The following is a 144179-nucleotide window of genomic DNA, read 5'->3' as shown; positions in this document are numbered from 1 at the left end:
GGGTCGGAAAATTAAAATTCAGTTTTCCCTGGATTCCTTGGGTCATGACGCATCTCCTCATATAGGCCACGCCCATTTGCGTCAGGATAGATTTTCCGCCATTTTGAATTTTCTTCAAAACACACTTTTTGCTCCTTTTCCTACATATTTTCTCCAAATGTCACAAAAATCGATACACACGATCTATGGACTCATGCGATAAACATATTTAAACGATATTTTGATAGTCCATACCGTTCTTCCGTAACAGGGTTCCAAAGTTAGCGGGAGGAGCCCGTTTTGTAAGAAGTAGCCATAAATCACAAACGAAACATCCAGTCAACACCAAATTTTAACCACAAGTGGGGGGCGCTATACTGAACATATACCCAAAAGCATTTCCACTTCGACCCATAGGGGGCACCACAAACGCGCAAAACGTAACCGTTTCATGACAAAACGTGTTTTTCAGGGGGAACGACCCTCTCAAAACGAAACACTAACACCAACCGCTACACAAGGTTGCACAGACTTAGCGAGCTGCAGGCACACTTAAAATTTCGTACCACAGGTCAAATGAACCGTTTGAATAAGTGGTGTTTTTCTTAACTCATTGACTGCCAAGGCCCGAGTTTCCCGAGTTATTACAGTAGTCCCAGGCTGCCAGAGCCCGAGTTTCCCGAGTTGGAAGCCATTTTGAAAAAAAATAAAAAAATCTTTTTTTTTTTTTTCAAAAAATTTTTTTATAAAATTTTTTCTAAAAATGCCTCAAATGTATTAGGCATGATCGCAATTGTGAAATTGCATGTGTAGCCCCATAACAAACAAACACATCTTTCAAAATGTCAAAAATGGCTGTTTTGTCTGACTTTGAAGGCTTGTAACTCATGAATGCCTGAACGGATTTCCAAGCGGATTTTTTTGTTTGAAAGCTGTTAAAAAGTACTACACATATGATGCATATATGGTGCATGGGCGTGCACGATCCGTGCACTAAAAATTGATCCGTGCACTAGAAATCTAGGATAGTGGCAGTCTGGTACTTGGGGGCCATCTTGAAATGGCATTCAATGAGTTAATAAGAAGGTCTCAAGTGGTTTAAGTGACGGGTGCGTATGAAGGCCCATATATTCAGAAGGGGATCTATGATATCAAAGAAAAAGCTTCTGCACACTGTGTGGAACTTGCAAAAGGGCTCTTTATTAAATCGATGTTTCGGTCATTACATCTTCATCAGGACAAACATGCCTGGAACTTTTATATTTGGGGTTAGGATCCCCTTCTGAATAATAAATGGTGCAAGTGTGAACAGCAGACATGCCTGCTGTTCACATTGGCAGCGTTGGCTTGTTTTATACTGTTATTTGATGTTGGTGTTGCATGCTGAAAATAGCAGATTTTTATTTTCAGCGCGCAACCAAGTGTAAATCTGGAATTTCTTTTCAACAAGTCGCTGCCACACTGAGGTGATGCATCCATTGTATTCAGGGCTTTATAAGCTTTAAAAAGATACATGAATATACAATACCAACAAAATGAATATACAATGCCAACAAAATGAATATACAATACCAACAAAATGAATATACAATACCAACAAAATGAATATACAATACCAACAAAAGGGAGCACAAAGTCTTGTATTTCCCATTTTTAAATAGGCATACAAAATAAGAGTAGGAAAAATAAAACTGTGATCATCAAATTAAATGTGTGTGTTTTGTTCAAGCGTCTTGGGTCATCAAATTGGCCCTAAAGTCTGTATTAACTGTAGTGAATGGCAGGCAAAGCATAAACCTCACTCTTTGCTGTGTTTCAGGCTCAGGGTCGTATCTTTGGGAAGCTTAAAGAGGAGAACTTCTTCGGGCCCAAAGAGGAGGTGAAACTGGAGGCTCACATTAAGGTGCCCTCCTTTGCTGCTGGACGTGTCATCGGAAAGGGTGGTAAAACGGTGGGTACCCTACCCTCACAACATTTATCTTATCATATATATCCAGGGTTCCCACGGTCATGAAATTCCTGGAAATATTTTGAAATTAGAAAAATATTTTTACAGTAACTGGAAAAGGTTTGGAATTGATCAAGGGTCCTGGAAAGTCCTGGAAAACATTTGACTATGCATTGTTTTTTACTATTCTCCAGGATGGTATAACATTACACAAAATATGTAACATGAGTAGTTTTTTTTCACCAAACGGGCTGTGTGATTGCTGCCTAGTGTGTGACTAATGAATCGCCAGTGATGAAGCGTAAGCAATTTGACTAGTATCCACTATGTCCTAGGATAGGTGGTGTAGAAAAGAATTTGGCACAAAATTTGGAATGGAATTATACCATAATACCATTCTATGTTTTATTTTTGCTACACTGCCTGTCTTTGGTCATTGCACATAGGAGTAAAGGCCCATTCCCACTGGGCCAGATAAACAGATAAAAAATAGCTTTCTCCATTCAAGTGGATGGTAAGATACAGATAAAAAAAATGTCAGATATTTTTTTTTATCTGTAACTTACCATCCACTTGAATGGAGAAATATATATTTTTATCTGTTTATCTGTCACAGTGGGAATGGGCCTTTAGAGACTTGTTATTGCGCTGAATGATTGTTATATAGGCCTGGAAATTGGGTTAAATATTCTGGAAAAGTTTTGGAAATTCATTGGTAAAAATGTGTGGGAACCCTGTATATCGACACCAACCATCTCTGCAATAATCTGTGCTCAAAATATTATTAGTATTTTGTTGAATTGTGACTTTCCCTCCTCCCTTTCTAACTCCAATGAAATATGCTTTAAAGCGGAATTATATTTAAAAAAAAAACAATAGGAAAATGTTGATGCTTTTTGCGTTCCTTTATTCATCCCCACGATTTCCATTATTGGGTTTCAGGTGAACGAGCTTCAAAACCTAACCAGTGCAGAGGTGGTGGTTCCCAGAGAGCAGACGCCCGATGAAAATGATCAAGTGGTGGTGAAAATTAGCGGACACTTCTATGCAAGCCAGGTTAGTGTCTTTTCTGCCCACAAGTTAACAGACCTGTCTAAAGGACAACCTTGTTTTTTTTGTTTTTTTACAAGGGTTCATATTTTAGATTGTAATTAGAGAAAAGATGAGCGTTAAAATATGTTCATTTACTGCTTTCTATTGTTTTAGCGATTTTAGTATTTTGATTTCAGTGGGTAGTGGCCTGCGTACAAGTGGCTAAATATGTATTTTTAGACTCAATAAGCCGGCAATTTCTTTGTTACTATTTACTCCAGCCCCCATAAGTCATCTGCCCATAAAAGATTGCGGTGCATCTTGGGAATGGGCTTATTGTGTCTAAAAATACATATTTAGCCACATGCAAATCAAAATCGTTAGAATCACTAAAACGATAGAAGTAAATTAAAACATTTGAACTCTTTTCTTTTCTCAAATGGCTATCTAAAATATGAACCCTTGTTGTAAAATAGCAAAGTTGTCCTTTAAAGCCATACTGTGTAAGATGCCCAACTAGTGGTCATTAGCCCTATAGCAAACCGCGGTCGCGTCCGCGTCTTTCGGACGTTTTTCGTACCTTCAGACCCCCGCGTCTGCCTCCACCTCGCTGAGATCTATCTTTTAAGGGGTCCCTTGTTCCTGTGCGTTCAGTAATTCCAGAGATACGGACTCCTTCACCCTGCCTGGTAGGCGAAATTACCTAGAGAAGGGATGGTACAAACGGGCGACAACAAATATGGCTGCCATAGCGACCCCACTTCAAGATGCGCTGTGATTGGCCGGCAGTTGTATAACCCTCGCTGTGATTGGCCGGTAGTGTGATGACGCAATTTTGGCGCGAGATCCGGTCCACGGCAAGGATCTCAGTTTACATACAGAGAAGGCTTTACAGGCTGAAATTCACGGCGCGGATCTTCTAAAACTTTTGTGATTTAATAGTTAGGAGAATTTTAAGATTTGTTTTATAAAAAAAGTTACATAGTACAACTTTAAGTAAGTGTGTGCTGATCTCTTGCCATGGGTGTACAATAAAACAAATATTTTGGTACTGTGGAAGTCAGTTCTGGATATATTTGACCTTCAATGAGCTTAACTTTTACATTGAGCTCCTTGATTTGGTACACATTAGATTCTAAGAAGACAGGGTCAATGAGTTAAAATCTTGATCTCTGACACAAATTGTCTCATAAGATTATCTTTAATACTCAAGTAACCTTTATCCTTCCATAACTTGTCATGTTTTTATTTATATTTACGTGTGTGTGTGTGTGAGACTCACTCACTCTGTATATCAGTGGTTTTCAACCAGAGTCCGGGGACCACCAATTGTCCTTTAGGACGTTCCAGGTCTCCTATGGTACCAACATCAATACAGTATGGATCTGGGGAGCCCCCAAAATTATTTGGGGTCCCAACCCCCAGGTTGAGAACCACTGCTTTATTATATGATAACAAAGCACTACTTGATTAAGATGATTGTAATGAAAGTAATTGCGTGTGTCTCCAGCTGGCCCAGAGGAAAATCCAGGAGATCCTGTCCCAGGTCAGGAGGCAACAGCAGCCCAAGCCGGTGCAGGGCCCCAGAGGCCCCAGCCCCGGGCCGGGCTCCGGACCTCCGCCCCCAGCCAGGTCCAACAGCAGGAAGTAAGATCCTCTTCCAGCAGCGGCTCCTGGAGGAACGGTGACTGAATCTGCCCTGAAGACATGGACGGGTGCAGCAGCGAACTCAGGGGGGGAGAAAACACACAGTGGGAGGGGGTCGGTGTGGGGGGGCGGCGGTGTCATCATGCTCCCCTCAGGGGTCCTAAAGTCATGGGAACATGACTGAAAATCTGCCCCCCTCCTCCCCTCACGCTGTCTCGTTGATATGATGTGGAGCGCAGACGAGAGAGAGAGAGACCCTGATGATGCCACCCTTCTCCCGCCCACCTCACCCCACCCCACCTCACCTCACCTCTCTGCATCTCTGTGAGAATGTACTTCTGAGGACGTCACCTGCCCTCTGAAAACGTGCACACACCCCTTCGCCTACCCCCTCCTCCCCTCCCTCCCTCACGGGTGTGTACTTGATGATGATGAATTTATTTTTTATTTCTCTGGTTGGTTTCCCTTTTTAACACTAGAAAACACAAAAGAGGACATAACGATCCTCCCTCTCCTTATCACTTGGTTGGTGCGGTTCTGTAAAAACCTTGCACGTTGACAAAGATGTTCGATTTGACGTCAGTTTTAGTCGACACTTATTTTTTTTTTCTTTCTCTCCTCCCTTTTTAACCCCTGGAATGGAGTGTTTAACAGTTGAATTGGTTGATGAAGCTTTCTCTCCTGAGTTTTCTTTGGAAAGGGAAAAAAAAGGCATTGCGATCCGAGTCCTGGAAGGACCAAGAGAAAGGTTGATTTGGGGCGGGTGGGGATGTTGGCTTAGACTGGGTGGGCAGGGTTTAGGGGGTATGATTCTTGTTTTGGGACAGGACCCCATGAAAAGGGTGGATATATGGGGCGTCCTGCCCCCGTATCGATAGTGGCATTTTATAAATTCGGATGCATTTTATAGATATAACTATATACGTATATAAATATATATTTAGAGAGGTGAGAGGGCGGAATGGCCAGGCGACACTTTGGAGAAATGGTGCCGAACAGCCGCTGCCCAGGAAAACCAATTTAATATGCATTTTACTGAACTACCTCAGGATCCTAGTACCTCAGAAGAGAAAAGAAAAATGATTATATATATATGAAAAAAAATGTTCCTTTTCTTTTTTTATTTTGCTTTTGTGGTATTTTGTATACTTTATAAAGCTGATAGTTCTTGAACATTTTTATTTTTTTAAGAAAATTTAAAATTTGGTCAGCTGCCATCTGACCTTGCCTTCAACTCTGGTGCTTTAGGCGGCGTTGTACATGTGTATGTATGACTGCGATGATCCTGTACATAATGTCTGTACATAGCAGCCCCGGAGCGAGAGTTGGCGCCGTATCGGCTGGCGGCTGACAAGGAATATCGAGAAAATCACCTCAGTTTTTTTGCCTGAGGGTCCACCATCATCTTCTTTAAAAAAAAAAAAAAGTATAAAGCTACACTTATTGGACATGCCGAATAATGCCAACCGTACATAATTGCAGCAATGCCATTTAGTTTTGGGATTTACATACTTGTTGACGGTACATTTTTGATTTGTCACATTTATCTGTACTTTGTCCCTTTGTTGCCTTCCTAAAAGGGCTGTGGGCTTCAGTTGTAGCAGCTGCCGTTAGAAATGGTGGTAAGTTCTCTGGCCAGCTTGCTTTGAAGGCTTTCCCAACAGCCTCCTTTACAGTGCAGTCTTTTGGCGAAGCCCCGTACGTGATTGTTCTTTGCTTCATCGGTTTGCTGTGACCCTCATAACCAGGACACTGAGTCAATGTTGGTGTTAAAGTGCAATGCGTTGTTGTCGAGTGGAAACCTTGTATGTCCAAAACCGTTCGTTTTGTATTTATCATTTAAAAAATGATTTAAACTAGTGAAAACAGCCGATCTACAAGCACACAACGTCTCGCACCGCAAGGCGTTGTGTGCTTGTAGATCTGCTGTTTTGACTACTTTTGTGCAACGGCCTTGTATGATGAAGCAGCGCCTTGCTTTGCGAATAAACGTACAAATTTGAAACTTGGAGATACAAGGTTTCTGCCCGACAGTGACGAATGGCATTATGGTAGAGGTTTGGATTGTGTAGATGGCTTTCCATGATGTACCTTGTCAAATTGGCGAGATATCTTGCACCATTGTTCCATTCATTAGAAATTGATATGTCACCCTTTTTAGAACATAAATGAACATAGAGCTGGTTCTGCCAATATATAACATTACAAACCCCGGTTTTTCAAATCTCTCAAATAAAAACATCCTCCTGTTGATTTTGCTATTTGACGTTCCGGATCTGCAGATCCAGTCCCGGCCTTTTTCCTAATACAAATGGCAAAATCAACATGACGTTGAAAGGAAAAGTAGTTTTGTGATTTTTATGTATTGGCGGGATCTACTTCTACTTTTTCGTTTATGTGCAAAAAGAGTTGACTTTGACCCTAACCCTACAATGTAAAGTCAATGAGACTATTTTTGGCTGATCGATGGCGCAAGATATCTTGCCTGTTGGACTGGTTGCATCATAGCAAGGTGTCTACACAACTCAAACCTGTACCAAGTGTTAAGTGCATGGTGAGTCACACTGATAGATGCTTTTTTTCTTTTTTTTTTTTTTTTTTTACTTTAGGATCTGAAACCGAAAGGACACAGTTTGTGTAACCTGTTGCAGCAGCTGCTCTAGGTTGATTGAAGTGATGTTTTTCATTGGGGGCGGGGAGGGGCAAAACCGGCACAAATTTTCTGAATTGATCTTGATTGGAGAGCGTAATATCCAACAAATCTTATCCTAAATATACTGAGTAGAGTCTATTTCTTTTTCCTTTTTTTTCTTTTTTCTTTTTTTTTTTGTTCTTTGATGCCGAATGTAAATATGCTGATTGTGGTAAAAGTGCTAGTGTATCCATGCTTCCACAATGGAACGCAGTCTACCTCAGCTGAGGTGGAGGGAGAGGGTGGAGAAGGGCGGGTGTATGTGTGACATGGCGCTCACGCCTCACCCCCGCCCTGCCCTCCACCCGTCCCACCCCACCCTCCACCTAGCGCCAGCGCGCAGCGATACCTCAGTCCCTCTGGAACACTGCTCCCCGCACGGGCGCGTGCGTGCTCGCGCAATCCAACACCGCGCTTACCTGAGGGGCACAAGTGATACTTAAAATAATCCCCGCCCTCCCTTCCCACCTGCCCCCCCTTCTCTCCCTCCTCCTCAGTGTTTTTTGATCTACCTCTTTAGACACGTATTTGAATTAGAGGCATTCTATCGATTTAGATTTTTAGCCCCCCCCCCTTCCCCCCACCTGTCCTTGCTTCCCCAGATATGAAAGAAAACTTAACTAAAAATCATGTACTCTTTAGAAATGAAAGATTAATCAAAAATGATCAGAAATATTTCCTTTGCCAGCGTATATATACTCTTGTAGCTTAATTGATTAAAATCCTCAAACATGATGCTTTTATTTTCTTTCTGCTTTTAATTTTTTGGTGGTGTGGCTTTTTTCTTGCTTGGGTTTTTTTTTTTTTTTTTGTTAAACGGTCAAATCACCTGTTTGATTTTGCATTCAATAGATGGAAGGATTAAAAAATACAGTAAAAAAAAAGGGCCTACCTTATTTCTGGCATGTACGACTATAGGACACAAAGTCAACTCATTTATTTTTCCTTAACCTTTTTAATGTCTTCTCACAGATGCTACATTCATCTGCTGATTTGGTAGCCATTTGTTCTGTTAGCATTTCTTGGCTGTGTATCGTGGAACATCAGTTGGTATGGAACAGATCGAGGGACTGGGTCTCAGAGTTTTTTTCTTTTTTTGAAAAGTGGTCAGATTTCAGCATGATATCCCCCCTCCTCTGTGACCATGCTTGTGCCCCTTCACCCCTTTCACACAGCTCCACTTGTCAAATGCCTCTGAATAAATGAAAGAGAAAAAAAAAATTAAATGGGCTCCCACGTGTCTGGGATTTTTGTATTTTGTGTTTAATGCAATTTTTCAGTTTTGGGTTATTTTGTGTGTTCTATTTGGAGGGGAAGGCATCAGTGGTTAACTTCTTGTTGATCTCATCTATATTATATTGGTTATTGATTATTAGAATTTTCTGCCTAAAAAATATAACCAGCAATTCTGCCTAGTGCATCCCATAACTGATCAGACGATTCAGTCCCATCCCATTAAATAACCTCAAATTCAAAATCCTATGCGACTATAATACGGAATTTGATATGGTCTGGACTGTCCAAAAATCTGATGCGAAAGTGGCTATAACATTTTTGGTTACTCCAGGGTGTGTTTTGAGTCCAATATTGGAATATCAATAACTATTAAGAGTGCAGCAATACAGTAGGTAGGAGGGAACATACAGTGGAAAGTGGTACATTTACTTATTAAGTACTGTACTAACTCTACTTGGGTACAATGTGATGGTACTTTTACAATCTCAATTGTTGGATGCTTCTACTCCAAATCTCATATGGTAAGCTGCTTTACCAGTTATATAGTTTTGATTATTAATGCCAAATATACCAAATGAATCCTATTACGGGCATGTCGTCATGGCGAACATTTGCCGGTAATGGCCACGCTTCCAGCTCACATGACCCATGAGCTCTTATCCACCTGTTTCCGCGAGAATTTACTGTAGCATTATCTGTCCGACATTTCCGGTTAACAGCAGACATACAAGCTCACGTTGCGTTGCAGATGCAACCGTTGTGAGCTTGTAGATCTCTCTCTGCTGTGGCGCCGGAAGCTGCCGTACACTTTCTGCGCAATGCACGATGGGACGTTGGAAACTTGTGGATATCTGCTATCTTTTTGTGAGTAAACTGATAAACAATGTATTCTAGGTTACGCTGCAGCACAAGTAATTGGAATTCGAGCCACCAATGACTACTTTTGTTGGTTACTTTTAAGTAGCTATCAACTTTATTTTTGTAGACTCCTGGGTCCATTAAAAACAACAAAGACACTATACATAGCCTACAGAAAGACCCCCAATACCATAAAACATCAGCTATTACAGGAAACGATCATACCAGCGTTTCCAAAAGGTATAATTTCATGCCAATACTTTGGTGTTTTTACTTTTAACAGAGTATTTCTATGTTGTGTAAAGACACTTGCACTCGAGTTAAGACTAAATTGGAGTACTGCTTCCTACAGCTTTTTCCATACCGAGATCCAGCGTTAGGAACTGCATGCTGTATGCCTTGTCGGACTCAAACACACAGCAGTTGGTTCACAGCTTTTATTAGAATCCTTCCATGTCAAATGTCCAGCAGATACAGATGTTTCAGACCAATCTGCTCTAGAATATTCAACCCATTCAGATGCATTTCATTTTCCGTAAGCACATGCAAACACATTCAAAAGAACGTTAATATTTTTTAAAACATTGAATTCCTATCATTCCTATTTTATCCTGAAGAGAAAAATATTTGATCCTAAATAAGTTTACAATGAAGGAGTTGTGGCTGCAAGCCATAGTCCAAGGAGGGTCAGTGGAACAATGGGTTACATAGCCTACTGGACTTATTTCATTCCCATGCAACCACTTCACCCTAAGGCAGAGAAGACTTGCAGCTTCTTTCACCAATGCATTTGCTAATTAATTACACACTACCAGTACCCATGCATAAATCATTTGCTGTATCATACACTGTGCCAAACCAACAACATTAATCAGCAGTAAATTAATTAGTAGTGTTTAATATTTCTCGACAGACATTAAAATGTGGCTTGTGCCATTTTGTAACTCATAAACGTTTGATTATTTGCGTAGTTGTCACTTATTTCTCGCATTGGCCCTAAATATTATATTTCTGCCATGCCGAGGGAGTAAAGCTATAGCTGTAGCTGTCACTGAGCCTACAGAGGGCGCGAGCGAGGCAGGAGGTGACGACTCTCCTCGCTGGCTGGGAAGAGGGTGTCTCTCAGCCGTCCCATGCGTCCCCCGCCCCCGACATGGATGGCGGCGTCCTCCACCAGTGATCTGCGCACGGGTCGATAGACTTTGTAGCGCCTGGGAAAGAGAGGAGTCGGTAGAGATAAGGCCAGGTGTGGAGAGCAGTTGAGGACAGATGTGGTTAGAATACGGAATGGCAGAATTAGTTACTAGTTGCCTTGTAGATTATTACTAGTAAGACGCCTCAGGGCGACATAGGCCAGTGATGTATATCGCACCAGTTACCCATATATGGAGACCCCTGGTACCCATATATGGTGATCCATGTACTGTATAAGAGTGGTTCCCCCGACATCACAGTGACATCAGAGCAACAAACCCATAGAACCACAGTGTCTTGCGTGACAGATACTATACATAATTACGGACAAGCTGTGACCGTTTACATACTAAATTGCGACCTATGGTAAGCTTGTAGATCTGCTACTTTCAAAATATTTGTAAAAATCTGAAATCTTTTGAAATGGGACATTCTGCATAATGGGTGATTTCAACTTTAAGTACATATTGATGCCAATACCTTTACATTTTGAATTCCTTACTTTTACTTGTGAGTAAAATGTGAGTACTTTTTCCACCACTGTCTGTGTGTGGATGTGTCGCTGAACATAATGGACTACTCACTTGTAGACCAGGAAGGCAATGAAGGCAAAGACTGCTGCCAGGATAACGGTGGAGGTGAGCACCACCTCTGGGGTGTGAACAGAAGACTTGGAAGCTGCTTAGAGACAGAGAAACAGTGAAAGCCTCAATCAATGTGTCCTCTATCTAGAGTTATTGGCTGTTATCAAAACTTATATTGATGGTTTCACTCTAGGTTTGTAGGTCATGGTGGTAATGTACAGAAGTATAGATATTGAATGTAAATGCATACTTTCAAGAACGTACTTGTCACTTACTTGACTCACGAGTAGATGTTTTTTGTTTGTAAAGTTTTTGTGTAGAAGCCATTTATGCTTGGGCCATTTTTATATCATTGACAACGCTGAGGAATGACCGACGGGTCGAAACGTACGTTCGTTGTCCTCTGTCCAGAGAGGTAAATAAACATGTGAAAAGGAGATTCCTTGTGTGCTGGCAACGTCTTCATTGTTTCACGATATTATTGAGAGAGCAGACGACGATATTATTGAGAGAGCAGACGGGTGTCTCCAGTCTCTCTCTACCAGTTACAAGAGATGTAGGAAAGACAGAAGAAAGTCCAACGTTCCCCGTTCGGCTGGTACCTATGTGGACTTTCAAAAAGTCTAAATAACAGCTGACCCAGTCCCTGCAAGCCAAATGACGTCATGATAACGTCCTCCGGTGACGTTCAGAACTAGGCCAGATCACAGCCCATATGGGGATGATCTTGACGTCATTACCAGGACGTCATATGGACTTCAGGATTATTGTTATTGTTTGTAATGTTAGTTGAAATATGAACATGTAACTTTATATTTAGGGACATAACTGACTAGTTATGATATTTATCCGGCCTCGATTGGACCCTCTCTGATTAATCCAGGACGTCCGTTTTCGTGGGCAGAATTTATGTTGGTTGAAATCAGGTGATATTCCAGGCCAGATCTGACTAGTCATGGTTTGACTTGATCTGTCCCCAATCGAGACGTCACTGATTGGAAATTGGTCCAGGTCCAGGACCGTGCTTGCTGGGAGTGGCTTTTAACACTGCAGGGGTTTGGTTTCAAGGGGCACCATTGATCAGGCTGTATCCATGGCCTGATGAGTGATGACACGGTGAGAAGTTCTAGCGTCGGTAATGTAAGCACCTAGAGCAGTGGTTCTCAACCTTTTCAGGCCGCGACCCCCAAAATAATCATATTTTAACTGGGGACCTGCACACCCTGCACAAGCACTTGGAATTGTAGGAGTTGGCAATGCATATAGTTTGACTCGAAATAGGCCTACCATTGTGAAAATAGCCGATCTACATGCTCACAACGCCTCGCAACGCGAGGCGTTGTGAGCATGTAGATCTGCTATTTTCACAATTTCTACCTTTAATATTTGACAATTTGACTAATGTTTGACCAGAGGTACTAAAAAGGTCTTTAAAGTTGCTAAATTGTCACTTTATAAATGTGCAGATACCCTGTATACACTTATACTGTATGTTGGTCTGTTTACTGTTGAGTGAGAAAACATTGTTAACATTTAGCTAAACATCTGGGGACCCCCCAAAAATAATTTGGGGACCCCTCTGGGGGTCCCGACCCACAGGTTGAGAACCACTGACCTAGAGGAATGAGCACAGCAGCACCTCAAGTGGTGCGTACAGTGACTGACGGGAGTGGCAACATCCCCGCTGTCCCCGAACCCTTTTGACCCATACAACCTGCAATGAGACCAAGACAGCCACGTGGTCCTCAACTGAGTCCCACAGTTGGATCGAAGCTGGACAGTGATCTTCATTGGCACCTTTGGATAAAGGTGGCCAGCCTCACTGTCCCCCATGGATGACTCTATCGCTCCATTAACAGAGGGTCATACAATGTTTGGGTCTTCTTTCTGACAAACAGGATTGCAGGATCATTTGAATCCATAGAGGTCTAACTTATAAGCATACATCTGGAAAATGTCTGAGGCAAGATAATAGATTATCCCACACTGGACTGGACAATGGCTGGCGGCAGACAGACAATGGTCTTGTCCCAGTCTGGTTCTCCTGTTCACAGTTTCCACCAAGCCTGTGCAGAAAACCTCCCAGGAAATCAAAGTGTGGAGAGGGAGCTGATGAATAGAGGTCGGAAAGTGAAAGAAGGAAACAACGGCTTCTACCTCCAAAAAGAAAGAGGCAGAAAAAGGAAGATGCTTTATTCTCTAATGAAAATCATTCTAGCATCTGCTATAGACATCTCTTCTTCCTAATGAGTGACAGTGATTTTCTACTCGGCAGACAAAGTTGGAAACTTGGAATAAGATTTGTCAGTTGATTTGTCTATAAAATTACATATATTTTTGAATTGCCTATACAAAATACTAAACTAAATTCTAGTGTATTTTTATTTCATCATATGAATGCTCATATACGTTATGCCTGACTGTATTGTGTACCTTATGTCATTTATTGCATACACAGACACTTCTAATGAGGTTAAACATAGCAGTACACGCAAACGTTTTTTATGTTTGTTCTGGTGTATCTATTTTTATATTTCTTGGGTTTATGGAAGGTACACTGTTATATTTGATCTCCTATTTGATTTCCTTGTCAAGCTTGTTTATTTTACTATTCGTGTGGCCATATTAGCTTATATACGGTATTAACGGACAAGATGTTTCTTGTGTTTACTGCCTCGGTAGAGATACATTTTGTACATGAATAATATGACAACTTCAGATATATTTGCAATGCTCTTAAAGCCTTTCTACTGTTAAAAAAAGAAATACAATGTATATTGATCATAATTATAGTAAGTATCACTGTATGTTTTGTAGGGGTGCGGACAAGCAGCAGTAAATGTGCGATTATAACACTTGTACTGTTTTATTTCTTCTTCACAATACCGCATTTAAAATGAAAATTATATGTTGTCCTGAACACCAGGAGAAGAACTATGTGTGTGTGAGTGTGTGCATGCATCTGTGTGTACTGTGTATGTGTGAGTGCATGTGACAGACCAGGCGTTAGGGCTGTCACGATTATGACATTTATTATGACATGACGATTAATTGTCACTCAAATAATTGCGATTAACGATTTAATTGTGTTTTTGTCATTGATAATTACATTTCTGTTTGCCTTGTAGGCTTTGAAGTTGCACATGGCAGATATGACACATAACCTAAATATACAAAGAAATGAATGAGATATTTGACAAATAAAATAGCCGTTCTACAAACTCACAACGCGTCGCGATGCAGCGCATTGTGAGCTTGTAGATCTGCTATTTCCACTAATTTTGAAAAATTATGACAATTATGACAAAATAATAGCGATGATGTCAAATAATAGCGATTAGACGACGACAATGTAATAATTGTGACAGGCCTACCAGGTGTGTCCTGCGTCTTGCTGATGGTGACCGTGGTGGTGGCCAGGGCCATGCTGCCAGGGTCCACCAGGGTGATGTTGACGCAGTAGGTGCCCGGCTCCTGGAACGTCCTCTGCAGACGCACCTCGCAGCTGGCTGACGGAGGCACGTCGTTGCAAACCACGCTGCGAACCGTCCTGCAGGCAGCGTCCGACACGATGGTGCAGACGGAGGTGGGGTTTCTGGAGGTAGGTGGGGAGACAAGAGAGACCAGAGAATTAGTTAACCTCAAAATAATTGCAACAGAAACGCTTTCAACTCTTTTAGTAGCATGTGAGGGGTCAAACTAGGGTTTTTTCATGATTCTGAATCCATTGCAAGCAATTGTTTTTCACGAAAATTCCTTCATTCGGCTAAAAAACGCCCCACAAAACAATGCTTTATGCCTCATTCACACTACAGATATATAGTTGAACGTTTTGCTTGGTAATTCAATGTAATCTCAATGGAAACCAGCTTTAAAGGCTGGATTCCAAGGACAGCCAACATGCCCAGCCTTTAAAGCTGGTTTCCATTGAGATTACATTGAATTACCAAGCAAAACGTTCAACTATATATCTGTAGTGTGAATGAGGCATTAGTCATGTAAAAAAATCGATTTTAATCTATCGTATCGTTTTAAAATGCGGTAATTGGTATCGAATCGTTTTGCAATGCAAATAATTGATTGTATGGAAACTAAGTATTTGTGCCTTGTATTTGTCAATTTTAAGAGGGAAAATGAAAAAGAGGGGTCTAATTACCTTTCCATTCCATATAGCTACTCTTGGTCTATCGATAAATGTGTGTAATCTTTGTGTTCATGTCAAGGTGGGTTTGTACATATGTGTTAAAAAAATATAATGTCCAAGTATTTGCTAGATAATCACAGCATTTACTTCCATAATAATAGAGTTTTTACACTTTTTACAGATTTCATTTCTTTGCTAAATAGTTACTATCGATTTTAAATCATTGAATCGTATCGTATCGCCATGAATGAACCAATATCGTCCATGTATCATATCGTTAACCATGTATCGTGATGTGTATCGTATCGCTGTTAAAATGTATCGTTACACCCCTAGTAGGTAGGTAGGTAGGAAGGTAGGTAGGTAGATAATTACCGGTAATTAAATACACAGTATACTTATCCAAGCTCAGCCTGACTCACCTGCCCAGGCATTTGACCAGGAAGCTGATGTCGGTATTGGTGACTTTGGCAGCAGAAACGTCCAATATCCTATTGGTTGGCTGGCTGAAGAAGGCTGTGTGTTTGGGTTCTGTGGAGGGCAGAGTTAGAGTATGATATAGACTTTTTTAATAACTTTAATTAAAAAACAAAAGATCTTGTTATAACAGCATTTCATCTGCCATTGGAAAGGCTCTACACAAGTAACATCTGTATTATTGTCACTGACGGTGTAGTGCAAACACAGCAAGAATACAAGGTTAATGCTGCAGATCTACAAGCTCACAGAGCTCGTAGATCTGCTATTTTCAAATATTTGTATACATTTGAAAACTTGTGAAATGGGACTTTCTGCATAATGAATACTTTCTACTTTTGTACTTTAAGTACTACATTTTGATACCAATCCTTTTGTCCTTTTACTCAAGTTAATTTTGAATTCCAGACTACTTAAGTAAAATAATTGCAACCTACCAATAATGGTGATGTTCCCCGAAAAGTAGCCGTAGGCGTAGCGGAAGCACTCGTTGCCGCCGTCGGCCAGGCGTCGGCTCCGGAGCAGGGCGGCGGGGGTGGGGCGGGGCGCCGGGGTCACATCGGCCACCGTGTCGGGGAGGGGCTCGGTGGTGGGGAACCCCGTAGTCCCGGTGTAGGGGTGGGGGTTGCTGGTGGTAGGCGGGGCTGACGGGCGGAAGGAAGTCACAGGTTTATGGACTCAGAAGCTGAGGTGAATATGGTGTGTTTGTTTGCATTTTTTGTGTTTAACCACTTAAAGGTCTTATGACATCAAATTTCATTATTATTTTTTTTCCATGTTTCCTGACCTCAATTACACACAAAAAACCCTGAACTTTCAACAATCAGTGTTTTTTCTGTAATCTGTAGTTTTTTGTTAGTGGTGAATGGTCAATGGTAAATGGTGCATTGGACCGATGCAAACACAATGTAAAGTAACAGCAACAGTAACAGGTGATACAACCTCCCCCACAACCACACCCTCCCCTGGATGATGATGCGTACGTCCAGAGACAAATTAATTCACCTTTCTGAGCCTAATTATTCAAAAAAAACGACAGATTACAGAAAAAACACTGAATGTTGAAAGGTCAGGGTTTTTTTGGTGTAATTGAGGTCAGGAAAAATGTTAAATATCCCAGCATCCGTATTGTGGGGAAAGCTTTCGCAGGAAAATAGCAGATCGATAAGCTGTTCGATCGGAATCACAATAACGGAAAAACAGAAAAGACAGAAAAGACCCTCAGGGCTCTAACCCTGAGGGACTCCGCTCAACCATATGGGGTTTAAGTGGTTAGTATAGCCAAGGTATTGCTGCATCATTCATTACTACGTAGTGTAGGTGATATTCTTTGGTTAAAACAACAGGTTTTATCGGAATATAAAGCTTTATAAAAACTTTATATTCCGATAGTAACTGCTATGTTCAGTAACAGGGGTCTGATCCCCACCTCTCTTTAATAAACAGAAAATATATTTTCAGGTGGGTCACCAATTTCATCTTATCAGGAATGAATGATAACTCATTTATTAGCCTCAATTTTATATTGTCCTAATTCCAAATGTATCTGCTAATTTAATCTCTTGCAATTTGAAGTTTTTTAATCCAGCATCTTGTATGAGGTCTCTCTCTGATTGGATGAAACTGGAATCCTGAGTCTTCCCAACCTGAAAATGTATTTTCTGTTCACTGAAGAGCTGCAGAGATGTTACTGAACAAACACTCAATGATTTCTATCAGAATATAGAGTTACTTAACACTTTAACAAAATACACACATACGCACACCGTCACTGTCGGACAGAAACCTTGTATCTAGTTTCAAATTTGTACGTTTTTTTCGTGAAGTAAAGCCCTGCTTCATCAGACAAGGCCGTCGCAAAAAAGTAGTAGCAGATCTACAAGCACACACCGCCTCGCGCTGCGAGGCGTTGTGTGCTTGTAGAAAGGCTGTTTTCACTAGTTTAGTTCATTTTTTTTAAATGATAAAAACTAACGGTTTTGGACATACAAAATGATAAAAACTAACGGTTTTGGACATACAAGGTTTCTACCCGACAACGACGACATGACATACAAAGATGTAATCTCCCTCACCCCGAGTGGTTTCCATTTTACTAGTGATAGCGTGGGTACCAGGGGGAGGTGTGGGCGCAGCTGGAAAGGAAGAGATCAATTGAAACACTTGAAAGTAAGAAATGTGCACGGGTTTACGGTATTTGTACCCGTTCAGTGGTGGACAGTTACGAAATCCATTGACTTGACTCCTTCCTGTACTATAGAAATAGAGTAGAACTTTGTCACATCACATTAATTTTTATTAAAAACTACAAGTAAAACTGCCGGTAAAGCTTGAAACAACAGCTTTTAAAAGTGAAAAACCTCAATAAATGCTTAATTCAAAACCCTAACAACAGTAATAATTAATAAATAGATAAATAGATATGAAGAATAAAACAATACAATAATCGAGTCCTGTGTGTCAAGAGTGTTCAGCCAGTGACTTTCCAGTGGGGAAGAAATTGTTTTGCGTCCTGTTGGTGGTGTTTGGGATGCTTAGATAATGCGCTTTGTAATTTGTTCTTTTGAATAGGCTACTTGAGCATTTAAAAAGGCAAGTACGTACGCATACTTTAACTCAAGCACAGATTTGACAGAGCAACTTCCACTTGTTACTTGAGTAATATTTGACCAGCAGTATCTATACTAAAGCCCCCTTTCCACTGCAGCTTTAGCACCACACTACACAACACTACACCACACCGCACCGCACCGCACCACATAAAAATATCTTCATTTTCCATTACACAAAAGTACCCCTATCGGTAAGAAACAAATTTGAGCCTTTTAACTGTGATTATAATACAATATAAATTTGTATAACAACTATCCTAATTATAATACACTATAATGGATTAACAGTGATTATAACACAATATAATCTATTATCATGTATTACAACTATATCCTGGTGGTCTAAATGAACGCGTTTGGCCCAGTTTGGCCTAGCTCAGACCTACTCTGGATTGGATACTTTTAAGTAACACGTTACGTTTAGTACCACTTTTACACCACTCTACTCAGGTCCTTGTAGTGGAAAACAAGGGGGCGGTGTGGAGTGGTGTGGCGTTGGACCATGTCAGTGGAAAAGGGGCTTAGATACTACTGGGGCTTGAGTACTTTGTCCACCACTGTACCTGTCGGAGGCCGGGGTGGCGTGGGAGTGGCGGCGGGGGGCGGGCACTCGATGCGGAAGGCCGCCTCCACCGTCAGCTTGGCCTCCACGGTGCCCAGCGTGCTGTAGGCGTGCGTGGCCACCCGGCTGTGCGTCACCAGCTGCTGGCCGTCCCGGAAGTCCCAGATGTAGTTGACGCAGGCGGCCGTCTTCAGGTACTGGCTGGGGTCGTGCACCTGCACGTTGAACACCACCTCGTCTCCGCGCAGGTACACGCTCTCCGAAAGGTTGGCCGCCGCCTTCTGGGAGACGTTGACGTCGAGCGGGATCTTGTCTGGCGGGTGGTCGGAGAGCACAGGATAGTCAGGGAATGTTATCAGAATACCTGGGAAGCTGGGAATAAATTCCTTACCAAACGATTTCTTCACCAATGTGTTCGTAAAGGTGTCTAGTAACATATCTAACAAAGTTTGAAATTCAAAATCCCTAGGAGAATCTTTGACAGCTAGGGTAACTTTGGGTCTCATTCACTTACTATACACTATACTATAAAGGAAGAAATGGGGTCTAACTAGGTCTTTTTAATTATTCTGAATCCATTGCAAGCATTTGTTTTGCACCAAAAACATTCTTGGGCTAAATATGGACCCCACAAAACTGTGAAAAGTGATGACTCATCACTAAACCATCGTATTGTGGGGTCCGTTTTTAGCCCAAGGAATGTTTTTCGTGCAAAACAAATGCTTGCAATGGATTCAGAATAATTAAAAACACCTAGTTAGACCCCTCACATCCCACTTAAAGCAGATTCTTTGGGAGTAACATTTTCCTTTATACATTAGTATAGTAAGTGAATGAGACCCAAAGTTACCCTAGCTGTCAAAAGATATGTTACTAAACACCTTTACGAACACATTGGTGAATAAATTGTTTGGTAAGGAATTTATTCACAGCCAGGTTTTATTAATATCCCCTGACAAGGTTGGGAGTATGAGTCATTTATTTAGGCCCTACTCATACTGTCTGTTTTTGTTCATGTGTATGACTACTTGTTTATTTGTCCGTCTGTCTGTATTTGTGTTTCCCAACCACAGGATTGTGTTTTTTATGGGTCACGACTCACGAGTATAGGCTTAACCGTTGTTCTTTATGTTTGGACAAATCTGTCACAATTTTCTGCAATAAATAAATAGATGTTTCAGAAATATTCAAAAGATGTCACAAATGGTGACAATAGCAGATCTATAAGCTCACACAATGCCTCATGAAATAATGCAGTGATTAGGATACAAGAAGAACTGTTTCTTGAGAAATGGGAGAAATGGACTGAATTCATAACCCAGGATAATGACACCACGAATGTATATGGACTACAGTGTGATGATAAAAATGTGGTACAAATGTTGACCCTGTGAAAATATGTACATGTGACAAGCTGCTAATAAAAATTAAGTAAAAAAAAAGAAGAAGAAATAATGCAGTGATAGTAGATTGGCTACTATCACTATTTTTGAAACGATTTGAAACACCAAATTTCTCTTTTAAATTTGGGAACCCCTACTCTACCTCAGTGATTCAGTGACTTGAAAATCTCAAAAGCGTTTGGTTTGCGGCCCAGCCATCTGACCACTGAACCCATTTAGAACTGGGGAAAGCATCTGTGTCTCTTTAGATTTGAACCACTTTAACCATTATTTCATACTAAAAACAGCCGATATGGGGGTTCTCTCTCCACCTGTGACAAAGAAGACGCTGCTGTCGGTGGAGAGAGGGGTGTACTTCCTGCGCTCTTGCTTCCTGTAGACCATGACCTCCATGACCTCCGACCCCAGGGGCATGGCGCTGGTGTTGAGGGTGATGCTGGAGGACGAGCCGTCACACGTCTCATAGTACTGACCTGGGAGCAGAGGACACGTAGCAGGGACGCGCAGAGAATGTTAGAGAGGCAGGGGCTGACATTTCTGAAAGGGCCTTTTTGTGAAAATACAGAAAATGGCAGTCTATTTTCAGTGCTTGATACCACACTGAACTAAGCATAATCAAGTCAATACTGGAGATGGTGTGCATGACATGGATTTCAGCACAGAGAGGGCAATTCTTTTAACATAAGATGCTGCATTCAAGTTCAGGAGAGTTTGGACAAGGCAATTCTCTTGAATGTTGCCTTCAGGTATGCCATGGAAAGATGGCGTTTTGAAAGATGGCCCCCATTAGATACAACATCAGCAGCAGCTACTCTTCCTGGGGTCCACACACACAAAATTACATCACATAGGAACATAAAAAAAATAAACAAGTTAGGGTATAAGTTATATTTTTTGCTTAAAACTAAAAGTTTGTTCTTAAAACGTAAAAGCACTATATTCTGATAGTAATCATTGCTATTCTAGAGTGTTCGTTCAGTCACATTGAGGTCAAAGCTCTTTAATAAACAGAAAATGCTCCTGCTAATGAACAAACACTCTATAGCGATGCATACTATCAGAATATAGAGCTATTTAACACTTATTTATTTAACCAAAGAAAATCACTTACCCTATACCTTTAAATAAAATAAGAAACAAAACTCATATGGTGTGGCAACCCATGACATAAAACAGTCTTACTGATAGCTCAGGCAACAGCATACAGTAGTTACAATTGCAGGGTTAGCCATGTAGAGAGAGAGCGAGGGGGATAGTGTATGATTATTTAAGTTTCCATCAGTGACAACGCGGTCAAATCTTGAGAGTTCATTTAACTCTGAGAGCGCAAAAATGAAACTAAGCGGACTGGTCTGGCCATTGTGTTTGCCAGTGAAGGGCTACTGAATGTGACTGTCCACATGTTGGTCTGCTGGACTACATATCGTCGTTGTCGGGTGGAAACCTTGTATGTCCAAAACTGTTCGTTTTGTATTTATCATTTAAAAAAAGAACTAACTATTTTCCCTAGTCTTGTGTGACAGTCTTGTATGATGAAGCAACAAGAAAGGCTTTACTTTACGAAAAAACTTACACATTTGAAACTTGGAGATACGAGGTTTCTGCCCGACAGTGACAATATGCTAGTTGAGTGTTCTCTCTTACCCATGGTGTGCCATACATAGACGTAACCCTTGCGTCGCCAGTCATTGCTCTGAGGGAAGGGCTTCCCATCAGGGAACACGTTGCATCTCTTCAGGTCTGTACATTCGCCAAATCCATAGTCATCCAGCCAGCCACCGGTCACGTTGAACACATAGCCAGAGTGAACCTGTCCATTGGCTGGTCAGAGCGGAATGGTAAAGTAACAAGATAGTACCCAATAAGACAAACAAGGAAGAAGCTGAAAAGCATATAAAACTTTTTTCCCTTTCTTTTCTCATTCATTTTGGAGCGGTTGGTAGTAATTCTGGGGGCCTTAACAATGTCTGATACAGACAGACAGACAGACAGACAGACAGACAGACAGACAGACAGACAGACAGACAGACAGACAGACAGACCTACAGAATAGGCCTGCTAATACAGAACAAGTTACAACCCCCTTCTTAAGACAGGAAGGGTGGAAACCTGCTTATTGTAAGTGGCTTTGGATTAAAAGCGTCTGCTAAATGCCTAAATTGTAAATTGTGGGATTGTGTAGTTATTTGTCTACAAAGTATAATCAAGATCAAAAGATAAGCTCAAGGTGCACTCTGGAATGTTGTGGTGTGCTTCCAGGTCAAGTGTGTGCAGAGTAAATCCTAACACAAACACACACAAATCCATTTTTACACTCAGTGAAGGTGTGGTATTGCATTGCGAGATGTGGTGTAAATGGTAAAATATTAACATAGTACCCAAAGCACTTTACAATGTGCAAAATTGTACCAACACACACACACACACACACACACACACACGCACACGCACACGCATTCACACACTGATGGCAGAGGAAACCAAGGCACAAACCTGCTCATCAGGAGCAATTAGGAGTTATATTAAGTGTCTTGCTCAAGGATACTTTGACCCTAACCCCGGGGGAGCTGGGGTTTGAACCCGGGAACCTTCCGATTCCCTACCTCCTGAGCCACTGGCGTGTCTAATGTGGTAGTGAGGTGTTGCGTTGCATTGGCATGGTGTGGCATTGCAAGGTGTTGCATGGCATGGCATGGTGTGGTATGGCATGTTATGTTGTGTTGTGAAGTGTTGTGTTGTGAGGAGCTGCATTGCGTGTTGTAGTGTGGCAAGGTGTGGGGCAGCGTGGCGTGATGTGGTGCAGTGTGGCATGGGAATGTTGTGGTGTGGTGTGGTGTGGTGTGGCAGTGTTTCTCAAAGTGGATTCCAGGGACTCCAGTGGGTTCCTTTAGGTGGGTCTAAATTGACCCTTACACGTCTGTAACGGGTCCATTTGGTTCCATTTGTACACTGTCAGAGTTAAAGGAGCTATAGTCAACTTTTTCTTGAAAAACGGACGCTAAAATAAAAATTCAATTCAAGTTCAGACAGCGACTCTGATTGAAGGAGCATGTTGGTGTACTATACCTGTTTTGTGGATTTCTTAAAAAAATATATTTTTTATTTCTATTTGTATTTCATTTTTCAAAATGATTATTTTATCATTATTTTACGCTTTTTGTGGTAATTTTTGAATAGAAACACATATATGAAGCTTAATCTTTTTTTTATAAAATATTTTCGAAACATTATTTTTATTTTAGTGTCGGTTTTGCAAGAAAAAGTTGACTATAGCTCCTTTAAGGGGAAACCTTGAAATTTGAAAGTTTGAGAAACACTGTGGTATGGTGTGGCGTGGCGTGGCGTGGCTTGGCTTGGCGTGGCGTGGCGTGGTGTGGTGTGGTGTGGTGTGGCGTGGTGATGCATGCCGCGGCACGTGAAGCACCTGAGGCCTCCAGCTCCGTACCGTCAGGACAGTGCTCATCCCACACCAGATCCCCGTTAGCGTCCTCCTTCGTACATGGAGGATGCTCGATCTTGGCAGTGAAGGAGATACTTGAGCCGTTGATCGCTGGGCTGTCACTGGTGAGACGAATCTTAGGTTTAACTGAGAGAAAGGAATAGGCACAACATAATAAATGTATCCATTCAACCACAAAATAGTTTTGAAATTGTTACATTTTTATATAATAATAACATAATTGTGAATGACAATTTTTATTTATTATTCACATATGTATTCTTCTACATTCTACGTTCTGCCTTCTTTTCTCTGTTTGTTATTCATTACTTGCTTAGCACTGCTGAGTCGTGGCTATATAAATGAATAGCTAAATGAATACAAAACCTATTAATTAAAGAAAGGGGAGGCGGAGACAGAGGAGGAGAATAAGTGAACAAGGAAGAGAGAGTCAGCCATACTACCTCCTCTTCCGTGCGAAGTCAGCTCTTTTGCCCTTGGGACAAACGGAAATGGTGGGTAAAGGGTGTCATCCCAAGGATTAGAGTCAGGGAACCATCCTGGGAAGGGTGGGATAAATGGGATGGGAAAGGGAAACCTCTTGAGCTTGTCAGGGTGCTTGTCGGGTTTTTTAGGGTCCCACTTTTCAGGGTGTTCAGGGTCCCACCCTGGGATGGGTGGGAGTGGGGGGATGGGATATGGAGACTTCCCGACCGGCTTTGAGATTTTGTCAGGTTTTTTAGGGTCCCATTTGTCAGGGTGTTCCGGGTCCCAACCTGGGATGGGTGGGAGTGGGGGGATGGGATATGGAGACTTCTTGGGCATTGCGATCTTGTCGGGTTTTTTAGGGTCCCACTTGTCAGGGTGTTCAGGGTCCCATCCTGGGATGGGTGGGAGTGGGGGGATGGGATAGGGAGACTTCTTGGGCATTGCGATCTTGTCAGGTTTTTTAGGGTCCCACTTGTCAGGATGTTCAGGGTCCCATCCTGGGATGGGTGGGAGTGGGGGGATGGGATATGGAGACTTCCCCACCGGCATTGGGATCTTGTCAGGGTCCCATCCTGGGAACGGTGGAAGCGGTGGGATGGGATATGGAAACTTCCCGGGCAATGGGTGCTTGTGAGGGAACATGTCCCTGTATGCTGCAGCGAGAGAAAAATAAAACAGAGGTGTTTGGTTAGAATGCATACCGGTAGCACTAGAACAGGATCAGACTTGTAAAGTGATTCTCAAAGGAATCACCCATTCAGCTAGTCTAGCAAAATTAAGAAGAAAATAATAATAATTATAATGTGGAAAAGGCCACCGGCTGTATGTCTGTCCGTCTGTCCATCTCATCACTCATTACACCGGTAACACAGTATCTCTAAAGGCATGTCATCAACATGGATCTGTCTCATTTCCCATAATCCCTCCTGATTGACTATGATTGCCTTCTAAGGTTTGTGCCTGACGGTCGCTTATCTCCCGATTAGGGAGTCTTACTGGTAATAATACATTTCATACATTAATTTGGAAGTAATTAGCACAATCAGAGAAGGATTATTTTGAGATAGTCCACAAAGAAAGGAAACAATTATGACACACTTTTAGAACATGATTAGGTCTATAGAAAAACTAGCTTAAACTCACAGAAATACATTTGTGCTGCCTTCATTCGTTACAAAATTACTGTCGAAAATTATTGTTTGAAAAGCTATTTTCAGATGAAGCTCCCCTCTTATTTTCGATGTTAAATCAACCAACAGACCCGCGTCACCCAGTCCCAGTGCACGCGCGCCATAATGAAGCTCATGGGACTCTGACTGGATAGTGCATAACAGCTATTATAAGAAAGTTAGGCAGGCCAATATTAGTCTGTAGGAAATGTGAGATCAATAATTTTATGAACTCTGTGTTCATAAACGTTGGCAACTTGCCATATCCGATATGACCAAAATATAATACAATAGAATATTTCATTTAATTTTATAATTTATACAATGACGCGTCACTCAGCATATAGGCCAAATACATTTCTTCATTCAGGCTTAAACTGAAAGCTATAGATTAGGAGAATATTAGGCCTAAGTGTAAAATGCCGATATAGCCTATTATAATCAGAACTAAATATTTTAAGAAGGCTATACTTACTTTTCATCCCATCAGCTTGATAAACGAAATATGTGCATGCCAGCACAAAACTATATTGTAAACATCCCATTTCAGTCGTTAAGGATAACGATAATGTTATATATTTTTTCTTTTTCTTTTTAAAGATGCAAAATAAGTTTCTCTTCGCGCTGTCCCCACCAGACCAGCTTGTGCAATGACATCCCCGTGGATCACCTCACCCAAAACTCCCCTCACATCCATAATCTAATCGCGTGGCCGCGGCGCGCATGAGCATGTGATGTTTCTAACAAGATGCAACTCATCGCTCATTAGCTTCTACTAAAGGTATCCACAGCGTGATTCATTCACTGTCCATTCCATGTCGTAGCTTTTTTAGACCCTATTGCTTTTTTGTCTCAACGCACGCCTTGAACAAGAAATGTCTGGGTTTGGGGTTAAGTATTTTTCGGTGGAAATAAGTCATGTGCCTTAATTGTCCTAAATAGGATATAGTTTAGGCCTATCCATATCTATGTAGGCGATGGCATTTTAATCTAAATAAAATCAACCAATAAAACCAGCCAACCTCTTGTAGCCAAAGAGCTCAATGCCAAGGCCAGGGACTTGGAAGTTATATCCTACTTGAACCAATATTTCTCTGTCTGCATTTTTGTATTGCAGAAACTTTCAACAATGAGACTTATTTTCTCTTTGGTGGTGTATTTGAATTGTTTCAATTCAAAGGGAATTATCTCTGCGCAATTCACTCAGAAATAGACTAGGCCTAGTCGAATGAAACCCTTGATTTCAGATAAGTTTCGTTCTTCTTTGTAAAATATGATAAAGTTATTTAGCCGGGGTGGAAAAAATACTCTATGGGCTTGCAATAAAGCTAGCCTAATTGCGTTTTGACCGTTTGACAGTTAGTGGTATCAAATCTAATTGGGAATTATTCTTAATCTTGTATGCTTCTGAACAAGAAAAATCCTGCCAATTAAGTAGGCCTATTGCTTTAGTTCTTAGAATTCTGGAATTAAGGGACTTTTTTTGTTTTGTTTTGTTTTGTTTTTGTTTTGTTGTTTTGTTGTTGAAACAGGATACCATGCTGATGTTGCAAATGTAAAGCAGATAGAATAGGCTAACTTTTGTAATTTGTAGCCCACTTTAACATGTGATAGGCTATACTGTATATGAGTTTGGACCTGTGCTGTCACGAGAAGTAGCCTAGCCCATTTTGAAATATGAACAGTGACTTTATAGCCTAGGCCTACAGACTGCGGATTTCTGTATTGTTGAAAATGAAATAGTTGCATATCTCTTTGGATGTCAAGTTTCAACTGTCGTTTTAAGAAACCAGTGGAATTATTTCTGGTCTAAAATAACCTGCATGGAAGTCCATTCAACCACCTCACAACATCTTTCCCAAAATATCAATGTCCACAAAATGATGTAAATTAAATCAAATATATCCTTTGCTTTTCATCTCCATAAGTGAATCAATGAATTGAAACTCCCAATTTGAAAATTGGCAGACTACAGCCTACTACTGCAGCCTAGCCCTGGAACTGAATACGAATTTAAACACCTTAAATGCTTCAAATCACTGCTCCTTAAAAAAACGCTTGGAAAACTGGAATGAAAAGTACTTGATAGGCCTACGTTATTTCGTTAAATTGTTTATTTATATGTTTATCATTTAGGCTCTATAGTATAGCCTATTTGTTTATTTATGGCATGTTTTAGGCTAATTGCTGTGAGAGTTTACGTGGAGTTTACGTTTTCTTCTTGTATTTGTCTCATATGAAAGAATCTCATGATGTGTGTTGATTTGATAAAGCCAATTAACCTAACAAGCAACGCAAGTCAAGGCATGCATGACTGACTGACTATAGCTGACTGACTGACTTGACTGACTGGTTATATCACATGATATCCGTTATCTTCTACCAGTGACACATGCGGCTGTAGTAGGCTACAGTAAAGTATACATAAAGTATATTTTATTAGTGAGACAGAGACATTTTAAACACTACTAAACTATGTCCAGTAGAGAGCAGCAACATTCTGCTGTCTCTCTCTTTTTCCACTTCATCGCTCTCTTTCTGTTCTCACTCCCGTCTACTTTGCTTTTGTTCTCCCTCCCTCCCTGTTGTCTTAAAAAGGATCCCTGGCTAATACAACAAATATGCCTTAATACATTATAATTGTCCTCTATAAAAAAACTTAAATATTGTATTTCTTCTAGAAATAGCTAGTTTTTCACTCATTAGGAGAAATGCCAGTCACAGGTTGATGATGTCTAAAACATGCATGTATAGTCTATCCCTATATGGAATTTATGGCATGCATGTGAAAATTCCTATGGTTAATATGAGCATCACATCAATATTCATTAACCTGCGACAGGCATTTCCCCTATTGAGTGAAAGATTAGCTATTTCTAGAAGAAATAAAATATTTAAGGAGTTTTTTAATTTTACATTGTAGTTATAGAGGACAATTATAATATATTAAGGCATATTCGTCGTATTAGCCAGGGATCCCTTTAACCTCTTCCCCCACTCCTTTCCTCCTATCTCCCTCATTCACCTTCTCCAAAGTAGGTGACATTGTGATAACAAGAAAACACACACACACATCTGCTACCTGGGTTGCATCCTATCCAGTGAAAAAATGACTACCAAGGTAATCAATAGAGTCAACCAACTAATTTGTTTCTTGCATAGGGTTTCCCCACTGATCAATATTAAAACTCGAAAGACCCTTGGAGGTGCTCTTATTGGGCCCCTCAGTATCGCGATGCCCCAGTTGCCTTAAAGTTAAAGCTCCAAACAGCCCAGAACAAACTGATTGGGTTGTGCTTGGTCTTCCTCCTCTGGGAAAGCGTGGAGTTGCTCAAAGTAGCTGACAGAGTATACAGCATCTTGCAATGGGCCTGGTGTACAACTTAAGATACACTATACACCTCCAAGATACCCATGTACCTGACAAACTACTTCCTAAAGGTCAAGGATGTCCACGATCTCAACACCAAAGGCAGCTCCACTAATCATGTTCAACGTAGATTTAACACTAAACAAGGCTCTAATTTGTTCTCCTGCTATACCACCAATAGTCCGAGCGTTTCAGGCAAAAATCATGCACTTTATGAAAGAAGCATGAAATTTGGCACACAGAACAGGCCATATGGAACATTTTTGGCTATAGGGGCATCGCAGATTTGTCTTGGGAAACTTGTGGGAGCCAATCAAAGTTGGGCTCTCATAGACTTTACTATGCAGTAAAATAATACAAAAAATAAATATGCTTTAAGTAGCATGTGAGGGGTCAAACTAGGTGTTTTTCGGGATTCTGAATCCAATGCAGGCATTTGTTTTGCACGAAGAACATTCCTTTCCGAGAAACGGACGCCACAAAATTGTGAAAAGTGATGACTCATCAATAAACCATAGTTTTATCACTTTTATGGGGTCCGTTTTTAGCCCAAGGAATGTTTTACCTGCAAAACAAATGTTTGCATTGGATTCAGAATCATGAAAAACACCTAGTTTGACCCCTTACATGCTACTTAAAGCATATTTATTTTTTGTATTATTTTACTGTATAGTAGAGCCCAACTTTGATTGGCTCCCACAAGTTTCCCAAGACAAATCTGCGATGCCCCTATAGCCAAAAATGTTCCATATGGCATGTTCTAACTGTGTGCCAAATGTCATGCTTCTTTCATAAAGTGCACGATTCCATCAAAATACTGCCCGAAACGCCTGGACTACAACATGTGGAACACCCTTCCACAAGCCTTAAAGGATTGCAAATCCCTAGCCTCCTTTAAAATCGGTATTAAAAGTCACCTTCAGACGGCTGCTACTTGAGACTTGTAAATAGACTAGATCCCCATGTTTCCACCCCACCCCCTTTCCCCCCCCCCTTTCACTGTCGTAGAGATTGATCATGTGACGTTAATAACAGTAGTAGATATTATATTATCATGATTGATTATGAGTGACGTTAGTAAGAGTAGATCATGCTGCATCATGCATTACAGATAACATGATGTACTGTAAGAGTCAAGATGTTTTCCTAGGTTGATAGATATTGTTTATGTTACAGCTTGTCCTTGCAATGCCAGTATAACTAGGGTTTGATTTCCTTTGCTTAGTGCAGAACTACTTTACCACTGCCCAGAGTGTTAAACTGTATTTCTGTCCATGATATCATGTTTACATAAATTGTCTTGTCTCCTCATTTTCTCATGATTATTGATTGATCTGAATTCCACCACAGTACATTCCTACAGACCAACGAGGAGAACCTGCCCAAAAAAATCGTATTCTTTGTTTGACTTTCTTGATTGCTTTTGTTGCTACCTAAAATACAGCCCAGATAGGTAATCTCTTCTTTCCCTGTGATAACAATGTAAACCACCTCTGATCATTCCAGGATGGGCGCTCTGTACCTCCTGAGCCACTACCACCTCCTTATATCCTTTTATATCTCTGTACCTCCTGAGCCACTACCACCTCCTTTTCCACTTTGTCCTGTGATTGCGCTCCATCTCTCCAGCTCTCCATCTCTCTTCTGACCACTTTATCTTATCCTCTCCCCCCCAAATGTCTAGATCTTTTCACTGCCCTCTCACTCCTTTTCTCCCTGCATCCATATCTGTCTCCTCTGTTTGTCCGTCCGTCCGTCCGTCGTTATGTCTGTCTGTTTGTCTATGTGTGTTAGGGGTGGGCAATATAATCGATATGGCAATACATCGCGATAGTTTATTTGCCAGTACTGTATCGATACTTCCGGCCGTAGTATCGCGATACTTTGAGCTAAATAAAATATGTTCCCATGCATAGGAACCAATGGTAGAAGTCCGGTCCTGACACAACACTGCCTCTAGAAGTCACTGTACTATAGTAGCTACTTCCCCTTCCCACGGTTCGGTGAGTGAGGTCTCTCGAGAAAATGGCTGCGAATGACGAAAACAACAACATTAGAGCAGCGTCTTCAGCTTTTAAAGCTGATATATCGCAATAGTATCGCAATAGTATCGTATCGCAAAGATTCACAATATATCGTGATACTATTGCATCTTGACCCAAGTATCGTGATACGTATTGCATCGCAAGATTCTTGCCAATATCCACCCCTAATGTGTGTCCATCTGTCTCCCCCCTCTATCCCTCCCTCTTCTCTGTCTGCTCTCCCATGCTCCATCCTAGACAGAGGGCCGGACATCCCTGGCTGTAAAACAGAAAAATGAACAACTCAGACACAAATATAGACACACATTGTGTGTGTGTGTGTGTGTGTGTGTGTGTGTGTGTGTGTGTGTGCGCGCACGCGCGCTTGCGAGTATGCGTGTGCACATGTGCGTGTGTGAGAGAGTGCTTTAGAATGTGCAGCTGTGTTCTTCTAATCTACAGTATGTGTGTGTGTGTGCATTCATATTGTATGCATATCATGTATATTGCTGTGTGTAAGTGCACCTGCCTCTACAATACATGTGTTAATAAGGTATTTGTGTCTGTGTGTGAGTGCCTGTTATTATGTGTATGTGTATGTGTGTGTGTACTGTATATGGGTATATGTACTGTATAGCCTATGTATATGTATGTATATGTGTGAGTACATGCAAGTACTTGTTCTGCTTTCTCATTTCCAATGTAGGCCTCTAGAAGAGCGAGGAATGCAGGCACATTCCTGAGGATGCGTGGGACTGCACCATGGACCTGCTGTAATTGTGTGAGTGTGTGCGTACAGTACCGTATGTGTGTTGGCCTGGACCCCGGACTGTGTGTGTGTGTGTGTGTGTGTGTGTGTGTGTGTGTGTGTGTGTGTGTGTGTGTGTGTGTGTGTGTGTGTGTGTGTGTGTGTGTGTGTGTGTGTGTGTGTGTGTGTGTGTGTGTGTGTGTGTGGTAGTCTGGAAATGTGCTGGCAGTGGAAATTTCAATTCAATGTGTTTTGGCCAGAGAACAGGGCATATGGGAGTGTTCACTGTGCAGCACTGGAAATACATGTTGGCCAACTTCTCGTCCTCAAAACCTGTGTCCTGTAAACATTCCCACAAGGTCTGTGTGTTTCTCTTAAGTGTATAATGTGTATTGTTTTAGAGTATGTGTATGTGGTTGTGGGAGCGGCTTCTTGTGCCGCTCTGTTATGCTTGTTGTTTTGTTTTTGTTCACGCCATAGATATATATAAAAAGCTAGATACCTCATCCGCCGCTGCAGTTCATTGAAGCGACCTGTAAAGAAGGATTGGCGGAAGTGCAGAGCGCGACCTGCACTGTCTTACCGGAAGTGCTCGAATTTGGTGGAAGTGCTGCGTTTAAGGGAAGTTACGTCATTCGGTGCAGGTTTGTTTACATCCCCCAGTTAAACAAACCTAAATAGATTGTGACTTAACTCGCTCTCAATAGGTGTAACTTTGTCAGAATCCATGTTTTTGTTTGGATATTGTTTATTGCGAGCGCAAACCGAAAGTGCTGGAGAAGTAGAACAGGTTTTTGTTTGCAGGAACACTGCACTGTGAAAAAAACAACAACTTCCGGGGATATTCACACGCCAGAAGTCCCACGTTTCTAACCACTCTCTGCCTCATATCGCGCCCGGGCTTTTCTCTTCGCAGATAAGCCTGGCTACGCGAGGTTAGCGAAAGTGTGGAAGGCACACTGCCACTCAAAGTGACTACTGGCCAATCATGCAGCGTGTTTTTTCCGGGACTTAAATTCAATTCAAAGGAGCTTTATTGGCACGAGGAAACAAAGTTTACATTGCCAAAGCAAGTGCCTCTGGGAAAGAGGGAGTCCCGCCTCTGATTGGCCTACCGAACGTCCCCTTCTGAGACACACGTGGAAGAATTCCGTAAAAAATGCCATTCCTTTTTTACAGACACCCTAGAGCTGAAGGAGGCGTCTACCTTTCTGTCTACTCTATGGTTCACGCCATCCTCTTGTTCCACCTCATCCCCATCTTCTTTATTGATTGATTGATTACTTTATTAGTCAAAAATGTAAAACATTATATAGGAATTGAATACTTTATTAGTTGAAATGTAAATAGCATGAGGTACAATTATTTAATAACATTAAAAAAAAGTCCTGGGGACTTGTTTCCATTGTGGACCTATGTATTTAATTAATCAACATACCATAAACAAGAACACACTATTACACGTCACCAACAAATATAAAAATACAACATGTTCAAAGGTATAAATGTGGTTCTAATAGTCCTATGTGTCCTTAGTTGTACTGGTTCCATAGAGTAGGCTACACATTGCTGTTGTTCTTTGTTTTGTTGCTATTTTAGTTTTCTAATATGTTGGAATTGTATAATTGCATTATTGATTATTGATTTTATTATTATGTATGTCCCTGCCCCCCTCCTTTGACAGATATGCGTGTTAAATATTGTACAAGTTCATGTGTAATTCCTTTTTGTCAATTAAATAATTAAAGACATGTACATCTTTCCCATAGACTTCCCATGTTTCTCTCACACACACACCCTTCCTGTCTTCATGCTCCTCTCTAGTCTTTCAACTTCTTTCTCCATCTCCCTACAGGTGTCTCCGCCCCCTGTATACTGTAATCAGTGGCATCAAAAGCCACTGTTTGATCTGCCCTGTCATCTCGTGCAAAGAGAATGGCGCGCGCGCGCGCGCACACACACACGCGCGCGCACACGCACACACACACACACACACACACACGCATGCACGCACTCACGCAGCACGCACACACACACACACAAACACAAAAGGGAGCCCCGGCCCTAACCCCAGTTCCTCATTCAAGGTAATCACAGACACCACAAACACAGGGGGAATTGGTCTCTCTCAACGCAGCCAAATTGGCTTCAAAGCCAGGCAGTGCTGCCAAAAGTAGCAGGCGCTGGTAGCCAGCAATGGCCTTTTCACAGCTTAAATCAACACTGACCCGAAGTCATTACAACAGATCCCGCTGACCCATATTGGCACTTAATTTCGCCCAAAATCGATAGAAATAGCAGCTATTAACAAGCTGGACAGAGTGAGAGAGCGCTACTTGGACTCGGCACCCACTCGGAGTCCAGTTCACTGTCTCTCCATTCAGAGGAAAACAACAGCAGAGGCTGCCAACTCTCTCGGTATGAAAACAGTGGAGGTCGTGGCTGCTGCGGCCGCACATGTTACTCCGACATTTACGACCTATCAAATTCGGTGACTGTTGGACATCCTGATGCCCATGGGCCAGCATCAGGATGTCCAACAGTCACCGAATCTACAGTCACTAAATCTAGCATGAGGTCAGTCTGTTAATTAGATCCGAAAACATGTCACCTGCAAACAAAATCTTCCTAGTATTGGATGTTTATTATTAGCATATCAATGCAGAATCATTATCCTGTCGAAATAGCGACCACTCGAGTCACGGAATTTAATTGGTCATACATTTCGATGTAACACGGAGCTAGGCTTTCGGCAGCGCAAAACAGACGGTCATGGGACCGTCGAGGCGCGCCGCCAGCTGGCTGCTGAGAGCAACTTTGGATATGAGTTTGACGCGCCAGCAGAGATCAACTCATAGAAATAAACTGAAGCGAACAGGCCCGCTCTGCGTTCTATTGGCCCGCTGGGACTTTTATTATTTTATTATTTTCTAAGAAATAAAATGTAGCTTAAACTAGAAGAGAAAATTTCTAAGAAATTTTAAGTGTGCCTGCAGCTCGCTAAGTCTGTGCAACCTTGTGTAGCGGTTGGTGTTAGCATTAGCGTTATTTCATTTGACGCAACCCGCGTGTCTGTATGACAAACGGTTCACGAGATCAAGGGTCACTTCCTGTTTGGTGAGGGGCACTTCCTGTTTGGCGAAATAGGCCCCAATTAAGGTCATGGACGATTAATGAATTAAAGCTGCAAGCAGCGATGACCAGGCCCTCGCAGCTCTACCCACGTCACAAGGCCAGCAGCCAATCAGAAACCAAACAGGAAGTCAGCCATTTCGACTAATTAGTGGCGTTTTGGAGCATTTTTGGCCGTTATCACGGGTCGCACTTTAACGACAGTTTTTTGAGAAAAAATTGTTTTGTGAGAAAAAAAATTTGAGAAAAAAACTTTTTTGAGAAAAAGAAATTTTGAAAAAAAAATTGTGAGAAAAAAAAATCTTGAGAAAAAAAAATGTGAGAAAAAAAAATGTTGAGAAAAAAATAATTTTGAGAAAACAATTTTGAGAAAAACATTTTTTGAGAAAAAAATAATTTTGAGAAAAAAAAAATTGAGAAAAAATTTTTTTGAGAAAAAAAAATTGAGAAAAAAAAAATTTTGAGAAAAAAAAATTTTGAGAAAAAAAAAATGTTGAGAAAAAAAATTTGAGAAAAAAAAATTTGAGAAAAAAAAATTTTTTGAGAAAAAAAAAAATTTGAGAAAAAAAATTTGAGAAAAAAAAATTTGAGAAAAAAAAATTTGAGAAAAAAAAAAATTGAGAAAAAAAAATTGAGAAAAAAAGAAAAGGTATGACACCAGCCGCAAGTCTGTACGACAAACGGTTCATGAGTTATAGAGGCACTTCCTGTTTGGTGAAGGGCACTTCCTGTTAAAGAGGGGGCGAGGCTTAATCAATTACAGCTCATCCCTATTGGTCGGAAAAAGACCAAAGTTGTGTGAGCATTTTACATTTTAAATGACGTTGCTAGGCAAAAGTATGGCAGAGTTATGTGGCGCCAAAGTTTCTGGGTTTTTTTCGGAGTCCCCCATTCAAAGTCAATGGAGTTTTTGGGCGTTGTTTTTTGCGAATTACATCGCAATCGTAAAGCGGATCGGAAAGAAAAGTAATAGCACACCATTCCCGGCCGAGCCGCACATTTTGATGTATATATTGCGGGGGTGGCGTAAATCGTGCGGCAGTTATTACGTGCCGAAGTTTCCCCCATTCTAAGTCAATGGGGTTTTTTGGCGTCGTTTTTTGCGAATTACGTCGCAATGGTAACGCGGATCGGAAAGAAAAGTAATAGCACACCATTCCCGGCCGAGCCGCACGTTTTGATGTATATATTGCGGCGGTGGCGTAAATTGTGCGGCAGTTATTACGTGCAGAAATTCGTGGCGAAAGACTTAATTAATTAAGTATGGCGGATTACAATAAGTGTTTTGCTATTGCATAGCAGGCACACTTAATGATGCCCGGTCGTCGGATATCAATCTAAGTCAGCCTACTCAAGGGAATGCTACTTTTTTTTATGAACGGGAATTTGGCAGAATGCAAGTCTGATACAAAGTGGTTTAAAGTAGCCTACTATTAATACATTTGAGGTAGGCTACTTTTACTTTACTGGAGTAGCCTATTTCCAGTTTTCAGTAGGCCTACTGTTACTTCTACTCCACTACATCTCAGAGGCAAATACTAATAGCCTATTGTAGCTACTTTTACTTCACTACAATTATTTGAAAACTTTAATTAGGCTACTAGTTTAGGCCTACCTTGTAGATTTTGATTATTAGCCTATTTCAAAACACTCTTTAACCACTTCAACCATATAGATATTTCGGCTATTTGAAAATAGCAGATCTACAAGCTCACATCGCGATGGAATGCAACGCATTGTGAGCTTGTAGATCGTCTATTTTTCAAAGATTTTAATACATTTTGAACTTGAGAAATGGAACATATTGCACAATGAGTAGGTCTACTTTTAATTTTGGTACTTTAAGTAGTCTATATTTTGTCAATACTTTTATACATTTACGCAAGTAGGCGTACATTTTGAATACGGGACTTGTAACAGAGTATCTCTACATTGCAGTGTAGGCCGATACTTTTACATAAAGTAAAACATTTGAGTACAACCTGGGGGCATGCATGCCCCCAGGTTGGGGGCATGCATGCAAGTGGCTAAATATGTGTTTACTTTTTAGACACAATAAGCTCATTCCCAAGATGCACTGCAATCTTTCATGGGCAGATTTGACTTATGGGGGCTGGTGTAAATAGTAACATAAAAATTGTCAACTTATTGTGTCTAAAAAGACATATTTAGCCACTTGTACGCATGCCCCCAACCATTGAAATCTAAATACTAAAATGGCTAAAACAATTGAAAGCAGTAAATGAAAACATTTTAACACTCATATTTTCTTTTCTCTAATTACAATCTAAAATATGAACCCTTGTTGTAAGGGTTAGTAGCTGGTAACTACTCTCTTTCTCCCTTTGCCTAAAATGTGTCAATGAATGCTTCTCTGTGGTGACTCTGTCTAGGACCCGGGTGGTTTCCCCTGTTATTGATGTGATAGACTGGCAGACCTTCCAGTACAATTTAACCCAGTGGCCAGTCAGAGGAGTGTTTGACTGGAGACTGGACTTCCGCTGGGAATCCCTCCCTCAGCCTCAAAACACAGACCAAGACTCAGTTATCAAACCCGTCCGGTGAGAGAAAGCTATTTAAACTGATTCACTTGTTTTCCTTGTATCCTATGTTATTGCGACCGTAGGTTGCAGATTAGTATGTGAACTGTCACAGCTTGTCCGTATGTACAGTATGTATCTCTGTCTATAACGCCTGACACTGTGGTTCTATGGGTTTGTCGCTCTGATATCACGCTCTGGCTTCACTGTGATGTCACACTATCAGAATCCCTTTTATGCCCATATATGGAGTTCCCTGATGTCATCAATATATCTCCATATACAGTACATGGACCTCCATATATGGGTACCAGGGGTCTTCATATATGGGTAACTGGTCTGATATACCGTAGAGATCACTGGCCAGATGGCCAAGACATGGCGCGACCTCGCATGTCGCCCTGAGGCGTCTTACTAGTAATACAGTATGCAATGTGATACCTTGTAAATTGTTCACAGAAGTGGGAAGTAATAAAGAACAATAACCATGTTATTTTACTTGATTATAATATTTGAAGTACTTCTTTCACAGAACAGTTATTTTGTTAGTTATTACAAAGTGATTCTGAATTTGAATCTCATTCTGATAGGAGTCCGGCCTTAGGAGGTGGAGTCCTGGTCATTGACAGGCATTTCTTCCAAAGTGTTGGAGCCTATGACCCGGGCATGCTGCTACGGGGGGCAGAGCAGATTGAACTGTCAATTAGGGTAAAGGAAAACTGCCTTTGTATTCATTTTACAGCTAAACCTTTCCTTTTTTCACACTTACACCTGGCGTTTTCCATTTATAGTTATATTTTCGTTCAGTTTGTTTTCAAATGAGAAAATATAACTTTTAACATAACATTTTTATCTCGGCCAGTATATGCCGGCCATTGACAGATTCAATGGTCGGCAGGAATGTAGTAGACTTCAGTTCAAAATCCAAATAGCCTTTTTCATGTGATAATGTGGCGTCTATTGTCTTGAGGTGATATTGACCGCTGGCCATTGGAGTTTCAAGTAATTTAACCATTAACTTAACAATGTATGGCCATAAATATATATATATATATATATATATATATATATATATATATATATATATATATATATATATATATATATATCCTCACTAACTAATCAGAATGTGTATGTCTGTATGTGCATCTGCAACTCCACGTTCATATCAGCAGTTGTTCAATTATCTAAAAAACATAATACAAAAATCAATAACGCATATGCCTTGCTGACCAACAACTTTTCCACCTTCAGATGCGTCTTTACTTTTCATAATCACAGAATGTTAATGTTGAGCTATCCTAAATTTGTATTAGCTGCCCACTGGACTGTATCCATCTCTGGGTACAGGGGACCTTCACATAGGAAAGGGGCCAGGCCCGCCTGGCTCTGCTCTATGTGTGTGTATATATGTATATATGTGTGTGTGTGTGTGTGTGTGTGTGTGTGTGTGTGTGTGTGTGTGTGTGTGTGTGTGTGTGTGTGTGTGTGTGTGTGTGTGTGTGTGTGTGTGTGTGTGTGTGTGTGTGTGTGTGTGTGTGTGTGCGTGCGTGCGTGCGTGCGTGCGTGTGCGGGTGCGGGTGCGTGCGCGCGTGTGTGTGTATATGTATATGTGTTGGTTTTTAAATCACAGAACGGACTTGCACCTGTTATAGAAATCGAAATCTTGTTTATTCTGACATTCCATCGTTGCCAACCCTGCATAATGGTCTAGTGGACTAATGATTGGTCTCTCAGTTTAGAGGTGCCATGTTCAAATCCCAGTCCTCCCACAGTTTTTTTTTTACTTGGACCTTTTCAAGGTTCAAAGTGCACTCAAAAGTTAGTGAGAGATGGAGTAGTGGTCTAAAGATCAGACTCTCATTGCTGATGTTCCATGTACAAATCCCAGTCTTCCTACATTGCTATTTTACTTTGACATTTTCATGGGTAAAATACAAAATAATTACTCAAAAGCACCTGTTGTTCTTTAGGTTGGAGATGGTGTAGTGGTCTAAAGATCAGTTTTAAGGTGCAGGGGCTCTGTGTTCAAATCCCAGTCACCCTACTAATTGCTGCTCTATTACTTGGATCTTTCCAAGGTTAAAATACAAGATAATTACTTAAAAGCACCAAAACATATTTACAGTGAGAGATGGTCTAATGGTCTAGCGCTTAGACTCTCAGTTAAGAGGTTCCATGTTCAAATCCCACTCAACCTACAGTCTATCTCTGGAGTATGTTGACCTTTTTTTAGGCTAAATACAAATTTTCATTGCTCTCCATTGCTCTCAAGGCATGTAGGTCAGATTTTTTTCTGTAAAATTTCAGTTGGACAGAGTTCTTTCAGATACAACCCCCCGCCTTTAGCTCTTAGGAAACAGGGGGAGGGACACCCCTCCACAATGGTCCTCCGTGTACCTTGGGCATGGGACTTGAACCTGTCTGAAACCTGCCTGTAAAGTACCATGCATAGTAGTACATAAGAGCCGCAGGAATACATAAGCAACGGAGGGTGAGTTTAATTTCGTCCGGTTTGTCCGGTCTGTCTCCCACGCCTCCGTACTCCGGATGATTTATCTCCGTATACGGACCCTTACGGACAGCTCCCAACTGGACGGACTGAACGTACAAGATGTATCCGTAGAAGAAGTACCCACGGCCACCGTTATAAAACATAGGCGCAGTTGTGATGAAATTAACTCTGCTCTAACAGCGGTTCTCAAACTGTCTGTCCCAATAATAAATTATATTTTATCAAGAAACGGAAAAGGTCGCACAACCACTTGAAGAGGACGCCTCTCTCTCTCTCTCTCTCTCTCTCTCTCTCTCTCTCTCACACACACACACACACACACACACACACCGCAGCACAGACAGCGAGGCACACAAGTCACAAGAAGAGATGATGCGGCTCATTTATTACTTGGATTATGTTCAATATATGAGCGGGTGTGTACGTGTGTTTTGTTATAATTACTCCGGGTCCGCATCCATGTGTTTAAATTTGTACCCTCGCGGAGTTGCATTTACCGTGATAACCAGTCCAGACTCCAGACTGTTACCACGTATTATTTATACCAAACATCACGGCGGGTCCAAAATCTGTGGTTCTACATATTATGGCTAAATGCTAAGGTTTTTACACGTGTGAGAACCACCTTCATGTGGCGCACGGCCAAAACGGGAGCAGAATTGGAGCGGAGAGCGGGTCGGAACATAAATAACGTGCATGTCTACTATGCATGGCGACGCGATTACCGTACGTAGTTCCTCACCCAAAACGTACACAAAATCAACCATACGTAACTATAAATGGCCCTTAACAGGGACAACCGTTCAAGCGACCATACCATTGAGCCAAGGCACCTTTGGGCCCTCAGCAGGTATCTCCTGGTTCTTTTGAGTTTGCTCTTGTATTTTAGCCTTGAAAAGATCAAAGTTCTCAAGCAACAAAGTGTAGGAGGACTGGGATTTGAACATGTGACTTCTGTATTGAGAGTCAGATCTTTAAACCACTACACCATCTCTAGGAGCAGTTGAGTTTGACTACTTCTTTTGTATTTTAACCTTGAAAAGGTACATGTAACACAGCAATGATCTTCATGAGAAGCAGGATTTGAACATAAACTCTGATCTTTTGACCACATCTCATTTAGAGCAAATGCTTTTGACTAATTGTCTCCACCAGCCGAAGGCTGAGGGAGAGTATGTTTTCCCCTCCGTCCGTCCGTCCGTCCGTCCGTCCGTGCGTCCGTCCGTCCGTCCGTCCGTCCGTCCGTCCGTGCGTGCGTGCGTCCATGCGTCCTCGCAGTTTGTGAGCAGCTAATCTCAGTCACCGTTGGCCCGATCGCTGCCAAACTAAGCACACACACTCCCTGGATGCCAATCTAGAACCTCTGCCCCACATTTTTCAAATCAGCCTCATGGTGGCGCTATAACAGGCTGATTTGTGTGGCCTGGTGTTATTAGATTTATATTGCTATATTCGAAACAACAATATATTTTCATAATGTAGACACCTTGAGCCCGATTCATCAAGCACTTTACGGCCAAATTACACCCATATTTTGATCTTAAGGCATTTAGGACAATTCTCAAGTTATATGGGTCAGATTCAGCAATGTTTTTTGTCAACGATTTTGAAAGGATTTTGAAGGTAAGACAGATACCGGTATATAAGCCAGATTTAGTCACTTTATTGTCTCCACCAGCCGAAGGCTGAGGGAGAGTATGTTTTCCCCTCCGTCCGTGTGTCCGTCCGTGCGTCCGTCCGTGCGTGCGTCCGTGCGTGCGTCCGTGCGTCCTCGCAGTTTGTGAGCGCCAAATCTCAGTCGCCGTTGGCCCGGTCGCTGCCAAAGTGAGCACACACATTCCCTGGATGCCAATCTAGAACCTCTGCCCTAAATTTTTCAAATGGGCCTTTTCTAGCGCCAACTAGTGGCCGATGTTTGCTAAACACATTTATGTGCACTACTCTTACAGATTTTGTCCAAAAATCCTACAAATCGGTAGGCAATATCTCGACAGTCATGTGATCGACACGGATCTGTCCGATTTTGCATATTCCATCCTGATTGGCTAAGATTGGCTTCCAAAGTTTGTGGGATTGAGCCGTTTTGAACAAAATGCCTCAAATCACAAACGCAAAGTGCAATTATCATGAAATCGTGCACACACGTTCCCACTAGGCCGAGGAAGAAATGCCACTTAATTTCTTTTTAATCAGCCTCATGGTGGCGCTATAACAGCCCGATTTGTGGTTTTACCTATAACTCCACCGATCAGTTTCAAACTTTGTAAGCGCACTCCCTAGAGGCTAAGGATAAACCTTTGCCCTGCATTTTTCACATCAGCCTTTTATAGCGCCACCTTTGGGCCGACTTATGTAAAACACATTTTTGGATATTACTCCTTGAGATTTTATCCAAAAATCATGCAAATCGGTACACAGTATCTCTATAGTCATGTGATCAAGTCCGATCCGTCTGATATTTCACATTCCATCCTGATTGGCTAATATTAGCTTCCAAAGTTTGCAGGATTGCTCCGTTTTTGAACAAAATGCCTCAAATCATCAACGCAGCTTGCGATTACCGTGACATTTGCCACACATATTCCCACTAGGTCAAGGAGCAAATGCTACCTTTTTAACATTGTCCTGTTATAGCGCCACCAGCAGGTAGACTTTAGCAAAACACATTTTTGGAACACAATGCTTGAAATCATGCATGCAGCGTCCGATTGCCATGAAAGATCTAAGGTGAAGAACATATGCCACCCTTTTTACATTGGCCTATTATACAGTAGCACCACCAGGACGCACGGCCTGGTGGAGACCTGTGCTCGGAAGAGCACTGCTTCTAGTTCTTTAATATTTTAACCTTGAACGAAATGTTAAAGTAACACAGCAATGTAGGAGAAGTGAGATTTGAACCTGGAAACTCCACACTACGAGTCAAATCTTTAGACCACTACACCATCATTCACTACAGATGTGGTCTATTGCTTTTGAGTTATGTTTTGGTATTTTAGCCTTAGAAAGGTCCAAGTAATACAGCAACATAGGAGGACTGATTTGAACCTGGAACCTCAGCACCAAGAGACTGATCTTTATACCACTAAAGTTCAGTAGACCATCTAAGTCCTCCTACATTGCTGTATTACTTGTACCTTTCCAAGGCTAAAATACCAAAACATTACTCAAAAGCACCAGGATGCATCTGTAGTGAGTGATGGTGTAGTGGTCTAAAGATTTGACTCATAGTGTGGAAGTTCCGTGTTCAAATCTCACTATTCCTACTTTGCGTTTCTTTAACATTTCTTTCAAGGTTAAAATACTAAAGAATTAGTCAAAAGCATTTGCTCTAAATGAGATATGGTCTAGTGGTCTAAAGATCAGACTCTCAGTTCAGAGTTTATGTTCAAATCCTGGTTCTCATGCAGATCATTGCTGTGTTACATGTACCTTTTCAAGGTTAAAATACAAAAGAAGTCAAAATCACCAGAAAATACCTACTCCTAGAGATGGTGTAGTGGTTTAAAGATCCGACTCTCAATACAGGAGTCACATGTTCAAATCCCAGTCCTCCTACACTTCATTGCTTGCGAACTTTGATCTTTTCAAGGCTAAAATACAAGAGCAAACTCAAAAGAAGCAGGAGATACCTGCTGAGGGCCCAAAGGTGCCTTGGCTCAATGGTATGGTCGCTTGGACGGTTGTCCCTGTTACAGGCAGGTTTCAGACAGGTTCAAGTCCCATGCCCAAGGTACACGGAGGACCATCGTGGAGGGGTGTCCTTCCCCCTGTTTCCTGAGAACTAAAGGTGGGGGGTTATATCTGAAAGAACTCTGTCCAACTGAACTTTTGCAGAAGAAAAAACTGGATGTACATGCCTTGAGACCACTGGAAGAAATTGAGACAATTTTAGCCTCAAAAAAGGTCAACATACTCCAGAGATAGTCTGTAGGTCGAGTGGGATTTGAACACGGCACCACTTAACTGAGAGTCCAAGCATTAGACCATTACACCATCTCTCTCTGTAAATATGTGCTGATGCTTTTAAGTTCTTATTTTGTATTTTAACCTTGAAAAGATCCAAGTAATAGAGCAGCAATTAGTAGGGTGAGTGGGATTTGAACACAGAACCTCCGCATCTAAAGTCAGATCTTTAGACCACTACACCATCTCCAACCTGAAAAAACATAGGTGGTTTTGAGTAATTATTTTGTGTTTTACCCATGAAAATGTCAAAGTAAAATGGCAATGTATGGAACATCAGCAATGAGAGTTTGATCTTTAAACCACTACTCCATCTCTCACTAACTTTACAGTGCTCTTAGTCTTGAGTAATTATTTAGTATTTGAACCTTGAAAAGGTCCAAGTAAAACAAAAGTGTGGCAGGACTGAGATTTGAACATGGTACCTCTGAACTAAGAGACCACTCATCAGTCCACTAGACCATATGCAGGGTTGGCAACATTGGAATGTCAGAATCAACAAGATTTCAATTTCTATATATTTCTTTTTCAAGGAGGAAGGGAGGAGATTCCCTAAACGGGATCTGAGGGTCCTCCCCCAATAACTTAATCCTAACATATATATATATATATATATATTTGTCCTGTGTTTTATTGAATTATATACTAATGATTCACCATGCAACAAAACTGTTCTAAGGTCAACCGCACCAAAGCAGCTCTTTACGATTGCCATAATGGTTGCATGATGTTGCAAGGCCAATCATTAGTGTTAGGGCATAACATTGAAGCTAAGCCTGTTGTCCGGGATAACTAATACATATTTAAACGTAGCCTACTGGCTTGTGGTTTCACCTCTACTGTGATGCTCCTAGCAGCTTTGTGCTGTGCAGACTATGGATTGAAAAATATATATATATTTATAGGGGTGCCCTGAGACGAAAAAAAAAAAAGGTTTGGGAACCACTGGTCTACATAAATGTTCAAATCCTGGTTGTTCTGTGGTTCAATGCTGGAGTGTTTAACTTTACCAACTCAAAGCTAACATATTAAAGAACACTTCAACATTACTAATAGACGTCTGGTAGGTGTATGCTACAAACACAAACATAGCATGCTACTAGTATATATAATTAGATGACAACACGCACACATATAAGCGTGAATGTGGGTGTGCCATGCGTGTGGGAATAATAATTGTGACTGTAGTATGAAAACTCTTCTGACATCACATTGACACCTCATCCCAGCTCAGCAGAAGGATATAGCTGACCTGATCACAATGATTTTGCAAATTAATTCCATCCTTTTATAACCATATATGGAGATCCCTGATGTCATCAATATTAAGCCCATGTGCGTCACAGTGCGTGACACCTCATCCCAGCTCATCCATATTTGGGAAAATATGGACACATTTTGTCAAACTTAAACAACCAACCGCAAATGCAACCAACCAGGTCTGTGCATTTCTTTGGTCAAAGTTGATCCCATTAATAGTCTTTAAAAGACAAATAAGTGGCCACACACACTGTAGCCAAAGTGCCAATATTTATTTTAGGACGCAGAGGGAAAGTTGATCTCATGCCTAAGCGCCAGTGCTTGCCCAGGAGTCTGCTGTCACCCAGGCAGATGCGTGCACGCGCAACCTCGCTTCCTGCCCTTAGGGCGTCTTACTGGTGGTATACCCTCAGAAAAATCCTAGAATACGCCACTGATGACAGATAATATACATAGTTAACCAGTAAGACTCCCTAATCGGGAGATAAGCGACCGTTGGTCGCTTATCTCCACAAATAGGCCAAAAGTTTGTTTTACCAAATTCGTCCTGATGGTGGCGCTAGATGGGACAGATGCGTTTTGATTACATGACTGTAGAGATACTGTGCGATTTTTTGTGTGATTTTAGGGCAAAATCTGTAGGAGCAGTGTCCAAAAATGTGTTTAAAAAAATCAGCCTGAAGGTGGCGCTAAATGGGACAGATCCATGTTGATGAGATGAGTGTAGACATACTGTGTACCGATTTGCGTGATTTTAGGGCAAAATCTGTAGGAGCAGTGTCCAAAAATGTGTTTTAAAAAATCGGCCTGAAGGTGGCGCTATATGGAACAGCTGAAGGTGGCGCTATATATCCACGAGTTTCCAACGCCCCATAGTACATTGCGCAGACGTCTGCACCGAGCTTCCGGTGCCGATTTACAAGCTCACAACGGGTTGAATCTGCGACGCGACGTGAGCTTGTATGTCTGCTGTTAAACCCGGAAGTTTGGTCCCGATGGTCTCCAGTAAACTCCCGCGGAAACTTGTGGATATATATTTTATTTTCTATGCAAACATATACATGGGTGACTCAAAATGTCTTTATCAATGCATTGTGCACTTACTCATTCTGAGTTATGGTAGCTCTGTTGGTAAAGCTCTGGACTCATCATCAGAAGGCTAAGAGATCAAATCCCAGCACCTCTGCATCTGAGCAATAGACACTCTTGGTTTGTCTCTCCTTTAAAAGGCTATTGTCATTGATAATGCATTGGGTGCTTAAAGTTAAATATTTCAAAAACTACACATTATTTCAAAGTAGAAATCTCAAGCATGCATGTCCACAGTAAGGTGGAATTTTTGAATTGTGAATCTAAGTTGTTCGGTTAAAGTATGTAGGAACAGCGAGGTGCCAAGATAAAACCAAGATAAAACCTGCCCACAGAAACGAATGTCCTGGATTAATCAGAGAGGGTCCGATCGAGGCCAGAAAAATATCACAACTAGTCAGATATGTCCCAGAATATAACCTTATATGCTCATATTTCAACTAACATTCAACTAACCTGGTAATGACTTCAAGATCATCCCCATATGGGCTGTGATCTGGCACTGGCCTAGTTCTAAACATCACCAGAGGATCTTATCATAATGTCATCATGATGTAATTTGGCTTGCAGGGATAACATTGTGTTTTCCTCTGTTTTTCATTGAAGTCAGGGTCACTCACCTGGCAGGTGCCAGCTCCAGAGCCTCCAGCACAGAACATCCGTCTGGTGATGAAGTCACCCCAGTAACACACGCAGTCACTGTAGCTGACAAGGGGCAAACAAGCCTGCTGGAGCTTATCAGGTCTCTTGATAGCTAGAAGAATACACATGATTCAAACGTTAAGGATTGAGCTATATACCGGTATAGATAGATTATTCCACTGAGAATGAGACATTGAAAATCGTGTTTGTATAGAAACGCGACAAAGCAGGTTGAACACACACACACACACACACACACACACACACACACACACACACACACACACACACACACACACACACACACACAGATGATATACCAGTAAGACTCCCTCCCTAATCGGGAGATAAGCGACCGTCAGGTCACATGTACAGTATACACAAAGAGGGCTGTAACTGGCATTGGTGACTGGTTCCTAGTTGTGTGGCCAATGTATAGTTTTGGTTGGCTGAGAGAATGTGGGGTTTAGCTGTGACATGGTTGCGTTTATGTCGGCAGAAAAATGTTATTATGTAGGTGGTACAAATGTGTAACATATCGGTCTGAAGGTGGGGCAAAATGGGAGAGATCCATGTTGATGACATGAGTGTAGAGCAAGTGTGTACCGATTTGTGTGATTTTAGGGCAAAATTTGTAGGAGCAGTGTCCAAAAATGTGTGTGAGAAAATCGGCCTGATGGGGGCGCTATTTGGGACAGATCCATGTTGATGACATGAGTGTAGACATACTGTGTTGGGATTTGCGTGATTTTAGGGCCAAATCTGTAGGTGTAGTGTCCAGAAAAGTGTTATAAGAAATCAGCCTGAAGGTGGCGCTAAATGGGACAGATCCATGTTGAAGAGATGAGTGTAGACATACTTCGTACCAATTTGCATGATTTTAGGGCAAAAAAATGTAGGCGCAGTGTCCAATTTTTTTTTTGCAAGAATCAGCCTCATGGTGGCGCTAGAAGAGGGCCATGTGAGATGTGGATGTTGTAGTTTGGCAGGCAAGGAGTGTGTGTGCCAAATTTGGCATGGATCGGGGCAACGGTTGCGGAGATATGCACAGGGCAAAAGTGTGACGTGTCACGTGTGACCGACGGACGGACAGCCAGTGTGACTGACGGACGGACAGCTGGTGGAGGTTTTGATAGTAAATGCGAGCTGACGTTCAGCTCGCACTCAGGGCATTTTTGTATGAAGGGTGCTATACAAATTAAGTTTCATTCATTCATTCATTCATTCATAGGTAGACCTATGGAAATGTTTTGTTGTCTTTATTGGGTGAACATACTCATGAACTCCATTGCTTTTTGGAACATACATTTCACACTGGGAGGCGGTATAAGTATATGGACATTCTATGACGGCACACTAAATGACATCATATTACTGACATCATAGACTGGCCTCCTATATAAACGGTCTCGTGTTCAATAAGTCTGTCTTACAGAGCAAGGTGGTGGAAGTATAATTTAAACCACTGTTGTTGCTGATGCTCTGTCCAATGTTGCACTGCACAGTGAAGCTGCGAGCACCCCCAAATATCGCCTATGATGTTGCTGTATCGGTGGGACACAAAGTGTACGCATTTTTTGGAGGTTACGAATTGATGCCTAGCAGACCAAGAAGAGAAGATCAGATCAAAGTGTACATCTTCAACACAGTGTCTCTGAGATGGAGGACGTTGCCCTCAGTGACGACTACAACAGGAGAACGACCCCCTGAGGTTCCCTGTAGTCGCCGTTATCACACAGCTGTACTCATTGAAGATATTGCATACATCTGGGGAGGAGTGATGGAAGGATTGGTATATTGGTATAATAATAACAATGTACGACAACATAATAATTATAATTATTATAACGACAACATTCTTTATGCATTTGATGTTGACGCCCTCAAATGGATCATGACTAGGGTTTCTGGGACCATTCCAGAGAGGAGAGATCAGCACTCTGCCTGTGTCTTGGGGAAAGTCATGTATATCCATGGAGGAAATACCCTCCGTATCACTAATGACATCTACAAGCTGGACACCACCACGATGGTCTGGTCCTTCATTAACACCAGAGGCACTCCACCTCCTGCTACAGTAGGTCACTCTGCCACCATCATCGGGACAAAGATGTTTGTATCTTGTGGCTGGGATTGCCAGGAAGACGGAGGCCTCAACATCAGAGTGTTTGACACGGAGACCGACAGCTGGATGGACACGCCTCTTGCACAGTTTCCTGCAGAAGAACGCTTTGATCATTCAGCCTTTGCCTACAATGGAGAGCTATACATAATTGGTGGTTGGAACTGCAAAGATATGTGTGGTTGGAACTGCAAAGATATGTGGAAATTCAGTTCAGAGACCTTCTCCTGGAAGAACGTTAAGCCCAAAGTGAATGACTCGTTTTGGAGGGCAGAGGGTTGCTGTTGCATGGTGGGAAGTCGTGTCTTCATCTTTGGAGGATATTATTATAAAGGCTCACGGGTCATTGATGGCCCCAACGATGGCCTGTACATCCTAGACTTGAGTCCTAGTCTTGAGACGCTATGCAAGCTAGCAGTTATTCAGTACGATCTGGAGCAGTCAGAACTCCCACACGACATCAGGTGGAAACTGGCAGCCATGACTTATGGACAGGCCCGTCGCGAGCCTAATCAGCGCTCTATGAGAGCTCTCTCGAATGTGCTCCTCTCCGAAATGCACAATTTCTTTTCGTGCGCGGTATCGCACACAAAAAAGTTTTTGCGTTTTTCTTCCATACGTTGGCTACAGAGGAAATTAATAAAATGTACTTCATAAAATAAATCATGCCTGTTGCTAAGGATTGAGCCAGAGGAGGAAGGTTTTTATTTTATTAGAATTAGTTTTTATTTTTATTAGTTTTGGGGTTTTGTTTTCAATTACAGTTTAGTTTTAATTCGTTTTTAAAGTGAGGTTGCTAGTTTCGTTTCGTTTTTATTTTTTGAAATGCTTAGTTTTAGTTTAGTTTTTATTAGTTTTAGTGTTAGTTTTAGTCGCGGCACGCCAGGGTGCCCCGTCACCCACTTTGAAAACCCCTGGTATACACACACACACACACACACACACACACACACACACACACACACACACACACACACACACACACACACACACACACACAGAGAGAGCTGCAGCCTACTACCGCCACCTGGACAATTACATTACATGGGTTCATATCTAAACCTAAATAGGAAGGATTGTAAAATGAGAATGAAAGACCACTCCGTTAATGAGATACAGCATAGTAGATAGAGATACAGAACACCCTGAAATGATGCCAAGGATACCAAGTTCAACCAATCTTAAGACAGTCAAGTGGAATTGGAAGTGATGAGACAAATACATGCTGTTCTACATTTACCCACTAGGTGGGAGCATTTCATAATGTAGCACTGGGTGCTCACTGCCCAGCCATGGCAGTCCTGTTGATACATGACCTGCAGGCAGTTGTGTGTGGGAGGGTTCAGGTTAGTAAAACAGGACCCGTGCAGGACTCTGTGGGAGAGGATTGAAGGGCCGGGAGAGTGGATTCTATCCATTATAACTCATTTGTGAGCGATGGAATGTACAGAACCGTAATAGTGATGAAGAGAAGTGGTTCACATACATAATTTTACCAACACTACTGGACAGGCAGCAGCTAAAAGGTGTAATCAGGACAGTATCAGAAAGTGAACCACTTAAAGGGATATAACACTTTCAAAACTTTTTTATCGTCTAATCAGGCTTTTATGAACAGCCTGAACAGTTTTTAATTTACTTGATTCAATATTTAGATATTTGATGTAAATGTTACCAGGCCTGCTCCTCAGGGCCTCTCCCCACACACACACATTGTAACTTCAAAATCCATTTTAACCATGATAGATTCATTAAAAACACCCATTATTTTTTCTGGTGACTCATAATACCATCCTAATACGTGAGCAGGCCGTGTTTTTTCAAAAACATTTTTCATTTATTTTCAATAAAATATAATTGTATTTAATGTTTTCCATTTTCCAAAATAATTATTAAAAATAAAAGAAAAAAGATATTGAAAAAACACGGTCTGCTCACGTATTAGGAGGGTAATATGAGTCACCAGAAAAAATTATGGGTGTTTTTAATGAATCTATCATGGTTAAAATGGAGTTTGAAGTTACAATGTGTGTGTGTGGGGAAAGGGCCTGGAGGAGGAGGCCTGGTAACATTTACATCAAATATCTAAATATTGAATCAAGTAAATTAAAAACTGTTCAGGCTGTTCATAAAAGCCTGATTAGACGATAAAAAAGTTTTGAAAGTGTTATATCCCTTTAAGTCCTAATAGGCCTATTTTGTTTTACTATGGCCTATTCACGAGACGTGACGTGATGTGATGAGTTCAGTTGTGAGCTTGTAATTATGGTAGATCAGTTTTCTTTTGTTGGAAAGGGTTCCCCAGCAAAAGTAGTTTATATAGCATCACAATCATTTTAACAATTGTTTTCCATTTGTATGTTGGCTATTAAAACATAGCAGATGTTGTTTACATTATGTATTTTGAAATACTTTTTTTTTTTTTTTTACTACTTTTTTTGTCAAATCACAGTAGTTGTTTTCACATTATGTTAAGGGTCTTGGAATATATACTGTAGGCTATACATTTTTTTGTTTCCACCAGCCACTGATTTCTTTTAACTATTATTTTGTATTTTTAAATACTGTAATTATTGTTTTCAATATATTTAAATATCTTTGCACTTCTAGAATAATTCACAGTTTGTTTTGTCTGCTTTGGGATCATATACTTAACATAGGCAGAGGGAGGGTGATCACTGGAACACTTGCATAAGTTTGAGAGAGAGGATTTTTCTTTAAAAACATTATTAAAAGGTATAGTCAGTTAAATTAAGTCCCCTCACACATCTATACAAATTACACCCAGCACATAATTAATCATGAATTTAAACTCCTAACCCTGACTGGGGAGGAAATCTGGGTCTTATGACATTTGAGTCTTATGATCATCACTACATCCTGATGTGAAAGAAAATATTCACAGAAAATGAAAGGTTATGTACAGCCTATTGACCACCCCCCCCCCCCCCCCCCCCCCCCCCCCACACACACACACACACACACACACACACACACACACACACACACACTTGAAGTGTTAGTTCAGCAATTTTTTACACAAAGCTGTGTGAAATACTTGCCATTAAAATAGTGGTTACAAATGTATTAATTGATTACCAGAGTCCCGTGGTCAGAGTTCTGGTCAGTTTCTAATGAATATTAAGTAGTTCCAATGGGGTGGGGGCCATTTGGCGTGGCCCAATCATTGAAAATAGATTAATCCACAAAACTAGCGTAATTTGTATTGTTGGCCTATTTCTACCATATAGAGCGAGGTTTCGTTCTGATCAACTGACTGCAAAGCACCTTGTTTTGGGAAAATATGTTGCAGCGGCGTAGTGATACTGGACACAAAAAATAGTACCATGTGACAGAGGGGTCAAAGTTGAACGAAAGTTGGTCTATTTGGTAGAAATAGGTCAACAATACAAATAACGCTATAGTTTTGTGGATTCATCTATTTTTAATGATTGGGCCATGAGCCCCTGCCAAATCACCGGAACTACTTTATATTCATCTAAAACTGACCAGAACTCTGACCACGGGACTCTGGTAATGAATTAATACATTTGTAACCACTATTTTAATGGCAAGTATTTCACACAGCAATGTAAAAAATAGCTGAACTAACACTTTAATATGGAAAGTTATACTTAATATGAAAGCTATCACCATAGTTACATGCAACAATGACCCCCCATGAGAGAGAACGAGGGATATAGAAAGCGAGAAGAATAGAGAGGACATGTTATCATTGCGAACGTCGGTCACAGTTAACTATGGAAACCGGCACATCTTGTCCACATATCTTGGCCTGATACTGTGGTTACCCTGACACATCACTGTGACATCACAGGTGACATCACAGTCAGCTACTCAGAGCAGGGATCTCCATATATGGGCATAAACAGGTGACATCACAGTGGTGTGGCTGGTTCAGACAAGGATCTCCATGTATGGGCATAAATGTATTGTATGTTGTGATGTCATGGTCAGCGGCTGCCCCCCCCTACCCCCGAGGTTAGCGAAAGTGTGGAAGGCACACTGCCACTCAAAGTGACTACTGGCCAATCATGCAGCGTGTTTTTTCCGGGACTTAAATTCAATTCAAAGGAGCTTTATTGGCACGAGGAAACAAACGTTTACATTGTCAAAGCAAGTGCCTCTGGGAAAGCGGGAGTCGCGCCTCTGATTGGCCTACCGAACGTCCCCTTCTGAAACACACTTGGAAGAATTCCGTAAAAAATGCCATTCCTTTTTTACAGACGCCCCAGAGCCGAAGGAGGCGTCTACCTTTCTATATCTAATCTATGGTTCACGCCATCCTCTTGTTCCACCTCATGCCCATCTTCTTTATTGATTGATTGATTACTTTATTAGTCAAAAATGTAAAACATTATGGCTAAAAGGTATTGAATACTTTATTAGTTGAAATGTAAATAGCATGAGGTACAATCATGTAATAACGTTAAAAAAGTCCTGGGGACTTGTTTCCATTGTGGACCTATGTATTTAATTATTCAACATACCATAAACAAGAACACACTAGTACGTCATCAACAAATATAAAAATACAACATGTTCAAAGGTATAAATGTGGTTCTAATAGTCCTATGTGTCCTTAGTTGTACTGGTTCCATAGAGTATAGGCTACACACATTGCTGTTGTTCTTTGTTTTGTTGCTATTTTAGTTTTCTAATATGTTGGAATTGTATAATTGCATTATTGATTATTGATTTTATTATTCTGTATGTCCCTGCCCACCTCCTTTTGACAGATATGCGTGTTAAATATTGTACAAGTTCATGTGTAATTCCTTTTTGTCAATTAAATAATTAAAGACATACATCTTTCCCATAGACTTCCCATCTTTCTCTCACACACACCCTTCCTGTCTTCAACTCTTCATGCTCCTCTCTAGTCTTTCAACTTCTTTCTCCATCTCCCTACAGGTGTCTCCGCCCCCTGAATACTGTAATCAGTGGCATCAAAAGCCACTGTTTGATCTGCCCTGTCATCTCGTGCAAAGAGAATGGCGCGCGCGCGCTCACACACATACACGCACACACACACAAAAGGGAGCCCCGGCCCTAACCCCAGCTCCTCATTCAAGGTAATCACAGACACCACAAACACAGGGGGAATTGGTCTCTCTCAACGCAGCCAAATTGGCTTCAAAGCCAGGCAGTGCTGCCAAAAGTAGCAGGCGCTGGTAGCCAGCAATGGCCTTTTCACAGCTTAAGTCAACACTGACCCGAAGTCATTACAACAGATCCCGCTGACCCATATTGGCACTTAATTTCGCCCAAAATCAATGGAAATAGCAGCTATTAACAAGCTGGACAGAGTGAGAGAGCGCTACTTGCACTCGGAGTCCAGTTCACTGTCTCTCCATTCAGAGGAAAACAACAGCAGAGGCTGCCAACTCTCTCGGTATGAAAACAGTGGAGGTCGTGGCTGCTGTGGCCGCACATGTTACTCCGACATTTACGACCTATCAAATTCGGTGACTGTTGTTTGACATCCTGATGCCCATGTGGGCCAGCATCAGGATGTCCAACAGTCACCGAATCTACAGTCACTAAATCTAGCATGCTGCATGAGGCCAGTCTGTTAATTAGCTACGATTACAAACATGTCACCTGCAATCAAAATCTTCCTAGTATTGGATGTTTATTATTAGCATATATAGCCTATCAATGCAGAATCATTGTCCTGTCGAAATAGCGACCTCTCGAGTCCCGGAATTTAATTGGTTATACATTTCGATGTAACACGGAGCTAGGCTTTCGGCAGCGCAAAACAGACGGTCATGGGACCGTCGAGGCGCGCCGCCAGCTGGCTGCTGAGAGCATCTTGGATATGAGTCTGACGCGCCAGCAGAGATCAACTCGTAGAAATAAACTGAAGCGAACAGGCCCGCTCTGCGTTCTATTGGCCCGCTGGGACTTTCATTATTTTATTATTTTCTAAGAAATAAAATGTAGCTTAAATGATGCCCGGTCGTCGGATATCAATCTAAGTCAGCCTACTCAAGGGAATGCTACTTTTTTTTATGAACGGGAATTTGGCAGAATGAAGTCTGATACAAAGTGGTTCAAAGTAGCCTAGTAAGTAGGATTTGAGGTAGGCCTAGGTACTTTTACTTTACTGGAGTAGCACTGAGTAGCCTATTTCCAGTTTTCAGTAGGTCTACTGTTCTACTCCACTACATCTCAGAGGCAAATACTAATAGCCTATTGTAGCTACTTTTACTTCACTACAATTATTTGAAAACTTTAATTAGGCTACTAGTTTAGGCCTGCCTTGTAGATTTTGATTATTAGCCTATTCCACTTAACCACTTTAACCACTTCAACCCTATAGATATTTCGGCTATTTGAAAATAGCAGATCTACAAGCTCACATCGCAATGGAATGCAACACATTGTGAGCTTGTAGATCGTCTATTTTCCAAAGATTTGAATACATTTTGAACTTGAGAAATGGATAGCACAATGAGTAGCCTACTTTTACTTTTGGTAGTCTACTTTTTGTCAAATGTAGACTTCACTATAGGCTACGTTTACGCAAGTAGGCGTAGATTTTGAATACGGGACTTGTAGGCCTACTTGTAAGTAACAGAGTATCTCTTCTCTACATTGCAGTGTAGGCCGATACTTTAACATAAATTAAAACATTTGAGTAGCCTACTTTACTTTTCCCATCACTGTCTATAGCCTACACATGAACTTGTTGCTGGACATCAGGTACTGCGTCGAAAGTCCGTTATTTTCCCATTCAAACTGGAGCTTTAGGACCGCGAGGCGCTCCGGATGAGAGTCCCGGTGCACCTCTGTCATTAACACCAAGATGAGGCTGTCTTCAGTTCAGTTCAGTTCAGTTCAAACCACAGCAGCTTCCACCACTTCTCACAAGTTCCACGCGTTACACGGATGCTCTTCAAGCGGTTAATGGACGCTTGGGGCCGGCTGTGAGGCTAAACCCACAGTTTTAGGATAATCTCTTCAACAATGCGGTTGTTGTCGATATCAGAGAAAGGGACAGGTCATCATCATCTCAGCATGTGGACCAGAGTCTGGTGCCCCACTGGCACTAACTGAGGAGGATCTCCCCCTCTCCTCTCCTCTGCTCACTCATTCCTCGCTCCATTCCTCCCAGAATGAGGCTGTGGGGAGGCAGGGTACGAGCTCCACGCCGACGGATGTGCTGCTGCCTCTGGCTACTGCTGCTCGCCATCGCCGTGGCCGCCCTCGGACTCTCCTCCGACCTGGTCTACCCGGACCAGAGCCACCATCACCAGAGAGCCCCGATCCCCGATCCCCGCCGTCCGCACCAGCGGATCCCCGAGCCGCCGGAGCTCGAGGTCATCGTGGACTCGCGGGATCCGTCGTCGAAGGTTCGCAACATGGGTCTCTCGCCGCTCACTTCTCTCCAAGAGGACCAGCTTTTATTCGTGCCGTCGGCGGCGGACCAGGGCAGCAAGAACCCGCCGGTTCTACCGCAGAGGAAGGGGAGTTACAAGATGCTTATGCCGGGGCCAAATAAGGACACGACCGCTCCAACGCCGCTGACGCACGGCGCCATGGGGAATGCGGTTCGGCTAAAACTGGAAGGTTTGGAGAAGGACATGGAGCTGGCTGCGGTTCAGAAATACGGTTTCAACGAGGTGATTAGCGAGCGGATTTCGTTGCACCGCAGACTGCCCGAGGCGCGCCATCCTGCGTAAGTGACCGGTGCAATATGTGGCCAAAGGGCGCACGGCGAAGGACGGCGCAGTAAACACAGAAAGTTGCACACTCAACATTTCATTTAGGTTAACGCACGCAGGTTATAACTCCCTATGTACAAATTGCATGCACATTGTTGTCGTTAAATTCATTTATCCACCGCTTACACTGTTACAGGTGTTTGGGAGAGCAGTACAGCGAGGCGCTCCCCTCTGCCAGCGTGGTCATCTGTTTCCACGACGAGGCTTGGTCCACGCTGCTGCGCACCGTGCACAGCGTGCTGGACACCGTGCCCAAGCGGTACCTGCAAGAGGTGCTGCTAGTGGACGACCTTAGCCAGCATGGTGCGTTATACTGTTTAATAGGGCTATTTTCTTTCACTTGGTTTTCAAATGAGTCTGTCTTCCCATTTGTCTGTCTGTATCTATCATCGTCTGTCTCTCCGGCGTCCATCCACCTGACCCATCCATCCATCCATGTAACTTTACTGGAGCAGCCTATGTCTGTCTGTCTGTATCTATTATCGTCTGTCTCTCCAGCGTCCATCCACCTGACCCATCCATCCATCCATGTAACTCTTGAGAGCATAAAAAACAAATGGACCTGATTTCATTTTACACTCTCAGAGTTAAAGATATATAAGGATCCATTTGGTTTCCAAGGGAAAGTCCCGAAAGCGCGAAGCCCGAAAGCGCGAAGTGGGGAAATGTCTCCTACCGCACCGTTAGCGCGAAGTGGGGAAATGTCTCCTACCGCACCGATATTGTATGGTAGTACAGCTCCTTGTGAACGTTGATAATATGCAGTGCTCGATATTGTATGGTAGTACAATGTCTCTCTTTTCATTCACATGCTCCACTGTGCACGCACTGAGCACGCAGCTCATAATATGCAGTGCTGTCTGCACTCAGCTTGTCTCGCAAAATAGCTGATCTGCAAGCTCACAACACGTCGACAACGTGAGCTTGTAGTAGCCCTTCACAATAAGGGTCCAGGAAGATATATTGTGTGGTAGTACAATAGTTTCGACAGGGGGCACCCTTTTTCATTTACTGTAGTCAAATAGCCTATATTGTGTGGTTGTGTAGTTTCTTAGGGCTTAAAATGTCCTCACGCCTCCCCTCCCCCCGCAAAGTGAAGCCGATAGCCGAAGGGTGCTAATAGTCGGCTAATATAGCCTGCATTTGCATGCATACGTATGCATTTCCCCACTTCGCGCTAACGGTGCGGTAGGAGACATTTCCCCACTTCGCGCTTTCGGGCTTCGCGCAAAAGGTACGCACCCGGTTTCCAACTCTACATCATTTAGCTGGGGACCACCTGGAATCCCTTCAAGGACCACTGGTTGTCCCCGGACCACTGGTTGAATACCACTGATAGCCACTAGACTTCAGAGCAAAATGACTTTTTTTTCCTATTGATTACTCACACCATGGAGACCAACAATATTTGTTTGCATCTGTCACATTCCCAAGACAAAAAAATCGATTATAGTTGACCCCCCTTTGATTCCGAATGGGGACCCAGATGAGGAGTGATGGATTTGGGTCCCCATCCGATTCCGGAATCAATGGGGGTACAATTACTTTAATAGCCTACATGTTTTGTCTTTGTCTTTTTTTTTTCCCGGTGAACTACTCCTTGAACATCTGTCCTTTGCTCTCTGTCTCTGTCCCCCGTGCTGTCCAGGTCACCTGAAGAGCGTACTGAGTGAATATGTAGCTCATCTGGACGGGGTGCGCTTGATTCGCAGCACCAGGCGCCTCGGCATTGGTGGGTGTCGCTCGCTGGGTTCTGCCAGGGCTGTGGGTGAGGTGCTGGTGTTCATGGATTCACACTGCGAGTGCCACAGAGGCTGGCTGGAGCCCCTGCTGGAGAGAGTGGCACAGGACAGGTACAGTGTGCGCCTATCACTGTGGGTTGATGTTTATACATGTAGCTGTTAAAGGTGTCTGAACAGTCTTGAATATTGACAAAACAGATGCCAAAACCAGCAGACATGTAAAGCACATGTATGTGTATTGATCCACAGCCCAGTATAATACTGTGTAAGTTCGGACTAATGTGTAATGACAACTAATAACGGGTTAATAGCATAAGTAGCGATATGCTTATGGGCTCTGCTCTATGCTATGGGGCTGCTGGGCAAACTGAACGGTAGGGGAAATTCTGCAAATACCGGAGAAAAAAAAACCTCTATATGTTATTTTAATCCGGACTTGTCCTTAACCATGAGCCATTGCGAGGTGATGTCTTTGCCTCAACCAACTCTCTCAACAAGCTGATAGAATATACACGTAACTTTACAATATATCGCTTTAACTTAAACAAACATCTACTTTACAGACATCCTCATCAAATTATTTTACACTTACTTACTGTAACAGCAGACAGCGAGAAGGGAGGGAGGGGTTCAGAATGTGTGTGTATTCATTAGTGAGGTGGGAGATGAGTGCGTGAACTTATGCCTCAGCTCACCTGATTTGGCTCAGACTGCCTGTGGAGTGGCTCTAATTAGGTAATTAGGCTTGAAGTCTGCAACCACTCAACAGACACATTTTTGACCCTTTGTATCTTTTTCTTTTCTCATTTAACCTCTTCATTCTTGCCTTTCTTTCTTGCCATCATACCATGCAGTCATTCTTGTGAAAAGAAAGGAAAAGACAAGGATAAATAAATCGCATCTGTCTGTAAATTAAAACAGACCACAACAAAGGGAAGTGTGTTTATGTTGAACTTGGCTGCTGTATGAAACACAAGCTGTGTAAACCCGAAGCCGGAGAGAGTGATGCATGCGCCCATCATTATAGTCTCTCTCACTGACACATAGATATCAGCTTTGATGGGGGAAAATGCAGGAAGCATGAAGAAAGCCATAATGAGCTGGATAACAAATTAAATATATGATGTCCGTAGATGGTAGAAGGCCGTCTGGGAATCAGAAGGTCGCAAGTTCAACCCTCTGCCCAGTTTACATGGCAAAGTGTCACTGAGCAAGACACTTAACCCTAAACATCATCTTAAAGGACAACTTTATTTTTTTACAACAAGGGTTCATAGTTTAGATAGTCATTAGAGAAAAATAAAGATGAGTGTTAAAATATTTTCATTTCTTTCTTTCTATCGTTTTAGTAATTTCAACGATTTTGATTTGCATGCTTGCCCCCAGGTTGGGGGCATGCATGCGAGTGGCTAAATATGTGTTTTTAGACACAATAAGCTCATTCCCAAGATGCACTGCAATCTTTCATGGGCAGATTTTACTTATGGAGGCTGGTGTAAATAGTAACATAGAAATTGTCAACTTATTGTGTCTAAAAAGACATATTTAGACACTTGTACGCGTGCCCCCAACCATTGAAATCTAAATACTAAAATGGCTAAAACAATTGAAAGCAGTAAATGAAAACATTTTAACACTCATATTTTCTTTTCTCTAATTACAATCTAAAATATGAACCCTTGTTGTGAAAAAATAAAGTTGTCCTTTAAGTAATTTCCCCTTCCCCCGGGGGCCGGTAACTACTCCCTTTCTTCCTTTGCCTAAAATGTGTCAATGAATGCTTCTCTGTGGTGACTCTGTCTAGGACCCGTGTGGTTTCCCCTGTTATTGATGTGATAGACTGGCAGACCTTCCAGTACAATTTAACCCAGTGGCCAGTCAGAGGAGTGTTTGACTGGAGACTGGACTTCCGCTGGGAATCCCTCCCTCAGCCTCAAAACACAGACCAAGACTCAGTTATCAAACCCGTCCGGTGAGAGAAAGCTATTTAAACTGATTCACTTGTTTTCCTTGTATCCTATGTTATTGCGACCGTAGGTTGCAGATTAGTATGTGAACTGTCACAGCTTGTCCGTATGTACAGTATGTATCTCTGTCTATAACGCCTGACACTGTGGTTCTATGGGTTTGTCGCTCTGATATCACGCTCTGGCTTCACTGTGATGTCACACTATCAGAATCCCTTTTATGCCCATATATGGAGTTCCCTGATGTCATCAATATATCTCCATATACAGTACATGGACCTCCATATATGGGTACCAGGGGTCTTCATATATGGGTAACTGGTCTGATATACCGTAGAGATCACTGGCCAGATGGCCAAGACATGGCACGACCTCGCATGTCGCCCTGAGGCGTCTTACTAGTAATACAGTATGCAATGTGATACCTTGTAAATTGTTCACAGAAGTGGGAAGTAATAAAGAACAATAACCATGTTATTTTACTTGATTATAATATTTGAAGTACTTCTTTCACAGAACAGTTATTTTGTTAGTTATTACAAAGTGATTCTGAATTTGAATCTCATTCTGATAGGAGTCCGGCCTTAGGAGGTGGAGTCCTGGTCATTGACAGGCATTTCTTCCAAAGTGTTGGAGCCTATGACCTGGGCATGCTGCTACGGGGGGCAGAGCAGATTGAACTGTCAATTAGGGTAAAGGAAAACTGCCTTTGTATTCATTTTACAGCTAAACCTTTCCTTTTTTCACACTTACACCTGGCGTTTTCCATTTATAGTTATATTTTCGTTCAGTTTGTTTTCAAATGAGAAAATATAACTTTTAACATAACATTTTTATCTCGGCCAGTATATGCCGGCCATTGACAGATTCAATGGTCGGCAGGAATGTAGTAGACTTCAGTTCAAAATCCAAATAGCCTTTTTCATGTGATAATGTGGCGTCTATTGTCTTGAGGTGATATTGACCGCTGGCCATTGGAGTTTCAAGTAATTTAACCATTAACTTAACAATGTATGGCCATAAATATATATATATATATATATATATATATATCCTCACTAACTAATCAGAATGTGTATGTCTGTATGTGCATCTGCAACTCCACGTTCATATCAGCAGTTGTTCAATTATCTAAAAAACATAATACAAAAATCAATAACGCATATGCCTTGCTGACCAACAACTTTTCCACCTTCAGATGCGTCTTTACTTTTCATAATCACAGAATGTTAATGTTGAGCTATCCTAAATTTGTATTAGCTGCCCACTGGACTGTATCCATCTCTGGGTACAGGGGACCTTCACATAGGAAAGGGGCCAGGCCCGCCTGGCTCTGCTCTATGTGTGTGTATATATGTATATATGTGTGTGTGTGTGTGTGTGTGTGTGTGTGTGTGTGTGTGTGTGTGTGTGTGTGTGTGTGTGTGCGTGCGTGCGTGCGTGTGCGTGTGCGGGTGCGGGTGTGTGTGTATATGTATATGTGTTGGTTTTTAAATCACAGAACGGACTTGCACCTGTTATAGAAATCGAAATCTTGTTTATTCTGACATTCCATCGTTTCTAACCCTGCATAATGGTCTAGTGGACTAATGATTGGTCTCTCAGTTTAGAGGTGCCATGTTCAAATCCCAGTCCTCCCACAGTTTTTTTTTTACTTGGACCTTTTCAAGGTTCAAAGAGCACTCAAAAGTTAGTGAGAGATGGAGTAGTGGTCTAAAGATCAGACTCTCATTGCTGATGTTCCATGTACAAATCCCAGTCTTCCTACATTGCTATTTTACTTTGACATTTTCATGGGTAAAATACAAAATAATTACTCAAAAGCAACTGTTGTTCTTTAGGTTGGAGATGGTGTAGTGGTCTAAAGATCAGTTTTAAGGTGCAGGGGCTCTGTGTTCAAATCCCAGTCACCCTACTAATTGCTGCTCTATTACTTGGATCTTTCCAAGGTTAAAATACAAGATAATTACTTGAAAGCACCAAAACATATTTACAGTGAGAGATGGTCTAATGGTCTAGCGCTTAGACTCTCAGTTAAGAGGTTCCATGTTCAAATCCCACTCAACCTACAGTCTATCTCTGGAGTATGTTGACCTTTTTTTAGGCTAAATACAAATTTTCATTTCTCTCCATTGCTCTCAAGGCATGTAGGTCAGATTTTTTTCTGTAAAATTTCAGTTGGACAGAGTTCTTTCAGATACAACCCCCCGCCTTTAGCTCTTAGGAAACAGGGGGAGGGACACCCCTCCACAATGGTCCTCCGTGTACCTTGGGCATGGGACTTGAACCTGTCTGAAACCTGCCTGTAAAGTACCATGCATAGTAGTACATAAGAGCCGCAGGAATACATAAGCAACGGAGGGTGAGTTAAATTTCGTCCGGTTTGTCCGGTCTGTCTCCCACGCCTCCGTACTCCGGATGATTTATCTCCGTATACGGACCCTTACGGACAGCTCCCAACTGGACGGACTGAACGTACAAGATGTATCCGTAGAAGAAGTACCCACGGCCACCGTTATAAAACATAGGCGCAGTTGTGATGAAATTAACTCTGCTCTAACAGCGGTTCTCAAACTGTGTGTCCCAATAATAAATTATATTTTATCAAGAAACGGAAAAGGTCGCACAACCACTTGAAGAGGACGCCTCTCTCTCTCTCTCTCTCTCTCTCTCTCTCTCTCTCTCTCTCTCTCTCTCTCTCTCTCACACACACACACACACACACACACACACACACCGCAGCACAGACAGCGAGGCACACAAGTCACAAGAAGAGATGATGCGGCTCATTTATTACTTGGATTATGTTCAATATATGAGCGGGTGTGTACGTGTGTTTTGTTATAATTACTCCGGGTCCGCATCCATGTGTTTAAATTTGTACCCTCGCGGAGTTGCATTTACCGTGATAACCAGTCCAGACTCCAGACTGTTACCACGTATTATTTATACCAAACATCACGGCGGGTCCAAAATCTGTGGTTCTACATATTATGGCTAAATGCTAAGGTTTTTACACGTGTGAGAACCACCTTCATGTGGCGCACGGCCAAAACGGGAGCAGAATTGGAGCGGAGAGCGGGTCGGAACATAAATAACGTGCATGTCTACTATGCATGGCGACGCGATTACCGTACGTAGTTCCTCACCCAAAACGTACACAAAATCAACCATACGTAACTATAAATGGCCCTTAACAGGGACAACCGTTCAAGCGACCATACCATTGAGCCAAGGCACCTTTGGGCCCTCAGCAGGTATCTCCTGGTTCTTTTGAGTTTGCTCTTGTATTTTAGCCTTGAAAAGATCAAAGTTCTCAAGCAACAAAGTGTAGGAGGACTGGGATTTGAACATGTGACTTCTGTATTGAGAGTCAGATCTTTAAACCACTACACCATCTCTAGGAGCAGTTGAGTTTGACTACTTCTTTTGTATTTTAACCTTGAAAAGGTACATGTAACACAGCAATGATCTTCATGAGAAGCAGGATTTGAACATAAACTCTGATCTTTTGACCACATCTCATTTAGAGCAAATGCTTTTGACTAATTGTCTCCACCAGCCGAAGGCTGAGGGAGAGTATGTTTTCCCCTCCGTCCGTCCGTCCGTCCGTCCGTCCGTCCGTCCGTGCGTCCGTCCGTCCGTCCGTGCGTGCGTGCGTGCGTCCATGCGTCCTCGCAGTTTGTGAGCAGCTAATCTCAGTCACCGTTGGCCCGATCGCTGCCAAACTAAGCACACACACTCCCTGGATGCCAATCTAGAACCTCTGCCCCACATTTTTCAAATCAGCCTCATGGTGGCGCTATAACAGGCCGATTTGTGTGGCCTGGTTGTTACCAGCTAATCTCCGGCGCCGTTGGCCCGATCGCTGCCAAACTGAGCACACACACTCCCTGGATGCTAATTCAGAACCTCTGCCCCACATTTTTTAAATCAGCCTCATGGTGGCGCTATAACAGGCTGATTTGTGTGGCCTGGTGTTATTAGATTTATATTGCTATATTCGAAACAACAATATATTTTCATAATGTAGATACCTTGAGCCCGATTCATCAAGCACTTTACGGCCAAATTACACCCATATTTTGATCTTAAGGCATTTAGGACAATTCTCAAGTTATATGGGTCAGATTCAGCAATGTTTTTTGTCAAGGATTTTGAAAGGATTTTGAAGGTAAGACAGATACCGGTATATAAGCCAGATTTAGTCACTTTATTGTCTCCACCAGCCGAAGGCTGAGGGAGAGTATGTTTTCCCCTCCGTCCGTGTGTCCGTCCGTGCGTCCGTCCGTGCGTGCGTCCGTGCGTGCGTCCGTGCGTCCTCGCAGTTTGTGAGCGCCAAATCTCAGTCGCCGTTGGCCCGGTCGCTGCCAAAGTGAGCACACACATTCCCTGGATGCCAATCTAGAACCTCTGCCCTAAATTTTTCAAATGGGCCTTTTCTAGCGCCAACTAGTGGCCGATGTTTGCTAAACACATTTATGTGCACTACTCTTACATATTTTGTCCAAAAATCCTACAAATCGGTAGGCAATATCTCGACAGTCATGTGATCGACACGGATCTGTCCGATTTTGCATATTCCATCCTGATTGGCTAAGATTGGCTTCCAAAGTTTGTGGGATTGAGCCGTTTTGAACAAAATGCCTCAAATCACAAACGCAAAGTGCAATTATCATGAAATCGTGCACACACGTTCCCACTAGGCCGAGGAAGAAATGCCACTTAATTTCTTTTTAATCAGCCTCATGGTGGCGCTATAACAGCCCGATTTGTGGTTTTACCTATAACTCCACCGATCAGTTTCAAACTTTGTAAGCGCATTCCCTAGAGGCTAAGGATAAACCTTTGCCCTGCATTTTTCACATCAGCCTTTTATAGCGCCACCTTTGGGCCGACTTATGTAAAACACATTTTTGGATATTACTCCTTGAGATTTTATCCAAAAATCATGCAAATCGGTACACAGTATCTCTATAGTCATGTGATCAAGTCCGATCCGTCTGATATTTCACATTCCATCCTGATTGGCTAATATTAGCTTCCAAAGTTTGCAGGATTGCTCCGTTTTTGAACAAAATGCCTCAAATCATCAACGCAGCTTGCAATTACCGTGACATTTGCCACACATATTCCCACTAGGTCAAGGAGCAAATGCTACCTTTTTAACATTGTCCTGTTATAGCGCCACCAGCAGGTAGACTTTAGCAAAACACATTTTTGGAACACAATGCTTGAAATCATGCATGCAGAGTCCGATTGCCATGAAAGATCTAAGGTGAAGAACATATGCCACCCTTTTTACATTGGCCTATTATACAGTAGCACCACCAGGACGCACGGCCTGGTGGAGACCTGTGCTCGGAAGAGCACTGCTTCTAGTTCTTTAATATTTTAACCTTGAACGAAATGTTCCACAACTCCACACTACGAGTCAAATCTTTAGACCACTACACCATCATTCACTACAGATGTGGTCTGGTGCTTTTGAGTTATGTTTTGGTATTTTAGCCTTAGAAAGGTCCAAGTAATACAGCAACATAGGAGGACTGATTTGAACCTGGAACCTCAGCACCAAGAGACTGATCTTTATACCACTAAAGTTCAGTAGACCATCTCAGTCCTCCTATATTGCTGTATTACTTGTACCTTTTCAAGGTTAAAATACAAAAGAAGTCAAAATCACCAGAAAATACCTACTCCTAGAGATGGTGTAGTGGTTTAAAGATCCGACTCTCAATACAGGAGTCACATGTTCAAATCCCAGTCCTCCTACACTTCATTGCTTGCGAACTTTGATCTTTTCAAGGCTAAAATACAAGAGCAAACTCAAAAGAAGCAGGAGATACCTGCTGAGGGCCCAAAGGTGCCTTGGCTCAATGGTATGGTCGCTTGGACGGTTGTCCCTGTTACAGGCAGGTTTCAGACAGGTTCAAGTCCCATGCCCAAGGTACACGGAGGACCATCGTGGAGGGGTGTCCTTCCCCCTGTTTCCTGAGAACTAAAGGTGGGGGGTTATATCTGAAAGAACTCTGTCCAACTGAACTTTTGCAGAAGAAAAAACTGGATGTACATGCCTTGAGACCACTGGAAGAAATTGAGACAATTTTAGCCTCAAAAAAGGTCAACATACTCCAGAGATAGTCTGTAGGTCGAGTGGGATTTGAACACGGCACCACTTAACTGAGAGTCCAAGCATTAGACCATTACACCATCTCTCTCTGTAAATTTGTGCTGATGCTTTTAAGTTCTTATTTTGTATTTTAACCTTGAAAAGATCCAAGTAATAGAGCAGCAATTAGTAGGGTGAGTGGGATTTGAACACAGAACCTCCGCATCTAAAGTCAGATCTTTAGACCACTACACCATCTCCAACCTGAAAAAACATAGGTGGTTTTGAGTAATTATTTTGTGTTTTACCCATGAAAATGTCAAAGTAAAATGGCAATGTATGGAACATCAGCAATGAGAGTTTGATCTTTAAACCACTACTCCATCTCTCACTAACTTTACAGTGCTCTTAGTCTTGAGTAATTATTTAGTATTTGAACCTTGAAAAGGTCCAAGTAAAACAAAAGTGTGGCAGGACTGAGATTTGAATATGGTACCTCTGAACTAAGAGACCACTCATCAGTCCACTAGACCATATGCAGGGTTGGCAACATTGGAATGTCAGAATCAACAAGATTTCAATTTCTATATATTTCTTTTTCAAGGAGGAAGGGAGGAGATTCCCTAAACGGGATCTGAGGGTCCTCCCCCAATAACTTAATCCTAACATATATATATATATATATATATTTGTCCTGTGTTTTATTGAATTATATACTAATGATTCACCATGCAACAAAACTGTTCTAAGGTCAACCGCACCAAAGCAGCTCTTTACGATTGCCATAATGGTTGCATGATGTTGCAAGGCCAATCATTAGTGTTAGGGCATAACATTGAAGCTAAGCCTGTTGTCCGGGATAACTAATACATATTTAAACGTAGCCTACTGGCTTGTGGTTTCACCTCTACTGTGATGCTCCTAGCAGCTTTGTGCTGTGCAGACTATGGATTGAAAAATATATATATATTTATAGGGGTGCCCTGAGACAACAAAAAAAAAGGTTTGGGAACCACTGGTCTACATAAATGTTCAAATCCTGGTTGTTCTGTGGTTCAATGCTGGAGTGTTTAACTTTACCAACTCAAAGCTAACATATTAAAGAACACTTCAACATTACTAATAGACGTCTGGTAGGTGTATGCTACAAACACAAACATAGCATGCTACTAGTATATATAATTAGATGACAACACGCACACATATAAGCGTGAATGTGGGTGTGCCATGCGTGTGGGAATAATAATTGCGACTGTAGTATGAAAACTCTTCTGACATCACATTGACACCTCATCCCAGCTCAGCAGAAGGATATAGCTGACCTGATCACAATGATTTTGCAAATTAATTCCATCCTTTTATAACCATATATGGAGATCCCTGATGTCATCAATATTAAGCCCATGTGCGTCACAGTGCGTGACACCTCATCCCAGCTCATCCATATTTGGGAAAATATGGACACATTTTGTCAAACTTAAACAACCAACCGCAAATGCAACCAACCAGGTCTGTGCATTTCTTTGGTCAAAGTTGATCCCATTAATAGTCTTTAAAAGACAAAGAAGTGGCCACACACACTGTAGCCAAAGTGCCAATATTTATTTTAGGACGCAGAGGGAAAGTTGATCTCATGCCTAAGCGCCAGTGCTTGCCCAGGAGTCTGCTGTCACCCAGGCAGATGCGTGCACGCGCAACCTCGCTTCCTGCCCTTAGGGCGTCTTACTGGTGGTATACCCTCAGAAAAATCCTAGAATACGCCACTGATGACAGATAATATACATAGTTAACCAGTAAGACTCCCTAATCGGGAGATAAGCGACCGTTGGTCGCTTATCTCCACAAATAGGCCAAAAGTTTGTTTTACCAAATTCGTCCTGATGGTGGCGCTAGATGGGACAGATGCGTTTTGATTACATGACTGTAGAGATACTGTGCGATTTTTTGTGTGATTTTAGGGCAAAATCTGTAGGAGCAGTGTCCAAAAATGTGTTTAAAAAAATCAGCCTGAAGGTGGCGCTAAATGGGACAGATCCATGTTGATGAGATGAGTGTAGACATACTGTGTACCGATTTGCGTGATTTTAGGGCAAAATCTGTAGGAGCAGTGTCCAAAAATGTGTTTTAAAAAATCGGCCTGAAGGTGGCGCTATATGGAACAGCTGAAGGTGGCGCTATATATCCACGAGTTTCCAACGCCCCATAGTACATTGCGCAGACGTCTGCACCGAGCTTCCGGTGCCGATTTACAAGCTCACAACGGGTTGAATCTGCGACGCGACGTGAGCTTGTATGTCTGCTGTTAAACCCGGAAGTTTGGTCCCGATGGTCTCCAGTAAACTCCCGCGGAAACTTGTGGATATATATTTTATTTTCTATGCAAACATATACATGGGTGACTCAAAATGTCTTTATCAATGCATTGTGCACTTACTCATTCTGAGTTATGGTAGCTCTGTTGGTAAAGCTCTGGACTCATCATCAGAAGGCTAAGAGATCAAATCCCAGCACCTCTGCATCTGAGCAATAGACACTCTTGGTTTGTCTCTCCTTTAAAAGGCTATTGTCATTGATAATGCATTGGGTGCTTAAAGTTAAATATTTCAAAAACTACACATTATTTCAAAGTAGAAATCTCAAGCATGCATGTCCACAGTAAGGTGGAATTTTTGAATTGTGAATCTAAGTTGTTCGGTTAAAGTATGTAGGAACAGCGAGGTGCCAAGATAAAACCAAGATAAAACCTGCCCACAGAAACGAATGTCCTGGATTAATCAGAGAGGGTCCGATCGAGGCCAGAAAAATATCACAACTAGTCAGATATGTCCCAGAATATAACCTTATATGCTCATATTTCAACTAACATTCAACTAACCTGGTAATGACTTCAAGATCATCCCCATATGGGCTGTGATCTGGCACTGGCCTAGTTCTAAACATCACCAGAGGATCTTATCATAATGTCATCATGATGTAATTTGGCTTGCAGGGATAACATTGTGTTTTCCTCTGTTTTTCATTGAAGTCAGGGTCACTCACCTGGCAGGTGCCAGCTCCAGAGCCTCCAGCACAGAACATCCGTCTGGTGATGAAGTCACCCCAGTAACACACGCAGTCACTGTAGCTGACAAGGGGCAAACAAGCCTGCTGGAGCTTATCAGGTCTCTTGATAGCTAGAAGAATACACATGATTCAAACGTTAAGGATTGAGCTATATACCGGTATAGATAGATTATTCCACTGAGAATGAGACATTGAAAATCGTGTTTGTATAGAAACGCGACAAAGCAGGTTGAACACACACACACACACACACACACACACACACACACACACACACACACACACACACACACACACACACACACACACACACACACACACACACACACACACACACACACACACAGATGATATACCAGTAAGACTCCCTCCCTAATCGGGAGATAAGCGACCGTCAGGTCACATGTACAGTATACACAAAGAGGGCTGTAACTGGCATTGGTGACTGGTTCCTAGTTGTGTGGCCAATGTATAGTTTTGGTTGGCTGAGAGAATGTGGGGTTTAGCTGTGACATGGTTGCGTTTATGTCGGCAGAAAAATGTTATTATGTAGGTGGTACAAATGTGTAACATATCGGTCTGAAGGTGGGGCAAAATGGGAGAGATCCATGTTGATGACATGAGTGTAGAGCAAGTGTGTACCGATTTGTGTGATTTTAGGGCAAAATTTGTAGGAGCAGTGTCCAAAAATGTGTGTGAGAAAATCGGCCTGATGGGGGCGCTATTTGGGACAGATCCATGTTGATGACATGAGTGTAGACATACTGTGTTGGGATTTGCGTGATTTTAGGGCCAAATCTGTAGGTGTAGTGTCCAGAAAAGTGTTATAAGAAATCAGCCTGAAGGTGGCGCTAAATGGGACAGATCCATGTTGAAGAGATGAGTGTAGACATACTTCGTACCAATTTGCATGATTTTAGGGCAAAAAAATGTAGGCGCAGTGTCCAATTTTTTTTTTGCAAGAATCAGCCTCATGGTGGCGCTAGAAGAGGGCCATGTGAGATGTGGATGTTGTAGTTTGGCAGGCAAGGAGTGTGTGTGCCAAATTTGGCATGGATCGGGGCAACGGTTGCGGAGATATGCACAGGGCAAAAGTGTGACGTGTCACGTGTGACCGACGGACGGACAGCCAGTGTGACTGACGGACGGACAGCTGGTGGAGGTTTTGATAGTAAATGCGACCTGACGTTCGCAACAAACTATATACTGTATATAACTGTATATAAACTTGAAACAAATCAGCAATCTTTTGTAGAAGCTTTGGGACAAACAGAACTTTTTGTTTTCTTCTCAAAATCACATTAAATAGGATACAAAAAAGCCTCAGATTTCAAATGCATTTAAAGGTAGCAGCTCTGTTTGTATGTGCAGTAGGTCTAGAGGTCATTCAATGGTTTGTAGTCCTTAGGTGGTTGTATTCCATTTTGCTAGCCTTCTTGTGTCTTCTTGTGCTGCGTTCTCACCTTGTTATATTTCTATGGGCCGACGGCCTGGAACCGCCTCCCATTACATCTAAGGCAGTCTACCTCGGTGGACAGCTTTAAGTCTCAACTTAAGACTTATCTATGTTCTATTGCTTTTAGATAATCTTACCCTAGCCTAACTGTTTTTGCCTGTTGCTATTCTATTGTTATTGCTATTATCTTCTGTGTTAATGTTTTATTTAATTTTGTTTTTCTGTATTGTAATTATTGCTGTTTTTTATATATATATTTTGTTGTGTGAAGCACTCAGGGCATTTTTGTATGAAGGGTGCTATACAAATTAAGTTTCATTCATTCATTCATTCATTCATAGGTAGACCTATGGAAATGTTTTGTTGTCTTTATTGGGTGAACATACTCATGAACTCCATTGCTTTTTGGAACATACATTTCACACTGGGAGGCGGTATAAGTGGGCTCCAACTTTGACCAAATATGGACATTCTATGACGGCACACTAAATGACATCATATTACTGACATCATAGACTGGCCTCCTATATAAACGGTCTCGTGTTCAATAAGTCTGTCTTACAGAGCAAGGTGGTGGAAGTATAATTTAAACCACTGTTGTTGCTGATGCTCTGTCCAATGTTGCACTGCACAGTGAAGCTGCGAGCACCCCCAAATATCGCCTATGATGTTGCTGTATCGGTGGGACACAAAGTGTACGCATTTTTTGGAGGTTACGAATTGATGCCTAGCAGACCAAGAAGAGAAGATCAGATCAAAGTGTACATCTTCAACACAGTGTCTCTGAGATGGAGGACGTTGCCCTCAGTGACGACTACAACAGGAGAACGACCCCCTGAGGTTCCCTGTAGTCGCCGTTATCACACAGCTGTACTCATTGAAGATATTGTATACATCTGGGGAGGAGTGATGGAAGGATTTGTATATTGGGGTATGAATGTTGTCGTTAATTATAACGACAACATTCTTTATGCATTTGATGTTGACGCCCTCAAATGGATCATGACTAGGGTTTCTGGGACCATTCCAGAGAGGAGAGATCAGCACTCTGCCTGTGTCTTGGGGAAAGTCATGTATATCCATGGAGGAACGACCCTCCGTATCACTAATGACATCTACAAGCTGGACACCACCACGATGGTCTGGTCCTTCATTAACACCAGAGGCACTCCACCTCCTGCTACAGTAGGTCACTCTGCCACCATCATCGGGACAAAGATGTTTGTATCTTGTGGCTGGGATTGCCAGGAAGACGGAGGCCTTAACATCAGAGTGTTTGACACGGAGACCGACAGCTGGATGGACACGCCTCTTGCACAGTTTCCTGCAGAAGAACGCTTTGGTCATTCAGCCTTTGCCTACAATGGAGAGCTATACATAATTGGTGGTTGGAACTGCAAAGATATGGGTGGTTTCAACTGCAAAGATATGTGGAAATTCAGTTCAGAGACCTTCTCCTGGAAGAACGTTAAGCCCAAAGTGAATGACTCGTTTTGGAGGGTAGAGGGTTGCTGTTGCATGGTGGGAAGTCGTGTCTTCATCTTTGGAGGATATTATTATAAAGGCTCACGGGGCAGGGATGGCCACATCGATGGCCCCAACGATGGCCTGTACATCCTAGACTTGAGTCCTAGTCTTGAGACGCTATGCAAGCTAGCAGTTATTCAGTACGATCTGGAGCAGTCAGAACTCCCACACGACATCAGGTGGAAACTGGCAGCCATGACTTATGGACAGGCCCGTCGCGAGCCTAATCAGCGCTCTATGAGAGCTCTCTCGAATGTGCTCCTCTCCGAAATGCACAATTTCTTTTCGTGCGCGGTATCGCACACAAAAATGTTTTTGCGTTTTTCTTCCATACGTTGGCTACAGAGGAAATTAATAAAATGTACTTCATAAAATAAATCATGCCTGTTGCTAAGGATTGAGCCAGAGGAGGAAGGTTTTTATTTTATTAGAATTAGTTTTTATTTTTATTAGTTTTGAGGTTTTGTTTTCAATTACAGTTTAGTTTTAATTCGTTTTTAAAGTGAGGTTGCTAGTTTCGTTTTGTTTTTATTTTTTGAAATGCTTAGTTTTAGTTTAGTTTTTATTAGTTTTAGTGTTAGTTTTAGTCGCGGCACGCCAGGGTGCCCCGTCACCCACTTTGAAAACCCCTGGTATACACACACACACACACACACAGAGAGAGAGCTGCAGCCTACTACCGCCACCTGGACAATTACATTACATGGGTTCATATCTAAACCTAAATAGGAAGGATTGTAAAATGAGAATGAAAGACCACTCCGTTAATGAGATGTTTTATATGTTTGGGGTATGTTTTATATGTTTTATAGTTTTGGAGATATTTAACTTTTAAATCTTAAATCTGAAAACTTTGGCACCTCGCTGTTCCTACATACTTTAACCGAGCAACTTGATTCACAATTTAAAAATTCCACCTTACTGTGGATATGCATGCTTGAGACTTTTACTTTGAAATAATGTGTAGTTTTTGAAATATTTAACTTTAAGCGCCCAATGCATTGTCAATGACAATGGACTTTTAAAGGAGGGAAAAATCAAACCATAGGAGTCAAATGCAGTGTTGCCAGTGATAGGATTTGATCCCATGACCTTCTGATGATGAATCAAGAGATTTTCCAACTAAGCCACCCAATCACACATAATTTGGGTGTCCAGTGCATTTCCCAAGACATTTTGAGCTACTCATGCATATCGTCATAAAGAACATTCCAAAGTACTCCATCATCAAACTACAGGTAGACTGGTGTTTGAATATGGAACCTCTCTGCTGAAAGTCAGATCATTAGACCACTCAGGGACGTATTAACCCCCGCGAGGGACCTCCACGTTAGTCCGGCCCCTGGTCCTTTAGGTTTCTGACAATGTGGTTGAATAACCCTGCCCTAAATGTATTAAATGCACAATTTAACACAAATATACTCAAAGGGCTTTCAAAGTATTGTTCTAAAGTGCTTTACAATAAGGGAGAGGAACACGGTTCAATGTGGAATCCTCAGTGTTAATTTAGCTGTGTAGTATAGTATATATAAGCACACATAATCTTGTCTTGGCCTTTGATATAATCCTAGGTGTGGTTGTGTGGGGGCTCTATGGAGGTGGTACCCTGCTCACGGGTGGCCCACCTGCACCACCATCACCTGCCCACCCCCCTGCCCGACCAGGAGCTGCTTCAAAAGAACAAGATCCGCATCGCAGACACCTGGATGGACGCTTACAGCAAGATCTACTACAGGAGAGACACTCTGTCTCACTTCATTAGGCAGGTGCGTGTTTATGTGTGTCTTTGTGCGTGCACGCATACTCACTCATATGTGTGTGTATACATATAGGGAGATCTACAGTGAATTTCTTATCTCCCTGAGCAGTCCGAGAGCCCCAATATAACAGAGCGTGTGAGACTGAAGAGAAGGCTGGGCTGTCGTACCTTCCACTGGTTCCTGACTACTGTTTACCCAGAACTCTACATACCCCAGGACAGAACTGCGCTGTCAGGAGAAGTACGTAGACACGCACAGCACGCATACACACTCCCTAAAAACAAATAAACTTACATTCGGATACATGCATGTTCACTTTTCCTCTTTATCTTTCTTTGCACACAATCACATGGGATAAAGACTGCACACATACAGCTCTATACAGTAGTAGACAGGAATAGCTGTATTAAGTAACATGCTCACATGTTTGCAGCTCTACAACGTTGGCACCAGCTACTGTGCGGACTACCCTCGAGGCCAAGGTCTGCAGGGGGGAGGCATGAACATAGCTCCCTGCAGCGGCACTGGCAACCAGGTAACCATTCTTGACAAAGATAATAACAAAATAGCACTCCCGTAAAAGTAGAGGTTAGAAATTTCCTATGATTTAATAAAAGATAAAATCTGATTGTGCGTAAAAGGAATACATAGTGGCAAAAACCTTTTATCTAAACTCAAGAGTAAGAATCTGAGAATGGAGTAGGGCTGTCACGATATGACATTTTACATGACGATTAATTGTCACTCAAATAATTGGCGATTAACGATTTAATTGTGTTTTTGTCGTTGATAATTACATTTCTGTTTGGCTTTTAGGCTTTGAAGTTGTACATGGTAGATATGACACATAACCTAAATATACAAAGAAATTACTGACATATTTGACAACTTACTACTTAAAAAATAACTTTGATAGTGGAAATAGCCGATCTACAAGCTCACAACGTGTCGCGGTGCGACGCGTTGTGAGCTTGTAGATCGGCTATTTCCACTATTTCGGACATTTTTCAACATTCATGATTATGACGATTATGACAAAATAATTGCGATGTCAAATAATCACGATTAGACGATTATGTAATAATTGTGACAGCCCTAGAATGGAGACCCCAAAAATGTCTCTCTTTCACTGTGTTGCAGCACTGTGAGCTGAATTCCTGGGGAGAGGTGAGATGGGGTCCTGCCGGTATTCTGTGTTTCAACGCCAGAGGAGACAGGGTGGTCTTGTCCCCGTGCACCACCCCGCAGACAAACATCAGTGCACTCCAATGGAAGGTCATAAAGGTCAGCCCTGGGGAACAAGGCTCAACATTTACCCATATCACCTTGCACAGACGCACAATTTTTTTTTTCTTACTATAATTTTTATCCTACGATTTTTGGAACCCATTTTTTCGCCCAGTGCCAATTGCCTAAGCTGTAATCCTGGGCACTGCTCTCCCTCTGCCACACCTGGGGAGGGCCCCGAACTGAGCTCATGGTTCAGTGCATGAAGAAGAGTGTGCAGGCCATTTCTTTTCACCTGACAGGGGAGAGCTTCCCCCGTTTGGAGGTAGCGCATGGAAGGAACACGTTGTTCCAACCAGTTCCTTTCCCCTCCATCAGGCGCCCCGGCTGGCCAGGGGAGGCATTATAGAGACCAGGACTGCATGTTTATGTGAGGGTATCTACCCTAGGAGACACAGGGAGAACATGCAAACGCCACACAGAAAGGCCATTTTGCCAACCCCGCTGATGATGACACGGAGGAGGGAATGCGCCCACAGCGCCCCCCGGTGGGAATCGAACCTAGGACCTTCTAGCTGTGAGGCCACAGCACTACCAAACACTGTGTCCCTCCCCCCGCACTCATTTTTTAAATAGATTTATTTATTGACAATGCACAATGTACACATATCATAAATCTTTTCTTTTTACAAAATGTCACTGTAGTCATAAGACATAGGAAAAAAAAGGGTTAGGGTTAGGCTTTTTAAATACCTAAACAAATTATAATAATCATTACTGCATCAAAAGTAATCAACAAACTATGATAAAAACTGGTCATACAGTGGCCAAATTGTCAAATAATATAAGAAAGAGGCAAACATTTTGAAAATAGCTGATCTACAGGCTTGTTGCTGGTAGATCGGCTATTTTCACAATATTTATCTGTGGAACTGAGTCAAACTAAATGTAATGCATCAACTCCTACAACGATTATTTTTGAGGGGTCGCGGCCTGAAAAGGTTGAAAACCACTGGTGTAACTCAAACTGCTGCTGACAGAAATGGTAGATGTTTTTTCTTCTTTTCCCCCCTCTCCTTCCAGCTGAGTGGACAGCTAGTGCATCTGCAGTCCCAGTTGTGTCTGGAGGCTGTGAAGAAGGAAACGGCTCCACAGGCAGAGAGAGGCCAGGGTAGGGGAGGTAACGGCACCAAGACGGAGACGGGCCTCTTCCTACGCTCCTGCAGCCATCACCCCCGACAACAGTGGCACTTTGAGCAGCTAGTGGCTCCCAAGGGTGCTTAAAACCACTTGAACCCAATTAGCGGAGTCCCTCTGGGCTCTATGCTAGTGTATCTTTAGTTCTATGCTATTGAGGGAAAGCCATCGCTGAAAATAGCCGATCGATAAGCTCACTACGCAGCAGCTTGTCGATCGGCTATTTTCTGTGAATACTTTTCCCACAATACGCATGCTGGAGTTTAAGTGGTTAATGTAGAAAGCACAGAGGGAATGGTGGACTGGTCAGACATGATGGAATCCAAGGCACATATTTTGTGGGCAGAATATATAGCAACATATCCCCTTGATGAGACTGAGTGTGTGTATGCAATATGCTTCGTCAGTCATCCTCCAATTAGCCACTATATCATTCTTGTTCCTGTTTTAAGGATTGCAAATACAGATGTGTGTGAGTGAGATGTTAATGAATGATGGGACGGTTGAATAAAAACTGAATAAAACATACTGTATGTGCTTGATTGATTGTTGATTGAAGTATTAGAAGTTTGCATAGGAAAAGGTACTGTTTCATGACATCTACTTTATGACTGGGAAGAGGCCCAACATTTTCTGGAAGACTTGCTGGATGGTCATCACCCCTAAAATGCTCTTTGTGGTGTTCATTGCTTATGAGGCCATCCAAGTACAGACACGCCCCTCCTGTCCTGCTTGGGACCCTGGTTATGGAAGTGTCTATTTATACTATAATCTATCTATGGAATTTGTGTGCACGACTGCACGCGCCAGTGTGTCAACTCGGGAAGTGTCCGAGCATTCGGTCTCATATATGACCCTGAGGCGTGATTATGGATCCCACTGGGAAAGATGGATGGAAACGGCATAGAGCGCTCGTTTTCACAGTTATTGTCCACGACACTGCAAGCGGCGCGAAGGCCAGCGGACCTTGGCCGGGCCAGGGCCGTTACGAAGCCGTGGTGCATGCAATCGTTCTCGGCCTGGGCAAGCGCACGATAAACGCAATGATAATTGGGGTTTGGTGCACCTCGCGCGGTCCAAGAGACTACAACGGAGCGCTCCCTACGTCCGGTTCAGCCAATCACAAGCTTCAAAATGAGTCCGGGGCGTGGTTATCCATCTTTCCCAGTGGGATCCATAATCACACGACCCTGAGGAATGCAGTGCAGAATGGCAATTCGAATACATTAAACACATTAACTTTCTCCAGAGAGTTTAGAACTGTAATATTTTGCACAGTGTAAGTTTAAACTTGTCAATGCCTTGATGCCATACATTATATTTTGGTCTATGCCCTGTGTCGACGCTCCAAAACAAAACTGTGCACCGAAAGATAAGTCAACTGCAGCCATTGTTGCATAACCCCCCCCCCCCCCCCCCACACACACACACACACACGATTGGAAATCTGTTACAAAAACTGAAACTTTTAGTAGTGCAACAAAAGTATAAACAGTAGTCTGTAAGTAAACAGAATTGCATAAAGAGTCATACGGTACAGTTGTCTCTTCAGGTGAGTTTCCCCCAGACTGAGTGTTTGGCATCATTGTCCTCCTAACCTCCTCTCTGTGGTGCCTGTGGTCTCCATTCCACTGGTAGCTCTCTACAGATGGCTACCACTCATGAGGATTTAGGTTCCTTTCCTAGCGGAACGTGTCAACGACACCTATGATATGACGATTGAATAAACCCCCAGCGGGCTTTCAGTTCAGTTGTGAAATGTTATAATACAATAGACACATCAGTACTGTGTGTAATCTGTATCAAATCAAAAGTCAGGCTGTAAACTTGAAATGGTGTCTTATAAACCCAAGAGGGTTGGGCACTCTGTGTGCAGGGCACGGAAATTAAAGAATCAATCAATCAAAATGTTGATGTGTTTATATCTACTGTAGTTCACATCACCAAAGCTTTCCTCTTAAGTAGGAACTGGTTCTGGTTTTGGTTCATCTTGTCCAAACTTGGCTTCCATCTGTCCCAGTATTGTGCCACAGATGTGGTTTAAAGGTTCTCCATGACACTGAGAAAGACAGCAACCACAGGCGGCAGTGCAACCAAACCTGGCAATGAAAGGAGAGAAACAAGAATGAAAAATTATGATATCACAGCAAGAGTGGAGGGGAGTGTAAACATTTAACCTAATGATCCACATGGGTTACATTTTTACACTCTGATTGAAATGAACACTGAAGATTTTGTGATGACAGCAACCGCAACAACTACCGCCTTATGCGAAATGAAAACAGGACCCCCCCATTCGTTTTTCTGAGATATCAAGCCTTATTTGTTTTAAAGGTATCCCCTATAAAGATATGCCCTAAATAGGTAGCGTGAATTCACATTATCAAGTGTCTTCTGAAGACACATTATAATGTGAATTCACGAGACCGGGATGGTTTACCAGGCTACAAAATAGGGACGCCAGCCAGGTTGAAAGCACTAACGATGTTCTCATCTGTTAAATGAACCCTTTTAGGACCAAAATAATGAAAATGGTGACACTTAAACAGTTGCTTTGGGATGGTTTGCAATAAATGGAATTAAGTTACATCTGGTCTAAAACAAATGACATACAGTATGTCTAATCGATCTGAAACCGCTCCTATCTGGTCAATTGGTGTCTGTTTGTACGTATGGCCACTTTGGCCAGGGTCATATTGGCCAAGCTTCGTGGGACGCTTAATGAAATTAACTCATAAATATCACCACTCACTCACTGCACACTGGGTGTGATTTTTAAATATTAAAGTTTCTTGATTTACAGTACAAGACTAGGATTAATAACTTATGTCAACTAAAGAAATAAAGAGGTTAAGTACATTAGCAGCATTCATTTCGTGCAATTAATTTACGCCAGGGATTATGTTATTCCCTCTGACTATGGGATTGTGGGTGGCATGTGATTGGGCATGAGAACATGTATATGTATGTACCGTCATTTCCTGCCCATTCATTCAGTAAACATGGTTGCACCGCTCATCCTCTCCTGTGTGTGATTTACAGTTCCTCCTATCTAAACTGGCGTGGTGGCAGCGGCGATTGGACTTACGTCTCAGGCCGAAAAAGGAGTTATTTAACAGTCTTATGATAGACGATCGCACGGTGGATTTCAGTCTGCCGTCAGAACGCGAGAGGATTTAGAGCGCAACATAGCCTAATATGGCAACGTCACTCAGAGCGCCAAAGCAATGGTGCTTAACCAAGATAGAGAACGTGAACTCTTTTGAGAACTGGCGACAGAATCTACTGTATACGCTGTTACTGGACAATGAATTCGCTCCTTTCCTTGTGGACGGCGCAGCGTGGGAAAAGAAGACGAGAGCATCTCCGCACCGAGGCTTCACTGACGACGGGGACGAGGTGCCCCGCCCCCAGCGGCGGACAAAGGAACAGAAAGTAAGCATGCTGGAATTGATGCTGGGGCAAATAGCCAATTATTGCCCTGTGATCTCACGTCAAAGTATAGTTAAAAACTCTACTTCCATTGACAGTATATGGCAAGCTATACGCCAGCATTATGGATTTCAGTGCACAGGAGCACATTTCATTGACTTTGCTGCTATTAAATTGGAACCTAATGAAAGACCAGAAGACTTATTTCAGCGCTTAATGGCTTTTGTGGAGGATAATATGCTGCACAAAGACTCTGGAATCAGTCACATGGGAGAAGTTGTGACAGAAGATGAGGAGCTCTCGCCATCACTGGAGAACTTTATTGTGCTTACATGGCTCCGCTTGCTGCATGAGGAGCTGCCCAGACTTGTGAAGCAACGGTATGGCACAGAGCTACGTTCACGCACACTTGCATCCATTAAGCCAGAGATTTCGCAGGCTCTTGATTCCCTGTTAAATGAACTACAGGCGTCAGAGGACGCAAGGGCTATGCGCACAGCTGTCTCTGAATTTTCTAGGTCTGGTTCTAGATTTTCTAGCTCTAGATTTTCCAAGCCAAGACAGATGAGTCAGGGTCCGAGGAGGAGGGTGTGCCCTCTCTGTAAGGAGGCCAGAAGAGCTGATGAACACTTCTTGAGCACGTGCCCTTTTCTGCCCCCGGAGGACAAAAAGTTCATGGCAAGGACACGGCAGGTTACGGGGGAGCTGAGTGAGTCTGAGGGCGAGTCAGACAACTTTGCTGGTGAAGAGATGACTGCAGCCAGTGTTGTCCAGCGTGTGGTCATCAAGGCATCCCCGTATCTGGACACCTTTCACGGTCATCTAGCTGTAAGGCTCACTATTGACAGTGGCGCTACAGGGAATATGATGAAGGCATCATGCGCTACGAGACTGGGCGTCACCGTTACAAAGACCACACAGTTGGCCCATCAGGCTGATGGCTCCTCTCCACTGAAAGTAGTGGGGGAGGTAAGAACATGCTTTCAAAGAGGCGGGCAGAACTTGTACTTTGAAGGCCTCGTCGTGGAGAACCTTGATTCTGACATCTTGGCTGGGATCCCGTTTATGGTGAAGAATGACGTTTCGATCAGGCCAGCCAAATATCAGGTGTGTGTGGGTGAAAACACCTACTATTATGGCAACCAGCACAAAGGCGACAGACATGCGGTGCGGCGTGCACACGTACTCAGTGCACCTGACAAGTCTACAGTATGGCCGGGGAAGTACATCGAGCTTGACCTGCCGGCCGACCTATGTGACGTGGAGGGCGAATTGGCAGTCGAGCCGCATGTAGACGAAAGACACACACACCAGTGGCTTGCCCCAGCGCTGCTTCAAGGCGTGGCAGGGAAGATCCGAGTCCCTAACCTCACCAGGGAGCCACAGTTGATCCAGAGACATGACCACATATGCCGCGTCAGAGCTACATTCGCACCAGCATGTGAGGATGTTTCACTACCAGCCGAAACTCCTAAGAATAGCCTTAAGCCTAAATCTGCACCCTTTGCTGAGCTTGTAGCTTTGGACCCAGACAACATTATGTCCCCTGCAATCAGAGACAAGTTTCTGGCATTGCACAGGGAGTTTGACTCTGTGTTTGACCCACAGTTCAAAGGGTACAATGGTGCTGTGGGCCCCTTTCAAGCCAATGTGAATATGGGGCCTGTGCAACCCCCGCAGCGTAAAGGCAGGGTCCCGCAGTATTCCAGGGGTCAGTTGCAGGAGCTTCAGGCCCAGTTTGACAATCTGGAGCAGATGGGCGTCTTCAGAAAGCCTGAGGATGTCGGCGCTGCAGTGGAGTATGTCAACCCATCCTTTCTGGTTAAGAAGGCAGGAGGCGGCTCTCGCCTTGTCACAGCATTCGCGGATGTTGGCCGGTACAGTAAACCTCAACCATCACTTATGCCTGACGTTGACTCCACCTTACGGTTGATTGCGCAGTGGAAGTACATTATTGCTACGGATCTCACAAAGGCCTTCTATCAAATTCCATTATCCAGAGACTCTTGGAAGTACTGTGGAGTGGTTACACCGTTTAAGGGTGTTCGTGTGTATGTGCGCTGTGCCATGGGCATGCCGGGGTCGGAGACAGCGTTGGAGGAGCTGACATGCAGGGTGTTCGGGGATCTTCTGGAGCAAGGCCACATAGCCAAAGTTGCAGATGACATGTACTGTGGCGCAAACTCTCTTGATGACCTGTTGGCCGTCTGGAGGAGGGTGCTGTCAGCCCTGCAGCATTGTGGGCTGAAACTTGCCGCCACCAAGACCACCGTAGCACCCGTACAGACTTCCATCTTAGGCTGGGTGTGGCGTCAGGGTACCATCCGTGCCACCCCTCACCGTGTGTCTGCCCTGGCCGCGTGCCCGCCCCCAAAGACTGTGACTGAGATGCGTTCATTCATTGGGGCGTACAAGGTGTTGGCTCGTGTACTCAAAAACTGTGCTACCACACTGGCACCACTTGATGATGTGGTTGCTGGCAGAGACTCAAAAGATGTGATCCAGTGGTCTGACGAGCTGCTATGTGCTTTTAGTAACTCCCAGAAGGCCTTGTCCTCAGCTCATGCCGTTACATTGCCGCGACCTGCTGACCAGCTATGGATTGTTACTGATGGTGCTGTCAGGGACCCAGGTTTGGCAGCTACGCTGTATATCACCTGTAAGGACACTGTGAAAGTCGCTGGATACTTTAGTGCTAAGCTGCGTAAAAATCAGGCCTCCTGGCTGCCCTGTGAGGTTGAGGCCTTGTCAATAGCAGCAGCAGTGAAGCACTTTGCTCCCTACATTATTCAGTCATCTCAGAGGACATGTGTTCTGACAGACAGCAAGCCATGTGTCCAGGCCTTTGAGAAACTGTGTAGGGGTGAGTTCTCAGCAAGCCCTCGTGTCACATCGTTTCTGTCAACAGCCAGCCGGTACCAGGTGCACGTGCGGCATGTGGCGGGGGCATCGATTTTACCGTCTGACTTTGCCAGCCGCAATGCAGCAGAGTGTGACAATCCAACGTGCCAGATTTGTACATTTGTGCAGGTGGCTGCAGAGTCTGTTGTGCGCCAGGTGAGCACTGAGGACATTATGCGAGGAGCGCAGAAGCTGCCGTTCACCTCTAGGTCAGCGTGGCTGGCTATACAGTCTGAGTGCTCAGATCTCAGACGCACGGGCGCTCATCTCCGCCAGGGCACACGACCGTCAAAGAAGCTGACGAACGTGCGGGATGTGAAGCGTTACTTGAATGTGGCCACGTTGTCCAGGGACGGCCTCTTGGTTGTCCGCCGCCACACTCCTCTTGCAGCATCAACAGAATGCATTGTAGTGCCGAGGGCTGCTCTAGATGGTTTACTCACTTCTCTCCATATTAAGCTTGACCATCCGTCCACCCACCAGTTGAAAACCATCGTGCAGCGTTACTTCTATGCCTTGGACATGGATGCTTCTGTTCAACGTGTAGCTGATGGGTGCCATCGATGTGCATCCCTGAAAAAGGCCCCGGCGTTCATGCTTGACCAGTCTACGTGTCACCCACCCGAGGTCGTTGGGGCCGCCTTCGCAGCAGATGTGTTTAGACGTGAACGCCAATTCATTCTTGTCGTTCGAGAATGCGTGACATCTTTCACACTAACCTCCATTATTGAGAATGAACGCTCAGAGACACTCAGAGATGCTCTACTTCGCCTGTGCGTAGGCGTGTGTCCACTTGATGGGCCCTTTGCAGTAATCAGAACTGACCCAGCTCCAGGGTTTGCTGCGTTGGAAGGAGATGAGGTTCTCGCCACGCACAGGCTGGTCGTGGAAGTGGGCAGGGTTAAGAACATCAACAAGAATCCGGTGGCTGAGAGAGCTATTCAAGAACTGCAGGGTGAGATCTTACGCATTGAGCCTAATTGTAAAGCTGTCACACCCCTGCTGCTCTCCGTCTCCACGGCCCGCTTGAACAGCCGGGTCAGGTCACGTGGGCTGGCTGCCCGTGAGATGATGTTCCAGCGGGATCAGTTCTCTCATCAGCAGTTACCAGTGGATGACCAGGCTCTCATCAGAGAACAGCAGTCGCAGCGCGTGGCCAACCACCCTTACAGCATGAGAGCGAAAGCACCATCCGGCCGTGCAGGTGCGCCAGTATCCCTCCAACCAGGAGACCTGGTGTACCTATATGGGGATCGGAACAAGTCAAGAGCCCGTGACAGATACCTGGTCGTCAGTGTTGATGGAGCATGGTGTAACATCCAGAAGTTTACGGGTAATCAACTGCGCCGTACCTCCTACAGAGTCAGAGTGAGTGATTGCTACAAGGTGAGGGACCAGTCTCCTGTCACGGAACCAGTGGACGCTGGCCTGTCGTCCGATGATGATCCTGTGGAGTCTCTACGTGGCCCTGATATTCCACCGGCCATAGCAGAGCCGCCCCTGTCACCCCAGTATCATGGTGGCACATCAGCAGACGTGCCTGAGACATGTGAAATGGACCAGTCAGTGGAGAGTGTGCCTCCTCCTGAGGCTGAGAGAGAGGTGACAGTGCCTCGCAGGTCGGGGCGTCAGACCAGAGAGCCAGATAGGCTGAGATATTATTGGTGAATGGACAATGCACAAGTTGGGGTGTTATTTAAAAAAAAAAAAAAAAAAAGAGAAAAAGGGTGGCGCCAGGGATTATGTTATTCCCTCTGACTATGGGATTGTGGGTGGCATGTGATTGGGCATGAGAACATGTATATGTATGTACCGTCATTTCCTGCCCATTCATTCAGTAAACATGGTTGCACCGCTCATCCTCTCCTGTGTGTGATTTACAGTTCCTCCTATCTAAACTGGCGTTACATTCACTTAATTTGACGTTTGTGTTATTGAGTGCATGCACTACAACCCACGATTATATCAAAGGGAAGTAATTCTTTTTTCAAAACAAGATTGTCTTTTCATCAACCTGTGTGAATGAGGCATCAGCAAAACAAAAGCTTCATGTGAAATAATCGCTTTTGCGCATCATGTATTCGTGTTGCTCCTGGTGTGTAATGACCTATACATTAAATACAGTATAAACACATTCGGTATTACTGCTTAGGTATTATTGTTTTTCTTATTTTTGAAATAATAAAAAGATTGCAGTTGTTGGAGCCAAAATGCTTTTCTGTTTATTTAGTTTGTTATATTTAAATGAATTGTGTGGCATTGATGATAATGACTGTGACGGCATCTCAATTGCAGCGGAGTTCACCAAGGCAACCACCACAGGGGGTGCTTACAGTGGGTGATTGTGGCCAGGTGCACAACGGGGAAAAGCCACAGAGTTTTTGACCGTGTTCATGTTGCCAACAGGTCGGCATTCAGGGTTTTTGTATATACTGTATAATTTTGGTGTGTATGTTAAATAAATGGATTGACAGATCCAAAATGATGCAACACTCTGGACACTGAATTCATGCACGCGTCTGACCAAAGGTCAACCCGGTTTCCCACGGTGTATTGTCAACCCAGTTGCCCTCTACAGCATTACTGAGCTCCATCGTGCATCACATTAGCAGTAATTGTCCCAGCCCTACACATACTGTATTGCAGGGTTCCCCAATAGGCGGCCCGCGGGCCATTTGTGGCCCGCGGGGGGCTACTGTCTGGCCCACACCAACCCCAGTAATAATGGTGGTATAAGAGCAGCAACAACACTAGTATATCGTCGTTGTCGGCTGGAAATCTCGTATCTCCAAATTTGTACGTTCTTTCGCAAATCATACAAGGCCGTCGCACAAAAGTAGTGAAAACAGCAGATCTACAAGCACACAACGCCTCGCACTGCGAGGCGTTGTGTGCTTGTAGATCGGCTGTTTTCACTAGTTTAAATCATTTTAAAAATTATAAATTCAAAATGAACTGTTTTGGACATACAAGATTTTCACCCGACAACAACAATATCTGAACTGTCGCTGGAGTAGCAGGAACGCCGCTGTCGCCCCCTGCAATGTTGTGGCCCTCGGCTTGGTACCCAAGACATAATTCGGCCCTTGGGGAAAACTAATTGGGGAACCCTGTTGTATTGTATGAAAACAACAGGGAGTCTTACCGTGTCTCTCACATTGTAAGCACGGGCCACTAGCTAAGGGTTTCACAAGGTCAGGATGGCCCCAAACTCTTCTGGCATTCTGGGGGTAGCAGCTTGTCTCACCCTGGCCAGCCTCAGGGCACCGAGCCTCCTCTCCAGAACACGCTTCCCTGTGAAGGGTAGGCAATTCAGACTGCTGCCATTTTTATCTGCAACATACTGAATGCTTAAATGTGATATTTTCCGATTCTAGCAGATGAACTGGTGAGGGTTGCTGATGAGAGCATAAATCCATGTAAATGGTGTGTGTGTGTGTGTGTGTGTGTGTGTGTGTGTGTGTGTGTGTGTGTGTGTGTGTCCTGAGGTACATACGGCGGTGCAGAAGAGGGAGCATGGCCTTGTAGAGAGGTCTGTGGCGCGTCAGCACCACCACAAATGACAAACAATAGATAAGCTCCACTGCCTCATACTGGAGAACTCCTGTCTGGTCCTTACTGCCCAGACACATGCCTAGAGGGAGGGAGGAAAGAGAGAGGGAGGGGAGAAAGGTAAAATATGGGCAGAGAGAGACAGCTTAAAAAAAAAAAAAAAAAAAAAAAAAAATGTGTAGATTAGATGCATAATGTGTAAATAATGCCTTTATTGCTGAGCCTGATAAGCCGGTTGGTGTATTTAGCCATGTCCCAGATCATCTGCAGGAAGTAGCGAGGGTTCTTGGCAACATTCTGACCAAAGGGCAAACACTGAGCACACACGTGGAACCTAAAAGGATTTTTTAAAACATAAATGACACACCTATTAGAGGGAGGGGACATTTTTTAAACCCACTGGCAAATCATATCACAGGAAGTCAGTGCTGGTGTTATGCAGGTATTACCAAAATGTACCTTAATTGTTAAGCCAAAGCTGCGTGTACATATCACACAAGAAGCAGAATTGCCCTGGCTTATTGTGTTTTATCATAATACAATATGACAGAATCATTGACAGTCACTCACAAAAGAACTGACTGTTGACCTATCTGTGAATATAATTTAAACACTATAATATAATTCAAAATGGCTTCAATTTCAGAAAATAAATAACCAGGGCTCTAGTACAAGATCAGGTAGTCTTCAGTGTTTACAGTACCTGTATGCATGAAGCAGTACTAGCTTGTAGAGGTTTCTGTAGACTGTCTCAACAGAGTTGCTCTGTGAAGAGAAATGATAAAACAAGTTGTGTGTGTGTGTAGATATAGACTGGCCTACTACGACTGAACTGACACAGATCAAGCCTTAGATCAGTGATTTTCAAACTTTGTGCCCAAGGCTCAACAAAGTGTAAGTCTACATGATATAACGGTACACCTACATTCATAGTGATAATAGCTGATAAATAAGCTGTATTTCTAGATGCTATTTTTGAAAAAATAAATACATTAGATAGAGTTTATTTGTCATTGTAACAAGTACACCTATAATTACATCCCCAAAATAAGAATGTCAGGTTGAAAGTGGTTAATATACTGATTATACAACAGATGAAGCAATCTGATTGAAGTAGCTATCTACCCGTGATGATAATGAGCATTATGGAACGGGTCTCATCAAACAAAGAAAGCGGCTGTGCTGGTCGCAAAAAGCTGCCGGCTCGCCATTATTGTTTCCGTAGGCGATGCCTTGTAAGCAGCTACTTTCGCAGTTTTCATGTGAAGTTCAGGGACATAGTAGCAAAATCTGGCATTAAAGAATTACACATTTCTATCGAATATCTTAATTAAAACTAAATGAAGTTGACGTGTTTATTTTTTAAGGGTAATCGCAATATTACCCTCGAGGGTTGCGCTTTATTGTGATAATGGGTTTTAGAATAGTATTCATGTTTACTGTGCTTGATTGGGTGTTAGATTTGATTATTGTAATATAGAAAAGCCTACTGTGGACAGGTGATGAGAATTAGCACTTGTGCTATAATCACTTAATCAATGCATCTGGTTCGTGTTATAACATAACATAACATAACAGGTCAATAATAAACACCTTGAGGTCCAGGAAGAGGATGTGGCATTTGAGTCTGAGGACGGCCATCATCTTGCTCCTCATCAGTTGTCCAGCCGAGCGGGTGAAGCCCAGAGTAAGGCTGTAGCGCAGAGACAGACCTGCGTAACTGGAAGGAGGTGAGATTGGGTCAAACACTATAAAGCAAGCATTATCGTCGTTGTCGGGTGGAAACCCTGTACAGTATGTCCAAAACTGTTCGTTTTGTATTTATCATTTTAAAAATGGTTTAAACTAGTGAAAACAGCCGATCTACAAGCACACAACGCCTCGCACCGCGAGGCGTTGTGTGCTTGTAGATCTGCTGTTTTCACTACTCTTGTGCGACAGTTTATATGAAGCAGGGCTTTACTTTGCGAAAAAACATACACATTTGAAACTCTGCCCGATACACTGTCATATTGGTTTTGTGTGTGAAAGGAATAGGAAAACTATCAGAGAAAGACTGGATGTGGGTGTTATTTTTCATGAGTAGTTATAATACAAACTACAATGTTCTTTTATGCTACTACTAAGCGAAACCCATAAACGTGAGAAAATACTCACCTGGTGTAGTCGTTGTAAACGTCCAGGGTGTGTGTGTTCAGCAGCAGCCCACACCAGGGGAAGAGGCATTGAGCAGGCAGTCTGCGTACGGCCTGGCTTCCGCGCACTTCAAAGTTGACCAGCACCTTCTGGGGGTTTGCCACCAGGCCGTACTGTGGCACCCCCGCCAAACACGTCCTGCATGGGGTGAACAGTGGGATTAAGCAGTGGTTCTTAATCATCGTCATGTCAAGGACCCCCAAATTGATATGTATTTGGCTGCGGACCCCAATTTGAGAAGATGTTGGGCCAGGGACCCCCATTTAAAGGAGTAGTTCACCCGTTAGTTTATTGTCTTAGTAATGCGACAAAAAACTAAAAAAATATTATTGAACTCAAGTTTCCATGGCATGAGTAATCAATAGAAAAAAAGTCATTTTGGGGGTGAACTACTCCTTTAAGGTTTGTCAACATTTGTCTACATTTATTTTGAAACTCTTACGATCTACAAGAGATTATAGAACAGCTATTTCCAAAGTGCTGAAAATACGGTCCCTAATTTTGCTGACTCTCTTGAAGTGGCAGTGTGCGGGTCTGATCTGTCCAAGATTCCTTGCTTATAATTTCTTGTTACAGTACCTACGCACTGCTTGAGAGGAACTGGGTGTGCGGAACTCTTCTCTTCATATAGATCCAGTGGGATAAAATAACTTTGTCACATCAATGACACCATTTCTGTCTATCTGATGTCTGTTGTGTAATAATATTTGTACTGTACAATGGTTCTTCTGTTGAATTGCTATGTTCTCATACTTCTATGTTGGTGAGGGTTATCTGAGGTTAGGGAACGAATGTAGGCAATGGAAATAAAAGGAAGATCCTCACAAGTATAGAAGTACACGTATATCCCACTACATAATCAGAATCGCCCAAAAAAAATGCGTGTGTGTGTGTGTTTCCATCTGTAACTCCACGTTCAGCAGTTGTTCAATTGTCTAAAAAACATAATACAAAAATCAATAACGCATGTACCTTGCCCAACATCAACTTTATCACCTTCAGATGTGTCTCTACTTCTCATAATCCCAAAATGTTTACAATTTTTCCCCACATTTTGGCCTGTAGGCGGCATATTGCGCAATCCATAGTTGGGAGCGAAGTGTCATTATCATCACCAGGTCTCAGGTTACAAGAGGGAAGGGGGGGGGGGGGTCAGATGCACGCACACACACAGAGAGAGAGAGAGAGAGAGAGAGAGAGAGAGAGAGAGAGAGAGAGAGAGAGGGGGGGGGGATCTAGAACAAGATCTAGAACACAGAATTCATAGTTCTAGAACACATAGAATTGATAGATATAGAACACAGAATATGTACAGTACAGTACAGCAAGGTAGAGTACAGCAAGGTACAGTAGAGTACAGCAAGGTACAGTAGAGTACAGCAAAGTACAGTACAGTAAGGTAAAGTACAGTAGATTACAGTAGAGTACAGTACAGTAAGGTACGGTAAGGTACAGTAGAGGATGGATGGATGTGGATGGATGTGGATGGATGGATGTGGATGGATGGATGTGGATGGATGGATGTGGATGGATGGATGGATGGATGGATGGAAGTGGATGGATGCATGGATGGATGGATGGATGGATGGATGGATGGATGTGGATGGATGGATGGATGGATGGATGGATGGATGGATGGATGGATGGATGGATGTGGATGGATGGATGGATGGATGGATGGATGGATGGATGGATGTGGATGGATGGATGGATTGATGCATGTGGATGGATGGATGGATGGATGGATGGATGGATGGATGGATGCATGGATGGATGGATGTGGATGGATGGATGTGGATGGATGTGGATGGATGGATGGATGTGGATGGATGGATGTGGATGGATGGATGGATGCATGGATGGATGGATGGATGGATGGATGGATGGATGTGGATGGATGGATGGATGGATGTGGATGGATGCATGGATGCATGGATGGATGGATGGATGTGGATGGATGGATGGATGGATGGATGGATGGCCATTTACACTATTTTGCATTTTGGAAAAAACTGCATATTTAATGTTGAGCTATCCTACATTTGTATTGCTTAGCTGCCCACTGGACTGTATCCATCTCTGGGTACAGGGGACTTTCACATAGGAAAGGGGCCAGGCCCCCGCAGGGGGCTTTTTTCTAGTAAGTATATATAGACAGAGGTGGGTGTGTGTCATACTGGAGGAATGTTTCTGCTTGGTGTAGGTGAGGGGTGATCAGAAGGAAATCATCCACCAGTCTCATCAGGCATCTACACAGGAAAGAAAAAGCACACAAACACACACACACACACACACACACACACACACACACACACACACACACACACACACACACACACACACACACACACACACACACACACACACACACACACACACACACACACACACACACACACACACACACACACACACACACACACACACACACACACACACACACACACACACACACACACACGCGAGGCAGAGAGAGAGAGAGTTTAACCCTTACCGAAAATATGGGCGATGGAGCTTTGAAAGGTTTAACTTTTTAGCACGGTTTGGCAATATGCAACCAGCGCAAGGCATGCTGATGACTTTAAAGGACAACTTTTTTTTTTACAACAAGGGATCATATTTTAGATTGTAATTAGAGAAAAGAAAAGATGAGTGTTAAAATATTGTCATTTACTGCTTTCTATCGTTTTAGCGATTTTATTGTCTTTTTTTTAGTGGTTGGGGGCATGTGTACAAGTGGCTAAATATGTATTTTTAGACACAATAAGCCCATTCCCAAGATGCACCACAATCTTTCATGGGCAGATGTGACTTATGGGGGCTGGTGTAAACAGTAATAAATGTGTCTAAAAATACATATTTAGCCACTTGCACGCATGCCCCCACCCACTGAAATCAAGGTCATTAAAATCGCTAAAACTATAGAAAGAAGTAAATGAAAACATTTTCACACACATCTTTTCTTTTCTCTAATTACAATCTAAAATATGTTGTAAAAAAACAAAGTTGTCCTTTAAGTGGACACATCTGTAAGTTTAATCATGGACATTGCCTCATGAAAAGCTACGTTACTAAAACCTGCATCCTGTCTGTGCACTCACTCAGAAGTCAGGAGGAGAGCAGCAAGCAGGTAGGTACACTACCGGAATGTCCGCCCACCTCCTTCTTTTTTGTTTGCTACTGGCCCTGTGTTCTCATTGGTTGAGCAAGGATTCGCTAGGTGAGAATTATCTGAGAGGACATTCATACAACAAGGATTTGCACCCTGCTGGTGCAAGAAAAGGGTCATAAAAACATACATACACGGATCGTCTCAGAGTAGTTTTCAAACCAACCGCGAGTTCGTGTCTGAACACAAAATCCAGAACGATCTAATTGGAGCCGAAATCGGCCTTGTGTAAAGGGGCCCTAAGAGGCTGATGCCATCTTGTGAGGCAATTATTCAAAATGAGAATTTGTTCTAAATAATAACAACAGTGCATTGTTAATTTAAAGATTCAGGTACCACGACAATGAATACATACCGTAATAAATACATTGATTGATTAATTTACTTAATTGATCAATAAAAACCTTCCATTGAAGCTTACCCCCCGTTGTCAGTGATGTTTTTGAACAGTAGTTTCTCCATGTGAGCGTAGCAGAGACAGCACAGCAGACATGACACCACCGATCCCTGGGGAATCCCTCTGCACTGACGGAAGGTTCTAGAACGCACACACAAACCTCCCGTTGCCATGCAGAATCTCCGGCCTACAAATGTATTTCAACTTTTTTTCAAATTCTAACCCAATAGTATTCCCCAGTTTGTATCATAAGAGTTACCTCTTCATATATTGAATGACGGTGTATCATAAGAGTTACCTCTTCATATATTGAATGACAGTGTATCCTAAGAGTTACCTCTTCATATATTGAATGACAGTGTATCATAAGAGTTACCTCTTCATATATTGAATGACAGTGTATCATAAGAGTTACCTCTTCATATATTGAATGACAGTGTATCATAAGAGTTACCTCTTCATATATTGAATGACAGTGTATCATAAGAGTTACCTCTTCATATATTGAATGACAGTGTATCATAAGAGTTACCTCTTCATATATTGAATGACAGTGCCGTTGAGCATGTGGGTGAAAGACTTCAGTGACTCTCTGCTGGTAAGATCTGAGTCGTAAGTCTGGAAGACAGAAACAGCAGAGATAAAAGGTTAAACCTCTTTTATGTAAGTTGCTCAACTACTGGTCAGTAGCGGTATTGCAGGTAGTTCCAGTGGGGGACTTGTGGACACACAGCGACCGGACAAAGAAGCTGCAGCTCCCTTTGTAGAACGACTACTGTCTACTGCGGTCTTCACAATGACCCTGAGCGCAAAGGTGGGGGCGCGGGGGGCTGCAAGGGTGATGACCGACTCAGCTGCTATCCATGTTAGGCTACGACTCCTACAGAATATAGCTCCTTTCGGAACCACTCACTCCACGGCTATGCCGCTCCGAGATGTGGTTCCTACTCACTGGCAGCATGCCCAAATGAGGTTTCTCCGTGGTAGTTCGCCAGGTTTATCAACCGCTCTTACCGTCACTAAGCGTTGCATCCTAAAAGCAACCCGTCTCTCTACTTTTTTAGCGGAGAGTGTAATCCAAGCGTTGTGTTGAAACAATACTTTAAACACGCTCATTTTGTCAGCCAGCTCCATGTTTTCCCAGTGAAATGATACGGAAGCAGTCACGTGACTCGCCATTAATCTGTGTTGCAGCCACCAAGCGGTCGGAGCGAGAAATGGCCACAGGCTGACAAAAAACACAGAACTGGCTGACAAAACGAGCGTGTTTAAAGTATTGTTTCAACAAATCGCTTTGATTACCCCGCCGCTAAAAGAGTAGAGATGCAAGAGACGGGTATAGGACCACTGCTTTTTGGATACAACGCTTAGTGACGGTAAGAGCGGTTGATAACCTGGCGAACTACCCCGGAGAAACCTCATTTGGGCATGCAGTGAGTAGGAACCACATCTCGGAGCGGCATAGCCGTGGAGTGAGCGGTTCCGAAAGGAGCCAACAGAATAACATCCAGAGTAAACGCTGTTGTTGTAGCCTCGCGTAGCCAGGCTTACTCAAGCTATTTCCTGAGAAGAGGGAAAGACGCGCTGTGATTGGCCGGTAGTGTATGATCCGCACTGTGATTGGCCGGTAGTGTATGATCCGGGAGACAACGTATACGGAAGGATGCAGATGACGTAACTTTGCCGCGAAATCCGGACCTCAGCCCGGCTCATAGATTTGAGAAGCCTTTCGGGGATGAAATTAACGGAGAAGGTGTTCTAAAACTTAAGCGATTTAATAGTTAGATTTAAGATTTGTTTAATTGAAAAAGTTACACAGTATAGCTTTAACTAAGAGAACTAGAAATACTGTTCCTACGAAACAGTGTGGGCTCGCATGTAACACCATGTATGGGCACAAAGATTTACCCTTTGGCTGTACCTCATTGGCTAAGGGCCCTGCCTTTGTACTGTACAAAGGCAGTGTCTTACATCATTCTGAGAAGAACTTGACTGATAGATAAATAATGAAGATAACATAAAAGATAGCAGGGCTCACGATTGCAGATAGGCCATTTTCAGCACCAGTATTAAAGTGTTTCATAAAAACGTCTAGTTTGTGGCCTCACCTGCTCCACCAGGATGGTATTTTTAACCTTGCCTTCTCTCTGGAGCTTCATCACAAAGCCCTTCATGTTACAGGATTCCTCGTCCAGGAAATCAGCCTAGAACAACAAAAGCACATACAAAAACACAAGTATGTGTGTGTACTTTGTACTAATTTGTGAATTTGAGAAATGGGTATTGAGGGGACAATATTCCTGGTCTAATGGTTAAAAGGACATGGGGAGTTAGGCTTACAATTGGGAAAACATTCAGATTGGGGTTAGGATTTTAGGAATTTAGAGTATAGGTTTAGGGGTTAGGGTTAGTCCAAAAGCTCAAGAGTCGATGTCCTCACAAGAATAGTAATACAAACTTTTGTGAGTGTGCGTACTGTACGTGTGTGTGCGCGTGTGTGTGTGTGTGTGTGTGTGTGTGTACCCAGTTAACAAAGCTCTTCTTAAGGCCGTCGAAGGCATCTTTCCATATCTTGGCATAGCGACGTAAGTTTAAAGCTTCATCCTGGATAGGTGACAGGACGTCTCGAATCACATCCAAGAGCTTGGCATGGGGCAGACTCTCATAGGCTCCACTCACATCCACCTGAAATACATGACACTCATTCACTGTCTGCTCGCAAATGAAACACAGCACATTACTGTAACATTGTTACAGCACACTACTTTACATTTAAGTACCAAGCGCTCTTATTTTGTTTTGAAGTCCAACGATCGGTTGATTTTGTCCTATAATTTGAGGTACTCTTATTTTGAAGCCTATTGACCGGGGTAACAGGTTTACGTTTGTCTGACATGACGAACAATAACATACCAAGCTTTGCTGCTGTGCTGATGATGACCAGTGATCGGACGTTCAATATACTATCGTCGGTAGCGTATTGGCTGCATTTTTAATCTTACACATGAAACCAACGTAAATAGTAAAGCTTTTCACACAGAAAAGCACCCACACAAAGTCCCGTGAAACTCAACTCGCAGAGTGGTGCCGTGCTTCTCAAGCAGTATAGCCTACACAACACATCAGCACCCCTGTGCTGGAGTTACACTTTGGAAGTTTTTATACGTGACTCGCAGGTAACGGCAGTGGCTGCTTTTAACCGAAGCTCAACCTTGCGCCAGGATTTCCACCGTGGAGAAAAGGCTGCTTTGTGCCTGGCCCCCACATCGCCCCCACCACCCTCTCAGCCCCAGCCCCGGTGCACTCTCTCCTGTGAGGCTGGGCTGCAGTGGACAAGGCCCTTGCTCGGGCCTAAACAACACTCTCGTCATCCATCCCAGACAATGCTCTCTTGTCCGGCAGAGACCTCATGTCCGTGTCTGGAGACATGTCCTCCAGATGATGAGGACCCCACACAGGAGCGGTCAGACGTACCCAGCGCTTCTTCAACGTGCCTTCGGCGCGGCAGAGCTTATAGAGGAGGATAGCAGGAAGACAGAACATCGAGGACAGAGAAAGGCACCAGCCGATCATCTGGCCCCACCATGGATACACATACGTTTTGTTGTAGGTCAAGGGCGTGTAGTCAATCAGGTAAAACGAGAAGACTCCCAAAGAGATGCAGGGGGTGAGGAAGGACCAACAGCATTTCATAAACCATGTCAGCCACGGCCTGTAGCCGATCATGCGAGCAACGTCATCCATGAAGCGATCGGCTCCATAGACCCAGGCCACCACTATACACTGCCACGATGCTTGCCAGAGCAGCGTAATTCCAGAGACAGCATAGTAGTCAAATAGCTGTAACACATACATACCCCCCTGTGTTATCATGGAGAGGCCGATGATGAAGCACAGTAAAGAGTAGAGCGCTGCCACCATCTCCCGTCGGTAGCGATGGTTGAATCTCCTCGGAAGCACGTCCAGCAACCCCGTTACGACCCCTTGGACGAGCGCAAACTGGGTGCCCACTCCAAGCAGCATCAGCATGAAGAAGAACAAAGCTGCCCAGACGGGCGCTCCGGGCATCATTGACACGGCTTTGGGGTACGCTATAAATGCCAGCCCCGGGCCCGACTCGGCCACCTCGGAGATACTCACACCCTGTTCGCCAGCCATGAATCCCAACTCAGCGCACCGGCTTGATCCAAACCGCCGGAGGATTTCAGCACCTTGTTCTCCCAGAACTCGGTAACGGGCTCCACGCACATCGCCGTGTTCCACTCGTGGCCGCAGGTGCTCCAGGGGAGAGTGGACCAGCTGATGGTGGAAGACAAGGATACGATGAAGTAGTAAAACGCCCACGCTATGATGATGATGTAGTAGGTGTTTAAAAAGAACCCGAGCACCATGGAGGCGTAACCCAGACCGCTAAACAGAGGAGCGATGTTCCACGTGTAGATGCCTCCTGCCTTCATGAACTGACCCACGGCTATCTCCAGGAAGAAGACAGGAATGCCCGCCAGGAACACAAACAGCACGTAAGGGATCAGAAACGCTCCTCCGCCGTTCTTGTAGCACAGATAGGGGAAGCGCCACACGTTGCCCAGGCCCACGGCGGAGCCGATGCAGGTCATGACGAAGTCCAGCTGTCGGGTCCACGTCTGCCTTGTGGGGACGGCGTCGGCCTGCACTGGTGATGTCTTCTTCGTCACCAGAACCTCCTCCAAGCCATGTTTCTCCAGTTCATGTACCTCCATTCTCTGTCATTGGATGACTGCTTATTACTGTAAACACTGCATTTAACCTCCTCAGTCAGTCAGACACAATAAGCAGCATCACTGCAAAACACAACACACAGCCTTAAATAGCATCGTCTGGCGATGTAGAGATGACGTCACTGGGAAAGTGATGTCACTCTAACTTCTACTTGTTCATCTTTACACAGTTATGTGTGCTTGTATTCTTCTTGTTACAATCTTTTCTTTTTTGCGACCGAAGGTCGCATTATACCCTGAAAAACCTTGTAGCTTGTCTGACTGTCTTCTGTACAGGAAGTGATGTCAGTGTGATGTCAGTGAGTCACAGTGATGTAGTACAGAATCGTCATCTTGCAAATGAGAATGTTAGGGTACCATATATGGCCCATATATGGAGATCCACAGGCATCAAACCAAGGCCCTAACTCACCAAGGACCTGCTTGGCAGTAATAATCATTATTAAGGACATGGACGGCGTGTTCCTCCCTCCGCGTCATCAGCGCCCACACCCTAGGTGGGGTTGGCGATAGGGCCTTTCTGTGTGGAGTTTGCATGTTCTCCCCGTGTCTCCTAGGGTTGATACCCTCACAAAAACATGAACAAACTCCCCCCAGAATGACAACTAAAATCGTCAGAGAAACGCTGTGGTTGGCCAGATGGCAAAGAATTGGCGCGACCTCAAGGTCGCATGTCACCCTGAGGTCGCAAGTCACCCTGAGGTGTCTTACAAGTACTTTTTCCCCAAAGAATTCCTATGGGAAATTAATTATGTATATAACTGCTTGTAATATAAATAGTAGCAATACCATGAAGTTCTGCATAAGTTCAATGGACCTTTTCCTGTAACCTTTTTTGTAAACCCAAAACCCCAAAGGTCCATTCAGTTCAATGGACCTTTTCAAGTAACCTTTTTTGCAAATCCAAAAACCCAAAAGTCCATTGTGTTCAATGGACTTTTTTCTGTTACCTTTTCTGTAACCCCCAACAGCATTGAACAGCACCGATCGCAGTACTTGAGCTCTCATAGCATGTTCATGCCATACAAACAAACGAAGGATTAGGAAGGACGGGTCCCAACCTTAACAAAGTACAGTGGTTGTGGCATGTCTTTCTGACCAGGAGCCAGAGAGCGTAGAACCTTGTGGATATCGGTGTTCCCGTGCACTGTGGCGCCCAGGAGAGAGGGGTTTCTGCGCACGCATGCACGTAACACATCTAACAGGGTCCGCACTCGCCCTTGGTAGAGCTGAAAGGAAAATTTACATTCACTTAGTCCAGACAATTACACAACCAAAACATAACATTCATTCATGTATTTCATGTTATTGTACTAACAAGTCTGTGTTGAGAACGTACCCTGGTTTTAATGTCTGCTCCGATGATGCGCGTGATAGGTCTCATGCCCTCAGGCTTGGGAATGAAGCGAAGGCGGGAGGTGACAGTGTCTTTGGGGAGAGAGGCCACTTCGTTTGGGGTCAACTCCTCCATCTGTCCCTTGGTGAGATGAGCCCTAAACCCAAGACATTTTTGAAAGAAAAAATCGTAAATGTTTTGAAAAATATGTTTACAGTGGAATTTTATAACATGACTTGGTGCTTGCTTCTTCTTCTGATGATTTCATGAGTCCCTCTTTATTCACTTGTAAATAAATTCAACTGGGGGGGCGCCTGCTGACCTAGCGGTCCAGCCGCATACCATATAGGCTCTGATGCCTGACAGCGTGTTGTGGGTTTGAGTCCCGATCCCGACGACCTTTGCTGCATGTCATTCCCCGTCTCTCTCCCCATTTCCTGTTAGCCTGCTGTCCTATCAATAAAGGCATTAAAAAAGCCCCAAAACGAATCTTTAAAAATACACTAAACTAAACTGCACATCTCTACCTGAAGGCCACATCCTGCAGCTTGGCCCAGACTTCCTGTCTGTAGAACCTCAGAGCGTGCTTCTGCCCCGTACTTTCTGTCACATAGAAGTGGGCCCGGACCAGACCTAGAACATAGCCATCTAGTAACCAGGCCAGGTACTGGCCCAGCACCTGTGTCCGGTAGGCCAACTCACAGGGTGGGACGCGACCTGCAGATGACAGAATGCTCTTGTCATTTAATAGTTTTTATTTAGGGTATCAGACTTTGTACCTACCTGTACATGTGCCTCAAAAGCATTGTCACCTTAAGAGAGAATTAGTCTACTTCATGATATGTGATGATATTCACTCTTTTATGGCATATGGCATATTTTCTGCTACTGGTAGCTAATAGCTATATGTTCCCTTATGGATAAATAAAGTTCCATTTCATCTTACCCCAAGTAATTGTAACTGGTGGAAAGACCTTCTTTAAGTTGGCTTAAAACGTATCCTCCAAATCTCACCTGTCTTGCTGATCTTCAGCCAATCACAGTCGTTCACTTTCACCTTCCACATCAGCTCGGCCAATGAGAGCCTCTCGTTCTTGCCGTTGCGCAGGAAGCCCCGGACCCTGGTGAGGAAGATGGCCTTGTTGTGGTCGGACCCCCACAGCTCCTGGGGGACCACTTTGGAGAGGCACTCCCTGATGAACAGGTAGACCCGGTGTGGTGCACAGTGCTGGGGCAGGAGAGAGCTTAAGTCCCCCTGTCCATCTTTGGCCAACGGACACATTCTCTGTAGAATCCTGTCATACGGACAGCTCCTGTGTCGTCGTAGCAGCCGACTAAAAAGGGGAACCGCGTTGAAAAAACGCAGAGGGAGTTTTTTCGGTTTCCTCTCCAGCCCGTTTAGATAGGCCACTCCCTCAAAGAAGATTATTCTCACCAAGTCTCTCCCCTGTATCCGCAGGGGCCCCTCGGCCCCGCCCCGCTTCTTCCTGTTGAGGTGGAAGCCACGCATGCCCCTCCCTCCGTACAGCATTCCAAACATGCGAATGAAGCACTGGGCGGCGCGCGGAGGTGGTGAACGACCCGATCTCCAGCTAGGACCTCCGTCCAAAGTCAGAGAGGAGGCAGGCGGCATTTGGTTAGAATTGGCACCTCTTGCCGCCTCCGATGGCGTTATGGCTGCAGCCGTCTCCGCGGCCCCCAATTGCACGTCATTGTTTGCTGTCTCGCCACAACCCTGTTGGGTTATCTCTGTCAATCCGACATCCCCTGTCCTTGGTCTCTTTGCCGGACGAGTCAAACACTGCTCTTCCTCTGCACACCTTCCTCTTTTCCTTTTATTCCTCTTCTCTTTGCCGCCATTTGTTCTTTCTCCCGTCTTTCTCCGGCTAAACTTACCACCAGCGTTTGTCCTGTTTCGCGTTCGGGGGTGACGGCAAAAACGGGAACCAGGAGCCACGGAAACCCTGTCATCAGGGGTACAACAGTCAATGGAACAAATCGATTATATTAAATGATGATCAATATGTTTGCAAGACACCACCGTTGTATGACAAAGTATAAAATAGTGGTAAACCAGACGAATCAATTTAGTTTATTACAACGAATAATTTCAAAAATATCTTCGATTTGTTGGTATAATATAGTAACTGTTGTAGTTTTTCAATTAAAAAGAATCTCAATTGTTTGATTAATCGAAGAAGTAATTGATAGAATAATGGAGAAAGGTTGCAGGCCTACCTGTCATACACTGGAACACCACACAGCTGGAACACACAGGAGGGAGGGACTGACACAAACAGGGCACAGCTCTCCAGCAGGTATTTGGTGATGTCCGTCCCGAGACGCTTCAGTAATCTTCTCCACAGCGTGCTGCCGTGGATGTAGGCAGCGCTCTGAATGACGTCGCCTTGGTACTTGAACTGGTCCAGGTCCCGTTCCTGCTGAGCCACAGCGGAGAACGACGAGCTGTAGCCGTGCGTCAGGACGTTCCTCCTTTTCTTCCGCTTCAGGTTGTTCAGGACAAACGCCAAAACCTCAGGCAGAGTGCAGATCTGAAGAAATGAAAGCATGGAAGTTACACACACAATACATATACAGTACACGCGCGCACGCACGCACGCACGCACACACACACACACACACACACACACACACACACACACACACACACACACACACACACACACACACACACACACACACACACACACACACACACACACACACACACACACACACACACACACACACACACACACACACACACACACACACACACACACACACACACACACACACACACTGCCCTGAAAAACCACTTACAGGCAGCAGCCGTTCGCAACTGGTAAAAAAGAATCTAGCCCAACCCTACCCTCCCCTGCCCCTTCTTTGTATATACTGTTTGTTTTGACTTACTGTCTTCTATTTTGTTTTTCTTTACATATCTACTGCATAGTACTGTGTTCTATTTGTCTGTCATTCAATGTTATATGAGATACTTCAATGGTTTCCAGTGGAAATAAGCTTAGTCTTTTCATGGATCTCCTTTTAGTAGACCTTGTACCAGTGAACTGTACCGTCATGAAACTGTACCTTTTCCTATGCAAACTTCTAACAAAGTCTTCAATCAATCAAACACACACACACACACACACACACACACACACACACACACACACACACACACACACACACACACACACACACACACACACACACACACACACACACACACACACACATACACACACACACACACACACACACACACACACACACACACACACACACACACACACGTTAGGAAATGTAGCAGCAGTGACACTATGCTTTTCAAGGACCTCCAGTTTACTATGCATAAGGCGGCAGGCCAGTGGTTTTCAACCTTTTGCATATCTCTGCTGTCTGCTGTTGTGTTGGGCCGAAACCTCCTAAATACCTATGAGAGTGTTCAGGGCCGGTTCTAGGGTTCAGGTGGCCCTAAGCAAGATTATTTTAGGTGGCCCCCCACTGACGGACGCTCGCACTTATTAACTGTCTTTGAATCGGCAAAACCAAAGTTATAAATAATAATGTCTTCTTCTATCTAGTAGAACATGTGGTGTTTGTTGTTAGCACTCAAGCATGTATCTACTAACTACACACATAGGGTTGCCAACTCCCAGAGATTCAAATACGGGATACATCCTAAAAAATGGGGGTTTTGAGGGGCGGTCAAAACCCCAGAAATGCATAGAAATCTGCATTTTGGCACAGATCAGACAGTTCTACCTATAACACACAATAAAGCTTACAATGGAGGTAAAACATTATTAGATCATTCTCTCTGGTTAGTTAAAAGCTATTAAAACAGAAACATGTAGGCCTATGCTCTAATGAAAAACATTTCAAAACCAAGATATAACTATTATAATACATATCTATGTCTAGACACTGTTTCATTTGTCCAAAAACATGAGTGTAATGTTATAACAAGAGAAAACAACAATTGATTTGAATCAGATTCATACAAAGCATCACACACCTTCATCCTGTGTTCTTTTGGTCTCAAATTGCAACTTGTAGGCCTATTCAACTCTACAGTATGTGGCATATTTTCAATTCTGTTGTGTCTTGTGTGAGATCTTAATTGTATTGCACATTAAAATAATAAGTAGCATTTGGATAGGGTAGGAGTGAGCAACTTAGATGATGGAGAGGGACACTATATTTCACAATCACTCCAGAAAAATAGATCTACAAGCATTGCGATGATCCATTATTTTTTCAATCTTTTTAATTGGAATCCTGTATTCTTTTTAGCTATTTTTTTAACTGGAATCCTGAAAACTAACATTATTATTTAATTTCAAATACATTTATATGTTCGTATGTTAACTTTATGAAATGCAAATTACATTGACAAAAAGGACTATAGCCCTGGTCATTATGCTACTACTATAGACTGAAGTATAAATTAAAGTGGGTAACAGCTGAAATCAATAATATATCAGTATTCCGAGAGGGCCACTTCACACTCACTCCACAATGCATATAGTGAAAAATAGCTGATCTACAAGGCAGCTCAAAACGCATTGCAGTCTTCTCCCTGTGATGTGGCCCCCAATGGTTGTGGCCCTAAGCGACCGCTTATGTTGCTTATGCCAGGAACCCGGCCCTTTATATCCTACACTACAGCAGTGTTTCTCAACCACTGTGCGAGGCGTTGTGTGCTTGTAGATCTGCTGTTTTCACTACTGTTGTGCGACAGCCTAGTTGTATGATGAAGCATAGCCCTGAATACATGACTCTCATATACATGAGAGTCATGCTCGAACTTTAACATGAGGACCAGTGGGTAATCGAGCCCTCAACGGTTTGCGCTAGGAACGTCAGATTTCAAAAATAAAGTGCTTACCCAAGCCAACTTTGCTAACGATTTGACGCCGCACAACGTTCATTACACGCCGCTCCCCGGTTGTTGAGTAAAAAGCATTTTTGTCCGAAATTATTTTGTTTTCCATTGGACTTCCTCGCTTATCCCAAATGATGATCCAACCTGCGCCTCACTTGTGCCACAGCGCCCCCACATGCTTGGTAGGTGTATTTCGCTGTAACAGGTAGGTTTTCGCAGCTTCACTTGTTATAATTCTTAGCTTCTTGATTCTTTTCCCTTCTCCTCCGGTGTTTGCGCTCATGTGTCTCTCTCAAGTAGTCAAGTCAACAAGTGAGAAGATGTTCGGCACTACAAGACAATGTGTTTAGATTCAGTTACAGCCGATAGAGGGCGCAGTTTCGCACTTTGGGGGTAAGCGAGGAAATGACCCGGATGTCCAATGGAAAACAAAATAATTTCGGACAAAAATGCTTTTTACTCAACAACCGGGGAGCGGCGTGTAATGAACGTTGTGCGGCGTCAAATCGTTAGCAAAGTTGGCTTGGGTAAGCACTTTATTTTTGAAATCTGACGTTCCTAGCGCAAACCGTTGAGGGCTCGATTACCCACTGGTCCTCATGTTAAAGTTCGAGCATGACTCTCATGTATATGAGAGTCATGTATTCAGGGCTAGATGAAGCAGGGCTTGACTTTGAGAAGAAACATACACATTTGAAACTTGGAGATACAAGGTTTCTTCCTGACAGTGACGATATTTCACCCCGTATTATGTTGGTGTGCCCATGGATTCTTGGGACATGAAAAGTGTGCCCAATTGCCCATGCAGAAAAAAGGTTGAGAAACACTGCACTACAGTATCCCTGATTGCATCTTTAAAAGTGTTATCATCATCATGCCTCCTACCTGGTTGCAGCTTGGCACTTGTTGCATTTTGGTGTCAGTGCAGACATACACATCTCTGACGGAGGATTTAAAGCGCTCCGAGTCTCCTTCTTCGATGACATGGACTTTCCGTCCCTCTCTGAACACGATGCCGTCTGTAAACTCCTCCAGTGTTTGCACATACGGATACAGGGAACGCAGCATGTGCAGAACCCGGGACATGTCTGCAGTAGACGCCATCCTGACGGAATGACAGACGCATCAAGCATGACAGACACAAACAGGTGCTGTACAACAACAACTACAAGTCAACGCAAAACAGGAGAACCACTTCTTCAAGGACCCCGCGTCAATTCGAACCAATGGGAGTGCAGTTTACTCACACGATGCCCAATCGGCAAAAACATTAGTGGTCATGTGTTACCGTTGCAGAGTAGGGGGCGATTTGCTTCACAGCTTGCAGATCTGGTAAAGAGCGGAAACGGAAAAGGTGCGTGGGATCGCATGTATGTGTATTTACACATTACCGGATACAGTAGGCGGGCTCTATACCGGATCTGAGCAATGAAATGGAAAATAGAAAACAGGCTTTCCACGGATGCCGCAGGCTATTATGGAATCCGTAGGAGACGGGAGCGCTCCCGACCTCCGCTCCAGCCAATAACAAGCCGCGCCTTCTAATTTATTCAACCCCGTGTCCTACGGATTCCATTATCGCATACCGCAGAAAGAAACACACCAATCACTTCCGGGGTAGAGACCTTGGGTAGAGAATAGTCATTCAGTCAACCACCAGGGTGTGTGTTATCTAATAGAACATACATAACCATGAAGATCGTCTGACAAACTTAATCCTGTTTTGGTGAGGACAAAAAGAACAACTAGTTAGCGGTTTTAGCATACGTGTTCATAACAGTCAGTGTGTGAACTGTCCTAAGCTCTTTATGTTAAGGAATGATTAGTATTGACAACCTACACCCTGATCTTTGACAGCTAGGTGATCTAACTGTCAAAGATCAGAATCTAGTTAAAGTAATGTTAATTTGAATAATCGTCAAGGTGCTCACTTTGGATTGTCACCTACCTGCGTTATGGTCACATTGCTAACGAATACTAAGTGACAAGTGAGATAGATGATCACTGCAGTCACTCCCGGGTGTTATCTTCTCCATTATGGACCATGTCACACATATACATAGCGTGTCATGCTTTGTTAAGTGTCTGTCTTTATGTTTACGTGGTTGTTTACTAGAGCTCCTGTGTGGACCAGCCACCATGAGCGTCCCCTGCATACTGACCACAGCTGCTCGAACCTTCAACCTGGCAGCAGGGGGTCTGCTCCGTCCCCGGGCATTGTGTCCTTGCTCCATCACAAGGTGGGTTTCATCTAGAACAGTGTTTCTCAACTTGCACATGTCAAGGTCTCCCCTTAACGGGTTCATTTGGTTCCATTTGTACACTGTCAGAGTTACAGACTTGGGTCAGTATGGGTCAATTTAGACCCCACCCTAGAGTGCCGCGCTGTGAGCTTGTATATCTGCTATTTTTGAAAGGAACCCACAGAGTCCATGGAATCCACTTTGAGAACCACTGATCTAGAACATTTCCAGCTTTGTAGCTTTGCTTTGTTCTGGTCTGGTGCACATGTACAAGCCAAGGTAGTATATTAGCTTCATTCCAGTCTAGTGCACTAATCTAGTACAATGAAGTATAGTTGCTTTTTCCCCAGTCTGGTGCACTATTACTATGTTAGTATTGTAGCTTTATGACAGTCTGTTTGCACTGGTACAAGGTAGTATAGTTGAATTGTTCCAGTCTAGTATTGTATTGCACTAGTACAAGGTAGTAACACAAGCTTAAAGCTACTATACACACTACATGGCTGCAAGCAATTAGATGCTAATCTGCGTAAAACAGAAACGTCCTATCTGATTGATAGTATTAAACAACGATAAACTCACCAATAATGCACCTGAACTTATAGCCGCAAAATTGCAACACTAGATAAAAAAAAAAAATGATGAATCTAGGTTGCAATATCTCCCGCTCGTCTTCAATAATACAACATCTCGGAGCTGCGCTAAGGTCCAAGACTATTGGGGGGGCATTCATGAGAGGCTGCAGAGGATTACCGGCCTGACTATCCCATTCAATCCCAGTCTGTTTATTCTGGGAGACCCCAACACACTGTCTGTTATTTCCCCCCTTCTGGCCGAATGGATTCAGACCGCTATCATGTTAGGCAGGAGGCTTCTGGTAAAGGATTGGAAAGCACCAACAGTGCCTACTTTTTCTCAGTGGTGGACATCTCTAGGTCAAGTTGCCTCCTATGAGAGACTGTCCTATAGATTGCTCAATAATACGGACAAATACGATCTTAAATGGGGACACTACCTGTTGAAGGACTTGGGACTGGGCGGCGTTCCCGGCTTGTGAGCGAGCCTGTACTCACTGGTGAACGTGAACAATAACAGTTTTATAGGGGGTTTGACTGTGGATGTCCGTTGTTCCTGTGCGCGCTTGAAAACTGTTTATATTGTATTTTTGTATTTTTATTTTTTGTATTTGTATTTGTATGTTGTATTGTCATTATTGTCTTGTTTAAAAAAAAAAAAGAGGAAAACTTAATAAAGTACCAATCATAAAAAAAAAATAATACAACATCTCGCTGGCCTCCTGCATTGTTTATGTGAGATTTAGAACCAGCTGGTACGCGGGACCGTTGACCCATTTCCCACAAGCGCTTCCAAATTCCAGTACTTCGAAAAAATTATCACCTGAACTGAATTTCTTGACAGAAAGTGTCTCATAAGTCATAACATGTCTTGCAGCTACTGAATTGATAGCCCGCAAGCAACTCTTAGCTATTTTTAATATTGAGCATCTAGAGTTGCAATACCAATACCAACGTACTAAATCACATCAAACTCACCAACATTGCAGCTGTACAGAAAGCTTGGATTATCATCTTTGTGTCTGCCAAGTTTTTGTTTAATGAAGATCCACCTTAGACATGTTATGAGCTACTTTCTGTCAATAAATTCCATGCAGATGATAATTATTCTCAGTGTTCGAGTTTGGAAGCACTCATTTTCAATAACTCAACTAGAATGTTCAATTTCAAACAGGTTGTACGTTGAGTGATTCACGAGTGCTTCCAAACTCAAATACATAGAAAAATAATCGCTGCAGAGTTAATTGACAGAAAGTTGCTCATAATATGACAACAGTGGATTTTCATAAAACAAAGACTTACCGGTGACAAAGAGGATGCTCTAGAACAAAGCTACTAGACGTATCTTTGTTCTAGTCTACAGCTTTGTTCCAGTCTAGTGAACTAGTCCATGGTTATACAGTAACTTTGTTACAGTCTGGTGCACTGGTTATTACAAGTTAGTATAGTAGATTTGGTCCAGTCTAGTGCGCTAGTACATGGTAGTATATTAGCATCATAGTGAAGAATTGACAGCAAAACATTTGTTGTATTTTAACATTAGTAAATGGACCTATAAGGTTCTATTTGTACACTCTTGGAGTTACACATTGTTCAGGGTCCATTTGGTTGCATTTGTTTGAGGACATTACTGAGTACTACTATCACCCGGAAGTACTTGCCAAGTTTGAGCATATCATTTACCTGAAGTGTGTTGGAGCAAGCCGACAGTGAGGTAAAAGTCCAATTTGTTTTGAGTTGTCTGCTACAAGATACATGTGAATGTTTGTCCTTTAGATATATGTGACTCTGTCCTTTAGAGACAATGTGCCGGTAGCAAAAACAACTGTCTTTATTTTTGGCAGGAAAATGTCATCTAAAAGACAAATGGACCATTTAGAAAGAACAGCCAACAACAACAGACAAAATGTAAGTTGATGCCTTGATGTTTTGGCACTGGAATGGAGAAACTTGACAGTATCATTAAGAAATTATGGTTATTTGTGATTTAATCTGTTGCTATTCCATGCCTATGTGTACAGTCTGTACACTTATTTAAGTATTATGTATTTCTACATCAGGCTGTGTATCCAGCAAAGGTGTGTGGCATCATGAACGAGTCGGACACAGTAAAACGGTTGAGACTGGCAGTTCATCCAGACTTCAACTTCAAAGCTGGACAATGGTGAGTAGAGAAGCGACCTGTCATTGACTTCTGACTGCTCACAAAAAGGCAGTTGTTGATGTTATTATTGTTATAAAGATATAGACCACAAAAGAATAAAGTACAAAGTAAAGAAAAACTCAGTGGAAAAGGATTTATCATCACAGAGCCAGGGCTCAAAATCATTAGTGGGTTGTACACTGATAACCTACCATAGTAAAGTGACCATAGCTGAGTGGTTAGGGAGCCTGCCAGTAATGTCCCTGGTTCGATTCCCGGTCAGGCAGCAATGTGTCAATGTGTCCCTGAGCAAGACCTTAACCCAAAATTGCTCCCCGAGCGCCGAATATGGCTGCTCACTGCTCCTAGTTGTTATAGGATGGGTAAAATGCAGAGATAAATCTCACGTATGTGCAAATGTACGCGACAAAAAACGTCCCGAAGGCGCGGGACCATATTCTATTCTATTCTATTCTAAAGACCAGTACAGCTCATGTAATACATTTCTGTCTTGCCCAGAAGCAAGAAAGTCACATAACAGAAAGTTGAGTAACAGTCTGTTACTCTTGCACAGTCGATGTAATGCTTCTCTTCTCCACACGGGGGAACCATTGTCTTGAAATTGTATTTCCCATAATGTCTTCAAACAAAATGACACAGAAAGTAAATATAGAAGTAACAGTTCTCCATATAACTCTTATCTACTGTATTGTTGAGTGTGAGAGTAAGTGGCGTGCCATCAGCACTAGTCAGCCAACAAATGGTTAAGCGTGCAAGTAAACAACATTTCAATAACATAACTAGCCTCTGTCTAAAGAGGCAACAAGAACTGATGCAAATAATCAATGAGTGCTAGATAGATAGATACCTTTATTATCCCACAGGGGAAATTCAGTTGCCCAGAGGCAGCACAGCAGAACAGGTTACAAGTTACAGAGAAGTAAGAAAAAGAAAAAGAGTACTGTAGTATACAGTCCAAAGAGCAAGCACAAAAAAAGATAAATAAAACATAAAGTGTCGAAAGCTATTGCAAAAAGAGAAGAAGAATATATACATAAAGTGACCACGAAACATTCAACGCTCATAAGTGACATGTCACACACACAAAAAAGCTATACTCAAGCATAACTTAGCAAACAGTGCCAAACAAAAGAGTGCACATAACAGTCACTGCTAGTCAATGCAGTCATGCAACACAAGTATCGCACCGCCATATCAACACCGCAATAATACACAGTACAACCAACACAACCCAATAGTGCAGGGCCCGAAAAAAAAGTGACCAAAGTCAGTGCAAATAAGTCAAGAATATATATATATATTTTTTCCTTTTAAAGCAATAATGGGAGCCACAGCAAGACGCCACAGCAACCCTCACAGGGAAAAGTACGTTAGAGGTCAGAGTCAGTACAACTTTTGTTCCAGTAGTGCAAGGTAACAGTTGTCCTGACCTAGGTAATCCAATTAGGCCTTGGCAAGCGACCATCATGAGTCTCGTTGTGCTAGGGGGTGAGGTGGAGTCTAAAGACAGTAGCAGAAGTTTGCAGTCTTCCTGGCTGGGGTGGGGGGGGGGTGGGGTGAGGGGAGCAGTGGGGGTTAATTCCACAGCTTGGTAGCCAGGAGGAAGAAGAAGACCAAAAAGAGAATTCAAGCCAAGATTGAGTCACATTTGTCTATAAATCAAGTTAATAGGATGCCTCTCTTACTGGGTAGGGCAGAGTGACAGCCACCTGAACTAGGCTAAAAATGAGCCTGCGATTGAGCTGCTTGTTTTGACTTCATTTCTCAAACAGAACCCAAAAGACATATAGGGGTGGCAGGGTGTCCTAATAGTAGGGATGGGACAATAAGAGATATTATCGTTTATCACGATAATCGTATTGTGGAGATTTAAATTTATCGTGACATTGTCCTCCGTCATGCAATGGAATCAATTCATCTTTTATTTGCCAAGCTGCATATCCAGTGCCACTTAAACCCTCTATTGGTAAAACGTACTTATAATATACATACTTGATACAGTCTTTTTTTCACTCTACCAAATCTCTTTGAAAATTGCCGATCTACAAGCTCACAAGCAATCTTGTAGATCTGCTATTTTTTGGCAAATGTTCCGCCCCAGGATAATGAATGTTGGGGATATTTTGATTATCACGATAATATCATGTGGCTCAGTTAAATACTGAAAACTCACTCGCATTACGATGTGTCAGTCAAACGAAATCAACTGCATCTCAAGTACAACACTGGCACTCCGACTTCACGGATCTGTGAACACACTTCTTGTTTAATTAATGCGGCGTGCATCCATACAGAAGTCTGAGGATGAGCCCGCGTTGCTCGGAACGTCACTGTTCCTGCAGATTAAAATCCTTTTAATAGGAGCTACTTGGCATGCAGGTTTATCTGTTTCAATTTCAAAAAGTACAGCAGCCCATACTGTGGGTGGGTGGGTGGCTGTGAGATATGTAACAGCCGGTCAGCTGGCCCGGCCCGCGGCAGCTGGTAATAAATGTAAATGGATGGAAATCCTAGAGTATTTCTGCATCTCTGAGAAAGACAGAGTTGCACTCTCCATCTTCCAGGTGCGAGGAGGTGGGCGGAACATATGTGAGCATTTTTCCACTTGCAGATCCATATTTATGATCCCTCTGAGGGCTCTTACAATGGGTCATTGTGTTGGTGGAGCCGTGCCTCTGAATGCTTTGCATTGTTTCTTGCCTCTGGGTTCTCTCTCGACTCTCAACAACTTGACTGACATTATGAGACGGTACAGAGTACATCATTTTGAACCTGATTATTTTAGCACAGCAATGAATAATACATGTTATTTACCCTTACAGTAAATGCACAGGAACTTGACTTGCGGGCAGCATCACAGGTTCTTATCAACAGGTTGGCATAAGTAGAAAAGAGTTGACATTTGATGTTGACATGTGTGGACATTGGCAATAAGGACAAGTATAATGCAATAGGGGGATATACAAGGCAAGACAATACAAGTAACAAGCTTCAATGCTAAAGTGATGGTTGTCAGGAGTTTGTGGATAATCAATAAGTAATAAGGGTTGTTCTTGTTTGACCATAATTCACATGCCGGCCATTTTGCTCTCACATCATGGGGGTGCTACAGTACGGGAGATTTGTATTGACACGACAATGTCACGCAAAAGTAGCTAAAATAGTTGATACACCAGCTCATAACGTGTTGTTTTTGTAAACATTTTTTACAAAATGACATGCCCAAAATAGGGACATCGGGTTGAAAGTGGTTAAGTCTGTCTGTGTTTTTTTATTAGAACATTTAAATTAATAATATTAACTAAATAATTACAACTACATTGGATCAATAGGAACACAGCTCTTTTTTTCTGTCTAGTAACAGTTTTAGTTTCCGCAGAGCCGCGGCAATATACAGTATATGTGAAATGTTATTGTGCTGCTGACTGATCCCTATACATAAAATATGATTTGAATCTATGAAATGAGATTGTGCTGCTGACTGACCCCTATAAATAAAATAATTTGAATCCATGAAATGGCATTTTGGGCTGCTGAGTGACCTCTATAAATAAATAATATTTTTTGAATCTATGAAATGGGATTGTGGCTAGCTGACTGACCCCTATAAATAAAAGAATGATTTGAATCTAAATGCATTTTGAAATAAACACACACATTATCTTACAATAAATGAGAGAAATCTCTGTGAGTATGTATGTATGTAATCAGCGTATCTCGAGAACCAGTCGTCCCACCGGCTTCAAATTCGGCACGCGCGTTCCCCGTCGCAGCACGGAGTGCAGTGCCCGGCCTCGACCCGACCCGATACGCGGTTTTCCGGAACCGGCGCGAAAGGTTTTGGAATCTCCGTGTAGATAGATAGATAGATTTATTTATTTTCGTGTCGTGCACCAAAAAGGTGCCCAGCCCACATGGACTTACAGGACACATACATATAAATCATTTCATTGGTACCATACAGGTATACAAATAAAACAAAAAGACTGTTCTTCAAACTGTCCTTCAAGCATACAATACACTTTGTCTTTTTTCCCAAGCTTTACACACATAATCTGCCAAAAAGAAAATACCTTTACTGAAACATAGTTCAAGTCTTTCATAATCATCCAACCAAAAAAAGTTAACACAAATAGATGACATTTTACTAAATAATCTATGTCTTAATTCATCATACAATGGACAATAAAACAAGAAATGAACCTCATTTTCAATTTCCTCCAAATCACACAGCAAACAAACTCTTTCCTCCTCAGGAGTCCCAATGAATCTACCTGTCTCCAACGCCAATGGTAAGGTCCCTGAATGTAATTGAGCACAAAACGACCTTTGACTCTTAGATACATTCTGCGTGACATATAGCTCAGGACCATAACCCGTCTTAATAAGACGATATGTTCTGAGTTTCGGCTTACACCATAAGTCAACAGACCAACTCTCTTTATATTTATGAAACATAGAATTCTGCAATTCATGAATATTACAACATAATCTATTTAGATAAATGAATGAAGAATTATTCTTAAAAAATAAAGATTTAACTTCATTAGCCCAGGGATAGCCATTTGAAATATCCCAGTTAAAAATCTTTTTAGTTAATCTGTGGTCAGGCATTTTAACAAATCTATTCCACAGTCTCATCATCTCACCTTTATGTCTTATATTTACTGGCAACCATCCCATATCTCCACTAATGGCCAAAACTGGCGTAAGCTTATGGACTCCAAGAAATGAGCGTATGGCTCTATTTTGGATTTTGTTTGAATTTTCATTGTCATGGAAGCCCCATACACCAGAAGCATAATCTGAGACAGGACAAACACAAGATTGATATAATTGTGTGTATGTATGATATCCTAAATCTTTACAGGCTTTCACCTTATTTAGAACTGACCCCAAAGCTCTACCAGCTGAATCAGTTAAGACTTGAATACCTTCCTTTAGGTTCATATGCTCATCTAAGGTTAGGCCCAGATATTTGTACGTCTTTGTGTATATTAATACAGTTGAACCAAACATAAACGAAAATAAACTTCTTTTTACAGATGGTTTCCTGAAATGAACAATTTGTGTTTTGTCATTATTTACTACAAGCCTCCACTTGAAGCACCAATCAGCAACAATATTAAGCATATTTTGCAAATCTTTTTCGCAATCTGCAAGTAAAATTATATCATCTGCATACAAAAGTATGCCTACAATCATATCAGCTACTTTAAGCCCCAGTTTGGAGTTTCTAATCTTAAGAGCTAAATCGTTCACATACATGGAGAACAAAGTGGGCGACAAAACATCTCCTTGTTTCACTCCAAAGTGTGTAGGAAACCATCCTGTTCTAAAATCATTTACTTGAACACAAGCCATAGGTGCTCGATAAAGAGCCCTAATGGCCCCATAAAACTTCCCGTTTACACCTGATGTTATTAATCTATATTCAAGGAGCTCCCTGTTTACCCAATCAAATGCCTTCTGGAAATCAATGAAACATGCATATGTTGATTTGTTTTCTTTAAGTCTCGCTCGAACAATAGTAGTGACTGAGTAAATATGGTCAACACAAGATCTTGCTTTACGGAAACCATTCTGCTCATCAACCAGTAAGCCTGATCTTTCAAAATGATCTGTAAGTCTATTATTTAAAAGTGAAGAATATAATTTATAAACATTACTAATAAGACTAATGCCTCTATAACTAAGCGGTAGTTTGGGGTCATTCTTAGAGGACTTTGGAATAGGCTTTATGATAGTTTTGTACCACTGAGAAGGAACAATACCATTATCGAAACAGGATTGAAACAATAGAAACAAAATCTGTAGCAACTTAGGTGATTTCAATACCTCATATGAAATGTCATCAATTCCAGTGGCTTTTCTTAATTTACTATTTTCAACCACTCCCTTTACTTCCTCAATTGTGAAATTGCCATTTAAATAGAAATTACAATTATAAGTATCTGCGCTCATTTCACTTTCCATTACCCTCTTTTGACTGTTCATTTCTTCCAAGAAGGACTCATCAAATGAGGAGTGATTACACCCGGAAAACAGATCTGTGAAATCCTTCTCCCATTTTTGTAGTACTATTTCTATATCAGAACAACACTCCCCATTTTCCAGTGTTACAACCATCGGAATCTCTTTCTTCTTACTGGGACCCAATCTATTAATTTCATTCCAAAATTTCTGAGGGTTATGAGTTTGCAGTTGCTCAATATGTAATGACATTCCTCGATTAAACTTACGCTTCACTGCACGTAACTTTTTGTCAAATTCACATTGACACTTTTTAAATTCCTTCCTCCACTCTACTCTCAATTCTTTACTTTCACACTTTAGGAATTTCTTTTCCACTGCTCTTAAATTGTCCCATAGCCTTTGTAAATCTTGATTCCAATATGGTTTAGGAATTCTTCTTGCCCCTTTTGGAATATTGTTTTTAACACATTTATCTAATTCTCTATATAAACACTCACAAAATGTGTCATACCAAGCATCCATATGACCTTGACCATTTGTGCTTAACTTCACCTGATCCGTAAGCTCTGATAAGCTATTATTACAAGCATTAGTTGACAAAAACGATTCAGGGAGTCTTCTTATTTGAGATCTTGAATTTGTTGTATAACTTGTAGGAACTTGCACCTCTTTAATAAAATTAGATCTAGTCTGAAAAGATACCATCACAACCGAGTGATCAGGCATTTTACATCTGTCTCCCAATAAAGAAATACCCTCTAACCCTAAGCTCTCTAATAACTCATTTGGAGTCCAAACCATAAACTTATTACAATGTTTTAGTCCTTCATGGGGAACAATAATGCAATCTACCACAGCTCTCCCTCTAGTGGAGACTGAGGTGAAATTATCAGTACCTGGTATTCTCCCATTCAATACACAGCATTTAGCATCCCTCAAAAATTCAATTAAAACATCTCCATATTTATTAACAGAAGTATCTAAATTATTTCTGGGAGGTACATCATGCACATCTGGAATGTAATCATTTAGATTGCCAATACGTCCATTTAAATCCCCACATAAATACATTTCATCTACATCAGACAAACTATATATCTGGGCCAATAAATGGCTGAAAAATAAATGAGAAGAAATTGTTCTAGAGGATCCCTCAGGTGGCAAATAACAAGTAAAAATAACAAAACAATTCATTGAAAACCTATTTCTAAAACGCATTCCCATTATTCCCTCCACTGTTTTATCAATTACATTAACTTCATAACTTTCAAACACTGTGTTTTTGATCAATATACCAACTCCTCCTGATCCTTTAACAGCTCTTATGTGTACTTTTCGATTTTGTCCAAACCAAGTGTACCCTTTAAGCTCTATTTCCTGGCGTCCTGTTAAATGAGTCTCATTTAAAGAGACTAGAAGCTGGGCCGCCCTTCGGGCGGCCCAGCGTCTAGTCGGCGACCTGGCCAACTCGGAACAATGTAAATAGGGAATGAATGCCCCGCCCTTTAATGCAAACCCCATTATACCTGTTTTCATAGGACCCGTTTTGACCATTTGTCTGCCTGTGTCCATTTATGCCCATATATGGAGATATCTGTATCTGTCTGTCTGTCGGTGTCCATTTTATGTCCATATATGGAGATCACTGCAGTTATAGTTCTGGGTCCATTTTATGCCCATATATGCCCATATATGGAGATATCTGTCTATCTGCGTCCATTTTATGCCCATATATGGAGATCTCTGTATCTGTCTGTCTGTGTCCCTTTTATGCCCGTATATGGAGATCTTTGTGATTCTGCATCCATTGTATGCCCATATATGCCATATATGGAGATATCTGTTTATCTGCGTCCATTTTATGCCCATATATGAGATTTCTGTCGCTTTTTCAAACAGATGGTCAAAACGGGTCCTATGACAACAGGTATAATGGGGTTTGCATTAAAGGGGGAACCGGCACTGTGTCTGCAACACAGTCGGTGGCACAGACAGATACAGAGATCTCCATAATGGGAATAAAGGGACACAGACAAACAGATGGAGGAGGAGACAAACTTAATGCAAACCCCATTATACCTGTTGTCATAGGACCCGTTTTGACCATCTGTTTGCCTGTGTCCATTTATGCCCATATATGGAGATATCTGTATCTGTCTGTCTGCGTCCACTTTATGCCCATATATGGAGATCTTTGACCATCTGTTTGCCTGTGTCCATTTATGCCCATATATGGAGATATCTGTATTTGTCTGTCTGCATCCATTTTATGCCCATATATGGAGATCTATGCAGACACAGTGCCAGTTCCGGAAAATCCTGATGTCAGACATCAGAATCCGAACCTTTCGTGCTGGTTCCAGAAAATCGTGTATCGGGTCGGGTCGGGTCGAGGCCGAGCACTGCACTACCTGCTGCGGTGGGGAACGCACGTGCCGAATTTGAAATAGGGAATGAATGCCCCACCCTTTAATGCAAACCCCATGAATGCCCCACCCTTTAATGCAAACCCCAATATACCTGTCATAGGACCCGTTTTGACCATCTGTTTGTCTTTGTCCACTTATGCCCATATATGAAGATCTCTGCACACAGTACCGGTTGCAGAAAACTCTGATGTCAGACTTTATGCCCATATCTGGAGAACGCGCGTGCCGGTGGGAAGAAGGGTTCTCGAGATACGCGGATTACATACATACATACACATTCACAGAGATTTTGTGTTGACTCATGTGGCGTACGTGATGTCAGAGCCTTTTATGAAGTGATGTCACAATGACTCAGCGCTTGCGCCGATTTCCTCCGGAACAGCCTGATGTCAACAAAGGAGATTCCGAACGTTTCGCGCCGGTTTCGGAAAACCGCGAGTCGGGTCGGGTCGAGGCCCGGCACTGCACTCCGCGCGGCGGCGGGGAACGCGCGTGCCGAATCTGAAGCCGGTGGGACGAACGGTTCTCGAGATACGCGGATTACAAACAAACAAACAAACAAACAAACAGACAGAGATTTGTCGCATTTATAGATAGATAATGTCAGGATTCATATTTAACAGTATTACTTTTCTAAGCTCACAATTCCATGTTGTCCAACCATTTACATTCCAATGCACTAATGTGCAGCTTTCAAGTTGTGTGGGGTGGGCATTTACCGATCATTTCGCCGTGTAGTCTCTCCTCTGCCAGTACCCCCGACCGCGGGGGCTTCGTGCACCCCGTGCGTCATGATTCCCACGTCCCCGGGGGTTTGGCGCGTCACGGGGATGTGTGAGTCTATCATCGTCCTCAGCCTCCGGATTGTCTCTGGACTCTCTTCTCTGGCCATTTCCCCGGCCATTTCCCCGTCCCCGGGGACTTCGTGCTTCACGGGGATGTGAGCGACCGTCAGTCTCACTGCCCTCAGCCTCCGCCTGGGCACGTCTTGTCAGTCGCCCACTGCCCGTGAAGAAGTAGTCTTGTCCACAAGGAAGCTCCTTGAGAAGAGTTCTCAAATTAATCTCAATAAGCCTCTCCGCATGAGACTTGGCATTATGAATGTAGACACGTTGAAAATCTTCATTCTCCAGTAGGCTCCGCTTGCGACGGAGCACCGCCACTTTATCCTGCACTGAGCGGAATTCAGCTTTGATGATCCCGGGCCCTCGTCCTCTTGGCACCAGGCGCTCCACGTTCACCAGCTCCGGTACCGGATCGCACCGCAGGCCGTCGGCCAGGAGCGACGCCACCCTCTGCTGCACTTCCTCACCTTCCGTGAACGGCAGACCCACAATAATGATGCCGCCAGATTTGGATAAAAATAAAGATTAAGGGAACGATATTCACGAGTCAAACATTTCGCAGCATGCCACCGGAAGTGACGTGATATTGAACCACTTGAATACAATGTGTATATCACATTTCAGGCCTTTGGTCTGAAAAAGAGATCTCCATGTGGGCATAAAGGGACACAGACAGACAGACAAATACAGAGATATCCATATATGAGCATAAAAGGACACAGACAGATACAGAGATCTCCATATACGGGCATAAAAGGGACACAGACAGATAGATACAGAGATCTCCATATATGGGCATAAATGGACACAGGCAAACAGATGGTCAAAACGGGTCGTATGACAACAGGTATATGGGGTTTGCATTAAAGGGTGGGGCATTCATTCCCTATTTACATTGTTCCCGAGTAGCCCGGCCCCCGACTTCTAGTGATATAAAATGGCTATAAAACAATCAATTCAGTTCAAGTGCATTGTTTTCCTTTGCAGGGTGGACTTCTTCATCCCTGGACTGGAGACTGTTGGAGGGTTCTCCATGTGTTCCAGCCCAGGCTTGCTGCAGAGAGAAGGGGTCATTGAGCTGGCTGTCAAATACGCCAGACACCCCCCAGCACACTGGATCCACACAGTGGTAAGTGGAACGCCTTGCCCTAGTCCGTCCAAACAGCCCGGTTTGTACAGCTGGGTTGGCAATAACTACAAAATGACACTTTGGCGGGTCATCTTGAAACTTATTTAGGCTGTTCTGGCACCTCCTAAGATGTTCTGACCAGCCATTCATGTGATCAAGAGGGATCTGTTTAAATGCTCATGTTTTCCTATTGTTATCTGATTGATTGATTGATTTAAAGTTTGCAGGAGTGGCCCGTTTTGAACAAATCATGAACGCAGCGTCAAATTGCAAATGCCCTCCTTTTAACATTGCCATATTATAGCGCCACCAGGAGGCAGATTTTACTTTTTCTAACACTTTTTCTAGTTATTACATTTTTTACTTTACTTTACCCTCTGTGTTTGTGTGTGTTTGAGCAACAAAGTCTTTTCTTTCACGCGGAGAAGAAAAAATACAACCGTGATGCTCTGTGTGTACGCTATGGTCCATAGAAAACAGGCTGTTTTGACCAAACGGGCGATATGGGAAAAGAAGCAAAGATATATCCATGTTTCTGATAGCCAGGATGAATACAATCGGATGGGAGCCGGAAGTCCGCGGATGTAGTATTCTGCGAGGAATCATTGGAAACTGAGTTTTTTCACATTAACATATTTCTGAACGTGATAATGGGGCCACAGCACTCCACGGGGAGAATCGCTATCACGTGTGTGGACGTGTTAGGCATCCATTGTGTTAAATGTTAAACTGACACAGAACTAGAAATAGTTTTTCAGCGCTCAGAAGAGGTCACAAAGGAAAGTGAAATTTGGGAATTTAAAACTAGGTTATTATAAATACCTCAACACTATGCTCCTCCAAAATATGACTGTATTATTATATATTTTGTATCTGTCTGAAAGGTACATAACAAATATCTATTAATGATCTAAATATCTATGGTACTTACCTATTATTTATGGTACTTACTGTTATCTATGGTACTACTACTTACTATGTTTTATAATTTGTAATTCTTTTCGCCACTCCACCTCCCAATGTATGAAATTGAATGAACCATTGTAAAGCGCCTTGAGTACTTAGAAAAGCGATATAAAAATGCAATTCATTATTCATTATAAGGCCAAAACGAGGGGCAACAGCGGCCATGGCCTTCATGCCCTGGTCTGAACCCTTTCTCTTTGCATCTCTCTCTACGTATCATTTTATTATCTCTCTCTTTAACGCTGTCATTTGTCCTTCTTTGTTTTCCTCTCACTCCACCTCCCACATCTCCTTGGCATTTCCCCTTCCCTGTCTTTTCGTGTCCAGTGTGCGTTGGGTTCCCAGGTTGCCATGCGGGTGGGCGGTGACTTTTTCTTTGACCCTGTGCCCTCTGAGCCCTCAGTGGACTTGCTGCTGGTGGCGGGGGGCGTGGGCATCAACCCTCTCTACTCCATGCTGCTGCACGCCGCCGACCTGCTGCGCCTTGGGAGGGACTGCCACGTAGGCTCCACCCACCTCTGCTACAGCGCTAAGAACTCCCCGGAGCTGCTCTTCAAGGTGTGTGTGTGTCTGTCTGTGTATGTGTTGTCCAGCTTTAGTGAGGACCACAAATATCAGATAACATATACAGTACATTAGTTTTTTTCTTTGATATCATGACAACGCGGTTTTTGGGGGGCTGTCACAGTCAGCATGACACATGCCATATTTGGGATGGGAACTCTATACAGTATATGGTTATGTCTGAGTCATAGTGAACTCTATGTATGGTTATATTAGTGACGGGCGGCACCCATTAGGCAATTTCTATATACAGTAGGATATGATAGGCAAAACAGACGCAGACAGACAGATGCGCAGATGTGCAACTTGAACTTTACTTAATAATTAGCATTGCAGTGCAAATCATGAGCCTTAGACACAGCAACTGTATCATAACGTGATACATTAATATAGCCTATGTAGCGCAACTTGTATCCGTACTTGAAGAGAGAGAAAGAGAGACAACTAGATGAACAGCATCCAAATAAAGTTGAACTGGAACCTTTCCCGCTGCCTTATGGTTTTCTAGTTGTCTCTTAATCACTTACGTGTGTGTGTGTGTGTGTGTGTGTGTGTGTGTGTGTGTGTGTGTGTGTGTGTGTGTGTGTGTGTGTGTGTGTGTGTGTGTGTGTGTGTATAAATATATATACACACACACACACACACACACACACACACACACACATAATATGGTGGGGATCAAGCAAAGCAGCAAGTGCGTGGGTGAATACCATATCTTAGCAGAAGACTCATTTAAATAAATGCCTATCTTCGGCATGTGTGTAGTGATGTGCAGGCTGATGTATGAAGGATGAAGTAGCACATGTCATGCATGCATAAATCATTTCATGGACAAAATATATCGCATGCGTTTACTTTGTGTGCGTATGTGTGTTCAGAATACCATCATGGAGGTGTGTCAGGAGTTCCCTGACAAGATGTCCTGTAAATTCCACATCACACAACAGAGCACGGATTTCGAACCGCAGCTCCAACCCTATCTCAGCCGTAAGTAACAGGCAATGCACAGTATCACGCACACACACACACACACCCTATTGCCGCCATGCACACAGCGTGGGTGGTGTGCAGGTCGGTGCTGATGACACCTGCATCTGCCAGTATTTGCTGTTAAGCCGCCCACAACCGCCTGACTCGATGAAAATCAGAATCATCATCAAATCTGCATTTAAACCTGAGAAAAGCAGTATATGGGAGCTATGCTAATTTAAAGACAGATCAACATGCACGGTCTCAAAGATGTTTGTGGTGCTGCATTGCAGACAGTAAACTCCCGCACTCTCTGCTTTAAATTTCTCAAAATTCTTTATACCACGACTCCATATTATGAGGTAAATTATTTGGCGATCCCAGCCCCCACCACCCCCACCCACACACACAGGCCCGGCGAGCAGTAAAACGCTATGATAACAATATAAGCTATGGAGGTGGTTCTGTAAGGTTCTGGCCAGTGATGTATATCAGACCAGTTACCCATATATGAAGACACCTGGTACCCATATATGGAGATCCATGTACTGTATATGGAGATATGCTGTGAGAGCCCAAACATGCTACTCAGTTATTCGTTATGTGAAATTCCTCAGATGTCTATGACATCTGACATCATACCCTTTTATGCCCATACATGGAGATCCCTGTCTGTAGAACCAGCCGTTAGTGTGGTATGTGGCCAATGTGGCCTCCATCAGTCCTGTAAGATATGGGCTTAATATTGATGGCATCAGGGAACTCCATATTTGGGCATAAAAGGGATTCAGTTAGTGTGACTTCACAGTGAAGCCAGAGCGTGATGTCAGAGCGGCAAACCCATTCTGTTAAGAGTGGTTCCCCTGACATCACAGTGACGTAGATGTCAGAGCGACAAACCCATAGAACCACAGTGTCAGGCGTGAAAGACAGGCAGACAGAGATACATACGGATAAGCTGTGACCGTTCACATACTAAACTGCGACCTACGGTCGCAATAAACCGCTGAGCTAATCAGCTCGTGTGTGCCTCAGCCTACTAGTACTAGCTGCTTGTGTGTGTGTCTGGTGCGAATGTGCGTGCAACAACACTTGGTGTGTTTGTGTGTGTGAGGAGTCAAGGAGTCCTCACGTTGGTTGCAACAACCTTCCTTTTTTCTTCCTCCGTTTCTTGATAAAAAATATATTTCTTATTTTTTTGGTTGCCAATTTGCGAACCCAACAGCACCTTCGCGCGACCCCACTTTGGGTCGGGACCCATAGTTTGAGAACCGCTGCTTTAAACCGTTTAAAGGTCCCATCCCTAGTGATCACACAGCCTTACACTGAGCCAGGGTTAATCGGTGTGTTTCCCCACTGTCTTCCCCAGGTGGGAGGATCACAGAGGCGGAGTTGCAGGCTCACGTGGACCCCCAGAGAACTGTGTGCTACCTGTGTGGACCTCCGCCCATGATCGAGGCCATCTCCCAGACCCTCATGGACCTTGGCCTCCCCAAAGACAGAATCCTCTTTGAGAAGTGGTGGTAGAAACACAACCACTGACTGTCCTCTCACTCCCAGAAACCCAGGGGATAGAGATACATGAAACAACCCGCTCCCTGGCCTATGTATCTGTACTGCAGTCCTCTGGGGCAGTCTAGCAGGCAGTGACCTGGAGTTAATGTCCTGTTGCAGTGCTGGCATATATGTTTTACCTTTAGCCTGCCATTCTTCACTAAGTACTTAACCTTCCATACCGTAATAGTCCTGTATTCACAGAACAGTGGACCATCCTCTCTGTGGCTGTTACTCAACACACTGACCTCTGACCCACAAACTGCTTCTCGTCTTGTCTGAGACTGGAACGAAATGGAATGGATCTTTCCGTTTTACCTCTGACATTCTGACCAGACTAATACTGAGAACATCAGTATCAGATTTGTGTGCACTGTGCACAGTACTTTGAGGAGTATCACACAGGTCTACAACTGTGGCATACCTTCATCTGTATGATATAAACACAAAATGGTACCAAGCTTTCCACTCATAAACCTGCCTTACTTGAAACTCATGAGTAATAAATAGTCTCTCTGCTTTTCTGTAGCTTAGCATTCATCCGAAGTGGTTTACAATGTGTGTTATATTCACAGCACACGGTAGAAATAACCAAGCATGCAAGGCGCCAACCTGCTCATAGGGAGCAGTTCAGTGTCTTGTTGAAGAACACCTCGACACAAAGCCAGGACAGGAGCAGTTGGGGATCGAACTGTGCAACCTTTGGTTCCCAGATGGCCGTTCTACGTCCTGAGACAATGCTGCCAAGAGTATGATGAGTGTGTGGAGGACAATACAAATAACAGCAAAGTGGAACTGTTTCAGTATTTCACACTGCACATAATGTCTGAAGAAAAACTTTTATTTCGATCAAAACACATGCGTGCCCATTAAGGGCTGTCAATACTTCGACCGAAACCGAAGATTTCGGTCAAAAGGTCCTTTTCAACCATAAAATGATATCCCTGGGGACTTGTGAAAAGCATTAGACCGAATGAGAGTTCGGTCTAAGTATGGAGAGGCCTTTACTTTGGCCGGGGTAGTTGTTATTTTAGAATGCCAGATATATTCAATAATTTTACACAGTGATGCTGTACTTTTCTGTACAGTCTTTGTAATTAGGTATTTATTTACAGCAGTGTAGTTGTGGGCTTATGATTTGATTACTATTTTATTAGACTTTTTAAAAGTGCCACAACTCAAAATTATCACTATCTAAAAATCCCAGAGAATAGTATTTAAAAGCATTACAGTGAAAACACAGATCTGCATTCACAGAACAGTGGACAATTATCTCTGATGAGTTTGCGTTTCTGTGGAGGAAACAGGAAATATTAATATACATTTTCTTATTTTTTATTTTATTTATGTGAACCGGTGAATCATTATTTTGTTGCAGTTTGGCTCTGAGCCCTGATGTGGCACTGAAGCTGTGTGGTGGTGCAGCAGTGTACATTGCAAAATGCTGGCCCTACAAAATACTGTACCTGTATGCTTGTGTTCAAGACCCTACAGGCTGTATAAGGGGCTGTGTCCTTATTTTTCAGGTAAAAAGGGCTTTGGTGGACACATGGCCTAACAGTGTTGTTTGTCAACCCGAATGCTCAGGACTGCAGAATGCTATTTAAAGGACTGTAACAATTGCAGCTAAAATCATTACCATAGAACTATCATAACATTTACAACCTTCTCTGCAAAAGGAAAGCCCAAAAACATTGTTTTTTTGAATACGACTTTGAACATTGAAAGGGTGCTGCTGAAATAAATCATGATAGTATGTATTTAAAAAAAGACTAAATTGTCAGTTTCTGCTTACTGTCCTAAGCTGCTCGAGGCATCCTTTGCTTCTGCATCTCCATTTTATGGCTACAGCCACTATGCTGCCAATGTCGCTCAGTGTCATTTTCAGCTTTTTGCATTGATGTGCAAGGCCATGCAATTAAAGTGAATTTAAAGTCCACTCATTCCAATTACAAAGAGTCCTGAGCTATTTTTCATCACTACCTCACCATGCCGGGAGAGGGTCATTTGCGTGACTGCTGCCTTTCTTGGATGTGGCGTGGTTCTCAGGCTCCCTTTCTGGTAATCACAGCTTTCCTATCCTCCACAACCATTGCACACACCAAGAATGACAGTTTCTTTTTTCCTTCTTGGCTGTTTTAAATGACTGTTAGATTTGAATTTAGCACTTGTGAAAATCAAGACCATGTCAGAAAGCAGCCCAAAACACTATTATTAAGAACACTACTGCCTACGTTGCCCTGCTCGTTTTCTGTTCTCATGCCTTCCATCTTAAAACTTTACTGGAGCATCAAAACACACACCACCCATCAACAGTTTGTTTCTTTCAGGTTGCTGAACAGCTGACTCATTCATATGCTCTGCACAATGTTGATATGTTATTGTGTACACTGTACAGTATATATATATTGTGTATACAATACATACATTATGTCTACCATCTATGTACTGGGTATGTAGTTGATCTTTTATTTAGTTTTTTTTTTGGGGGGGGGGGGGGACTTGAATTTGATATGGTGGAGCAAAACGATTAAAAAGATTTTACAGTGGCCCGGAGAGCAAATAGAAAACACAAATCAGGATTTTTTTCAGAATAAATTAAGATTGTCACTGTATAGGAACGTAGGAAGTGGTTTATAGAATATTTTAAAAACATTTCTGACTCAGTTAAGTGTGAAATTGTTTTGAAAATATTAATTTTGTTCTGTGCATTCATTCCTGACGGAAGGTTACAATATGTTAAAAAGCAAAACTGCTCCCAGAGATTTATTAAATGGCAACTTGGCAGATAATTCTTTTTTATGTGAATCCTCTGGCGTCTTTTTCACTGCACTTTTTATGTATGTTGTCATAGTAACTGACGTATTGAGTAGCATGACATTTCATTTTCATGTTGTAATAAATACATGAAATGGAAGTGGTTGGATCCAATTTGATTTAAATTTCCAGTCAAACATTTCAAGTCTAAAGTTAAAACAGAATGCAGTTCACAACTATGTGGTTTAGCTTATAATTGTTCCTTGTTTTGATAAGCTGCGTGCCATGAGAGTAACAGTGATCTGTTGATCAGAATCTCGGTACAGAGATTCCATGTTCAGAGCCCACTCCTCATATATCATGTCAATGCTGTAGTATTTCAACTTCACTTTACTGAGGCTAACATACAAAAGAACACTTCAACAGTACTAAGAGACACCTGCAGAGAGAAATTGAGTGATGGTGTAGTGCACTAATGATCATACTCTGAGCACATGCATTCCATGTTCAACTTCACCTACCTAAAGGCTAAAATACAAAAGAATGCTTCAACAATACAAGAGACATCTGCTGGTGGTGGCTGAGGGGACCGTGTAGTCGTCTAATGATCAGGCTCTCAGCCCAGAGTGCCGGAATGTAGTTATCATGAATGTAAAAGGACATTTCCACAGGGCTTCATTCACTAGGGCTATCTCAGGTCTTTATTCTGCTCTGTCCTAGGTCCCCTATCTTCACTCAAACAAAGTTTTGTAAATAAGGACATCTAGGTAAATATGAAGGTAAATATGTTACAAAATTTGATTTGAGCACTCATACAGTACAATGCAACCTACACGTGATTGCAAATGTACATTTGAAATGTCAAATTTACATTTGAAATCACTAAGAATAATAATTATTGTGCAACTGTCGATCTACACGTGTGTAAACATTATTTCTGTGACTTCAAATTTCTCATAAACCTGTTTAAATGTTAAAAATGTGTCACTTACACAAAATACAAAAAAGTATTTCAAATATGTATTTTAAATACATGTATTTAAAATTCTGCCCATCCCTCTGGGCACACACAATGCCATTCTCCTACATACGTACAGTAGGCATGCTCTCCAGGGACATGCAGAGAACGTTAGAGGCAGGGGCTGAAATCGCTGCGACGCGTTGTGACCTTGGAGGTTGGCTATTTTCGATGCTTGACATCTACAGAGAGGGCGATTCTTTCAACATAAGATGCTGCATTCAAGTTCAGGAGAGTTTGGACAAGACAATTCTAATTCTCTTGAATGCTGGCCTCAGGTATGGCATGGAATGGTGGAAAGGCTTCATTTGCATTTCTTTCACCATAGTAAAAACTGCATTCATGGTCTGGAGAGAGGGCACTTTTTTACAGATGGATAAAGGGCAGGGGCTCAAGCCCCCTTTGATGTCTGTGTGCACGTGCCTGATGCTCTCACACATGGACACCCTCAATTCTCCAACGAGTACATGCACACGCACGCACGCACACACGCACATGCGCGCACACACGCACACACACACACACACACACACACACACACACACCGTCATGCCAGTGAGTGGGGAGCATCCCACTGTGCTCTGTAATGGAACCAACAGGAGGTCGCTGATTGGCCGGGATCACCACACATCCCCCAGAGATGGTTTTCATCTCCCAGCGGGACGTTGAGCATCACGGGAACCCTGCCACCTTGTTTCCTTCCTAGATGGGGAAAGAAACCACCGGCACTGTGCAAATAAAGGAAATGGAGTAATTTTGATTGACGCCTTTATTGACCTCTGCCTCTATATAAAGACTTTTCTATATCACGGCACTCACACACAACACACCAGGTGGTCCAGGTCAGAGGAAATACACAGCAGAATTGTAAAAATGACACATTTCTTTTACGGGGAACCCAGTTTAGTTTGCTTCAAGGTCTAGTAAATATACCACCTAATAAGGTCATTGTATCGCTTCATTTAGTTCTTCTCCCGTAACTTCCTAGCAGAAAACAGTCAATACAAGCACAGGTTACAACTATACTTAAGGCTTAGACTGGAGACCTGCATTACATTGTACGGTTTTACCTCAATTCATGTAAGGACACAATAAAACTGATCAACATTCTTGACCCAAAGCAGAGAACTGAACAATACTGATTACCCGTTGGGGGGTGGGATGCTATAGGGCATAGAGTGGGCCTAGTTTTCTAGTGCCACAAAAGAAATCTGACATTCCTTTTCCCATTGAGATTAAAAAATATATTTATATCAATTTCTAGGTTTCTAGGTTTAAAATTAAGCCTAGAATCAAGGATCTATCTAGTATCCTGGTGAATCACGACCATAAAACCTTTGGTTCTGTGAAAATATATATATATATAATAATTGAAAACACCATTCTGGATGGCTTTATTCTAGGGTTAAAATAATTTAGACCAGTAAGACTCACTAATCGGGAGATAAGCAACACAAACTTTAGAAGGCAATGGTAGCCAATCAGGAGGGAATATGGGAAATGGGACAGATCCATGTTGATGACATGACTTGAGATACTGTGTACCGCTTTGCGTGATTTTAGGGCAAAATCTGTAGGAGCAGTGTCCAAAAATGTGTTTTGCAAGAATCAGGCCTCATGGTGGTGCTAGAAGAGGGGCATGTAGGTTGTGGTTTGCCAGCCAAGGAGTGTGTGTGCAAAGTTTGGCATGGATGGAGGCAACGGTGGAGAGATAAGAGTAGGGGCAAATGTGTGACATGACATGACGGACAGACTGACTAACAGACTGACTGACTGACTGACGGACGGAGAGACAGCCAGTGGAGCTTTTCATAGTAACTTGCGACCTAACGGTCGCAATAAATATTTTTGTAAATCTCTATGGGGAAAAATGAATGGACAATGTTTTAGTGGCACCAGAAAACCACACCCACTGCTATGCCCTATTATAGCCCAGTGGTTCTCAACCTTTCGTGGATCAGGGCCCATTTGAAAATCTTATATCATCATTCAAATCTTAGTGTTTTGCCAATTATTTGGTGGCCCACTTGCAATACCCTCAGGGCCCACCCGTGGGCCCCAGCCCACAGGTTGACAATCGCTGCCATAGCCTACAACCTCACAGCACATGGGTGAAGCATTCACTGGATCCCAACCCCGATCCTTGGGGAGGAGACGGCACTGGTACAGCTGCTCTCTGATTGCACTGGGAAATGTGAAAAGAAGCACTTTTTTCACAGTAGCAATACACAACGTAGAAATACTGGCGATAAGTTAAAAGCCTGAATTCAAAATGTTACTACTTGTAAAAATCTAAAAGTATTGGCATCAAAATATACTTACATTACTCATTATGCGGAATGTCCCATAAAAAATAAATTAAAAAAAGGCAAAATACATTTTCTTTTTTGATTCCCAAATAGTGTAGTTCAGGACATGTGTAAAATGGGTCTTAAGTGGTCATGTATGTTTTGTAAAATGAAAAAAGGAACTAACTGTGTCAACAGAAAGCGCCTTACGAGCGGAGCAGCACTTTGGATATCATTGACATGTGCAACGTTCACAACAATCAACTGCTGCTGTGCTCCAATGTCTTGCCATCAGCATTAGTAGCACAAATAGCTTAGCAGAAATAACGGTAAAAATGGACTTCTCATGGACGTGATAACGATTCAACATCGGGTCATAAATGATAGTGTTGTCAGACACAGCCAGGATGATCAAAGGAGCTCCAAAAGTTGAACTGTTCTCTGCTTGAGGAGCCCAGGGCAATGTGCCAAAACAACGCCATACGCCAGGAGAGCTGAAGCGTGATGCTCAGACGCTGGGAAGAGGAGCGCACCAGCATGTCTTTACTAGAAATGCATGGTAAACAGGCGCTTTCTCTGGACACGGCCCCTAGAGTTGATTGATTTCAACCTTTCTCTGTACAGCACTTTGTAACTTTACTTTGAATCATTATCATTCATTAAAGCTTTCAAATAATTGTAGTGGATTTGATAGCACAATGATTTGCCTCTGAGATGTAGTGGAGTAGAAGTATTAAGTATTTAAGAAAACACAAAAAGTAAAGGTTATAGCTACCTCACAATTGTACTTAATTACAGTGGTTGAGTGCCTGTGCTTAGTTACTTTCCACCACTGTTACACAGCTAGGACAAATAAGGAGGCATAAGGTGAAGACGTCCAACTACCTGGTAGGATAGAAACCCAACAGTGGCCTAAAGAGTCACTGTGGACTGGGGTTGGAAACCACTGGTTTACCACCAGTGTTGTGGAAGTTACTGACATTTTCAAATAAGTTACAGTTACTTGCTGTCAAAATGTCAACGAATTACTGAATTACTGCATTAGAAAAGTAATTAGTAACCATTGCACAACTTTTTTAGGGTACAATATCACTGTACACATATATTTTAGTGTTGCTGTGGCACAGTGTGAGACAAGACAACTCACAAATTCCATCTATCATTGTAGCTATTATCACTGTGATGCAGCTGTACACAAAACAGACTCAACCTTTGTTATAGGAAGCATGTCTTCAACAACATACATTAGAATCAGTATGTTTAGTCCTTGCAAGCGTATAGACCGGAGTAGACAGTTATAGAACACTCACTCTAGTGTGTGTGTGTGTGTGTGTGTGTGTGTGTGTGTGTGTGTGTGTGTGTGTGTGTGTGTGTGTGTGTGTGTGTGTGTGTGTGTGTACTCAGGTTTTAGCTTCCTGCGTTGCTGGATCAACAGACGCCAGAAAAGAGCGCTCTTTCGCTCAGCAGTCGTTTGATTCTCTCGTGCGTCTTCACGTCCTCACCGTCCTCTCCGTCGTCTCTCTGACACACATCTGTCCATCTCACCGTCTTCTCCCTCTTGGCCGACGGGATCCTGTCGATCTCCGTCTCCTCTTCCTCGCTTTCCTGGCAAGCCCCGCACTCTGTGGGCGCGGACAAGTCCTTCACAAAATCCACTTCACCGTCTCTCTGGGGGCTTGTTTCCTCTCTTCTCCCGCTGTCCCTGTGCCTCGCCCCTTCCCTCTCCTCCTCTTTCGTGTCGCTCCGCAGTTGCTCCATCTCGGTCTCCATCACAGGGGGCGCGTTCTTTCTCTCCCTCTCCGGCGTTGAGTTTTTCTTTGCCTTGGTGCGACCCCTGAGGTTAGGCATCTGAAGAAGAAAAACAGACGCATTTGATGCTTTCTGCCTCTGAGCTGCATCTTTCTCATCCTTTCCGTCTCTGCAGGAGCCTGACAAGACACTACAAAGCCCTTCGCCTTTGATGCGTCCCTCCTGGACAGTTTGAGGCAGACAACAGGCTCTTTATCTATTATTAGACCTTTCTGAAGTGCTCAGTTGAGACGATTTATATTTACAGTGGGCCCCATATTTAGCAACTGCGACTTGAGCTAAGACATAGCCTAAAGACACACAAGGGGAAGAGTGACAGCTGTGTCGGGGAATGTGGAAAGGCAAGGCGAACGTACCTTGAAGTCTTTTCTCTTGCGCTGCAGAGTTGGCCTCTGAAGGAAGAGGATCTGCTTTGTCGACAAACTGCCATCGCTGTAAAAGGAAGAGCGGCACTTTTACCACTGTTATAATCTGAAGCAGCTCGTATACAGTACATGCAAGCTACTAAAACTAGGCCTATTTCTATCTACCCTGCCGTGCACTATGGAGCAGAAGTATACAAGACGATAAGAGTTCAACAGACGGCGTGTTTGATCACAGCTCAGACAGACTACAAAAACAATTTCACGTCGAGATGAACATTATGATGCCGATCTGTCAGATCTAATGCCATCTGTTCCGCATATCCAGCCACAGTGTCAATCAGCGTTTGCTAAAGAATATGCACAATATGCAGTATCTAAGATACAAAGACAATTATTCAGGGGGAAAAATAACTTCAGCATCGGTTAGAGCAGGGATGTCAAACTCAAATACACAGTGGGCCAAAATAAAAAAATTAAAAAATTGTACAAGTCGAGGGCCAGACTGGTTCAAAGTTTATTTAAATGTGGGCTTGCAGTCACGGGCCCTCGATATGTACCAGTGCACTAGCAGTGCATTGTGGGACTTGAATATTATGGTGGTGCATGTGTAGCAGAGTGACTGACTGACTTCAGCCTGATGGCATCAACAGTCTGATATCTCCCCCAGTCCATAGGGAATGGGATATCCCTTTGGTCTGATGGTTAAGATGTTGGACTTTCATGTGGGAGACCTTGGTTCGAATCCCAGGCATTGAATGTGCAGTATACCAGTGGGCCACTTCTAATAGTAATTAAATATCATCCCGCGGGCCGAAGATAATTCATTCACGGGCCTGATTTGGCCCCCGGGCCTTGAGTTTGACATATGTGGGTTAGAGAAACAATAATTAGGCAAGTTCATGCTGTTTTAGTTTACAGGCGTAAATCGAAATGCTGTATTATGCAGAGTGGATTATCAGTTGTGAGGCTAGGCGAATCCTAAAAACGAGTGTGTTGCTGAGTTGTGATTTAGCATTTGTACCTGTTGGTCCTTACGATGGGTGTTGGCAACACACACATCAGCCTCCACCCGAAGGGAGCCAGAGACTGAAGCAGAGGTATGTAGTCTGTCTTCACCACCACACCCTGGACAAGCAGACACACACTATACTGTACACACACTATATACACACTGGCACACTACAGTTTATTGTCATACCTCCAGACAAGGTCCCCCATTGGGATAACAGCGCCATCTGGCGCTGCAACAGAGTAAAACTCATAAGCTCCCGTACGAGAAATATCATTTGTCGGTAGGGCTGTCAATCACAAACGAGGGCACCGCCCCCGAGTGTATATAAGCCCTGCGGGCTATCATAACTTCCTCTTCCGCACCTCTGCTTACCTGCAACTAGAGTATCGCGAACTCAGCCATATAAGTATAATTTTCTTTAAAGTTTAGCCTAAGCGTCGGCTAGGAAGTCGGCCACCGGCCTTTATAGAATATCTCCTGTACGTCTTTATTCTTCAGTTCCAACAGTTTCGGCGTTCTCACCTGTTTCCTCGCTGTAAGTTTCCAGCTTCTTCTCTGAGCTTGTTATTGTCCGATAGCCTCTTGTAGCTTAGCCTAGCTTCAAGCTATCGTTGTTCCACGGCCCTCGGCTAGCATGCTGCTATCCTTGTTCCCCTGGAAGTGTGCTCGATGCTGGAGACTTATCGCTGGTGAGGACACCCACCCGCGGAATTTCCTTCGATGATCCCGCAGGCTGCTTCATGTGGTGAGTCTTTCGAGTGTTAGCAAGTGCCTTGCTTGCTCGTTCCTTTGTTTGATAGCCTCATGCTAGAAGGCCCTCACCAGGGCACTGATTGCTAGCGCGCCCTAGCTGGGTGTCGCTATTTTCTTTACTTCTAGCTGGCTAGGACTTTCCTATGTTTGTCCGGTGGTTTCTCGTGTTGTCCCCGCCGCCCTGGTCTCGCCGACCAGGGCTACGGGCCTCTCCTGGCAGGTTGTGTGGGCACGCAGCGGTGCCCGCTGTTTGTGCTTCCTTCACTTAGCCTCCGCTAGCCTTGTGGCCTGCCTGGTTTTTTCCCTCCACCGGACTCTGTTGCCTCCGGGGCTCGCGGCGCTGTACGCCACAGCGCTGCTTCTCGCCCCGGGCCGCAGCCTGCAGCCACTACGCCTATAGGGGGCTCCAGCGCGCCGCTGGTGCCCTACGGCGGACGGCTGCAACGTCACGGGACTACTTGCTGGTTCTCGCCCTCTCTCCCGCCGGTTCGGCTGGCCGCCGTCCCAGGGAGGAGAACCTGCTAGCCCGCCCGGCCGCTCCCATGCCGGGGGCGGCTAGCGGCGTGGTTTTTTCCCGCCTGCAGCCACGACGCCACGTTGTTTCTGCCTCCGGGGCTCGCGGCGCTGTACGCCACAGCGCTCCTTCCCGCCCCGGGCTGCAACCTGCAGCCACTACGCCTATCGGGGGCTCCAGCGCGCCGCTGGGGCCCTACGGCTGGCGTTCTGCAACTTCGAGGGACCCCGCCCGGCCGCTTCCACGCCGGGGGCGGCTAGCGGCGGCTCCGGTTCCCGCCTGCAGCCACGACGCCTATTGGGGGCTCCAGCGCGCCGCTGGTGCCCTACGGCTGGCGTCTGCAACTTTGAGGGACCCCGCCTGGCCGCTCCCACGCCGGGGGCGGTGAGCGGCGACGCCGGTTCCCGCCCTCTCTCCCTGGTACGGCTGGCGCCGTTTTATTCAGTGGAGAGAACCTACTGGTCCGCCTGGCTGCCCCCACGCTGGGGGTGACTAACGGCGACTTCCTCCTCCTTCCCCTTGGATTTTTCGTTCTCGGCCATGCTGGCTGAGCCCGGATCTTCCTGGCACGCTTATGTTCTGGTGGCACGCCTCCGAACAACGCTGTTAAAAGCGGGGATGAATTTGAGAGTGAGGATGAGGAGGGATGGAATTGGGTTGAAGACTCTTCTCCCAGTATTCCTCCTACAAGTGAGTCTTGCAAGTCCTCGGTTCCACGAGGACCCTGCATCCTTCCGCCCACCTCCGCCTCTACCCCCTCTCTCCCCTCCTCCATGCAGAAGGAGTGGAATGGGTCGGCGGCGCCCCAGTACATCCCGCTCTCCCCTCCACTGTGCCAGTGGAAGGGGGCCTGGGTCTGCGGCACCCGGATTGTGGTTTTTCCACATGGTGGGGCTCAAGGAGACCACTTAATTGCGCCCAAGCGCACTGAACACAGCTCTCCCCACAAGGCTTGTGGGAAGTGGGTGTGTTAGATGACATAGGGTTGAGGGCCTAGCCCTCCACGGGGTCTGGGTTCCGTGACGGCACACGGTCCTCCTCCCCCCGAATGCAGACGTTTGAGTTCTGTCCCACGCAGGGGAGAATGAAAATCTCTGTTGCCCAGTAGCTTTTTCCCTTGTCATCAGTAAGAGTATGGTAGTCGAAACAAAACTTTTGTTTACCTACCTCTCAGTCCCTAGCACAAAGGACCCTCCTCTCTGCTTACAGCCAGTCAGTGTATAGAGACCCATGCAGGGTTCTTTATTCACTCAATGGATTACTTATTGTCCCAGTCCTGCAGACTGGTGACAATTAAAAGGTTTTTCCCTGGTTTGCAATGGGCTCCACTGTTTTGCTATTAGTCACAATAGCAAAGCTTCTCTTCTGTGCTATTCTCCTCTGTCTCCACTGAGCGGCACTGTCGTGCCGAGTTCAGTTCAGAACAGGAGTATGGAGTGTTATGTACAGCATCTTAACACTCTTCAGGGACGCCGAGCCGGACTCCTCCCACAGAACCTGTGGGATGAGGTGGCGTAAATGACCTTGGACTGTGGGTACAGGGGTCCCTGACTACACAGGGACCTCCTTCCCCCAGGCGCTAATATTTATTTTCCTTATTCCATGCAGGGATAATGAAAATGGTTACTGCCTCCCTTGTCCCCAAGTCTTAAAAAAGAAAGAAAAAGTGTTTTGAGCGAGCGTGGCCTGCTCACTCCTACACTTGCACGGACAACCTCTTATCGCTTGCAACCGCTCAGTGTAATGAAGCCCATGCAGGGCTTTCTACTCACGATAACAGATTTCCCAGTCTTGCAGTCATGCAGACAGGTTACAATCAGAATGGGTTGCAGACATGCTGAGGTTCCCACCCATGTTAACTGCGGTTCACAGTGGTGTGGTTTCTCCTATGTGCATTTTTCCTCTGCCTACACTAAACGGCACTGTAGTGTCGATTCTAGTGCAGGACAGGAAGTGTTTCACTATCGGTGTGTGGGATTATGAGTTGGCCTAATTTTCCCTGCAAGGAACTATTAAAGGCCTCAGATCTGGTTTAAACGTTTACACGTTCTTCCCCGTGCTGGGGTAAATGTTTTTACGTAACGAACCGTATTTCGCAGAATGCTCTTTCTGTTTCTCTTTCCACCACCGTTCAACATGTTGACGTCACGTCCGTTGGCGCGGCCGTCACCGGATATGGAGGGGAGCTTCCCGGATACGGAAGTTCTAATCCCCAACGTTCCTTCTCCCCCGTGCAACCTAACGGTTTCTCCCTCGTTTCACAGCACGTTAGCACGTTGTGTGAAACGGTTAGGTTCCGAACGGAACCCTTGTTTATTTAATACCCTTGATGGTATTCTGATAAACATTGGAGACTGTGCAATCCGAGCAATGGGTGTTACGTCAGTAACACGTGGCCTTAGATTGCATTTCTTGAACCACCCCCGCTTCCAGCTGGGGTAATTACACTCGAGCTCGCGCTTGTAAGCAGGGGCTCTGAGTGAGGAAATAAGCTCGGTACTATGCAATGGTGCTGTAGTAGAGCTCTTACGAGACCTGAACCAGCTTGGTTTCTGGACTCGAATTTTTCCTGGTTCGGAAAAAAGGGGGGGGGAGCTGCATCCCTTCTGGATTAGGGATATCACACCAACTTGGTGTTGGCCCACCTGAAGGCCTTGGGTTTTCAACGTCTTTTTGGCAAAAGTATGTTGACGCCCTCCCAGCGGATCTCCTTCTTGGGGATACCTCTGGATTCGACCACGATGTCTACCCGCCTCTCTCTGGAGGGGGTGGACAGGTTCCTGACGTGTCTTTGCTCCTTTCAAATTGGACCAAGTGGTCAGTTACAAGGAGTGTATGAAGTTGGCAGGGCTGATGGCTTCAGCGGTGCAACTTCTTCGCCTGGGCAGGTTTCATATGAGACCGTTCTGGCGGTGGACACTGACGCTCAGGATTCCTCCCCTGCAAGGGTGCAGGGAAGTGGTGGTCAGCCAGGCCTGCATGGACGCGCTGGTCCCATGGCGGGACCAGGCGTTGTTAATGAGTGGAGTCTCCATAGGCGTGGTGGTGTCACGCAAGGTGATCACCACAGACGCCAGCCGCTCGGGCTGGGACGCCACCCACGAGGGGCGCTCAGCCAGGGGTCTGTGGACCCCGGCCACGTTGGAGTACCACTTCAGTTATCTGGAGTTAATGGCGATCTACTTGGCTCTCAAGTATTTCGAACCGTTTCTCCGGGGTTGTCATGTCCTGGTCAGGACGGACGACATGGCAGCCTTGTACTTTCTCAACAAGCAAGGCGGCCTCTCCTCGCGCACGCTGGATCAGCTGGCGCGCGAGATGACTCTCTGGTGCGTACCGTGCCTGAGGTCCTTTAGAGCCTCCCATGTTCCAGGCCTTCAGAACGGCGGCGCCGATCTGTTGTCCAGGGGGAGCCTCGCTACGAGGATTGGTCTCTCCACCATGCGGTGGTGAGACAGATCTTCTCCAGGTTCGGTCAACCTCGGTTCGATCTCTTTGCTTCCCAGGAGAACGCGAAGTGCCCCCTCTACTTCTCAGTGAGGGGACCTTCGCCTCTGGGGGTGGATGCGTTAGCACACGAGTGGCCGGAAGGCCGTCTCTATGCGTTCCAACCGCTGGAACTGATCCTTCCCACACTGGAGAGGATCAGGAGTTCCAACCTGGAGGTTCTTCTCTTGGCACCGTCCAGGGGAGTGTGGAGGTCTCTGATCACCCCACTGCTCTACCGGTCCCCCTGGCAGCTCCCCTCGCATAGGGACCTGCTGCGCCAGGCGGGGGACGATATCTTCCATCCCGACCCCCAGGCCCTAGACCTGTGGTTTTGGCCTGTGAGAGGGAGAACCTGCTAGCCGCAGGCTTCTCAACGGCGGTTGTAGCTACTTTTCAGAGTGCTAAAGCCCCCTCCACTAGGGTGGTATATGATGGAAGGTGGAATGTTTTCTTGGACTGGTGTGAGCTACAGGAGCCACCTGTGGTGGCTCACTTGGCTCCAGCCCAGAAGGCGTTTAGTTTTCTTGCGGGACCGCCTGGACCTTGGTCTGGCGTTCTCTACGCTTAGGGGTTATTTAGCGGCTTTTGATGCCTGTCACCTGGGGGTGTCAGGCATGGGCCTTTCTAAATTCCCTGAGGTGGTCAAGTTCATACACGGTGTCGACCGTTTAAGACCTGTGACTAGATTTTTGTTCCCTGCTTGGGATCTACAAGTGGTTCTTGAGGGCCTTTGCAAGGCACCCTGTGAACCGATTGGGAGGACCTCTTTGAAACATTTAAGTTTCAAGACAGCTCTTTTGCTTGCCTTGTCTACGGCTAAGCGTGTGAGCGACCTTCATGCGCTCTCTGTGAGCCCTGATTGTATGAGGTTTCTCAATAATGACTCCAGGGTTCTTCTTAAACCTCAATTGAGTTTTATTCCTAAGAACCGAATGGTCCCGAAGGAACCTGTTGTTGGACGGCTTTCCATCCTCCTCCGTTTGCATCGGAGGAGGATAGGCGTCTTCATTGTCTTTGTCCAGTTAGGGCCCTGAAGGCCTACTGTGACAAGACGGTGGACAGCAGGTCTACTTCTCAGCTTTTCGTGGTCATGAATGCCCGTCAGCGAAAAGCGGTGTCCAAACCCACTCTGTCGAGATGGATTGTGGATGCTGTTAGGTTGGCTTACACCCGGGCTGGGTCTGAAGTGCCGGAAGCACTTAAGGCCCACAGTACTAGGGGTGTGTCTACCTCTAGGGTTTTGTCCAAAAGGTGTCTCCATTGAGGAGATTTGTGCGGCGGCGAATTGGTCTTCGCCGTCCACCTTTGCGACCTACTATCACCTGGACGTTGCGCCTTCTGCTATGGCGCATACGATTCTAGGTGCTGCTGCCCCGCCTACTATGTAGTGGGGCGGCTCTCTCCCCTTCCTGGGACAGCTTGCTACTGTCTCTAGGATACCTGGGGGGGGACCCTGAGTCTTTCCCTTATATTACTGTAGTATTATAAGGCGGACCTGTGTCTGCCCTTAGTGCATATGGCAGGCCTCGGTCTGTCAGGGTCTCTTTTCTGTCTAAACACGCCCAGGCCCTGTGGGCCTGGGTCGGATCAGTCTTGAAAGGGGTCACGTCGGTTGACGGGACCTCCTTCCGGGTGTGGTCGGTGTGAACGACAGTCTTGTCGGTTCATGGCTTCTCGGGGAGTGTATGAGTCCCAATGGGGGACCTTGTCTGGAGGTATGACAATAAACGTATAGGTTCCGAACGGAACCATGTTTATTTAATACCGGAGGACAAGGTCCCCCAGAATAAAGCCCCTCGGTTCGCTAGTTGCGGGCGCAGAGGTGCGGCTTTAGAGGAAGTTATGATAGCCCGCAGGGCTTATATACACTCGGGGGCGGTGCCCTCGTTTGTGATTGACAGCCCTACCGACAAATGATATTTCTCGTACGGGAGCTTATGAGTTTTACTCTGTTGCAGCGCCAGATGGCGCTGTTATCCCAATGGGGGACCTTGTCCTCCGGTATTAAATAAACATGGTTCCGTTCGGAACCTATACGTTTACAGCACTGTGTCCCAAACACTGGGTCGCGACCCATGTGTGGGTCACAGACCAATTGTTATGGGTCACGACTTTAGTAAAAATCCAATTTTCTTTTCTTTTTTTTTTCTTTTTCTTTTCTTTTTAGAAATTTAGATTTTTTTTTTCTTTTTTAAATACATTTTCAAACAAAGAAACAAACACATCTAAGAAATTACATAAATAAAGCGACACGTTGTGAGCTTGTAGATCTGCTGTTTTTACTAGTTTGGGTCCCGGCTGAATGTGTAATTTCTCTTTTGAGTCACAGGCTAAAAAGTCTGGGAACCACTTTTTTACGGTACTGTACATACACACAGACTTCAATACAGCCATGCCAAAAGAACACACACATGACATACACTACAACAATACAATAGACAAGCCACACATACTGATTAACAGGCAGTAATCCATAACGCGCGCGTACACACACACACACACACACACACACACACACACACACACACACACACACAGACACACACACACACACACACACACACACACACACACACACACACACACACACACACACACACACGGTCACTATCCCCATACTTATGCAATATGGATGATTGAACAAAGCTTACGCCTGCAACTGCAAAGTACTGTATCTGAATCCGCTACGGATCAACACCTACATCAACAACAGTCCACTGCTCAACAACGATGGCATCATAGGAGGTGGTCACGGTCTCCTCAGCAGAGCTCTGAAAGATAAACACGCCATCCACGGACGAAACGCCATTCTCTGCAAAGAGAGGGAGAGAGGGAGGAAGGAAGAGTCAAAGAGTAATGTAAGTGAAAGAGAAAAACAGAAAGTGTCAGTAAGAGTGCTGCTGTCTACGAGGAAGCTGCAGGGGGAAATAAAGGTTTGTTGGACAACTTTTAGTATTTGTAGTGCCCCACACACATGGACGGACAGAGGCGAAAACATAATCTCCGCCTTCTGGAGGTTCCGGCCTGGTGGAGATAATGAGATGACGTAAGAGACGAAAGGTTGGACATTTATAGACTGAGACAGAAGAAGATACTTCTTGTTGAGTCAAAAGCTCAACTCCACTATCAAATCTCTTAAGAATTTATCCCAAATCCTCTGGGCTTAGACCTACTTATATCACGGCTGACTGAACAGGGTCTTTGGCTGTAAGACATGGATTTAAAAGCACATATCGCCCACGCATGTCATCCATCACCCGACCCCAGCCCGAGCAGGTCTGTGTGTGCCTCTACTGTAACCACTAACAAACAAAGATAAACAACTGACATTATCCTGTAGCATTTCCAGATTGAGACACACATATAGGACATCTGAGTGGGAGACGGTGGATAAACTCATGAAGTGAATATTTTGGTGGTCAAAAGTCAAGGTCATTGTAATCTCTCTACTGCCATTCTTGTCGCATTCCTAAGACAATAATTTGATTACAATAAATGTACTCCCATTGATTCCGGATGGGGACCCGAATGCATTCGGATCCCCATCCAGAATCAATGGGGGTACATTTAATATGATTATTTTTTTGTCTTAGGGATGTGACAAATACTACAAAAAAAATATTATTTAACTCAAGTCTCCATGGCGTGAGTAATTAATAGAATAAATTACATTTTGGGGGTGAACTACTCCTTTAAACATGTAATGTCGTTAGTAGGAATAAACACAGAAGCACTCAGGAGGAAGTGGACTGAAAAGGGGAGGAGCCAAACCCCAGTTCCTGTTTAACACAAGAAAGGAGGTCGTGCCCCCAGAGGCAAAAACCAGAGGTGTCGCACCAAATTCTGGGCTGGGTACAAGGATTCACGCCGAAAAATTTTCAAATCCTTCTAAGGTTTTTTGTTAAACCTATGTTTCTATGTCAGTGATGCTCAAACTTTTTCATGTGAAGGACCCCCAAAATGATACGTATTTGGCCACAGACCCCCATCTCAAAATATCTAGTTCCAGGGACCCCCCCCCCCCCCCCCCAGAAGCAAAATTTGATTTACAAATGTTCGCTTAAAAAAAATACATATATTAAAAGATTTGCACACATTTTGACAAGTTTTCATAGCAGATCTACAAGCTTGCAGCTTGTAATTCTATTTTTCAACAGCTAAAGTATAAAATAATTAAGGCCCCCTCCACCTCAGTCCCACTTTCCCCCCCTCCCCTTGTGACGCCCCTGGCAAAAACAGAAATGTTTCTAGCGAACGGGTTCCATATTGAGGTCATTGTCTGTCCCATTCTCATGAGTGTGATATCTGAGGAACGCCTGGAGGTAATTTAATTACATCTGACACACATGTCCACCTGGACTCAAGGATGAACTGATTAGAATCTGGTGGTCAAAGGTCAAGGTCACAATGACCTCACAAAACATGTTCATTAAAATGGTTCAAATTCCTCACTGCATATCTTCGTTGTCAGGTGGGAACCTTGTACGTCCAAAACCGTACGTTTTGTATTTATCATTTTTAAAATTATTTAAACTAGTGAAAACAGCCGATCTACAAGCACACAACGCCTCGCACCGCGAGGTGTTGTGTGCTTGTAGATTGGCTGTTTTCACAACTTTTTTTCACAACCTTTGTGCGATGGTATAATGATACTTTGCGAAAAAAAAATACAAATTTGAAACTTGGAGATACAAGGTTTCTGCCCGACAGTGGCGATATATTACATGAGTCTGGACATACAATACATGTTGGTGGAAGCACTCTGTTCTCTCTACATTAAATATCTACAAGCTTGTAAGCTATTTTCTGCAAGGGTTTCCCTCAGAATGGGATGCTGGGGTTTAAGTGGTTAAAGGTCCAAGTGCAATTTTAAGTATCCTGAAAATGTAATAAAAGGCAGTCAAAGTCTTTGAGCTTGGATTTAAAATCAGTCAGCCTTCGGGAAAGACTCAAGATATTCTGGAGGCTTGTTCCAAATATTATGTGTAATTAAATGATGCCTCACCATGTTCCATTTTAATTCTGGGAACAGTTAGCAGACCAGTCCCAGGTGACCAGAGATGTCTGGACTCTGGAGGATTCATTTTGTAAAATTAAAGGTAGGGTAAGTGATTGCATTTAATTCAAATAATAACAAAATGGGTTTATGATAGTACTAGTTACTATAGAGTGTTTGGTTAATACTGTATTTTGGACTTCAGCCTTATCCCCATGTGAGGAGAAAAAAGCAGTTTCAGTTCCTCCACCAAAACTGTTGGGTGACAGGTTTAACTCCAATCAGGATAGAGTGGGGCCTTCCTCCAATCATGATCGAGTGGGGGCGGGCCTTATGCACACCAAGGCCCGCCCCCACTTGATCATGATTGGAGGAAGGCCCCCGCCTGTCACCCACATGAAAACTGAAACTGAAACTTAAGTGAAATCACTTACCCTACCTTTGACAATTCTGATTACTTTCAATTGCATGTTTATCCGTTACGGCTGAATTGGTGACTGAGAGCAATTCCAAGATGACTTGGACACCACCGCTCGCTAAGCAGCCGACGCTAGAACAAGAGAACGTACCACTGTTCTCTCCCAGGTGGAAGAAACCGTCGACGAGGTGAGCGCCGCTGGTGAAGTGCTGAGTCATGTGATCCAGCCAGTGGGCGTCGACCTCAGTGGTTAGCCCCGCCTCCTTTAGTATGCGCAGCGGAACCCTGACCGCATAGAACCTCAAAGAACTGCTGGTTTCCTCGGTGTGGTTGTACAGGGCAAAGAGCTGCAACCCTGGGTGTGACACGCGCACACACACACACACACACACACACACACACACACACACACACACACACACACACACACACACACACACACACACACACACACACACACACACACACACACACACACACACACACACACACACACACACACACACACACACACACACACACACGTGGAGGAAGATTATAAGTTATATAGAGATTTACAGACGTCACCGTTATAGAGATAAAACAAAAAGTATATTTACATAAAGATTTGCATCAATAGTTCTAAGTAATGGACCCACTACAGTATATAACCAAAAGTAAACTGTCCACTTACTTGCCTGCACCGGAGGGGGTGAGGTTACATTCTTCTTCTCTTTCTCAGAACTCTTAACTCGTATGTGGTTGTTGTTGTTGTGGGTTATCGCTCTACTGGTTCTGTCCATCTCACTGTCATTGGACTCTGGCCTGTGGCTGTGGTTTAGCAGAGGAGAGCTGACCCAGCTCTCCGAGCTCCAACATCGTCTCAGTTCTCTGTCGATGCCTGGGTCTGGACTGAAATGTCTCTCTGTTGAGTCTCTGAGCTCAGCTTCAGCATCCGTTGCTTCTGGTGGACTGCGGTCCAGCAGGCCGTCTCCACCAGCGCTCACTGGTGATCCCGGACTCAGCGGATCCCCTTGAACTTCTGCTGAGTTTTGGTCCTGCGCTTGGCACGTGGGTGGTTCACCGGGGCAGATCTCTGAGGTATGGATTAGAACATGGCTCCGCATTTGTTTAGTCGGTTCGTCTGACCCAAGTTCCAAGTTCTGGATGGGTTTTAAGGGGTCCGGCACTCTGGGCTCCGAGGGCGTGCGGTCCTGTGTGCACTGCTCAGGACGGTCGTGGTCCGAGTCCCGAGGTTCTGAGGGACTGCGCTCTGAGAGATTCTGTTCAGGTTGTGAGACATTGCAGGGTGGTTCTGGAGGTTCTACTGGACTGGTGCTGGCACTGAAGGGGTGTCTGTGTATGGGGGAGGGGCTGGAATGCAGAGAGGAGAGCTCATCGGGGTCCCAGGGGCCCAGGAAACAGGGACCCCCACCAGGCTGCTGCAGAAAGCCTACAAACATCACTCCTTGCTCTGCCATGTCCTGGATCTGCAGAGGTCAGAGCATGCGCACGCGTGCACGCACGGGCGCACACGCACACGCACACACACGCACGCACACACACACACACACACACACACACACACATTAGTATAATCCATTGCCATTTTTTTGCCGGTAAATGGTTCGGGAAAACTCCCCTTATTAACCTGTGTTATAAATGTCATACGTCTGTTCATATTAGTGTAGGTAAAATCAGACAACATGGCTGAGAAAACACTGAAAAAGAAACATAACAGACTGAAAAAGGGAAAAGCAGATCTGTGTCCATAAGGCAAGTGTTCCTCAAATTCCTCACTGCATATCGTCATTGTCAGGTGGAAACCTTGTATGTCCAAAACCGTTTGTTTTGTATTTATCATTTTTAAAATGATTTAAACTAGTGAAAACAGCCGATCTACAAGCACACAACGCCTCGCACCGCGAGGTGTTGTAGATCAGCTGTTTTTCACTACTTTTGTGCGATTGTATGATGAAGCAGTGCTTTACTTTGCGGAAAAATGTACAAATTTGAAACTTGGAGATATGAGGTTTTAATGTAGGTAAAATCAGA

General features: G+C 43.5%; 7 protein-coding genes across 7 annotated transcripts in view; 3 read left to right on the top strand and 4 right to left on the bottom strand.

The window, feature by feature from the left end:
* Nucleotides 1-4610, top strand: part of igf2bp3 (insulin-like growth factor 2 mRNA binding protein 3) — a gene marked incomplete at both ends in the record, with an annotated part of 35282 nt that extends 30672 nt beyond the window's left edge. The window contains 3 exons of the mRNA XM_080735547.1: nt 1799-1930; nt 2870-2983; nt 4470-4610. Of these exons, the coding sequence (XP_080591673.1) occupies nt 1799-1930; nt 2870-2983; nt 4470-4610 (387 nt within the window). The remainder of the gene's footprint in view (nt 1-1798; nt 1931-2869; nt 2984-4469) is intronic.
* A 5839-nt stretch (nt 4611-10449) lies between these two features.
* On the bottom strand, nt 10450-24938 carry gpnmb (glycoprotein (transmembrane) nmb; the record flags this gene model as incomplete). The annotated part of the gene is made up of 11 exons (XM_080735546.1): nt 10450-10603; nt 11171-11264; nt 14545-14765; nt 15737-15845; nt 16229-16435; nt 17867-17926; nt 18967-19278; nt 20680-20841; nt 22013-22189; nt 23793-23954; nt 24584-24938. 11 exons carry the CDS (start codon nt 24936-24938, stop codon nt 10450-10452), a joined length of 2013 nt encoding a protein of 670 aa, XP_080591672.1.
* A 31080-nt stretch (nt 24939-56018) lies between these two features.
* On the top strand, nt 56019-76765 carry LOC308292503 (polypeptide N-acetylgalactosaminyltransferase 15-like; the record flags this gene model as incomplete). The annotated part of the gene is made up of 10 exons (XM_080734848.1): nt 56019-56581; nt 56764-56930; nt 58276-58480; nt 60174-60341; nt 60911-61028; nt 74066-74260; nt 74363-74494; nt 74688-74789; nt 75395-75538; nt 76565-76765. 10 exons carry the CDS (start codon nt 56019-56021, stop codon nt 76763-76765), a joined length of 1995 nt encoding a protein of 664 aa, XP_080590974.1.
* A 9433-nt stretch (nt 76766-86198) lies between these two features.
* Nucleotides 86199-104416, bottom strand: tert (telomerase reverse transcriptase; the record flags this gene model as incomplete). Its single annotated transcript, XM_080735544.1, has 17 exons — nt 86199-86305; nt 86508-86645; nt 86773-86897; nt 87267-87328; nt 88157-88283; nt 88721-88897; nt 90937-91008; nt 92350-92466; nt 92858-92943; nt 94434-94529; nt 94849-95010; nt 98144-98311; nt 98422-98575; nt 98946-99135; nt 99433-100382; nt 100657-100970; nt 104198-104416. 17 exons carry the CDS (start codon nt 104414-104416, stop codon nt 86199-86201), a joined length of 3264 nt encoding a protein of 1087 aa, XP_080591670.1.
* On the bottom strand, nt 95677-97064 carry LOC308292322 (sodium- and chloride-dependent creatine transporter 1-like; the record flags this gene model as incomplete). The annotated part of the gene is made up of 2 exons (XM_080734638.1): nt 95677-96492; nt 96537-97064. The coding sequence occupies 2 exons, from the start codon at nt 97062-97064 to the stop codon at nt 95677-95679; spliced, it is 1344 nt and encodes a 447-aa protein (XP_080590764.1).
* Nucleotides 104417-107941: 3525 nt separating the features above from the next.
* On the top strand, nt 107942-123943 carry oxnad1 (oxidoreductase NAD-binding domain containing 1). Its single transcript, XM_080735111.1, has 6 exons — nt 107942-108038; nt 108191-108294; nt 118532-118673; nt 119967-120197; nt 121082-121190; nt 122542-123943. The coding sequence occupies exons 1-6, from the start codon at nt 107979-107981 to the stop codon at nt 122697-122699; spliced, it is 804 nt and encodes a 267-aa protein (XP_080591237.1). The 5' UTR covers nt 107942-107978; the 3' UTR covers nt 122700-123943.
* Nucleotides 123944-130217: 6274 nt separating this feature from the next.
* rftn1a (raftlin, lipid raft linker 1a) overlaps nt 130218-144179 on the bottom strand; it is a gene marked incomplete at both ends in the record, with an annotated part of 54726 nt that continues 40764 nt past the window's right edge. The window contains 6 exons of the mRNA XM_080735543.1: nt 130218-130637; nt 130955-131030; nt 131985-132088; nt 139434-139543; nt 142297-142500; nt 142819-143614. Of these exons, the coding sequence (XP_080591669.1) occupies nt 130218-130637; nt 130955-131030; nt 131985-132088; nt 139434-139543; nt 142297-142500; nt 142819-143614 (1710 nt within the window). The remainder of the gene's footprint in view (nt 130638-130954; nt 131031-131984; nt 132089-139433; nt 139544-142296; nt 142501-142818; nt 143615-144179) is intronic.

This window comes from Nannobrachium achirus, assembly GCF_963921795.1.
Source record: "Nannobrachium achirus genome assembly, chromosome: 10".
Taxonomy (NCBI): domain Eukaryota; kingdom Metazoa; phylum Chordata; class Actinopteri; order Myctophiformes; family Myctophidae; genus Nannobrachium; species Nannobrachium achirus.
This window is presented reverse-complemented; position numbering and strand designations above follow the sequence as displayed.

What these genes read in the sequence shown, in the direction of transcription:
- oxnad1 (XM_080735111.1), top strand. Translation starts at nt 107,979, where the DNA reads ATGTCATCTAAAAGACAAATGGACCATTTAGAAAGAACAGCCAACAAC. An exon ending in AACTTCAAAGCTGGACAATG is followed by an intron (nt 108,295 to 118,531) that starts GTGAGTAGAGAA and finishes TTTCCTTTGCAG; the next exon opens with GGTGGACTTCTTCATCCCTG. An exon ending in GCTCCAACCCTATCTCAGCC is followed by an intron (nt 121,191 to 122,541) that starts GTAAGTAACAGG and finishes TGTCTTCCCCAG; the next exon opens with GTGGGAGGATCACAGAGGCG.